Genomic DNA, 144179 nt, shown 5'->3' on the forward strand with positions numbered 1-144179 from the left:
AAATAATTCTAGTGGCTCACCCGTTTCACTTTCTGGATCTAGGTGCAGTGTCGGACTGGGGTACCTAGGGACCACTAGTAAAATTTATTTTGGGGGCCCACTGTACGGATACATTCAAATATAATAAATAATCTAACAAGTTTTTTTATATGAACATAAGCTGGTTGAGGTGCTGTACATTGAATATATGTATGTAGTGTACTAAATCTAATGTGTTATGTGCCACTTATGCAGGGAGTGGAAGACTAGGGGCCCACCTTGCTCAGGGGCCCACCGGGGGATTCCGCTGTACCCGTGTGGGCCAGTCCGAGCCTGTCTAGGTGCTCTGTTATCAGACTGCCCCACAGTCTGTAAGTAAAGAAATTGTATCTCAAAAGTGTTAACAGGCACTCAATCACCGGGAACTGTACTGAAAACTGATATTTATTGTATCTAATATAGATAAAATCAATGCAAGCAAAAAAATATACAAACAATAAGGCTACTTTCACACTCATTTTTTGAGTGGATCCGTCATGGATCTGCAAAAACAGATCCCTTACAATAATACAACCGCATGCATCCATCGTGAACGGATCCGTTTGTATTATCTGTAACATAGCCTAGAGGGATCCGTCATGAACTCCATTGAAAGTCAATTGGGAGACGGATCAGTTTTCTATTGTGCCAGATTGTGTCAGACGAAACGGATCCGTCCCCATTGACTTACATTGTGTGCCAGGATCCGTTTGGCTCAGTTTCGTCAAGCGGACAGCAAAACGCTGCAGGCAGTGGTTTGGTGTCCTCCTCCAGGGCGGAATGGAGACTGCATTCTGAGCGGATCCTTTTCCATTCATGCATTAGGGCAAAACTGGACCGCTTGTGAGAGCCCTGAACGGATCTTAGAAACGGAAAGCCAAAACGTGAAAGTAGCCTAAAATACATATAATTGTATATACAATATAAAAATATATTTAAAAAAATAAAAATAAAAATAAGTTGGTGAAGGTACACAGATGTCAGTTATGTGTTCTCCTGCCTTACTCAGTCATGAACAGCCAGCTGCACAGACGACTGTGACTAAGGAAGACAGGGACAGTACAGTTCCCGCTGATTGGATAATATCAGAATGCTAGCAATTCATACATAACTTCTAGCAGGAATAATAAAGTAATGGTACAACATGGGAAGTGCAGCTATGTCAGGAGAGCTGACAGGTCCTCTTTAGACAGATAAATGTTACTGTATATTAGTACAGGCTCCTGAATTTAGCAATCAGATTTAATAGCTTAATGATATGCATGCAAATTTTGGCTATACTATAATAAATATAAAAATAGATACTACTATACATTTTGTCATTTGTATTAACCTGTTTATTTTGTTTATATCTGCATAGCCATAACTCTAATTACAATTTCTAATACTACTTAACAATAACCGAAATTACACTGAATTGTGCATGGTTGCAAATTGCTGTCTATTAGCTCCTTGTTACAGCCCAGTGGGATACTACATCTCCTATACTGCCCTTTGTCTTTGGCAGGATGAGCTGCTCCTTCGAAAATCAGGTCGGATGGCTCCATTTTAGTTTTTGGGTAAACTGTGTCCTGTCCTTTATATAGAAAGTTATATACAGCTTCTAGCGTATATTCCTAGCTGTTATGTGTGAGAACTTACTTTATCTATCTTAGGCTACTTTCCCACTCGCGTTTTGTGCGGATCCGTCATGGAACGGATATCACAAACAGAAAGCCTAAACACGAGTGTGAAAGTAGACTTAGTTGCCTGCTTGTTTTTCAGATATCTTCTCTTACCCTTGGGATGTTGAAGGCATTGGGACCAATTTATTAATTCATCGTACAATGGTCGTCCCAGAAAACTATTAAAAATTGTAACTAGTAGGGTTCCATTCACGTTGCTATTTAGGTACTTTCCCACTCGCGTTTTGTGCGGATCCGTCATGGAACGGATATCACAACAGAAAGCCTAAACACGAGTGTGAAAGTAGACTTAGTTGCCTGCTTGTTTTTCAGATATCTTCTCTTACCTTGGGATGTTGAGGCATTGGGACCAATTTATTAATTCATCGTACAATGGTCGTCCCAGAACTAATTAAAATTGTAACTATTAGGGTCCATTCACACGTTCGTTGTTTTTTTCCTGATCTGTTCCATTTTTTGCGGAACAGATCTGGACCAGTTGCGTACCCATTCATTTTCAATGGGTCCTGAAAAAAATCCGACAGCACAATGTGTGCTGTCCGTTTCCGTTGTTCCGTTCCGCATGTCCAAAAAAAATATTAAACGTGTCCTATTATTATCCCCAAAATCAGATCCTGGTACAATACAAAGTCAATAGATCCGCAAAAAAAGGATGACATAAGGATGACATTTTCCGGAACAACGGATCCGCAAAAAACGGACCGCAATTCGGGATATAGAAAAATACTGACGTGTGAATGGACCCTTAGTGTGGGTGCTTGAAAGTGGGTGAACTCAGAGTTTTCTGTATTTTTGCATAACAAGGATCTAAAAGTACATCAGATTTTCACACAAGTCCTAAAAGAAGATAAAGATAAAACCAAATTAAACAAATGAGCCAAAAATATTAGACTTGGTCATTTATTTATTGAGGAAAATGATCCAATATCATGTCTGTGAGCGTCAAAAGTATGTGAACCCTTGCTTTCAGTATCAGATGTGACCCCCTTGTGAAGCAAGAAATGCAGCTAACCTTTTCCAATAATTGTTAATTAGTCCTGGACATGGGCTTGGAAGAATTTTAGCCCATTCTTCCATACAAAATGGCTTCACGTTTCCTCCCATTAACTGCTCTCTTAGGGTCCTTCCATTACATTTCTGTTGGATTAAGCTCAGGAATTTAACTTGACCATTCCAAAACCTTAACTGTATTGAACATTCTTTGGTAGAATGACTTGTGTTCTTAGGGTCGTTGTCTTGCTGCATAATGCCATTTCTCTTGAGATTCAGCTCACAGACAGATGTCCTGACTTTTCCTTTAGAATTTGCTGGTATAGTTCAGAATTCATTGTTCCAAGCTGTCCTGGTCCAGATGTGGAAAACAATCGCAAACAATGATACTATCACCACAGTATTTCACAAATGGGATGAGGTTTTTAAGGTGGAATGCAGTGTTTTGCTTTCTCTAAACTTAACACTTCTCATTTAAACCAAAAACTTCTAATTTGGTCTCATCCATTCATAAAACATTGTTCCAATATCCTTCTGGCTTGTCCAAGTAATCTTTAGCAAACTGCAGGTGGGCAGCAATGTTCTTTTTGGAGAGCAGTGGCTTTCTCCTTGCAATCCTGCTTTGCATACTATTATTGCTCAGTGTCACCCTGATGGTGGACTCATGAATAATAACATTAGCTAATACAAACCTGCTGTCGCCATGATCTTTGATCGACAGCTCCTCAGGAGGGTAATAATGGTCTTGAATTTCCTCCATTTGTACACTGTGTGACTCGGGATATAGAGATGATTTTGTAAACTTTTCCAGCCTGATGAGCATCAACAACTCTTCTTCTGACTGAGATCCTCAAAAACTCTTTTGTTCGGGCCATGATACACTTTCACAAATATGGGGAAAAAATGACTAGTCTAATATTTATGACTAGTGTTTAGCGAACTTGTGTTTTAAGTTCGGCATCTAAAGTTCGGGTTCGGGTTATCAAAGAATTGCGCTATGGATTCCGCTACCACGGACCATAACGGAATTTAGAATCCATAATGCGATTCTTCGATAACCCGAACCCAAACTTTAGACGCCGAACTTAAAACACAAGTTCGCTCAACACTATTTATGAAGCATTTTTTTATTTGGTTAGACTTTTTTCACACCTGCGCTAGGGTGTTCTGGTAGGCAGGTGAGAATTCTCAGAATATTTGCAGGTAGCGGCCAGATCTCTGTCAATAGGGTCTGGCGGGATGGTGGTAGTACCCATCAGTGCTGGCTCCAGGGAACGCTGACAGGCTGTTCTCTACTGGAACAGCCTGCCAGATTTCCCTGCCACAGTGGGAAAATAACCTTATCTTTATCTACTGTTAGGACCAGTTTAAAAAGCTGATACAATTTTAGGTCCAATTTATAGAAATATAGAAAATTCTGAGGGATTCACAAACTTTCAAGCATCAATGTATTTATGTTATTATATTTCTGAATATTACAATTTAGATTTAAAACAGTATTTTTACATTGACTTTAGTTTGCACAACAACAAATTCTTCCAAAGAAAATATGTTAATTGGCTATGAATGCCATAGTGCATAGGGCCAAGTAACTAAAAACCTCCAGCAAATAGCTTTAAATTAAACAATATTTAAAGAGGCCCTGTCACCTCTCCAGACATGTCTGTTTAGGTAACTACTTGAAATCCCCACCAAATAACAATGCCGGAGCATCTTCTCATAACTATGTTTTGCCATTCCGCTATTATTCCTACTAGAGATTTATCAATGAATTGCCACAGTCTGCAGTGGTGTTACAAGCTGGTGGCGTGCCCCTGCACAGTCTGACACTAACCAGTGAAAACTGCCATTATCAGACTGTGCAGGGGCACATCCCAAACTAGTCATCCACTTGGATCTTTATTGCAGACTGCTGGAAATTCATTCATAAACCTCTTGTAGGAATAAGCACAACCTAGAGCTGTATAATAAGTTGCTCCAGAATTGTTATTAGGCTACATGCACACGACCGTTGTGTGTTTTGCGGTCCACTAATTGCGAATCCGCAAAACACGGATGGCGTCCGTGTGCATTCTGCAATTTTTGTGGAACGGCACGGACAGCCATTAATATAACTGCCTTTTCTTGTCCGCAAAACGGACAAGAATAGGACAGGTTATATATTTTTTGCGGAACACGGAACGGAGCAACGGATGCAAACAGCACACGGAGTGCTGTCCACATCTTTTGCGGCCCCATTGAAGTGAATGGGTCTGCATCCAAAAACTGTGGCTTGGATGCGGACCAAAACAACGGTCGTGTGCATGCAGCCTTACATAGATCGTGCAAGTAATTGCTAAACCATACATGTCAGGAGAAAGGACTGGTTCTTTTTAGGCAATTAAGCAAAAAAAAAAAGGCAAAATATCTTTAACCAGGTAAAAGCTCAGTGGCATCCCTTAAACTTTAACACCATCATAAAAGTGTCTAAGAAAAAAGTGAAGCATAAAAGATACACCACCGCTAGTCCGCCACAGTGATATGCCAGTCTACCTGGCATCACAAGAGGGGAGAACTTTTTTGTTTCTGTATATTAAAACATTTGCTGCTCTTCTTTTTTTCAAACTATTGTACCCATTGGTCCTATCAGCACATGCAACCAGATTTCTGCCAACCATGCAGATCATCATGAATATGATGAATTAAGTTAAATCAGGCATAGAAAAATGTATGTTATGTACTTTATAAGAAGTTGGATGGTAAGTGAAAGTGCTTATACAAATAAAATTGGAGCAAGACCTTATGCACACGACACATGTAACGTATAGCACTTGTAAAGTACTGGCTGATACCATACCAATTCATATATTTATATATATAGATGAATGATATCTTGTTGCTCAATTTGGAATGAAGTTGTGAGTATGAGGTCTAGGACTTTAGCTGACGTTTATTTTTTGTGTATTTTTTTTATCAGGAATTTTTTTAATAGTTTGTAGTGAAATGTAAAATTGTTATACAGTAAAGGAAATCAATGTGCCGAATGGGCATAAAAACAATATACATATTTAAAGGGGGTTTCCAAGAGTTTTAACAGATGTGCTCATGTAGTGGCTTACCTCATGTATATCTTACCCATGCTTTTTTTTATTTATTTGGACTCTCCTGACCTGTTTTCACCATGTAAACACATCTCTTAAGGTTGATTTCCATCCTGTATGTAGCACTTCCTGTTCCTGTATCCAACCAAACCCATGATGCACTTCTCCTTTCTCTGCCACAGTCCAGCATGGACCCTTACAACTCCCAGGTAATTTATAGCTCCTCCCACCCAGCTAGGTACATAGCCCTCCCCTCTATCACTGTCCCTAACAAGACCCTGCCAGTTTATAGCTCCTCCCATCCAGCTAGTTACATAGCCCTCCCCTCTATCACTGTCCCTAACAACACCCTGCTAGTTTATAGCTCCTCCCATCCAGCTAGTTACAGAGCCCTCCCCTCTATCACTGTCCCTAACAAGACCCTGCCAGTTTATAGCTCCTCCCATCCAGCTAGTTACATAGCCCTCCCCTCTATCACTGTCCCTAACAACACCCTGCTAGTTTATAGCTCCTCCCACCCAGATAGTTACATAGACACTCCCCTATCACTACCCTTGTTGCTACTTTAAAATGTCTATAGACATAACATTACAGGAAATAAGAGATAACTTAATGGACACGGTCATGTGACCACAGCCCAGAACGGAAGATAAGAGCAATAAAGCTAAAAGAAATACATTACAAAATTACAGCTACCTTTATAAATGATTATTTTAAAGGGTGTGGATGCAAACTGGAAAACCCCTTTAATTATCTCTTTTCATATTCTCATAGGATAGTATAGATAGTAAATTTCTATTGATTAGATGCCAAATCCAGCAATATGTATATGTTACACTATGTATGACGCCTCAGTAAAAGTGTGGGCTTTTCCTTAGGTTCTGGGGAAAACAAATTATACAGAAATTCTCAGGCAAAGTTCATCTGCAAAGGACATCAACTGATGCACATTTATACCCGCGAAGAAGAAATGAAGCGGGAGATGAAAATAACAAAGAAGGCCATACTAAATATCTTCAGGATTGATCCTTTCCGAACTGGAGGAGCAGTGTTAAAGTGCACCTGGCCATCTAACTTCATGCAGCATCCAGTATTTGTAGCACTGCAGCATTCCTGGAAACAGTCGCTAGTAGTGATGGCAGCACAGGACTTCGTGCTGGTGGAGCAGGTATTACTGCAGCCCGCCTCATAAGAGATGGCACCGTTTCTCACCATCTTTTGCAACTGCATTGAAAGAAAGAAATATGTTCTTTATATTGCACATGTCCATATTGTGGGTCTGTGTAGGAACAGTACGTTTAGTGCCAAGGACAGGGTTAGATAGGAGATGGGAAAAGACTTTCCCCACACCAGGACAGGATCTGATCCAGTCCTTAGGTCTAAATATACTACTTCAGCACAGACCTTATGGCAGTCAACATTTTCCAGAAGTGCTTAAAATGTGTCCTAATGAGCCAATATCCTGTCCACTAAAACTTTCGACCAAATCTAAATTGGACTAATCTGTCCCACTTTCATGCACCCAAATCAAGTATTTCAGCTGCAGAAATGTATCAACATTTTGTGATCATTCATTTCTTTATAGCGGTTTAAAAGGTTCTCTGGGAACAATTTAAAATGGCTGCCAGAGACTGTGAGCAGGACCTGCGGAGCTGTCTGGGGGACCTCACTGCACCTTATGCTCTGCCACTTGGATATAGTGCACATTGATGAGGCAGGATCCCATCTTTACCAACTATTGTAAACCAGTGTGCCAATGAGACAGATGTGTAAGTGGAGGCAACCAGTCCTGCTCGCATTCTAAGACAGGTTTGCTGGGAGCCATTTAAAATTATTACTGGAGAACCCTATTAAGGTCTTTTCCTCTGATTCAGTCTAAATCCTTTGCATAGTCATTGAGTTAAAGGGGGTATTCCAATAATCTATCTGCTATCCACTAGATAGCGGATTGTGGGGGTCATTTATTAGGACCTTCGTTTTAGACGCCGACCTTAATCTCCCCTATAGCTGACTGTGGATCCGCCAGAGTTATGTAGAGGCACCGCCTCTACATAACTTTGCATAAGAAATGATCCCAGCAGACGTGCTTTCTCTTCAGAATATGTTTTATTAAATGGTTCACAGAACGCGTTTCGGCATGTCAGCCTTCCTCAACTGCACAGTATACACTGACACTTTCTCACATTTTATAGACATAAGATCACAGTCACATGATCATGACATCAATCAATTAGTAACACAGGAACTGACATCACTAGCTAATGGTGCAAACACCTGACATCCTGATTCGTGTCCTTCCCAGTTAACTTCGTGGCATTGCAGTCTGTGAAAAATATCAAATGTGAAAGCCAAACAACGTATGTATCCAAAAGGACCTCCTGCGTAACAACAATCTCTTCAAATCACCTCCCCTCCTTGGTTGATGCACCTGCTCTATAACTTGATATTTCAATTGTGCGATAGAATAATTATGGTTATGGAAATGAGAAGGAATGGGTAACAGCAAATTTTGTTTCCGTATTGTGGATTTATGTTTAGATATGCGATCTTGCACCATTTGAATTGTCTCCCCCACATACAACAACCCGCACGGGCATTTGATAAGATAAATGACATTTTTTGTGTCACAAGTGTAGTAGCCTCTAATCTTCCCAGTGCGTGGGTGATAGAAATATTGTCCTTTCTGTACATTACTACATTGCATGCAGTGGAGACCTCCCTTTTGACTGACCAAAGTTCTCTGGATCTGTGTTTTTGTACTGGTTCCAATATCTGAGTGAACCAAATGATCCCTCAAATTAGGGCTACGTTTATTACATATGAGAGGCGGATTTTTAAACTCCTCTACCATTGGATAAGATTACCCAGGATGTGCCAGTGTTTGCGCACAATATTATCAAAAAGATTGTATGGATGGTATTTATGAACAAATGGTATGCGTGCACCTGCATTCCTATCCCTTGCTGTAATTATACCTTCACAAGCACTCCTAGCTTCCCTGAGTATCCCCTCTGGGTAACCTCTGTCCCGGAACCTGGAAGACATCTCCTCAATTCTCAAGCTTTGTGCTTCAGGAGTTGACACTATCCTTTTAACCCTTAAGAATTGGGACTTGGGGATAGCCTTTTTCAGGGGAAGTGGATGCGCACTCTGGTAGTGTAGTACGCTATTTCTATCTGTTTCTTCACAAAACAAATCTGTGGCCAAACACCCATCCGTCTGTTTGGATATTTGTACCTCCAAAAAGCTAATGGTATGGCAATCATACGTCATAGTAAATTTTAATTCTTCCCAGACATTATTTAGATGTTCTAGCAGAGCGAGGAGGGGCTCGAGTGGCCCCGCCCATATGCAAAAAAGGTCATCAATGTATGTTTTCCATACCATAACAAAACGCTTAAAGTATTCATGTGTATAAACATGGTGCTTTTCAAATGACGACATATATATATTTGCGTAGGGCGGGGCCACATTCGAGCCCATCGCCGTCCCGCGTTGTTGTACATAAAATTGGTCGCCAAATAGGAAATAGTTCTCATGGAGAACTAAATGTAACAAATCCCCCAAAAATTGCTGTTGTTCACTGGAGTAACCACTCGACTGCAACAAAGTGGTGGTGGTCTCCACACCCTTAGAATGCTCTATAGAGGTATAGAGTCTCAACACATCTATCGTTACAAGCGAGCAGTCATTAGGGATATTATTTAACTCCTTAATAATAGTCAGAAAGTGGGACGTGTCCAACAAGAATGAATCAGTGTTTTTTAGCAATGGTGTCAAAACTTTCTCCAATACAATTGTCAAGGGAGACAGTACAGAAGTCTACCGAGGCCACAATTGGCCAGTACAGGCGGATTAATAAGTGTTTCGTGCACCTTTGGCAAAAGATAAAACACATGTGTCACTGGTGAATGATTAATCAAAAACTCGTATAACTTGTCATCAATAACCCCACGAATCTTATAACCCTGATGCTAATTCCATAATTTTCGCTTTGATGCGAAATATCCGGGTTACTAGTCCAATCTTTTATACGTGGTGGTGTAGGATAATTGGCGATCAGCTTCTTGTATATATTTATCTTTATCCATAATCACAATGGAGCCGCCCTTATCGGCGGGCTTCACCACCAAGTATTGGTCCTTCATCAAATTGTATACTGCCTGTCGTTCTTCAGTGGAGATATTGCTAGTTATACATAGCTCGCCTCTTCTTGCTGCCTCCATCTTAGATTGGACCTCTTTGGTCACAAGATGGACAAATGTCTCAACAGGGTGATAACCTTTAGGGGGTGTAAATTTACTTTTCAGGTGTAGGACCTATATCCATCAGATTCAACACCGATCCCTCTTTATTATCAATGGCATTTACCATCTGTGAAGTCGAATCCTTCACAGAAAAATGCGCCTTCAATCTCACCCGCCGAAACAAGTTGTTGGAGGTTAATGTCCATCTGGAATGTATCGAAGTAACTGATTGGGGAAAATGACAGGCCCCTCTCCAAAATATTCATAGTGTTCACATAGATAGATTTAGAAGATAGATTGATTACCACCGAGGCTCGCCTACCTGAGACCGCGTTGTCACATTCAGTTGCGGGGGTCGCTGTAGACCTCCGATGTTTTCTGCCCGCCCGGCGTTTCCTCGAGGAGGACGCCGTCCGAAGCCCCGTCTGTAAAAAGGGCGTGTCACCTGCGAGTCGTTCGAGTCGCTGCCCGAGCTTGAGGTATACTGATATCCAGACTTGGATCCTCCTCTGTAGCCATGACGAGATCTTTGTGATGGATCCTGCCTATCGATACACTCGATTTAGCAGGTAGTCTTCACCGTCGCGTAGGAAACTTAGATCTCTTTTTCTCTTGGGTCTCTTTACTGGTAGGTCTCGATGTAATTATCGACGGTACTCTTTAATGTAGTGAACTCCTCTGAACTCAAGGAGTCCTGTAATTGTTGTTCAGTAGTAGCGATCTTCTCCTTTAGATCCACTATAGTTTTTTGTAATTTGTCAACAGTCAATAGAATTAAATTCAGTGAACATTTATTGATAATTTTCTCAAAGTCCGCACAATAACTCGGATCATCAGAAAAGAAAGTGGGGCGCAAATGTACGCGCATCCCCCGGGGGGTCCGGTTTAATTTAAAATACTCCGCAAGGGTTATGGCATGTAATTCATATGAGGCCAACCTTCTTGATTCCCGCTCCCAATGTCTCTTTTTGAACTCACTTGCAGGAATGGCCAAGAATTTAATTGAGGATGTCACCTGTGACAAAATCCGAGTTGCATCGTCCTCATTAAAGCTGGTATGGTATGGAAAAGATACATTGACGACATTTTTTGCATATAGGCGGGGCCACTCGAGCCCCTCCTCGCTCTGCTAGAACATCTAAATAATGTCTGGGAAGAATCAAAATTTACTATGACGTATGATTGCCATACCATTAGCTTTTTGGACGTATAAATATCCAAACAGACGGATGGGTGTTTGGCCACAGATTTGTTTTGTAAAGAAACAGATAGAAATAGCGTACTACACTACCAGAGTGCGCATCCACTTCCCCTGAAAAAGGCTATCCCCAAGTCCCAATTCTTATGGGTTAAAAGGATAGTGTCAACTCCTGAAGCACAAAGCTTGAGAATTGAGGAGATGTCTTCCAGGTTCCGGGACAGAGGTTACCCAGAGGGGATACTCAGGGAAGCTAGGAGTGCTTGTGAAGGTATAATTACAGCAAGGGATAGGAATGCAGGTGCACGCATACCATTTGTTCATAAATACCATCCATACAACCATCTTTTTGATAATATTGTGCGCAAACACTGGCACATCCTGGGTAAATCTTATCCAATGGTAGAGGAGTTTAAAAATCCGCCTCTCATATGTAATAAACGTAGCTCTAATTTGAGGGATCATTTGGTTCGCTCAGATATTGGAACCAGTACAAAAACACAGATCCAGAGAACTTTGGTCAGTCAAAAGGGAGGTACATTTCCTTGTCTCCACTGCATGCAAAGTAGTAATGTACAGAAAGGACAATATTTCTATCACCCACGCACTGGGAAGATTAGAGGCTACTACACTTGTGACACAAAAAAACGAGATTTTTGTATAACTTACCAGTAAAATCTCTTTCTCGCTCTTTCCTTGGGGGACACAGAAGACCTTGGGGTATAGCTCATCTCCCTAGGAGGCGTGACACTAAGTGAAAACTGTTAAGCCCCTCCTCCACAGCTATACCCTCAGCCTGGAGAGAGAGACTGCCAGTTGCGTGTCCAAGTAGTGAAAAAAAGGCAAAGTCCAAAAGTGGAACCAACAAGCCAACTACCCAAAGGGTAAAACAACTCGGAAACCGTGCCAAGAAAAACAAAGAATGGGTGGGTGCTGTGTCCCCCAAGGAAAGAGCGAGAAAGAGATTTTACTGGTAAGTTATACAAAAATCTCGTTTTCCTCGCCCAGTTTCCTTGGGGGACACAGAAGACCTTGGGACGTTCAATAGCAGTCCAAGAGGGGAGGGACCACAGCACCAAGGCGAAGCACCCGAAGGCATCAAAAAACCGCCGCCTGCCGACCAGGCGGCCCAAGGCAGCATACGCCGAAGCCCGAGTATGCACCCTGCAGAACTCGGTAAGGTGTGCAAGGAAGACCAGTGACCGCCTTGCACAAATGCATGGCCGAAGCCTAATGTCTCCGGCCCAGGAGGAACCGACAGCTCTGGTGAAATGAATGGCGACACCAAAAGCAGAACCCTGCCCTTGGTGCGGCAACCACAGCAAAAGCCACTCCGAGAAAGCGGAGGAAAGCCACCCTGGAGGCCATCCACCCTCTGCGCGGACCTCCTGGAAACACAAGAGACCAAACGTCGACAAGAGTCGGAGATCCCCAAGGAAAAACTGCAAGGCCCAAACAACGTCCAAAACGGTGAAGTGTCCGTTCCCGGGGGTGAGAAGGGGAGGACGACTGCCTTGATGAAAGGAAAGACGAACACCACCTTCAGAAGGAAGGAAGAGACAGAATGGAGAACAGCCCTGTCCTGGGGAAAGACAGAAGGCTCGGAACAAGAAGGGCCGCCACTCAGGCACCCGTCATAGACACGATGACTACAGAAACACAACCGTACAGGACAGAAGGAGTAGAGAGAACTGCTGTAACGGTTCCAAGGGAAAGATTGGAGCGCCAAGAGCCCAGTATGTAGTTCCCAGGGCGGTACAAAAGGAAACCAAGAGCCGCTCCACGGAAGAAGGTCCTGACAGGCCCAGAGGGGCGGGGAACGCTGAAAGAGGAAGGACAGCGCAGACACTGATACTTCAAGCAACAGAGTCCCAGTCCCAGGTCCAGGCCGGACTGGAGAAAGACAGAACCATGGAGAGAGAAAGGCAGAGTGGGGGAACGCCCAGCTTCCCACAGAACCCCAAGGAAAGCCCTAATTCCTACCACAGATCCTGGACGAAAACACGGCCAGGAGTGACACTAGCGAGCCCACAATAGTCGCCTGGGCAAGCGGGCGAAAACCCAATGAACAGGCGCAGACCAGTAACCCGGGCAGAACGGTCGTAGAACTGGTCCCGTCGGCCCCGAACAAAGGTGTTCCGTATCCACCGGAGTGGGGGAGCAGAAGGACAGACAGACAGGGACCAAAGGGTCCGTCCAGCAACCGCCAGATGCCAGTACAAGACAGGCTAAAGCCCAAGCCGATGTAGCCACCACAGGAAGACGGACTACAGTCCCGGTGTGGGGGATCTAAAGACAATCTTGACTAAATGGTAGTCCTCCCAAGTTACCGAGAAGGTAAGTCCATAGCAGAAACGTTGCCTAGAATGGAAAAAAACGCAATCTGCACCCAGCGGGAGGACAGAACGCGGTAGACCCGGTAAATAGGCACACAGCAAGTACAGCCAGTTTGAACAAGGGGGACAGTACGAGGCCAAAAGGAACACCAGAACCATCAACATGAACAACCATGCTCTCCCCAGAGGGGAGGGCAGTGAAGGAACAGCCTCTGAAGCGTGGCCGGAACAGAAGCCACATTCGGAGTGACCCGTACCGAGTGGGAGCCAAACAGAGACGGCGAGAAAAGGCAGTCGAGAAAGAGGCCGGCATAACACCCTCCAAACGAAAGGAGGAGTGGGTAACAGAGAAGCCATAGGACAGCCCAAAGGCAGAACCCCGCTACACTGAGACGCCCGGTTCACCGCCTCGCAGAAGGCGAAAACCCTGAAGAACCCAAGGTGGAGGACCTCCGGACCTGGGTAAGCGAGCACCCAAGAGAAGTTGGATGACCTTCCCAAGAAGAGTGGCCGAACCTGGTAGCAGAGCAGACTGAACGCCGAGGGCGCCAACCGGAAAGAATCATACCACACCGCACTCGAAGAGGAGGAAATAGTAGTAGGTGAGGGGACTGTAGTCGCGCCAGAGCCAACATAGAATGCGACGGGCGCTGCAGACAGCACTCTCGACCATGTAACCACCAGCGCAGGGAAACAATGCCACGGGAGGACGAATGGGTACGTATCTAGGAACCACGAACACTCCCCGGGCGGAAGGGCCAACGAAATGAATGAGCACCGCCCAGCTCGGTGCAGTAGCGAGCAGGTAGAGCCCGTTTACTTATATATATAAAAGGTATTCATTTGTTGTTCATTGGACAACACCTGAGGCTCACACAGGTGGACAGAATGATCTCTGTAGAGAATAATGCAAGTCTTGCTGCAACCACCGACTCCCAAGATAAGAAATATGTCGCAGGAGGAAAGGAGGCATACGTACGAGTAGCCCCGTAAGCAGTGAGGCCAACCCACCTACGGAACGAGGAGGCATACGCGGCCCGAACAACGCACGAGAGCGTCCGCTCACTGCAAAAATATCACTCAGCGAAGAGGGCCAGCCACAGAGCGCCACAGAATCTACGGAAGTGCAAAGTGCAAACTGAAAAAGAGTTATGCACAAGACTAGTATTTTATGCGATGGAACGCAAACTGACCGCCCCGAAAAATAAGCAAACTGTAGTCTGTAAGAGTGCAAAGGCCCGCCCCAAAAAGGGGGGTGATGCCCAAGGTCGTACCTACGTCAGAGAAGTAGGGCGTACCATACTTCGCCCAGAAGGGGGCCATGCACATAGCCACACAGTATCCAGCAGGAAGTCCACCTAGTGAAAGGGGGACATGCACAGGGCTATCCTAGCATTAAGTGAGTGTGCAACAATCCACCCAACACCGAAATTTCGTGAGAGTGTAACAACTCCGCTAATAAAGGGAAACATGTGCAAGTCCAACACAGCACATACAAGAACAGCCTTGAACCTCGTGAGCGTGCAAATTTCCGCCCAGGAATGAGGGGTGGTCACGCACAAGGCCAGCACCGTATACAATGGGAGCGTAAACGTTCCACCCATGTTAGAGGGCCATGCTCAAGGCCAGCAACGTATCCGGTGAGAGTGTAGTATGCCGCCCAGAAAAAAGTGGGGGGGGGGGGGGGGGTCATGCACATGGCCAGCATCGCATCCAGGGAGAGTGCGAGCAGTCGGTGAGAATGTGTGTATGTCACCTGAAGGAGGCATGCCCATGGCCGGCAGCGAAACCAGTGAGAGTGCGTACACCGCCCACGGAAGAGTGGTCATGCATACGGCCGGCAGCGGATCCAGTGAGAGTGCAAGCACCCCGCCACGTATGGGGTTCATGCACATGGCCAACAACGTACCGGTTAGAGAACAACCACCGACCGAGGGAGTGTATGTATGCCGCCACAGGGAAGGAGGCATGCCCAAGGCCGGCAACGAATCCAATGAGAGCGCATCGTACCGCCTATGGAAAAGCGGTCATGCACATGGCTGGCAGTGAATCCAGTGAGAGTGCCGAATGCCGTCCACGGAAGGGAGCCATGCCTATGGGCGTCAGCGACGCACAAGTGTAGCGTTCCGCCTATGGAAGGGGGTCACGCACATGGTCAGCAGCGAATCCAGTGAGAGTGCAGCGTTCCACCTATGGAAGGGGGTCGTGCACATGGCCAGCACCGTATCCGGTGAGTGCAGTATTCCGCTTAAGAATGATGGGGGTCATGCACATCATCGGCAACGAAACCAGTGAGAGGCAGCGTCCCACTTGTGGAAGGGGGCCGTGCACATGGCCAGCACCGTATCCGGAGAAACTGCCGTAGTCTGCCAATGAAGAGGGGTTCATGCACAAGGCCAACCCGCAGCCAGGGAGAGTGCAGTATCCCGCCGAGGAGGGGGGTCCTGCACATGGCAGGCGTCATAACTGGAGAGGGTGACGAATCCTGCCTACAGAAAGGGCCGCATGCACTTGACCAGCGCCGTATCGCGGAAGAGGGCAAGAAAAACGCCTAGAAGGGGAAAATGACCCTGGCAGCGCCGCAGCCGGGGAGCGCGACATGCCGCCTATGGAAGGGGGGCATGTATACAGGCAGCACTACTGAGATCAGGCTGCAGCGTCCTGCGCAGCCCACAAGGTATATATAATAGATAAATAAATAATATATATATATTTTTTTTTTTTATTTTTTTTTATTATTATAACAGCCTCACTGAGGCAGAAAGGTGAGCCACCTATAGGGGCACAGAATCCCTGAGAAGCAGGGAAAAAAAAGGGGGGGGGCAGCCACACAGGCCCATCCGAAGCCGGCCTGTACCCAAAGGGTTAACAGGGATCCGGCCTGGGGGGCGGCGCTGCGATCCCCTGGGGGCGGGGGAACCTCCAGGCGCGAAGAATTCGCGCCTGGAGAAGTTCCAGCCCCCTCCAACAGAGGCCGGAATTTTGCGGCCTAGCAGGCCGTGAAGCCGGGGCCTAAATTTGTAGCGGCGCCCGGCTGACCGGGGCCGCACAGTATTCAAATACCGGCCGGGCCTACGGAGCGGCGCCTGCACATACCGGCCGCGGATGCCCACCCCGCGGGCCGGAAGAGCCGGGGACCCTGATTTCGCTGCGCCCGGCCGACCGGAATGTTCCGACGGTCGGCCGGGGGCTTGAAGCATAGCGCTCATTTGCAGGCCGCGGGTGCCCACCCCGCTGCCCGGAAGCGAGGACCCTGCGCCCGGCAGCCATTTCACTGCACCATATGGCCGGCAGCCACAACCACCTTGCCCTTGGACCGGTGCCCATGAGGGTAGAGGAGGGTCAGGGGCAGCAAGGCGCGGGCCCCCTGGCCCTGAAGCAGTGGCCGGTAAGAGAGGGAGACCTGAGACCGGGTGCCAGTGAGGGTGGGAAGCCTGCATAACCCCTCCGTCAGGGGCAGCTAGGTGCGGACCTCTGCAGCTCCCTAGGCATCCTTCCTGCAGAGAGAAGGTGCTAATGTCCTATGGAGACCAGGAGAGAGGGAGCAGAATGTCGCCCTGCGGCAGCCCAGGGGCCAGCCTAGTCTAGCAGGGACAGAAGGGTCCAGAGGCCCAGTATGGGGGTCAGGCACGCAGGAGACCGGGGTGGGGTGAGGGGTGAGGGGGGGGACGTAGGGCTGGAGAAGCCAATCTCTCACCATAGCCGTCTTCACCCTCGGTCTGTTCCAGCAGGGTCGCCCCTTCAGCTACTGGCACCGTAGTGGCAGGACGCTGGAAGAGGGACTTGGCGTGCGGGCGACCCTTACGCTGGCGGGATGCAGGGGAGCTAGGCTGCCCTGGTCCACCTTGTCTTCTGTGGGGGAGGCAGCAGTGCGGATGCCGGCACTGGCGCAGCTCAACTCCGGGAGAAACAGAGAGGTCTAGTGCGTCTCTGTTGTCCCTGATGATCTGAAGAAAAAGAAAAGAAAAAAAGTAAAAAGCAAAACTAAAACTAAACAGGAGAAAACAGCCCTGCAGTAGCAGGGAGTGTCTTGCCTCCTTGGACACTAAGCAAAAACTGGCAGTCTCTCTCTCCAGGCTGAGGGTATAGCTGTGGAGGAGGGGCTTAACAGTTTTCACTTAGTGTCACGCCTCCTAGGGAGATGAGCTATACCCCAAGGTCTTCTGTGTCCCCCAAGGAAACTGGGCGAGAAATGTCATTTATCTTATCAAATGCCCGTGCGGGTTGTTGTATGTGGGGGAGACAATTCAAATGGTGAAAGATCGCATATCTAAACATAAATCCACAATACGGAAACAAAATTTGCTGTTACCCATTCCTTTTCATTTCCATAACAATAATTATTCTTTCGCACAATCGGTTTCTGACACACAGACATGACAGATGCAACAAATGAATAAAAAGGCCCATGCCCCTTAAAGGGAATCTGTCAGCAGTTTTATGCTGCTTTGTTCTAACAGCTCCAGCGCAAGGCAATGAGTCCCTATATTCCTGAGCTCACAGCTCTCCCCACCCACCTGCCTCCGATGGACAGTTCTGAATCAGCAGCACGCTCTGGAGCTGTTCAATACAAGATTTTGGCAAAAATGGCTGGGTCACTTAAAGAAAGTGACCTAGTATTTTGCTAAGAAGATCTATCACTAGTTTATGTTGCCCTTAGGGCTCTTTCACACTTGCGTTCTTTTCTTCCGGCATAGAGTTCCGTCATCGGTGCTCTATGCCAGAAGAATCCTGATCAGGATTATCCTAATGCATTCTGAATGGAGTGAAATCCGTTCAGGATGCATCAGGATGTCTTCAGTTCAGGACCGGAACGTTTTTTGGCCGGAGAAAATACCGCAGCATGCTGCGCTTTTTGCTCCGGCCAAAAATCCTGAACACTTGCCGCAAGGTCGGATCCGGAATTAATGCCCATTGAAAGGCATTGATCCGGATCCGGCCTTAAGCTAAACATCGTTTCGGCGCATTACCGGATCCAACATTTCGCTTTTTCTGAATGGTTACCATGGCTGCCAGGACGCTAAAGTCCTGGCAGCCATGGTAAAGTGTAGTGGGGAGCGGGGGAGCAGTATACTTACCGTCAGTGCGGCTCTCGGGGCGCTCCAGAGTGACGTCAGGGCGCCCCAAGCGCATGGATCACGTGATCGCATGGCACGTCATCCATGTGCATGGGGTGCTCTGACGTCATTCTGGAGCGCCCCGGGAGCCGCATGGACGGTAAGTATACTGCTTCCCCGCTCCCCACTACTACTATGGCAACCAGGACTTTAATAGCGTCCTGGCTGCCATAGTAACACTGAACGCATTTTGAAGACGGATCCGTCTTCAAATGCTTTCAGTTCACTTGCGTTTTTCTGGATCCGGTGTGTAATTCCGGCAAATGGAGTACACAACGGATCCGGACAACGCAAGTGTGAAAGAGGCCTTAGTTACGACACCATAAAACTGGTAATAGATTCCTTTTAATAAAATGGTTACATTGTCGGGGGCTTTTTATGTGTGAAATGCCAGTCTTTAGTAAATGACCCCCCCCCCCCCCCATATATGTTTAAAATGTCAAGATTGTAGAACATTTATATTATTACTATTAATATTATTACATACATTACCTCACAATGGGCTATTCCAGCTTGACACAGTTTGGTTTGGGCAGCAGTCTGACTCTTAAAGCAATCCGCCCCCTCACATTTAAATGCTCTACATTTCTTATCCTAAGGGACAACACAGAAGACAGGAGAATTATAACCTATAATGCACAGGTATACTGACAGTATCAAGAAGTTGATGGTCGAGTAGAAAAAAGCAGTGATGACCTAGAAATATGACCATTAGGAATGGTAGGACTGTTACACCTTTTCTTGCACATTATCAATGTCAAATGTGTATTTTTCATGTTCAAATTTATCTTTATAAAAAATAAATAAAAAACGTATATGTCGTAGAGATGTGTCAGAAGTTTCATCTGTGAGGATGTAGTTACATGAGATCTCTACACCTTACACGTGCTTAGCCACCCAATATGGAGCTCCTTCATAGACACCAAAGTGGGCACCACTAGAACGCAAGGGAGCTCCATCATTGGTATAAAACGGGAATAGCTTTGTAAATTATCAATATTTTTAATAGGTTAAAATTGAAAAAATGACTAGCATACTCTGTTCTAGATAATTAGCTTTGCGTGCATAGATGACGCAACCCCTTTAATACTTACACTGTATACTATGTTTGCTGTAGTAGTGGGTGTGGTAGGAGCATTCGTACTCATACCCACTGTGCTTGGCATAGCTGTACCATTTTGAAGGGTGCCTATAAGATAATAAAAAGTAATGTGTAAGACTTAACCATTGACAATAAGTTCTGCACTATTCATGCAAAAAATTGTACGGATGATTTTTAATAAGGATGTGTGAATGGGGTCTAAGTGTCCTGTATATACTGAAGATGCCAATGTGTTGGCATAACATACTAGGAGGGGGCAGCACCAACTGCATACTGAATAAAATATAATTTTCAGTATTAGGGGTGATGTGACTAGCGAGAACCCAAGTTTTTTGATGGCTTAATTCTTAATTTGATACCACTCCATAGCACCTTGATCATTCATTTATTGATTTTTGATTGGTGGGGGCATCCTCTGGGCCCCCTACAGAGCTGGAAAATCAAGAAACGAAGGATCTTTGACTTTTCTCCTTCACAGCGGTACTCCTGGACCCATTAGTGAACAGGTGGTTTTGCAGTTCCCTGCATAGTAAGTGGCTGGGAGCGTTGCTTGCTAGTAACTGTTGGGTGGGTTCACACCTTTAGTAACATTTCTGTAAGTGACTCCAGACCAAAATCTGCAATAAAATCTGTTTGTGCTGCATAAGGTTTGGATTTCCGGAAATGAATGTAATCCGCAGTGAAACGCCTTAGCAATTCTGCAACATATGGGGCCTTGAATCCATGGCTCATTTGATATGCTTATTTGCTTTGTTAAAACCCCATTCACTTGCATTGTACACTACTTTGTTAAGGAATATCAGTGTGGATTCTGCAAGTGAAAACCTGGAACAAATACTTGATATATAAAATTACCCTCAAAAAGTGCAGGTGCCGTGGAACGGACATACTGATGTGGACAGCACACGGAGTGCTGTCCGCATTTTTTGCAGCCACATTGAAGTGAATGGATCCACATCCGAACCGCAAAAAATGTGGATCATATGTGGTCAAAAAATACAGCCCTGTGCATGAGACCTTATGGAAGAGTGGCAAGAAGAATGCCATTTTTGAAAGCAAGCCATAAGAAGTCCCGTTTGCAGTTTGCCTTAAGCCATTTGGGGGACACAGCAAACATGTGGAAGATGGTGCTCTGGTCAGATAACTTTTTGGCCTAAATGAATGCGCAGCCGCCCTCCATTCATTTTTTAAGGAATAGCCGAGCACTGGCTCGCTATTTCCGTCGGCCCCATAGAAATGAATAGGAGGAGGGGCCGCGCATGCGCGGTATGCTCCCATTCACTTTTATGGGGAGCCGGCTTGGTGGTGGCCAGACCGGAGTCCCCCAGCCAGCACCTTGCGGGGCTCTGTTCTCGATATAGGTGCGGGTCCCACATATAAGACAATGGGGGAATATCCTAGCGATTTGCCCCCATTGTCTATGATGAGACAACCCCTTTAAGTTTGGTGGGTTCATGTGGAAAAGTTCAAGGGGTATGAATACTTTTTCAAGGCACTGTACATATGAATACACCTAATATGTATTTATATGTGAATTAGGGGGTCATTTATTATTAGATAATAATACGCCAATTTTTGACACACATCTGTCACAGATTCGGTCGCAAAGAGAATTTGCGGCTAAATCTGCGACTTTTCCCTGCTTATGGCAGTTCTAAAAAAGGGAGCACCCCTTCTCTTTTATGTTTATATTACTCTAGTGCTGCCCACCATTATTATCAGAGTTACTTGATGAGCATCCTGATGAATTACAGCAGCGCACAGTACATCCTTCTTGTGCTGAATCATTACACAGGTGATGTTTGCAATGTTCATCACACTTAGACTCATAAAAGGAACTGTTGTGACGAAGCATCTGGAACGAGAAGAAAGGTACAGTTCTTATATGTTACAAGAAACCACTCAGATACTTATGTAGACCAGGTAGGGATAATACAACTGCAGTGATGGCTTCTTTAGGAGTTTCCAATCTTACAGATCTTTTGAAAAAACATAGACATCTGTCTCATTATTTTGTGATGCAAGGTGACTAAAATAGGAATTTGACATTGTTTTCTTTTTACATTTTGTTTAGTGGCACTCCCCAGTAGTGTGTTTATTTTATAGTTTAGTTATAGCCTTGGCTGTATCAATTATCTGTAATATATTTTCCATTTCCAGTTCATCCCTCAGGACAGCGCAACAGGAGGGTGCTCCCCTTTGACGTTCTTGGGACAGGAAACAGAGGTTAAAAAGGTCCCTCCCACCTCCACTCACCAGTGTTCTTCCTGTCCTATTCCTGAAAGGATGCAGAGAGGTTCCCTGCTCTAGGGTTGAAGAGATTTTACAAGAACTTTTAGGGTCTAAGACTGGCACTAGGATCGGGTGGTGTCGGGCCTCCCCTTCCAGGTCTCGAATAGCCTTGCTAAAACCTCTCGGGGTAGAGGTCCCTTAGCAGCCTGGAACCCACCTGGCGGTGCATGGCTTGCTGCCTGCCTCTGTGGAGTTCGAGCCTAAAGTTGGGTTCTCTAATGGCCTGGATTCATCCTCATCCTTCCTACCCTATAAGTGGTCGTGCTAGGTACCTCTGCTGCCACTTGCCTCTGTGCCTGGCCTGCTGCCACCTGCCTCTGTGCCTGGCCTGCTGCCACCTGCCGCCTCCGCGCATGGCCTGCTGCCACCTGCTGCCTGCACGAATGGTCTGCTGCCACCTGCTGCCTCCGCAAATGGCCTGCTGACACCTGCCACCTCCGCGAATGGCCTGCTGACACCTGCCGCCTCCGCGCATGGCCTGATGACACTTGCCGCCTCCGCACATGGCCTTCTGGCACTTGCCGCCTCCGCGCATGGCCTGCTGACACTTGCCGCCTCCGTGCACGGCCTTCTAACACTTGCCACCTCCGCGCATGGCCTGCTGACACTTGCCACCTCTGTGAATGGCCTGCTGAGACTTGCTGCCTTTGTGCATGGCCTGCTGACACTTGCTGCCTCTGCGTATGGACTGCTGACACTTTCTGCCTCCAGGCAGTGGCCGGCTGACACTTACCTACGGGCAGTGGCTGGCTGACACTTACCTACGGGCAGTGGCTGGCTGACACTTACCTACGGGCAGTGGCTGGCTGACACTTACCTACGGGCAGTGGCCGGCTGACACTTACCTATGGGCAGTGGCCGGCTGACACTTACCTAAGGGCAGTGGCCGGCTGACACTTGCCTCCTACTGGTGCCCTGACACATAAAAGTAACAGGCTAGGAAACAGGAAGTTAAGTTAAAGCTAAAAGGTTCCTAAGGTGAAGATCTCAGATAAGGACCCAGTGTGACAGAAAGATTAAGGAAAGCCTAGTGGAGATGAGTGGTAGTTCATTCTATGCACTCTACTATCATTAGGTGAGTGGAGTAGCTTACAGTGCCTATTCACGATCTACAGTTTAACACAAAGCTGTATTTGGAGCCACATTCTTCCATGGACAATTTTAATAGAAATCGTATGTAATTCAAGGAGTGCAATCATATATGGGTACCGTCCATGTGATTTATAGGGTATAGTATACTCTTCACCTGGAGATAGTATGGGTCAGTCTGAAGTTAAAGGAACATTATTGTGACCAGAGCTCTGAAATTTAGTAAAGATCCTACCCAGACCGATTATACTGGGAGACAGCACCATTCGTCTTGTATGGACTATAGTTATCCCTTCTAAGGTAATAAATTGGTATATCTACCTCAAAACAAATGATTTTCAGTAAATGTCAACTTATGCCCAACTAAGCTCTTCTCTATCTTATTCTATCTATTTGCACCTAAAGGCGCTGATGTCACAAACATTAGGGAACCAGCCTTCATTGCACCTAATACCCATAACGTCAAGGGCACATCTGTCGCCTCTGGTAAGGAGACTCTCCTCACTGCAAGCCAACCCAGGGAGCTGCGCATTCCTCTGTCCACATTCACACTCACAGCCATGCTCACACATATAGCTGCAGCTATGTACGCTGCACAGGTCCTGTAACCTTTTGCCACTCCTCAGCCCCTGTGTCTCCTGGCTGGTGACATGTAAAGATCTTGTTGAACCCTTAAAGGGGTTGTCCAGGTTCAGAGCTGAACCTGGACAGCCCTCCATTTTCACCCCAGCAGCCCCCCTGACATGAGCATCGGAGCAGTTCATGCTCCGATGCTCTCCTTTGCCCTGCGCTAAATCACACAGGGCAAAGGCATTTTTCAGAGTTCCGGTGACGTATCGGGCTCTCCATGGGGCTGACAGGAACCCCGGTGACGTCACCGGCACTGATGGGCGGGATTTGGCTCTGCCCTAGCCAGTAAAACGGCTAGGGCAGAGCTAAAGCCCGCCCCTCAGAGCCGGTGACGTCACCGAACACACTGCTGGGCGGAAGTTTCCGCCCGGCAGTGTGTTATTAAAAACAAAAGAGCCTGTGCCCTGCGCGATCTAGCGCAGGGCACTGGAGCGCATCGGAGCATGAGATGCTCCGATGCTAGGCTCAGGGGGGCTGCCGGGGTGAAAATAAGGGTATGTCCGGGTTCAGCTCTGAACCCGGACAACCCCTTTAAGACTGCTTCTGACCTTGAAGCTATGTGGGCAGGTGGGTTCTCAGTTGGCTTGGTTTCGTCGGGAGAGTACTTCTTCTTCTTCCTTGAGTTCATACCAACACCTCCTGGTACGGGATCCCAAGCTTGTCCTGGACCGGTATGAAGTTAATGGTACAGGTTACCTCATCGTTGATGTCCATGTCTTCCTTGTGCCAGTGCTGTCAGCTTGGCTCTGTTTCTTACATATACCTTGTAGACATCCGGAGTTAGTTGTTTTTCAGATTATAACAATATTTTATCTGGTTTTAGAGCGAGTCGCTTTTACGCAATGGTACTTACTATATAGACTAGGCTTAGAGGTAAAGGGCATCCTTTTTATGACCAATGTCTAATAAGATAATTTATTTTTTCTCTAAATAAGCCTATAAACAGAGGTAGGTCTGTTGATCAAGGATGCAGATGAAGAGGCATTTCAGAGTTACGACTGGGTTCACAAATTCTGTCATCAAGATTTCGTTTTCTGGCAGAATCAAAAAGTTTCTGTTTTAAGTTTGTTCCTGATTCTATGAAATTGTATTTTCATCCAATGCTAAAAATCTGAGATATGTTGTCCTTAGACTTGGTCCCCCCCCCCCCCTAAATTATAATTTGGTACGTCTCCTGTTGTGCTGTCATGAGGGATGAACTGGAAAATAGGAATTAGACTTTCCAGAGATTCCCTCATGACAGCACCCGTACATTCCCTCCCTTACTAACTACTATATAAATATTGTATATAACATTTTCTGATAATTTTAATGAATCAGCTGCATCCATCCTGGTGTAGTAATCTGGAAAAACACTGGTGAGTGGAGGTGGGAAGGACCTTTTTTAACCTTTCTGTTTCCTGTCCCAAGAAGGTCAAAGGGGAGCATCCTCCTGTTGTGCTGTCATGAGGGAATCTCTGGAAAGTGAGTTACCGGTAAGTCTAATTCCTATTTTCAAATTTTATTTTTTTTCATTTCTTTTATTATTGAAAAAAGGCAATATTATACTTGAAATTTTAAATTTTTTAAGCCTTTTTTCTTTTCTTTTTGTTTTTTTACCACTTGGACACACTAGTTCTGATGGCTGGTATAATACACTGCAAAACTACTATTTTTCAGTGCATTATTCCTGTCCATATTACACTAATTAGCCTAATTGGCTTCTGTAGATGGCAGATTTGGCCCATTATTATGTTGGATTTACACGGCCCGATAATCAGGCCAATTAACTGGAGGGAATGGTCATGAAAAAACGCTCTCTCCTGATAATATGTCTGTGTAAAGATAACGCAGATTAGGATGCCTCCCAGAAACGATGAATCTGTATGAGGACAAGCTATAGCAGTAGCCATCACTCATCCCCATACAGTGGAGGTGATTGCTGCATGTAGAACTGAGGAGCAGGCAGTTACCGGGAAGGATTTGTCCCTTCCTGATAACTGTCTGTTCACTTGGGCCAGCATTTAGCTTCTGGCTGCCGGGGCAGCCATTGGCAGCAGGGTATCATTTTGCAAGAGGGACCCGATGGGGTACAATCCAGATGAAGCTTCCTGTCTCTGTCAACCACTTAGATACTATTACATAAACAGTGCTGTGCATTAAGGACCTTCCCATTCAGCTGTACACAGAGCAGGAAGGGGCTCACCTAGACTTCTGGAAAAAAAGGTCACTTACCGCACAGTAAGTCGGGCATGTGGCATTGCCAGAACCTTTGGATACTGAGTCGTTTTCGTAACATTTTTCTCCCATGCAGTTAAAAAAGTTACAAGGTGCTCCCTGTGATAATATTGATAAATGAAATGTATTAGATATTTACATGACATCATAAGAAATATGATATTTCTCATAAGTGCTGCAGTAAATGAAGATATTTCTGTAACTCAAGGGAGTTTCAGAGTTGATCATGTTCTTGGCTGCAATGATGACGTCCTGTGTACCACACTTGACTGCTGCAGCCATTCACTGAATTAATAGCACTGTTTTTGCAGAAGACATAAAGCTGTATAGTCTATGGAAGATGTTCATAAATAGCAAGCTGACCGGAACATACTGACTGTGAGGGCATCCACTTGGCAAATGAGGTTCAATAAATGTTCATAAATGTAGTTATTCATCTGACTAGTAATAATCTGCATGCAACATACAGTAATGCTTGGAAGTTTGTGAACACTTCTGAATGTTATATATTTTATATATTTATACAGTATTTGACCTAAAACTATAACAAGGATCTATCAAAGTCTGATCTGCACAACACGTTCGTGGACGCTTATCATGGTACAACCAAATACATTTCTGAGGTCGCTCACTCCACTTGATTGCCTTCCCATTGATTGAAAAAAATATATAAAAATCTGACTTTTGCTGTCAAATTTTCTGCTAATCCTAAAGGTTCACATACTTTTGTCACTCACCGACATGCAATATGGATCATTTTCCTCAATAAATAAATGGCCAAGTCTAAGATTTCAAAATCTGATGTCGTTTTAGGTCAAACTTATGCAGAAATATAGAAAATTCTCAAGGGTTCATAAACTTTCAAGCAACACTTTACATTCGTGGGAGAGTTGCCTCTTGAGATGAATCTGGGTGTAATGTCAATCAGCTGCTTCAAAGGCCCAAAAAATATTGTCATGTCAAGATATATATATATTTTTTCATATATTTCAATATATTTTTCTCAGTTTTTTGCCCTGGTATCAGCACTCCTCCTATTTGGCCCAGGTGATTTTAATTAGCAGGAGACTGCATAATGGTTAATAAATTCCTACCAGTTCTCAGTTGGAGTTCCTGAGAGCATATGCAAAGGTGAGCTTTGACAACTGTTCATATGGCGCGGTGCTGCATGGTAGTCATTGGTGCTACGGTACAGTGCTGGTGGGTTGGTGGGGCCCAGTGCCTGGGTGGCATTGCCAAGCAGCAGGGGTGCTGTTTGACTGGTGGGTTCCGCCGCCTGCTGGCGCAGTGCTGCGGCGTCGGTGGTCGCTACGTGGTACAGCGCCAAATTAGAGTAGGTTCCCACTCGAGGAGGCAACCTTGTCGTGGTGAGTGGGCTTATGCTTTTTGATCGAAATGTATACTAATGCCTCATGCACTCTACAACTGGGCTGTATCTCAATAGGGAGCTGTACTTGGGAAGAAGATGGCTAGAAGGTTGGAGGAATGTTTAAACTAGGGATCGGTCGATGTAAATACAGTATAGTAGGGGTAATGAGAGCAGATAGTGACCTGGGACTAAAGCTGGTTTACATGGCCAGATGGAGCAGGTGATTGTTGGGAAGAAGGTGATTGGTTGGGAAGAAAGTGTTCCCGACAATTAACTTCTCATCGGTGGAGGTGATTTACATGCAGCGATCACTTCCATTGTATGGGGCTGAGTGATGGATATTGCCATAGCTCGTCCCCATACAGATTCATTGTTTCTGGGGAGTGCTGTTAAGACTGCACAATCTGTTGCCCAGAAATGATGATTGAGGTGTCTGCACCAACAGTCATTTCATCCGAAGAACAAGCATTTCGCTCATTCATTGGGTGATCTGCTTCACCTTTTCATGGGCAGATTTCGAAAGAACGTTCATACGAATGTTCATTACGGCTAATCGGCCTGAACATTGGGCCACGTAAACCCCCTTCAAATAGCTTCTGTCCTCAGGAAAATGCCACCTCCTCTTCAAGCAGCTAATTGGTGGGGGTGCCAGGGGTCAGAGTCCCGCCAACCATATATATATAGCCTATCCTGACGATACGTCATCAATATTAATGGCTGGACAATCCTTTTGAGGTAAGGAAAGCCAATTTATACCAGCTCAGAGAAGACCTAAAAGGCATAAACCGGGATGTTCTCAAAAATAAAAGTACACAAGCTAAATGAGACAATTTTTAAAACTATAACTCGTGTGAAATACATATACCTTATGAGAATATACATGGAGAAAGCATAAATAGTTAAATAAAACTGTAAGAGTAGCAAATAAATAATAAAAAAGAAAGTGCAAAAACTGCTAAAACAAGAAGGCAGCAAAGAGGCATTAATAAATTATAAAGAAAAAAATTATGTAAAAAACAAAGGCTTCAAAGACTGAAACGAATGCAGAAGCTTTGCCAAATAAAGTAAAACTCATCCAAAATTATTCTTCAATGATATAAATAATTTTAAAAAATAAAACTGAACATGTTATCCCCCTCAAAATTAATCTGGGCGTAAGGGTGGAAGAGGCAAAAGGAAAAAGGACAATGTATTAAATACCTTCTTCTAAAGACTAATAACAGTATTAGGAATATCTGTATTGGTATTAATAAATTCTGCGCTAAAGGGGTTGTGCAAGAATGGAGGGTTTGGGAAAAATCCCCCAAACCTGCTTCCCCCTCCCCGCCATTCCCCAACTTGGCCAGACCCGTATAGGTAATCTTACTTGCTTCTTGGCTCTGGCACCAAACTTTTTGCCAACCCCCCCATTCTTGCACAACTCCTTTAAATGTCACCCTTTGAACCCAGGAAGAAGTGTAGTACAACCAACAAAGGTCTAACACAAATTACTGGGTCTGGCAAATGGAACTCTGTTTCTGATATTTACAGATTCTATCATGACTGGGTCTATTCCACTGGACAGGTGGATAGCAAATGTGGTGTTAAAATTCTAATATAATATATTATATTATAAATATACAGTATTTTTCACTCCAATGGATGCACCTTTTCCCCAAAAGTGTGTGTGTGTGTGTGACAGTCCATCTTATGAAGCGAATACAACATGAGTTCAGAATAGGATTGGAGAGCAGTGAATATAGTGCTCCTGGTCTTGGTTGTACTCACTGCTCGCTGGGTGCCGTGCTGCACTGTGTTCTGACTGTGTACAGCATCAGGAAGTAGTGCACTATGACCCGATGCCGTGCGACGCCAGGTCGCAGTGCAACACTGGGGTCGATGAAGACTGGGGGTCTGATGAAGATTGGGGGATGACTTGAGGTCTGATTGCAGTATCCCACTACGTGATTGTGGGCACCGCAAACTAGTTTTATTGTTATTTATTTGCCATATATTATGCCTGTATGCTGTACTTCATCTCATGTCATATTCTCCCATGTCACTGTCAATGTCATGTGATTTTTACATGTAAGATCCTTTACACAGGCCTAGTTAGGGTGCACTACACTAGTTTCTCCACTAGATGGGGCAGTGTTACAGTGTATATATAGCTTAGCTCAGGCCCAAGTTATGCAGTTTAGACTAGTTTAGTCAGAGAGCAGCCAAGATGTAGCTACCTGCTGGGGGGAGGCCTCCTGCCTCTCTGCTCTCTCCCTGTTGGCTCCGAAGCCCAGGGTTAAAGCAACAAGATTCAGCCCAGAGGTGAGAAGTCCACTTCTACAGCTCACTCCTCCGGGGTGACCAGTGACAAGCTGCTACAGCAAGTATTCAAGGGGATTTTTAATGTGTCTTAAAGTCAAAGGACAGCAGACGGCCATACTTAAAGGCAGGGGCGTAACTAGAAGTGACTGGGCCCCACAGCAAATATTTGTAAGGGCCCCCCTCAGCGCGCTTCGCACCTCCCTCCTCCTGTGTAAACCCCACTCCTTTGGCACAGTGTAGCGGTATACTGTATATTGTGTGGCACAGTGTAGAGGTATACTATATATTGTGTAGCACAGTGTAGCGGTATACTGTATATTGTGTGGCACAGTGTAGCGGTATACTGTATATTGTGTGGCACAGTATAGAGGTATACTGTATATTGTGTGGCACAGTGTAGCGGTATACTGTATATTGTGTGGCACAGTGTAGAGGTATATTGTGAGGCACAGTGTAGCAGTATACTGTATATTGTGTGGCACAGTGTTGAGGTATATTGTGAGGCACAGTGTAGCGGTATACTGTATATTGTGTGGCACAGTGTAGCGGTATATTGTGAGGCACAGTGTAGAGGTATACTGTATATTGTGTGGCACAGTGTAGCGGTATACTGTATATTGTGGGGCACAGTGTAGCGGTATACTGTACATTGTGAGGCACAGTATAGAGGTATACTGTATATTGTGTGGCACAGTGTAGCGGTATACTGTATATTGTGTGGCACAGTGTAGGCTATATGTGTATAACATAAACATACTCCACATGAACACTTACAGTTACATGGCTTGGTCCTTGGGGATCTCGGACACCACTTCCACACTTTGGCCGGGGGCTCGGCGGAGCTGATGTTGTGTTTTATCCTAATGAGAAAGATTTTATAATAAGGATTTGGAGAAGGGGCAGAGGGATAGCAGAGCAGGGAGAGGCTGGTGCCGCTACTAGGGGGTCATACCATGGGGCAGTAATAAAACCCACCATAATGCCCCCCCCCCCAGTAGTAATAATTCTCCTTATAATGTGACAGTGCAAAAAATACCCCCTTGTAATGCCCCCAGTTGAGCTAATGTCCCCATAGTGCCCCAAAAAATGTGCCAGTATAAAATACCCCTATATAGTGCCCCCAGTAACTTCCCCCATAGTGCTCCTCTCCCCCCTTCCTGCTAGTGCCCCCCCAAAATGTACCAGTATAAAATGCCCCATATATAGTGCCCCAGTAGATGCCGCTCAGTGTCCGGCCTCTGATAGGCTGCCGGCCTAGTGTCCCCCATAATGCCCCCCAATAATGTGCCAGTAAGTGCCCCTATCATGTGCCAGTATCAAGTGCCTCTCCCCCCCCACATGTCCCAGTATCATAGTGCCATCTCCCCCCATGTGCCAGTATCAAGTGCCTCTCTCCTTCCCACCCCCCATGTGCCAGTATCAAGTGCCTCTCTCCTCCCCATGTCCCAGTATCATAGTGCCATCTCCCCCCCCCCCCCACTAAAAAGTGCCAATATCAAGTGCCTCTCTCCCTCCCCCCTCCCTATGTGCCAGTATCAGGTGCCCCCCCCCATGTGCCAGTATCAAGTGCCAACCCCCCCTCTCCCCTCCAGGTGCCAGTATCAGGTGCCTCCCCCCCCCCCTATGTCCCAGTATCATAGTGCCATCTCCCCCCCCCCCCCCACCACCACCACAAAAAAAGTGCCAGTATCAAGTGCCTCTCTCCCTCCCCCCCCCCCAATGCCAGTATCAGGTGCCTCTCTCCCTCCCCCCCCATGCCAGTATCAGGTGCCAACCCCACTCCCATGTGCCAGTATCAGGTGCCAACCCCCCCCCCAGGTGCCAACCCCCCTCCCCCCATGTGCCAGTATCAGGTGCCTTCCGCTCCCCCATGGCAGTAACAGTCGGGTATTAAAAAAAAAATAATAAACACTTCTACTTACCTCCATGTCAGCGATGCGATGCAGCCTCTTCCTGTGTCCCGCCTTGTATTCTGTCCCGCCCTGTATGCCCTTATATGGAGTCAGTGCTTGTATTTCAGAAAAGAGTCTGCTGGGATTCGAACCCAGGACCTTCTGCTTCAGAGGCAGAGCAGCTATCCACTAGACCATAAGAGCTGCCTTGAGGCTGAGTGAAAAAATATGAGACTTCTACTGTTATAGCTGGCTAAGTGTACATCTATACACATGGCAGCTGTTCATATATAGAGATGTAGCAGAGCTGAATGTGCAGGGACAGCTGTCATATACAGATATAGCAGTGCTAGGTGTGTTTGGGCAGCTGTCATGTGTATAGATGTATTTTTTTTTTTTTTTTACAGTCAGTTGTAATGCAGCCTTTATGGCTGTGAGGGTAAATGCTTTGCCACTGATTCACTTATAGATTGGAGGTTGTGGGTTCGAATCCCAGACCAGGAGACTTTTAGCAGACAGTAAAATTAGATCACTCTAGCGGCTGTGAAGGGGCCCTGAACACGATATTTATCTAACTTGAAAATAAACTGTAACACACGCTGCTTGGGGCGCCGGGCCCCCTTGGCAGCCCGGGCCCCGAAGCAGCTGCTTCCCCTGCTTCCCCGGTAGTTACGCCACTGCTTAAAGGCTTCCCAGGCACCTTTGCAACCAGGTGTAGGACACAGCTTCCGGCATCCACACTTCCAGTTTAAATCCTGAGGACAGATAGGCCAACCTTCAGAAAACACTGGAAATAGAGGTTCAAGGACTCAGCAAACCACCTTCATTCAGGTTAGAATCAGGCGAGAGTTTCTACCAGCCAAAGACTTTAAGTACTTCAAAGCCTAGTCTGAAGCAGTAGCTTTCATATATATATTTAGGACAAAGACCCTGTTTCTTCTGAGGACTTACATTACCCTACCCCTGTATGCATGAGACTGTATTTCATGACATGGATGTACCAAAGACTGTTTATCCCTTGGATGTAACCGTTACCAGGAGCAACGTTCAGTAAAAGTTATAAGTTGGATTGCACCATCCTTGTCTCAGTCTCCAGTTCCTCAGTTAACACTACAATAAATGGTTGTACCACCATAAAAGGTACTGGCGTCACGACTATAAGGGACCTTGCCATAGGCACAATTATACAGACCATCAAGGGCACCTCGAACCACCATCTGGCCTGTGTCCCTTACACCAGAGTGCGCCCCAGAGAATGCCTTGTGCCGTTCTCCTCATCACTTGTGCAGGCCTGCCCAGGGACGACATAACTGTGAGTGACCAGAACTGTATTTACCTCAGCCCACCTATTGCTCACACCTTGACCTCACATGTAATTCCCCTGTTGGTCTGGCATACTGCATGATGAAGATAGGGTGTCTGATTTGGGGGTCTGTTGAATATTTGGGTCAGAATTGGGAGTCTGGTGAAGATTAAAGGGCTTCTGTCACCCCCCATTTAGCAATTTTCAGTATCGGACATTAGATATTTGCTAATGTCAGTTGAGTCCATATATATCACTCTTACCTCTCTTTGTGTTGTAATTTCTTTAAAAATCGTACTTTTATAAAATGCTAATTACTTGACTACCAGCAAGTTGGGTGGTTACTTGCTGGTAGCCGCCGCATCCTTGGACTATAAACACGCCCCCTCCTCCACTTGATAGACAGGGCCAGCAAGCGCTCTCCTCCTCCCGCTGGCCCTCTCTGCCCAAGAAATCCCTTTCTTCTGTTAGTGACCTTGTAGACAGCTTACATAGTAGAATTGGAATATTTGTAGATAATACTAAGTAAAGTAACCAACACTAAGGAAGATAATATAGTTGTAAAAATTGTAAGAAAAAAGTCACCTGTGTATAGGAATTTAGGGCCCTTTCACACTTGCGTTGTCCGGATCCGGCATAGAGTTCCGTCGTCGGGGCTCTATGCCGGAAGAATCCTGATCAGGATTATCCTAATGCATTCTGAATAGAGAGAAATCCGTTCAGGATGCATCAGGATGTCTTCAGTTCCGGAACGGAACGTTTTTTGGCCGGAGAAAATACCGCAGCATGCTGCGCTTTTTGCTCCGGCCAAAAATCCTGAAGACTTGCCGCAAGGCCGGATCCGGAATTAATGCCCATTGAAAGGCATTGATCCGGATCCGGCCTTAAGCTAAACGTCGTTTCGGCGCATTGCCGGATCTGACGTTTATCTTTTTTAGAGTGGTTAGCATGGCTGTCGGGACGCTAAAGTCCTGGCAGCCATGGTAAAGTGTAGTGGGGGAGCAGCATACTTACCATCCGTGCGGCTCCCCGGGCGCTCCAGAGTGACGTCAGGGCGCCCCAAGCGCATGGATCACGTGATCACATGGAACACGTCACCCATGCGCACGGGGCGCTCTGACGTCATTCTGGAGCGCCCCGGGAGCCACATGGACTGTAAGTATACTGCTCCCCCGGCTCCCCGCTCCTACTATGGCAACCAGGACATTTAATAGCGTCCTGGGCTGCCATAGTAACACTGAAAGCATTTTGAAGACGGATCCGTCTTCAAATGCTTCAGTTCACTTGCGTTTTTCCGGATCCGGCGTGTAATTCCGGCAAGTGGAGTACACACCGGATCCGGACAACGCAAGTGTGAAAGGGCCCTTATATAGCTACTGTCATAATTTCTTTGCACTAAGCTCCCCCTAGTGGCAGCTACATAAAAATGCAGTGCTTTCATGTCACGAAGAGAGTACGTTGAGCTAGAGGAAAGTATTCTGAGGGCCCAACCTCTGTTTATACATATGCATGTTGACTTTTAATTGAAAAATTTGATAGGATGTCTGGTGATTATTGATCCAAGTTTGTTTCCAAATTATCATCATGTTGGGGGCAGTTTTAGGACAACATGGCAGTAGTGTGTGTGTTTGTGTGTGTATATATATATAACTGATGGCCAATGAAAAAAGGCCTAAAGAAAGTTTAGCTTTTCTCTTTGCTTCCATACAACATAGTGATCAAGAAACTCACATTCATTGATGGTGCCATAGTATGAGCTGGATCTTCTGGCCTGGGAGAATTTTCCATGGGTACGCTACCTGTAAAACAATGCAGATACATGTGTAAGGGTTCTTACACACATTAATTTGCCTTCAGCCTTTTTTACCTGTAAAAACAAATGTTTTTTTTGTGGTGTTTTGGCTTTTTCTTCTTGGCGTTTTTTTCTCTATAGAGAAGATGTTGAAAGAACACCAGCATGCTACATTTTTTAGGATGCTTTCACATCTGTGTTTTCAATTCCAGTTTTGAGATCTGGCAGAGGATGGTTAAATGGTTCAGTTTTGTCCCCATTCTCCCCATTCATTGTCAATGGAGAAAAAACTGATCAGGATACACAAGTAGGCATCCGTTCCATTTTGGTGCTGGACACAAAACCGCTGCAAGCTGTGGTTTTGTGGCTGGTTTGCAAAACGGAGCAAACTGGATCCGGCATGAAAATCTATGTAAGTCAACGGTGGCGGATCCGTTGTTTTGTTAGCGAAAAAAAAAAACAGATCCGGCTCTCATTGACTTACAATGATTTTCATACCGAATCCGGTTTGTACAGTTTTGATTTAATACAACTGGATCCGACCGAAATGGATGCATCTGGATGTATTAAATCACACAGATCCGTTTACTTCCGGTTTTCAGATTCTCTGCTGGATCTTAAAATCAGAATTGACAACTCGGATATGAAAATAGCCTTAAAAGACGCAAGAAAGACATAAAAAAACGACCTAAGGAATAAAAACACCAGTAGCAAGGAAAAGAGTTCAGTGTCAGGTGTTTCATATTTCCCATAGACCTTCAGCTAACATCTGCAGTTGGTGTTTTTACTGCAAACAATTTAACAAAAAAACAAACGTATAAAAAAAGTGGTAGATAAAAAATCTAAGGGGGTCATTTATTAAGACCGGTGATTTATATGCAGGCTATAATCCCCATGCGCTGGTGGAGGAAGCGCCAAAAGGTATGTAGAGGTCTGTGCCTCTACATAACTTTGGCGCTTGGTTCCGCCGGACGTGTGACATGGTTTAAAACAGTGATGCCCAACCTGTGGCCCTCCAGCTGTTGTAAAACTATATCTTCCACCATGCCCTACTATAGGCTGAGAGCTGTAAACTGTGCAGAGATGCTGGGAATTGTAGTTTTACAACAGCTGGAGGGCCACAGATTGGGCATCACTGGTTTAAACTATGCCAGCTCCCTTGTTGGCGTAGGTTAAGACCATTTTCCACACCATAAACTGGCATAAAAAATGGTAAATGAGACAGGCCTGCCTGCCTATGCTCTTATCCACCCACCCCCAGCCACATTTTTCCATCACCTCGGAAAAGTGGAGTGAGTGGGGAAAGCTCGCAGATTTTGCAGCAAAACCCCTTTCGTGACATAATCTGCACCTTAAATACGCCATAAAGTGGCGTATATTTCTTAATAAATGACCCCTAAGTGTGAAGGCACCCAAATACATCTGAACTGTTCTGCTACTATATGTGGTAGTCTACAATACTGATACTCATATAATTTGTAGTTTATATTACATTTTACGTAAATCATGGAATTGTTTTGTTGTACCTGTCAGGTCTTGTGGTGCAGCAGTACCGCTTTCTCCAGTCATAGTCTGAGCTACCGATACGGAAATCCCTATCCACAGCAGAAGGCACACTGGAAAAAAAAATTATGAACCTATATTAGGTGACATATATCCAACACAGGACCAATTTGTAGAAACTTAAGAACTTAAAGGGAACTTGTGACAATGAAAATGCAGTGAAATCTGCAGACATCATATTATAGAGCAGGAGGAGCTGAGCAGATTGTTGTGGGATAAGATTCACTATAACTTGTACTTCATTCAGTGAAACATCTGCTCTCTTTATGCTGAGCCTTAAAGCAAGTGCGTGGCAAAACAAAAGGGAACAGGCGCTCACAGGGTAACAAGTAAAACAAATTGGGTCTACGGTAGTATCTGATGGTTAGGCTCACATTTGGGTGATGTGCAAGTCTAGGCACAACACTATTAGTATGAATATTTGAGGGTGCAGCAGATCGGTGGCGTTGGATCCTCAGGTCAGGGGGATGCCGATCCCTCTCAAGGAGAACAAACTGTACTGTCTCCATTGGAGACATGAATGGCAGACAATCATCATTTGTCAGTGAAGAAAGTAGGTTCTTGGTTGCTACAGAGATTGAGGAATGGCTGGAGAGCGCCTACTGCCATCATGTATAGCGCAGAAACACACAGGACCAACATGAGGTGTCATGGTGTAGGGCACCAATAGCTACTATGCCCATTCCTATTTGGTATTCGTGATAGAAATGAGTCCTACTGGCTTTCATGACTTATAAGATGTAGTGTTCCAACAAGATAATGCCTGACCACACACTTCTTGTGCTACACAATGCTTTTCAGAGTGTCCAGCATCTCCCCTGGCCTATCAATCTGTAACATCCCAGAGTTATGTTACGAAACTCTTCTACCCCGCTACAACCTGTTAAGGGCATTAACATTGTCATGTCATGTAATTTCATGTAATTTCCTCACAAATGTGCATTCTAAGGCTTGTAAATGTATATTGCTGTAATTTTCATGTTCACCAGTAGGTGGCAGCAATGTGTTCAGCAAGGACTTAGAGGCAATTTAGTGTTTCTAGGCTGGAGTAGTACATTTCAGATCAGCTCCCCCTCTATGAGCAGAAGTGGGCTGGCCCATGTCCTGCCTCATGGGAAGGGAAGGAAGTTTAAGTTAGTGTGTAACCCACCCCTGCTAGGGGTAGGGTGTGCGTGTAGGAGCTCCCAGATATAGGGATCCAAAGCCAGGATCTTGTCTCGCCTGAGACAATTGATCATCATCCCCAGCCTGAGCCTTGCAGCCTCAGCTGATAGAAAGCAAGCAGCCACATCCAGTATTCCAGGAAGAAGCATACCCTGTGAAGATAACTGTGAGTACTGTCCAGAGACCAGGAGAAGCCAAATTCCTCCTCAGCAAGTCAGTTCCCAAGACAGCAGAAGATAGATAGTGCAGAAGATAGATTCCTGCCACTTTACAGAGCTACTAAGCAGACATCCCTTTCCTGCAAAGCTCCAGGTACATGAGAGAGCAGAAGATAAATTTCTGCCACACATTGCCAATACCTGCTGGGACCAAAGACTCATGCTGTACCTTGCTTGGATGAAAGCTGCAACTAGTAAAGACAAGTTTGAATTTTACCCAAAGTCTGGATCTTAATTACTGCTGCAAATCCCTCTATTATTCCTACTAGCACCACACTCATTTTATTGCAAGTGAGCCAGGATCCAGGAGTCCAGCCGTACCCAGGTAGGAGACACCATTGACACTATTGCCATTACCACACAGAGACATTACACCACTCTGGCATTCCTAACCTGGTACGTGAGTTACAACACCTTAAAGGGCCCTGTGTTAGTACCCTGCGCACGCTGCAATTGGCGTCACAAACTAAATTATAGACTATCACCTACACCTGACTGTCAGTGCTAGCAATCGTACAATCTGTAATAGAGTACTTGGTTGTATACGTCTTCAGTGAGGACAGTGTTTGCCCCACAGTAACATGTGATTGGATGTACTGTTAATACACCAGTGAGGACTGTGAGCGTCTCCTAAGAAAGGCAGTGTGGGGAAGTGCACCTTAGTTTACACTGATTTTTATTGTATTTTATTCATCGCTTTCCAAAATGGCAAACTATGCTGATAGCTAGAATCTGTCTGCAGTTTATCTGTATCCAGCACAGCTTATCCATAAAAGGTGGCTAACCTCTCTAAGTCAATATGTGACCCTTTAAATTGCCTTGAAATGTGATCTGGGTTATAATCCACAGCAAAGGCACACATCTGTAGACTTCACTTAACTGTATATGTACTGGGGTGCGTTCAGAGGACCGTATTTCTGGGTCCGCATCCATTCCACAATTTTGTGGAACGGTGTGGACCCATTCACTGTAATGGGGCCGGCAGCACACCATGTACTGTCCGCATCCATATGTCCATTCCGCATCCCCGCAAAGATTAGAGAGCATGTCCTATTCTTGTCTGCAATTTCGGACAAGAATGGGTATTTCTATGTAGATCTGGCCCTGTGCTTTTTACAAAATGCTTACAGTCTGAATATAGCTCTATTCTCATGTGAGTAGAATTCTCACTTTGTCTCTGCACTACAGTAACCAGGCGTGGCCACTACAGTGTATGGAGGTACATAGTTCTGGTGCCTGGGTTTAGCATTGCAGGTCTTGAGAACACCTGACCCAATGGAATTCCAGGAGTTGAACCCCGTTTGATCTGATATTGATGACCTGTCCTAAGGATAGGTAATCAATATGGAAATGCCCTTTAAATAACTTGATATAGCATATCATAGAATTTCATCATGGGACTCAATCTCCTCAAATGGAGTATGAAAATGATGAAACCAAAGTTCACGTAATATTCCTCAATGGAATAATCTACAACACGCATCACTATTTCCCAGGAGATATTTCAATTACAGTATGTACCTTCACACACAGCTTAGTCTTCTGGGGCTATTACTAAAACTGCCAGAGGTCACCTTTTTCATTGTTTATAGAAAACAGAATCCTTGACTTAGGCTACATTCACGCTACAGTGAAGAAAAATGGTTCTTTAGAAATGGTTAAACTTACTTGTCCGAGCTCCAGCGGCGCAATCTTCAGCCTCAGCATGGCTGTGCCGGGAGAGACGTGCTGCTAAGCCACACCCCATGGTGACATGACAGCATCCTTAACAACAGGATGCAATGCTCTGTTTCTCCCTGAAGCTGGCGTGTGCTGGAGGAGATAGCAGTGGGTTGATTGCTCAGCTGCTCTATTCCTGTGTGCTAGTGTTCTGACTGATGGAGCGCCTATCAGGTGCTGATCCAGGGACTCGGTTCTCTATTTAAACTTCTTCCTGGCCATACACCATTGACAGTGATAGTCTTGTTTGGGCTCACTAGCTAGGTTCCTGGTTCTTGTTCCTGTGCTGATTTGGATTGCCTGTGTTTTTTACCTCAGCTCGTCTTTTGACCACTCTCTGTCTCGTGATTTGTACTGTGCATCTCATCTGGTTCTGATCTTGGCTCATCTTTTGACCACTCTGTCTCTCGTTTTTGTACTCTGATGTCCTCCTGGTTCTGACCCATTTACGTACGACTCTGTCTTTGTTTGTTTCTAGGTATTTGTCTGTAGTAGTATAGGAATCCAATGGGTTCTGACCCATTTAAGTACGATTGTCTTTGTTTGTTTCTAGGTATTTGTCTGTAGTAGTATAGGAACTGTTGACCAGTTGCGGTCTTGCTACCTAGGGCTTATACTGCAAGTAGGTAGGGAAAGCGGGCTAGGTTCTAGTTTAGGGCTCACTGTCCGTGTCTGTCCCTACCTACAGGTGTTACAACTGTTTTTACAGCCATTTTTTTTCACAGATGTCCTTCTGAGAAACATCCATTTAAACTTCCCTCTTAACTTGTATGGGCGCTCTCAGTTTGTGAAAATGAACCAATAGTCTTTGTGTTGAACTGTGCCAGATTAACCATGCAGCATTAGCCGCTGTGATTAATTTAGCTCCTATAGACTCTCTAGCCTGACCGTATACCTCCTATTTGTTGGTTTACGTTACTCCCCAAAAATTTCAAATTTGGAACATTTTTTGTGCACAATGTCACATTTAAGCCACAATTGCCTGCCTACAGAACCATGCCCTCACTCAGCTAAGCCATGCATCTTGCAGGATGAGGCAGAAAGTGTCTAAAACTGTTAATAAATTTAGTGCAAAGCATGTACACCAGTTAATTTGGGTACAGTTTGTGGCAACTTTCTGGCTTTTTTAAAATTGTATATCCAGGTGTGCGTGTGTGTGGTGTGTGTGTGTGTGTGGGGGGGGGGGGGGGGTAAGTGGGGCTTGTGCAGAGGGTTGAGGGAGTGCCTGGGCAGTTCAATGATTTACATGGTGAAGCAGAGAGCCAGCGCTCCTCAGCAGGCCACACATCGTGCTGCTGGCTGTGTGGGAGGAGTGGTGTGATGTGATCAGATTGATTTTATTTATTTATTTTTACTTCATTAATGGGGCTGAAGGGGGGACATTATTAATGTGAGGGGGGCACAAGGTGGGTATTACTGTGAGTGAGGTACAATATAGGTGTTACTACTGTAAAGAATGTATCATGAGAGTATTCATAATGTGAGGAGCACAATGTGGGCATAACTACTGTGAAGGGCTACATTATGGGCATTATTATTGTGAGGGGGCACAATGTGGGGATAACTACTGTGAGGACCTACAATGTGGACATTATTACAGTGAGGGGGCACAATGTGGGCATTACTACAGTGAGGGGGCACAATGTGGGCATTACTACTGTGAAGGGTACAATGTGGGCATAACTACTGTGAAGAGCTACAATTTAGGCATAACTACTATGAGGGGGGCACAGTGAGGGCATTGCTACTGCGAGGGGGCACAATGTAGACATTACTACAGTGAGGGGTCACAATGTGGGCATAACTACTGTGAAGGGAACAATATGGGCATAACTATTGTGAGGGGGCCACAATGTGAATATTACTACTGTGAGGAGCACAATGTAGGCATAACTACTGTAAAGGGGTCACAAAGTGGGCATAACTTCTGTGAGGGGTCACAAAGTGGAAATAACTTCTGTGAGGGGTCACAATATGGGAATAACTTTTGTGAGGGGCTCCATGTGGGCATTACTACTGTGAGGGGAGTCACAATGTGGATATTATTACTGTGGAGAAGGCACAATGCGGGCATTAGTACTGTGAGGGGGCACAATGCGGATATTAGTACTGTGAAGGAGGCACAATATGGGCATTAGTACTATGAAAGGCCACAATGTGAGCATTACCACTGTTAAGGAGGCACAATGTGGGCATTACTACTGTGTGGTAGCACTAAGGGGAAATGCCCTAGACTACCCTGTTATACATTGGGATGGCTCGGTCTTACAGAGCCAGCACAGCGCCCCCTGCTGGTGATTTAATAGGGGCAGCTACGTTACCTTATGTGATTATTCTTTTTTGCTCGATCACCATAGGGAACTTGTTTGCCAACATACCAGCGAAACCCTGGATGCGGTAGACCCCCGCCGATGCAGCGTTTTGACTAGGCCTTCTCCGTGCTTACAAAGCACAGTGCCGTACGTTGTATAGCGGCTGTGCTTGGTATCGTGCTCACCCCCATTGAAGTGAATGGGGCTGAGCTGTGATACAAACACAGCCACTATAAAATGTACTGCACTGTGCTCGGAAAACACTGAGAGGAGTGCCGCTGCCTTCTTAAACAGCTGATCAGCAAGGGTCCTGGGTGTCAGAACCCACCGATCAGATACTGATAACCTATCCTGAGGATAGGTCATCAGTATCAAAATCCTGGAAAACACCTTTAAGTGTTTGTCTAGTTGCAAGGCAGGAGACTAGGTGGAGTGGTCAGCAAATAGTGGAGTACCCAGGCCAGTTGGTAACAATAAACAAGTTTCTCTTTAGTGCAGAATAGGAGTAGTAGTACATCTAGCAATAGCAAGGCACAGTTCTGCGACATATAGCACAATGCAATCTGACCCCAATAGCAGCGTATGGACAGCAGCAATGATGGAGGTTGTAGTATTCCTTCCCTCTGTCTCTATAGTCTCACTGCAGAATTTTAGGCATACAATTAGGCTCTTGTTGAATGCTCCTGCAAATTCCGGGGCTGAGGGGGTGCAGATTTAAAATACGGCTATCCAAACTATCTCAAAGCGTGAAAGGGCGCGCTAGCAATGTTCCCTCTCACTGCAGTGAGGTCTCTCTGCCATAAATGTGCACAATAACTTGCTGTCTGACTCCAGTGCACAACCTTGTAGATTTTGGACTTTCTAGCTTCATTCTCTCTCTGGAGCACTCTTGTGTAGCAGATGTTCTTTAGCTGTAGAAGTCTGAGATTGTGGTTCTTGAAGCCTAGATCAGAGGAGCTTGCTCTCACAAGTCTGTCCTCTTCCTCTGCTTAGAATAGACTCCTCTGGGTCCATCTTCTAGCAATCCAACCTGTAAACACAGGTTTAGCCCTGACCCTCAACTGTCCATACAGTGCTATTAGATACACAAATATAGTAAATCACATTATAGTTTGCATCCACTGTGATTGGACAGTTACAGACAGATTAGGGACACCCCCAAGTGTTAACAACCAGTTGTCAATTTATTCATACATTTTTTGAGGAACGACAAAATGTAGAGTTCTAAGAAAAGATGCTCCAGGATCGTTATTTCAAAGTGAATACGTGTATTTACTAAAATGGAATCTTCTTTAAAAGCATTTGGGGTCATTTATCAAACTGGTGTAAAGTAGAACTGGCTTTGTTCCCCCTAGCAACCAATCAGATTCCACCTTTCATTTGCCAAAGAAGCTGTCCAAAATGAAAGGAGGAATCTGATTGGTTGCTATGGGGAACTAAACCAGTTCTACTTTACACCAGTTTGATAAATGACCCCAATTGTTTCTAGTGGAGAGTTAGATGCTTAAGTGGGTTCTTCCATCTGTATAGAATAAATGTAAACCGGGACCCACTCCTATCTCAGGAACAGGAACCCGCCATGAATTTCCAGATGGGACAATACCATTAATGGAGCATCGTATGCTGCATACATGGTGCTTACAGGTAACTAAAACTGATTTTAAGGACTCCTAGTGTCACTGCACAGGCCTGCTGTGAGCATGAGCCCTAAAATATATTTAGCATAGCAAGAGGAAATCAATTAAGTGTCCATTGGGCCCTAACAGAGTTTATTCTAATAGACGTACCACCCCAGAATACTGTGGCTGTGCTGGCTGTCATGTAGGAACATATTAGGGTGCAAGAGAATCACATGGTCCATCACCGTGGCGGATGTGCTCCGGATGAGTTCAGTGAAACTAGCACCATTTTGCATGAAAGTTCAGTCAGTTTTGTCTGCGATTGCGTTCAGTTGTTCAGTTTTTTTCCGCGCGGGTACAATGTGTTTTGATGCGTTTTTCAGTTTTTTTGAGAAACTGGATCCATTCTAAAAACTAGTTCTAGTTTTATTGTTTTTACCTGGAAACAAGGAAATTTATCTGATTGTTTGACAAGAGGTGTGTCAGTGGGAGGACGATTGGTTAACTGATTGAAAATGGATGCTATCGTATGTAATCAGTTTTTACCGGATCATCTTATTACTTTTGCTGCATCCGTTTTTTTTGCTGGATGGAAAAGTGCAGATATCTGCCCTTTGCTATCCAGTAGAAAAAAAAAAAACAGGAATGGAACAGACAAAATTGTCATCAGTCAATGTATCAGTTTTTTGTAAAATGTAAAAACCTGATCAGTTTACCTGAAACAAAAAATGTGTCGTGAAAGAGACTTCTTTGTGTTTTTTTTTTTTACAAACCCAAAAATGCCAAGAACAACATTTAGGGTGGATTTATGAAATGGTTTAAAAATAAAACTATCTTTATGTCCCATAGCAACCAATTACTGAACAGCTTTTATTTTGTCTTTTGCTCTAGACAAATGAAAGCTGTGTTGTGATTGGTTGCTAGTGGCAGCAAAGAAAGTTTTACTTTTAGACAGTTTCATAAATCCGCCCTTTAGTGTGGCAGCACCCACGTACTGCATAGAGGTGGTAGGTACAGAAGGATACTTGTAATAAGTGCTCACCTTGCAGCAGACGGATCTGGTTTCTTTTACATTCCATTGTTGTAGAAGAAGACTGTAGAACAAAAAACAAAAAAATATATATATACATTCACAAAGCTGTAAATCTTTCTCATCTAAGTGCAATAAACTGTAAATGCTTATGTGTGCTTACCCCATAATGTACAGGTGTGGCCCCTAGGCTCCTCTACTACATAACACACCAGTAATATAAATGGCACATGGCAGGTGGAGCCTATCTTAGAAAAATGTAATTGGGGCCCAAAAGCTTCAAGTTAACTTTCCGCCTGACAATACAGGAGGTCAACAGTGGACCTTTGTAGCTTCCATTAAAAAATCCTAATTCAGAAACATTTACCAACACTTTGCAGGGATGCCCAACCTGCAGCCCTCCAGCTGTTGCAAAACTGCAACTCCCAGCATGCCTGGACAGCCTATAGCTATAGGGGTATGTTGGGAGTTGCAGTTTTGCAACAGTTGGAGGGCCACAGGTTGGGCATCCCTGCTTTAGATCATTTTATTCCATTTTCTTCTAAGAATACAAACATGCATTCTGGGTTGCTTACTTAAAGGTGTTATGCCATGACTGATGTAAAACATGAAAAATGCCATGACTGATGTAAAACATCATATAGTACATGAAAATGTCTTTCTAACAAAGCTAGAACCAGCCTTGTACCTAACATGGAATTAGAGATTGGGATATTTTTTGGGGGGGGCATTTTTAGCTACTTAACGCATACTGCCAGCCACAATGACTGGCATCTGAGATCTGGCCAAAACCTGTTAATAAACCCCTCAGATGCCACATTCAACAGTGATTGCGGTGACTGTAAGGTTAGGGGGTGGGATGCGGCTCCCTCTGCCTTCGATCGGAGCACCTGTAGTGAAATTGCGTATCAGAATGCCATTCAACCTGATAGATCTCTATTAGGGTGAATGGGACAAGCAAACAAAAGTCATTAAGTAAAAGGTTTTAAAAAAGTTAAAAAAAATACAAATAAAAAAACAAAAACTTTTTAAAGTTCATATCACCTCCCTTTCCCAATTTTACCTATAAAAAAATATAAACAATAAAAAAATATCAGGTATCGCTGTGTCCTAAAATATTAAATATTTTTTTTAAATTCCTGCGAGGGAAACGCTGTAATGGTAAAAATATGCAATTTGCCATTTTTTGTCATCTTGTCCCCCCAAAAAGTTTGAATAAAAGTGCTCAAAAAGTTGTACGTACCCCAAAAATGGTACCAATAAAAAATACAGTTTGTGCTACAATAAGCAAGCCATCATACAGCTCTGTAGGCTGAAATATAAAAGCAATGGTTGTCAGAAAAGGAGAGTCTCAAAGTGTCAAAGGAATGGACCAAGATATGGGTCATATTTGGTTTTGTATTCTGTCTATTTTTTGGTTGGACTTTGTCATTGTTCATGTATTTCACTTGCATTATTAGTATCTTGGTCCATTCCTTGCACTTTGAGACTCTAACCTACAGTGTCTTTTTGATTATATGTGTTTTTATCTTATGTATTTTTAATACATTATTGCAGCGTGCTATTTTGATAGGTGTTGTTAGTTGCATATTCACACATGCATTTTACCCTTTGCAGCCCATTAGTTATAATTATAATAATACTACTTTAAAACGCCATACATTTTGAGCATTTTCCATGTCATTTTTTTTTTTTTTTTTTTTTTTTTTTAAACCGTAACATTTCAAACATACATTGAAAAACTCTAGAGAAAATGCTGTATACAGAACATGCATTTTGAAAAAAAGGAGAAAGAATCTCGAATACCGACGATGTGTGGGAAGAAATAGCAAAGGCATGATGGAGGGTGTACTGGGTGGAGTTTTCAGCCCAGGAAAGGGTGTAGTGGGCATTTATATTCCGGGCTGATCTCACAGCACAGGGCGCTATGGGAAGTGTTGTGACCACAACCCAGAAATTTGGGTTTTAAACAATAGGGGGGAAGCAGGAGGAGCATGGAGACTGAAGTACAGTGCCTTGAAAAAGTATTCATTCCCCTTAAACTTTTCCAAATTACACCCACAAACTTAAAGTGGGTGTCCAATACTATAAAGTTCCCCCGGGGCCTCACAGGGAATACACTTACCCCGCTCCCATTCCCTGTGCCACTCCTGGTCTGCTGCTTCTCCCTGTGCGCTGATGAAAACATCTGCTGTCGCTAGGGAGGCTTGTCCCAGTCCCGCCTGCCAGTGGATGTTTTCATTGGCGCATGGAGAGAAGCAGCAGCCGCGGTGCGGGGACCAGGAGCAGTGCGGGGAGCAGGGTAAGTTTATTCCCTGTGAGGGGCCCGGCATATGGGGGGCAGTTTATAGTATTGGATAGTATCGTATATTGGATAGTATAGTATTGGATAACCCAACCCCTTTAAATGTATTTTATTCGGATTAGGATTTTATTGGGAAAGAAGAATAGGCACAAATTTCACTCTCTAGATTTGCAAAGCTGGTAGAGACATACCCTAAAAGACTTGCAACTGTAATTGCAACGACGGGTGGTCCTACATAGTTTTGACTCAGGGGGGCTGAATGCAAATGCACACCACACTTTTCAGATTTGTATTTATTAATAAATTATGTATCATTTTATTTTCCCTTCATGCATACTTTTGTGTTGGTCTATCACATAAATCCCAATAAAATACATTTAAATTTGTGGGTGTAACGTGAAAAAAATGTGGAAAAGTTCAAGGGGTATAGACTTAGGAAAAGTTTACAGGTACATTGTTATGCTGTGTGGGAGATCAGGCGAGGGTTACACAATTAAATGACATTCTTTAACATCCCGCACAACCCCTTTAAGCATCCCTTTTGCCAAGATTTTAAATAAGATTCAAGTGATTAGACCATTTGAAAGGATGGTCAGCATATTAGAGGGCAGAGTCTGTGTTGTGGTCAGCATGGCATTCTCCTTGACCATATTTACATCTTCCAGAATACATTTAGATTTTATATTGCATAATTGCTGTACCATGTTGTCGTTTTTTTGTTCTTTTTGTAATTCCTGCAGTGTTTTCTATGTTATGCTTTCTTTTTCCTGTAACCAGCATTTAAACCATCTGGTGGACATAATACATCTACCGTATAACTACATTTATTCATACATGTTTCTGCTTGGATTGATAGTGAATTTGGATTTACTGTTGCAGTATTTACCTTAACCTTTAACACTTACGTTTTCAGTTTTATTAGATTTCATTTTTATGTCCATTTACCTTTCGTGCTACCTTATCATATCCCGGAATATAGTAATTTCTGTATTCTTTTATAGCTAATAATAAACAAGGTCGATATAATATCAGCTGGGAGAGCATGCCTAGACAACCCCAAATGAAAGAATAACTCAACTTTTGATATGTGTGAGTGAGCTCATTGGAATATTATATCATGAGAAAAATAGCATTTTTTTAATATTTTTTTACTTAGAAAGGCTGTGTTCATGTACTATGGGTTGTGTCCACCATACGCCACATCCATTTCTAGCTCTGTCCTCGGTTGCTGAGGACAGACTGATATTGATTATATGCACTATATTACATTCCTGTCCATATCCTCAGGATGTTTTACAGGATACTTGATGTATTCATAAGAAAACTTTGAAGTACACAAAAAGGAAATACAAAAAGAATGTAAGCTCGAGGAAGTTACAAGTACAATGCAGCTTGCACATAAATATAGAAGGTCTATTCTCAACTAAAAATACCTTTAGCTTATATCCTGCTCAGAGATGCTCCCAGCCACCCACTGTGCTAGGTACTATGGCACAGCTCCATTCAGGCAGGGTCCTGAGTCAGGCCACATCGATCCTAGCATTATGCCACCCTTCAGCATTGCGGGAAAAACCTTTCAGTGTTATATTTTGACTATAGTATATTTATAAAGTATTGGTGGCAGCATTTTAATACTATCCAGAACCAGGCTTCTTTGGCCCTAATGGCTGTATTCCAAGAGTGATAACTTTATTATTCCATCTGTGTAGCTATATAAGGGGCTGCTTTTCGTAAGATGTCTAACCACCTACATACTTGCTAAAGACCACAGTATCTGACTGTTGGGACTTGGTTGAGCTTGATGGACATATGTCTTTTATCACCAGTACTAACTATATAACTGTAACTATCTAGAGCAGGGACGCCCAACCTGCAGCCCTTCGGCTGTTGCATAACTACAACTCCCAGCATGCCCGGACAGCCTACAGCTATCAGCCTACAGCAGGACATGGTGGAAGTTGTAGTTTTACAACAGCTGGAGGGATGCAGGTTGAGCATCCCTGATCTAGGAGGGTCAAATGGTTGTGCCTGCACCATCCATGTGCATGGGAGATAAGCTGCTGCTGCAAGAAGAGTCTGTCCATGTTTTAAAGAAGAGCTCTTGGCAAAATTAAAGGGTAAAAATTATTGGGAAAGGCATCAGAGTGGGATAAAAAAAATATTAAAGCCATACACACCTTTCTTTGCATTTCCTGTTCCACCAGTGATTTGCTGAGTAGGCATCTAAGCCCGCTTCTGCCATGAGGCAAAATGAGTGGGGGAGGTCCATGGCTCCAGTCCCCGCTGTTCAGCCTCGTAGACCTCATCCCACCAGGCCTGAAGCCTATGAGGCAGTACAACAGTGCAAGAGATTGCTATGACCTCACCGCAACCTCCTGTGCAGGGTCTCGTGGGATGATGTCACAATGCAGGCATTCATGATTGTCTCATCATGGGAGACCCAGTGCAAAAGGGCACTATGATGTCATGTCAACCATCTGAGCCAGGACACGGGAATTCAGGCCACATACGTATGTATGCTGGCAGTATTGGGGAACTACGGGGTGGAAGGAGAGCATCTATATACTACAGAGGGGGCCCATTATCAATACTACAGGGGGGTAATACCCATACTACAGAGGTCTGTGAAGGTTCTCATTTATCCAGGTCATGGTATATCTGTAAAGAATAAATCAAGGCAACTGGACTTACTGTAGATTTCTGGAAAACGTTTCACTCGTTCTTCCAACGAGCTTTCTCAATTCTGAGTGACTGTACTAGATTCTCTGGCAATAAATATGTAACTGAATCAACATCTGGTAATTATACCCAGCATGGGGTCAGAGGTCATTATACCCAGGATGGGGTCAAAGGTGTTGATTCCATTATCCTAATTGGAGTCAGTAGGTGACAATGACCTCCCAGAAAAAGGTGTCAAGACAGCATTGTATGTGGCAGACAATAGGTGTCTAACACCCCTCCCCCCCCGCCTCTATTCAAGCTTGGCTTCTCCATTTTTACGTAGCTGGCCTCCTTCACACCTCGTTTGTACCAATCGGCCTCCTTATCCAAAACAGGTACTTGACTGTCTTCAAAGGTGTGGCCTGTTTCTTTTAGATGTAAGTACACGGCTGAATCTCGACCAGAGGTTTTGGCTCTTCTATACTGAGCCATACGCTGATGTAGTTGTTGTTTTGTTTAGCTGATATACACTTCTGAGCATTCCTCATTGCACTGGACTGCGTACACAATGTTGTCTATCTTGCGTTTAGGCGTTGGGTCTTTTGGGTGAACCAGTTGTTGCCTCAGTATGTTGCTGGGTTTAATGCAGACAGGAATGTGATGTTAATTAAAAATCCTTTTGAGTTTCTCAGACACCCCTTCTACATATGGGATAACCATATTCTTGCGTCTGTCATGCTTCTCGTCCTCACTGGTAGTCTTGGTGCTCTTTCTTCTCCTTCCTTCTGTTTTGACAAAGGCCCAATCTGGATACCCACAAGTTTTAAGTGCCCCTCTGAGGTGTTTGAATTCCTTTGCCTTGGCCTCTGTTCTGGTGGGGATTTTCTCTGCCCGGTGGTGTACAGTCTGGATGTGGTCTAGAGGATGGTGGGAATCAAATAGCAGGTCTGTGTGTGTTGGTTTTTCGATAGACCTCTATTCCCAGCTTCCTTTCCTCTTCCACTGTTATAAGACAGTCCAGAAACGCCAGTTTGTTGTTCTGCATATCTTCCCACGTGAAATTGATGTTATGAACCACTGAGTTGATGTGGTCGGTGAAAGCCAGTAACTCTTGTTTATGAATTTTAACCCAAGTGTCATCCACATATCTGAACCAATAACTTGGTGTAATTCCTAAATGAATGTGGTCAGGGCTTTCCTTTCTACTACCTCCATATACAGGTTCACTACAATAGGTGACACTGGCGATCGCATAGCACAGCCATGTTTTTGCTTGTAGAACTTGTCCTTATACTTGAAGTAGGTGGTACTCAGACAAAGGTCCAGTAAGGCACACACTTGGTCTGGGCTAAGTTCTGTTCTGCAGCCTAAGGTGCTGTCTAGTAGTAACTGTTTCCTGACTGTTTCAATTGCCTCTGTAGTGGGTAAGCAGGTGAAGAGGGAAGTAACATCATGGTGAAGAGGGATGTAACATCATAGGAGACCAGTAAAATTGGAGAAGCCAAGCTTGAATAGAGGCAGGGGGGGGGGGGGGGGGGTGGTTAGACATCTATTGTCTGCCACATACAATGCTGTCGACACCTTTTTCTGGGAAGTCTTTATCACCTACTGACTCCAATTAGGATAATGGAATCAACACCTTTAACCCCATGCTGGGTATAATGACCTCTCACCCCTTGCTGGGTATAATTACCAGATGTTGATTCAGTTACATATTTATTCCCAGAGAATCTAGTACAGTCACTCAGAATTGAGAAGGCTCGTTGGAATAAAGAGTGAAATGTTTTCAAGAAATCTACAGTAAGTCCAGTTGCCTTGATTTATTCTTTACAGATATACTACAGAGGGGGGCATTATATATGCTATCAATACAGGAGGGGCCATTATATATACTAGAGAGGGGAACATATTTATTAGCAATACAGAGGGGGCCATTATATATATATTTCAATAGAGAAGGGTCATTATATATACTAGCACTAGCATTAAGCAAAGCATTTAAATTGGAATTTGGCCCGAAGTTTAGTAAAACTTTGAATCACAACAAATCCAGATTTTCTCGCGCTTCGTGGTTACGAATCAGGTTTCTCTAAAATGGCGTATGCACATGTTACAAAGCAAAACTAAGTTTAGAGGAGACAAGCTGGGAGTTCAAGACCACCGATAACGTTGTGCAGCCATCCACTTTGCAGATAGCCATCCCCTGTGATGTCACAGTCCTATAAAGCCCTCATCCCGCGTGGTCTCCATCATTGCCCTGTGAGCTGAGCATAGGAAGAGACATGGCAAGCACTCATGCGCTAGGGACATTGTGGCTAAAAATTATTAATAGAAGAATATTGGAGAGAGAGAGAGTGCAAGGAGACTTATGCTATGTCCATTTTATTTATTTATTCCTACATTTACTTATTCCTACATCAGCCGTAAATGTAATTCATTACCAATGATATAGAAGCCTTTATCATATCAGTGCCGGCATGCCAACCAATACAGACTGCACCCCTTAGAGAGGCCAGGTCTTAATGTTGACTATCCTCATCTTTTGCTGGCTTTACTTTTTCCATCCTTCAAAGTCTCCATGTCCTAGAAAAGTCAGCAAGATGCAGAGATAGGAGGAGCTGGATGTCCCTGATGACATATTCTCATCGATATTAGATGATATGGAAAAGGAGGAAAAGCAGGTGGCAGAGGAAGGGCTCCCACCTGTAGGGCAGGAGAGCACTGGGGTTGGAGAAGTGGGTACAGCACCTGTTTAAAAGTACAATAAAGGTGCCGATTATACTGTGCGTGTGGTCTTCATTATTAGGGGGGAATCTGATCGAAAAGTGGGGAATCTAAGATGTCTGTGTGCCAAACTCTGCAGAGATGAGACATGGCTGAAATAAGTTAACAAGGTGGTCTCCACTAGAGAAGATCAGAGGAGGAGACATCACTGGATGTAATAGGTATGTAGTGCTATACAGAAGTGTTGGTAGGTTAAAACATTCGGGGCCTGGGCCCCAGATGTTTTGTCCTAGGCCCTGAATGTCCTGCCTGCCTGCTACTATACAATTGTATTGTCATCCTCAGGGTGGCAATACAATTTAATCTAATGCACTGGAAGAGTTGAAGGACCTGTGGTGACATCACAGGTCATTTGACCTGTAAAACAGGCAATGGTTGAGAAGGACCTGTGATGATGTCACCATCATGTGACCACTGCTGGATAGGAGGGCAGTGAATAGGAGAAGTCCTTGGGGAAGAAGCTGTGGGGAGGTCTGCTAGATGAGGAGAGGTAAGTGAAGGGAGAGGCAGAGCAATGCTGGGAGTTGTGGTTATTTGAGTGGGACTGTATGTTAGTGTTAAAGGGAGGGAAGTTATTTACATGGAACTGTGTGTTGGAGGTGGCTGGGGAGGGGGGCATGTTATTTGCATGGGACTGTATGTTGATGGTGGCTGTAGGAGGGAGTGATGTTATTTACATTGGACTGTATGTTTGAGGGGTGCTGGGGGTGGGAATGATGTTATTTACATGGGACTGTATGTTGATGGCGGCTGAGGGAGGGAGTGATGTTACTTACATGGGACTGGATGTTGGAGGGGGCTGGGGCAGGGTTATGTTATTTATATGGAATTGTATGTTGATGTCACGGTAGGTGAGGGAAGGGAAGCAAACCAAACACAGCTAGGGAACAGGGAAAGGTCACCTCCTGACAATCCCTGAGCCTTTCCCTGACTGCTACCAACATGAAAAAATCTCGATGGTAGAAGTGTTCATGCACACCAACCTAAGCCTTGCTGCAACTGACACAAACCCTCAGCTAGGGAGCAGGGGAAAAGACAACCGATTCCTTGCACAAGATGAAGGAACCAGCGTCTACCTAAGGCCTAGCCAGTACAAACAGCAGAAGGGAAGGAAGGAGAACTTAACTGAAGACGAACTGGGAGCAGTAGATCCACCAAACACCAGCAGAGATCTCCAGGAGAAACTATAAACCGCAAGGGCTATAGTGAAAGGCAGGTATAAATAGTATCACTAACTAACTAACGAGCAGAACCTGTGAGGGGGTGGGATCCTGCCCAAAGCCTCAACAAAGCAATCTTTAAGATAGATTCATGTGTAGCAAGTCTGACAGATCTTCTCAGATCACTCACAAGGCAGGGCGTGACAGTGCCTCCCCTCTAAGGGTGCCCTCCAGTGGCCTCCCACCCAGAACCAACTTTATCTGGGTGTGCCCTGTGAAAGGCGTTCACAAGGCGGCTAGCATTGACATCGGTAGCCAGAACCCACATCCTTTCCTCAGGACCTTATCCCCTCCAATGCCCCAGGTACTGAAGGGAACGCCTAAGAACACGCGAGTTGAGTATTTTGGAGATCTGAAACTCCAGATTACCATCTACCAAGTCAGGAGAAGGCAAAGGAGATGGTTCAGCGGGTTCAACATACTTCTTCAACAAGGACCTGTGAAACACATTATGGATCTTCCAGGCCTGCGGAAGTTCCAGACGAAACGCCACCGGATTATGTAAGGACCAATAAATCTTGGGCCCAACTTCCAAGAGGGTATTTTCAACTTAATGTTCTTAGTGGACAACCACAACAAATTGCCCAAACACGGGTCCAGACCAGTCATAAACGGATGGCTGACAAGAGACGTATATCTTTCACCCATCTTTTTCAAATTAACCTGAATCTTCCGCCAGATAGAAGACAACGAAGAAGAGAATCTCTCATCTTCAGCTATATCAGAAGATTCAGTCCCAGAAAAAGTACCAAACTGTGGGTGAAAACCATATGTGCCAAAAAATGGTGACTTATCAGTTGACTCCTGTCTACGGTTATTCAAGGCAAACTCAGCCAAGGACAAAAATGAGGACCATTCTTCCTGATTCTCAGCGACAAAACACCTCAAATAAGTCTCCAGGTTCTGGTTAGTGCGGTCAGTTTGACCATTCGACTGAGGGTGGAAAGCCGAAGAGAAAGACAACTGAATACCCAGACGAGTACAAAATGCCTTAAAAAACCTGGAGACAAATTGCATCTCCCTATTAGACAACACATCAGAGGGGATTCCGTGTAATTTCACTATGTTATCAATAAACACCTTAGCGAGAGTTTTAGCATTGGGCAAACCTGATAATGGTACAAAGTGAGCCATCTTACTGAAGTGATCCACCACCACCAAAATCAGTTTTCCCAGAGGAACTTGATAAAGGACGAGATGGAATGGACAAAAGAAGAAGAGATGGCCGAGTGTGAGCCACCTTAGCGCGTGCACAGGTCTCACAAGCTGCTACATAGCCCTCAACACATTTACGCAAACCTGGCCACCAGAATCTCCAGGAAATAAGATCCACCGTGGATCTACTCCCAGGGTGTCCCGCATCGACAGTATGATGATGTTCTTTGAACACCTTGTGTCACAGTTCTGAAGGAACAAACAACTTCCCTGGAGGACAGGAGTCAGGTGCCTCACCTTGAGCCCCCAACACTTCAGGTTCCAGCTCGGGATAAAGGGTGCATACCACCACCCCATCAGCCAAAATCGGAGCGGGATCCTCCGAATCCCCCCCCCCCTCCAGGAAAACTACGTGACAGAGCATCCACTTTGACAGTTGTCCATACAAAAATCACTCCAATTACTGATTTGTCTAGTTTGCCAATCAATGGTAGGGTTATGTTTGGTCAACCATAGTAAAGCCAGAACCAGCAGAGCAGGCAAACCTTTAAGAACAAAACAACAAATGGATTCAACATGAGAATAACCCACCCTTAAATGAATATCCTGCACAATATGAGTTAGACATTTTTGCGAGAGAGGAGCGGAATCAATAGCAAACACTGATATCTCTTTGTTTAATGCGCTAGTTCTAAAACCAGGACTCTGAACAAATTGATAGTCCACAAGATTAACCCCTGCACCACTGTCAACAAATACTTCTAATTCAATAATTTCAGAGTCTAGCGCCACCATGGCAGGCAGGAGGAATCAGGTACTGCAGGTACAATACAAATATACCTGTTCTGACTCTTAATTCACACTACAAAGAGTAAGGGAACTTGTTTATTTTTTTTAAAGAACCCTCCTTTTGTTTTTCGTTACCACTTTGAGGCTTAATAAAAGGACACACATTAACGAAATGTCCTTCTTTACCACATAAATAACAGTCTTCTCTGCACTGTAGATTTCCTATTACCAAGGCAAGAAGAGACCTGACCTAACTGTATAGGTTCCTCTCCAGTCCCTGGTTCAAGTGTCACTGTACCCCGAGGGACAGGAGGGACAGATTCCCCAAATGACAGTGCCTCCTGCCTGAGGAGAACCTTGCACCTCTCTCTCAGACGTCTATCAATCCTTACGGCTAGAGTCATGGCCGCATCCAAAGAATCAGGATTTTCATGAAACGCAAGGGCGTCTTTTAGTTTCTCAGACAGCCCCTGACAGAACTGACTACGGAGTGCAGGGTCATTCCACTCCGAGTCAGTCGCTCATCTTCTAAATTCATCACAATATGACTCAGCCGTATGTTCTCCCTGACACAAGCTACGTAGCTTAGATTCAGCTAGAGAGACCCGGTCTGGGTCATCATAAATCAAACCCAGGGCTCTAAAAAATTTGTCCACCGATCGGAGGGACTGCGAGCCGATCGGCAGAGAAAAAGCCCAGGACTGAGCATCACCTTTTAGCAGAGAAATGATAATCCCTACTCTGATGAAATCTGATGCAGACAAAAATATAATTTACAAGACTCCCTGAACCGAACAAACTTATCACTTCCCCCGGAAAACCTATCTGGGAGAGCAACCTTTGGTTCAAGGCTGACCTGGTTCCCACCAGTGGCGCCAGACGCCAGAGATCTCTGACACAGTGCAACCAAATTGCGGAGGTAAGCAAACTCCAAAGACAATCCCTGCATGCGATCCACCAGTGCATCAATAGCTTCCATTTTGCACAGAGCAAGGGGAAAAAAAATTACGGTATGGGCGGTTTATAATGTCACAGTAGATGAGGGAAGGGAAACAAACCAAACACAATACAATTAAACAAAACAGCAGGCTAGGCCACAGAGCTAGGGAACAGGGAAAGGTTACCTCCTGACAATACCTGAGCCTTTCCCTGACTGCTACCAATATGAACAAATCTCGATGGTAGACGTGTTCATGCACACCAGCCTAAGCCTTGCTGCAACTGACACAAACCCTCAGCTAGGGAGCAGGCGAAAAGACAACTGGTTCCTTGCACAAGATGAAGGAACCAGTGTCTAGCTAAGGCCTAGCCAGTACAAACAACAGAAGGGAAGGAAGGAGAACTTAACTGAAGACGAACTGGGAGCAGGAGATCCACCAAACACCAGCAGAGATCTCCAGGAGAAACTATAAGCCGCAAGGGCTATAGTGAAAGACAGGTATAAATAGCATCACTAACTAACTAAGGGTACTTTTACACTAGCGGCAGGACGGCTCTTTCGCCCATTGACTATAATGGGGACGGGGGCAGAGCTCCGGCGCCGCATGGCAGTTTGCGGTGAGAAGCCGCCAGACTTAAAAGTCGGGCATGCAGTACTTTTAGTCCGGCGGCCTTTCGCCGTGCTGCGCCGGAGCTCTGCCCCATCCCTATTATAGTCAATGGGAATGGAGCGGCGGTCCGGTGGCATGGCAAAATAGAGGCAGGACGGATCCGACAGGGTGAACAGCCTGTCGGATCTGTCCTGCCGCTAGTGTGAAAAAAGTCTAATGAGCAGAACCTATGAGGGGGTGGGATCCTGCCCAAAGCCACAACAAAGCAATCTGTCAGATTCAAGTGTAATAAGTCTGACAGATCTTCTCAGATCACTCACAGGGCAGGGCGTGACAATTGAAGGCGGCTCTGGGAGGGGATTGTGTTATTTACATGGGACTGTATGTCAGAGGGGGCTGGGGGAGGCAGTGATGTTATTTACATGGGACTGTATGTTAATGGCGGCTGTGGGAGGGAGAAATGTTATTTACATGGGACTGAATGTTACAGGGGTCTGAGGGAGGGAGTGATGTTATTTACATGGGACTGAATGTTGAGGGGGTTGCATGTTTGAGGCAGCTGGGGAGGGGGTGATATTATTTACTTGGGACTGTATGTTGGAGGCGGCTGGGGAGGGGGTAATGTTATTTACATGAGACTGTTTTGGAGGGGGCTGTAGATAGAGAGGGATGTTATTTACATGGGACTGGCGGGAGGGAAATAGTGTTATTTACATGAGACTGTATGTTGGACGGGCTGAGGGGAGTGATGTTATTTACATAGGACTGTATTTTGGAGGGGGCAGGAGAGATGGTGTGATGTTATTTACATGGGACTGTATGGTGGAGGGAGGAATATAACTACAGGGGGCACTGCAAATCCAGGGGACAATATAGGCATTCTTATTATTACTGGGGGCGCTATAGGAGGGACTTATAGATCTGTCTTATTTCTACTAAAAGCACTATGGGGGCCTTATTACTACTGAGGGGTGTGACGGCCCCACCTGTGACAGGGACTAGAAGATCGACGAGACTGGCTGCACGTGATTGACAGCCTCTTTGGTTTCACTTTTCTCTGACCACAACAATCTGGCGTTGGTTAACGACTGACCCCTAGGCAGGCCAGATGGTCATTGTTTTTCACCAGATTTAATTTAATCGTCACTTATCACCCTAGGGTTAAGAATGTCAAGGCTGATGCTTTGTCGCGTAGCTTCCCTGGGGGGGTATTCAAAAGATCCTGGTCCGATATTGTCTAAAGGGGTAGTCATATCTGCCCTATATGTATATATATACCGACCTTAAGGCAGAGGTGTTTGAGGCCCAGGGAGATGCACCGGATTCTTGTCCTCCGGGGAAGTTGTTTGTTCCTTCTGAATTACGTCACAAGGTGTTCGAGGAACATCACTGTATGGTTCTCACAGGACACCCTGGGAGCAGATCCACTGTCGATCTCATCTCTCATAGATTCTGGTGGCCCGGGTTGCGTAAGAGTGTTAAAGACTATGTGTCTGCTTGTAGTACATTCTTGGCCTTCTGGATCTTTACTTCCGTTGCTCATCCCATCCAGACCTTGGACTCATCTGTCCATGGATTTAATCACAGATTTGCCTAATTCTATAGGAAAAACTGATTGTGGTGGTTGTTGATTTCTTTAGTAAGATGGCACGCTTTATAGCATTGCCAGGTCTACCAAATGCTAAAACTCTTGCACGTGTTGTCGATAACATCGTGAAATTACATGGTATTCCCTCTGATGTGGTGTCTAATAGGGGGACTCAGTTTGTTTCCAAATTCTGGAAGACGTTCTGTACTCGTCTCTTCGGCCTTTTATACTCAGTCGAACGGACAGACTAAACACACTAACCAGAATCTGGAGACTTATTTGAGATGTTTTGTCTCGGAGAACCAGGAAGAGTGGTCTTCATTTTTGTCTTTTGGCTTTGAAGATTCGTAATGTGTTCCATAAGTCGTTGTTGAAGAGATTTTGAGCCTGTTGAACCAGTCTCCTTGCCTCCCGTGCCTGTCATGGTGGGCAGTAATCTAGAATTTCAAATAGCCAGGATAGTGGACCCCCAAATTCTCCGTAGATCCCTCCAGTATCTCGTCCACTGGAAGGGTTACGGACCAGAGGAGAGGATGTGGGTTCTAGCAGCCAACGTTAATGCTAATCGTCTTGTGACAACTTTTTTACAGGGCTCATCCGGAAAAAGACAGTCCTCGGTGTCTGGAAGACACCCGTAGAAGGGGGGTCACAGCGACTAGAAGATCGAGGAGACTGGCTGCATGTGATTGCCTCTTTGGTTTCACTTTTCTGTGTTGTTGCTGGGGATGACCACACCTCTTGTCTCAGGTGTTGCTTAAGTGGTCATTCCTTCTGCTCTATTTAGTCTGGCCTCACCCATCTTGCTATGCGGTTGATATCTCCTTGTGAAAGTCCTGGTGTTGGTTCTCTGAGTTCCTGCTTGTCCGCATACTTCTTGAAGTTAAGTTTATCTTCCTTGTTATTTGTTGCTTTCCCCAACCTGCTGATATTAGGCCTGAGGGGGCTCCTATTCCTTCATCTGGGAAGGAATAGGACATCCGTGTCCTGACACTTTCTGCAGGGCCCTGTTAGGGTGAGATTGGGCTTAGGTTCCTGCTTATGAACATTTCTACCATCTAGGTCTGTTCATACTGATAGCAGTCAGGGCTCAGTGTAGGGACTCACTAGGTTTGACCATTTCCCTTTCCCTAGGTTCCAGGCCTAATAGCTTTTCCCTTCCCTTCTGTGTTCAGTGTGGAGTGTATTTACCACACTGCGCCGTGACAAGGGGTCTGTAGAGAGCTTTATTACCACTGGGAGAACAATAGGGGGCATTATTTCTACTGGGGGTTCTGCGAGGGTATAATTAATACTGGAGTACTCTTCTAATGAAGTCACTCTTAGTGAGAATTATCACTGTTGGGGCACTGTAGGGGGCAGTATTACTAATGAGGGCATTCTAGAATGGAATTACTATTACTGGGACTTTGAGGAGCACTATTACTATGGGGGCACTATTATTTCTTCAGGATAGTATTTGGGGGTATTGGGGAGCACAGCGAGCAACAGGATAACACTTTGGGGACTCCAGGTTGGGAGATAATGATAGAAATGTGAGGAATCTAAGATGTGCGTGTGTCACACTCTGCAGAGACGAGGCGTGGCTGAAAGAAGTTGTATGGACCAAATGGAGAAGATGAGAATAGAGAAGATCTATATCAGAGGAGATGTGTGGAATGAGGGGGGGGGGGGGGCTACTTAGAGAACTGGGCCATATTCATTGGGGCTTGAACCCTGGATCTTTTGAGACTCTAGCAATGCTATATTACCCTGTATTTCAATGTTTGCATCAGGCAGCAGAATGGCTAGAATAAGCCCTGTCTCAAGCCAATTATTGTGGTGAAGGGACCAGTATGCATCGGAATGGGTATGGCGGAAGGTCAGTGAGGGTGACCGTGGCATCTTTAATTTTTTTTAATCCCACTAAGAGACCTTTCCTAATCATTTTTAACCCCATGGGCAACCCTTTTAACACTTGGTAATGCCTAACTTCAGTAAGTGGTAAGGCAAGGTTGTTTTTTTTTCTCTAAATAAAGCTCTAGTTATGTAAGGGACCAATTTCCCTGTGTTTGGCCTATTGTTCAAAGAATGCAATAGCTAATTCATCCTTTTTCAAACCGAATTTGATTCTGTTGATCTGTATAATAAACATTCATTGATTAAAATTTTGAATATTTTTGCAGTTTTTGACGTTTCTTGCAGAGTTTTACAGGGCATTTTAAGGGATTTTTCTGTGTAACCAGATGTTACGGTACTTTACAGTCTAAAGTACTTTGTACACACTACAGAGATTTCTCTTTTTTCGGGAGGGGGGGGGGGGGGGTTTGTTGCATTTGAGTGATTTTGACATTTTTCATTTAAAAAACATGCAGAATGTTCTAGGTATGTATGCTTCTCTATAGAATTTGAAAGAATGTTGCAAATAAAACACTGCACTGCACAAAAATTACAGGCAAGGAGAAAAAAGGTAAAGAAAAGTAAAAGTGAAGCCTAACATTTTTTTCACACTGTGGGGAATATTGAGAAGTGGTTCTGTGCAACATAAATACCAAAGAGGCTGCAGTGGATGAGGACCAAAATCTGTACTGAAACCAAAAAGGGGCGATAACAGTTCTCAGAGCTCTCTACACCTGTGGGTTTCATCTCTGCTTGACTTTTCAAGAGAGCAGGAGCAATTTTTTAATGTACATAAAGGGGTATTCTAGAGGAATAATTTTAACAAAAAATAAGGTTGAAGTGGAGTAAAATAAAAATTTTTACCCACCTTACCGTTCACCCAGCACTACTGTTTGGCTGCTGATCCAGTTCACACTTCTCTTTTCTGGTCTTGGTCACAACATAGAAATGTACTGGTATGCCCGATCAGCCAATCACTGCCTGAGGTAGGTCACCGCTGCAGTCATGATTGGATGAGTGGGCAGTCCAAGCCATTTCTAGTGTGGTAAGCCTGAAAACAAGAAGTGGAGAGGAGTAGTAAAGATTATGCCTCATTCCGACCGCATTTTCAATTAAGATTACTCCCCTAGAATACCCCTGTAATTGTGAGATGGGGAAACAGCTCTCCTTGTCTGAGCACTGTTTGTGTAGATTAAATTAAATGTTCTGGACTGACATTCTGCTGTTTGGCCACAAGATGTCGCTGTTTCCTAAACACAGCTACCGACTGCACATATATCTCTATATTCATGAGAGAGGTGGGGATTACACAGAGTCTGGAGAGAAGAGAAAGAGAGAGCAGCCATCTTAGAGGGAGGTGAAACTAAGGAACTGTGTGAGTAGAGAATCTGATGGCATCCAGGTGTGAGAGCATCCCTCAGATACCAGAGCTGCAGCTAAGTGAAGCTGATCGTGTCTAAGACCCTGATTCTGTCCAGAGGAAGGAGGATTGCTGCCAGGAATGCTGATGAGAGCAGAGGAACAAAGCAACATACACTGCGGTATGGCATGCTTGTTGGAGAGGCATTTGTTCTGTTGTTCAGAGTCACCAGCGGATGCAAAGCAGACCCGGGTCGGTAAGATCGTGCACGCACCTCATCACAGTGTTGGCACCTAGAGACTAAGACCAGGCCTGTAGTTAGTTAGTTAGTTAGGGTTTCTACTGTTCATTTCAAGGCCTCCATAACTTAGTGACATTTCACATTGGAGAGCTGATAAAATTCTCGCAAACTCAAGCCAGGGTGGTGTTTTCTTGCTCAGAAGGAAAACTCAGGCACGTGCTACAGGATCAGTTATAGGAGGGGGAATACTGTAAAACTTGGTAAGATTGTAAGCTGTTGTGCTGTACCACAGGATAGCCTGTAATACACACCCATACAGTGGTTTTGTTTTTAGGGTAATAACAGGTAAGGTGTGGCATTTTAGTTGTGTCCGCCAGCAGGTAAATTACTTTACTTTCCTCCTTCATCTATCGGAGGGTGCCATGCTGTGCAGAAAAAAAAATACACCATGGCATCAGTGGGGGCTGCCCTACAAGGTAATACCATAATTAGCCTATGTCAATGAAAGGTCCGCTTTAAGTAAAATTCTGTTTTGGCAAAAGCTGGTATTGGGGTTGCTTTTCTCCTTTGTGACTTCACTGTATCCAGCCTAATAATCTAACAGAATTCGTATTTTTACACATTAAAACAAGCATGCCATATACTCCACAGTGATTTAAAAGGGTTGTACAGTGGACAGACATTGATGACCTATCTTCAGGATAGGTCATCAATATCAGATCAGCGGGGGCCCGACATCGGGCATCCCCCTGATCAGCAGTTTAAATAGGTAGCGGTGCTTGTGCGAGCGCAGCTTCTGCTATAAGGTTACCTGTGCGTTCTTGAATGGACTGGGCAGTTGTAATTATGTGCAGATGACCTTGAAGCGGATGCAGCATGCACTTGAGCACATCTGATCGGCGGGGGTGGTGGAAGTTGGGCCTTTGCCGAGCTGATATTTGTGATCAATCCTGAAGATAGGTCATCAATATCTGTGCACTGTACAACCCTACACTTGTGGCGAACCTATGGCATGGATGCCAGAGGTGGTACTCAGAGCCCTCTCTGTGGGCACCTGCACCCTGAAAAAATTCTATGGTGCACCAATATGCCTTAGACTTTTCCTGCCTTTCATCAGTGCAGAGCGCACTATGAACGGCACAGGCAGCACACTGAATGTAGGCAGGCTATTATAGCTAAATGATAAAGTACATGGCAGATATACTATATTGAACTGTAGTATTCAGGGTAAATTGCCGTGTTGGCACTTTGCGATAAACAAGTGGGTTTTGGGTTGCAGTTTGGGCACTCGGTCTGTAAAAGGTTCGCCATCACTGCCCTAGATACTTATTCCTCGTCCTAAAATTTGCTAGACTATTGATAGATTTGCATAATTAGGCAGATTTGCTGTTCAGGAGTTTGGCAAAGCTGCAGGATCTGCAGTATTTGCCACAATGACTGTTACTGGGCTTTTAGGAAACAGATAGAGCAAATAAATATCTGAATAGAATTTCTAATGACACAACCCCAGTGTTCATATTTACTGGAGATTTTTATTTTATATGGAAAAATACAGCTTTTTTTGCTAATACATGAGATACATGGGAAGCATCTACAACGGGCACCTTCCCCTAGGGCCCTCTATATAACAAATCCCAGGTGTGGGAAGGCTGAGTGGTATAGTGCGGCCTAAAATGTCACTTTGGCTACGAAGCAATAAATAGGGGGAATAATTGAGGGATAAAAGAATAACTGGAGTCCAGACCTTGAGATGAAGTTCAATGGCAGCTTTACTTTGCATAAACGTTCTCCAAAACGGTTTACAGGCTTTTTCTTTGTTCTAGCAGGCTTTAGCATGAAACTGGCAGACAAACTCCACTCTGCTATATATTTTTCTCTCTGAATCTGCTGCACTGACAGACTGGCTGTATAACTCAGTTTCTTCTGTATGCTGCACTTCACTTTGTAGTCTGACTCTAGGTTATGCCAGGGAACTTTCCTCTTGGCTCCTGAGGCTTTAAGGATTGGCCTCCATGGCCAGCAGAGCTTGGTGTGCTCTGGCTGGCGTAGGCATGTCTAGCAGAGACGTGCCCCTGCACACCCTTCCCCTAGCTGGAGGTAAGCTAGACTGACTAGAACTTGTGGCCCACTCTTCCTGCAGGAAGTAGGACTCACCCACCTCTCTCCAAAGGGGGGGGTTAGAATGGAATGGAAGGTTCCATTCTATCTAAGTACATCTCTCCTGCTGGTGAGCCAGGCACATTACATGAACAGTTACATAACATTAGAAATGCACAGTGTGGAGGAACATAATGCATAAGATAACATGAGATTAGACCAATAAAGACAGTAGCAAGGTGCAGAAGTGGTAACACCACTGTGTGGTGTTACAGATCGATTAAAAAGTTTCCAGTAATGGGCAAACTGCGACTCTCCAGCTGTTGTAAAACTACAAATCTCATCATGCCCTGCTGTAGGCTGATAGCTGTAGGCAGACTGGGCATACTGGGCGTTGTATTTACTAGTGTTGATCGAGCATGCTCGGCCGAACACCGCGAGTGCTCGAGCGCAATGCTCGAGTCAGTGTATTTAAATGTAATTTAGCATCTATTTCTGAAAAGTTTCTGACGGGATTTGAATAATATATTTACATATATTATTATATATTTAGAATATATAATATATGTAAATATATTATGGCTAAAAATATCAGTAGTAGTTTCCCACATATTATGCATTTATATATCAGAGGTATGAATATATATATATATATATATATATATATATATACATATATATATATATATACAGGTCCTTCTAAAAAAAATTGCATATTGTGATAAAGTTCATTATTTTCTGTAATGTACTGATAAACATTAGACTTTCATATATTTTAGATTCATTACACACAACTGAAGTATTTCAAGCCTTTTATTGTTTTAATATTGATGATTTTGGCATACAGCTCATGAAAACCCAAAATTCCTATCTAAAAAAATTTGCATATTTCATCCGACCAATAAAAGTTAACCTTCAAATAATTATGTTCAGTTATGCACTCAATACTTGGTCGGGAATCCTTTTGCAGAAATGACTGCTTCAATGCGGCGTGGCATGGAGGCAATCAGCCTGTGGCACTGCTGAGGTGTTATAGAGGCCCAGGATGCTTCGATAGCGGCCTTAAGCTCATCCAGAGTGTTGGGTCTTGCGTCTCTCAACTTTCTTTCCCAATATCCCACAGATTCTCTATGGGGTTCAGGTCAGGAGAGTTGGCAGGCCAATTGAGCACAGTAATACCATGGTCAGTAAACCATTTACCAGTGGTTTTGGCACTGTGAGCAGGTGCCAGGTCGTGCTGAAAAATGAAATCTTCATCTCCATAAAGCTTTTCAGCAGATGGAAGCATGAAGTGCTCCAAAATCTCCTGATAGCTAGCTGCATTGACCCTGCCCTTGATAAAACACAGTGGACCAACACCAGCAGCTGACATGGCACCCCAGACCATCACTGACTGTGGGTACTTGACACTGGACTTCAGGCATTTTGGCATTTCCCTTTCCCAAGTCTTCCTCCAGACTCTGGCACCTTGATTTCCGAATGACATGCAAAATTTGCTTTCATCCGAAAAAACTACTTTGGACCACTGAGCAACAGTCCAGTGCTGCTTCTCTGTAGTCCAGGTCAAGCGCTTCTGCCGCTGTTTCTGGTTCAAAAGTGGCTTGACCTGGGGAATGCGGCACCTGTAGCCCATTTCCTGCACACGCCTATACACGGTGGCTCTGGATGTTTCTACTCCAGACTCAGTCCACTGCTTCCGCAGGTCCCCCAAGGTCTGGAATCGGTCCTTCTCCACAATCTTCCTCAGGGTCCGGTCACCTTTTCTCGTTGTGCAGCGTTTTCTGCCACACTTTTTCCTTCCCACAGACTTCCCACTGAGGTGCCTTGATACAGCACTCTGGGAACAGCCTATTCGTTCAGAAATGTCTTTCTGTGTCTTACCCTCTTGCTTGAGGGTGTCAATGATGGCCTTCTGGACAGCAGTCAGGTCGGCAGTCTTACCAATGATTGCGGTTTTGAGTAATGAACCAGGCTGGGAGTTTTTAAAAGCCTCAGGAATCTTTTGCAGGTGTTTAGAGTTAATTAGTTGATTCAGATAATTAGGTTAATAGCTCGTTTAGAGAACCTTTTCATGATATGCTAATTTTTTTAGATAGGAATTTGGGGTTTTCATGAGCTGTATGCCAAAATCATCAATATTAAAACAATAAAAGGCTTGAACTACTTCAGTTGTGTGTAATGAATCGAAAATATATGAAAGTCTAATGTTTATCAGTACATTACAGAAAATAATGAACTTTATCACAATATGCTATTTTTTTTTTTGAAGGACCTGTATATATATATATATATATATATATATATATATTTTTTTTTTTGTAATTACACATTTATTTTGTGCCATACATTTTTTGCAATTTCTAAAAAAAATATAAAATACATAAATTTAATCTCTATTTCTGAAAAGTTTTGCCAGGATTCAAACTCCCAACCTTGTACATTAGAGACAAGGATGTTAACCACTACACTATAGAGCTACATAGAAACCTGAACAGAAATATAAAATAAGTCTTCTGCTGAATAGGAATACACACTACATCAGAAACTACTATGAGGTTTATTCTAACACAGTTTAGAATTCAGCTTTATAGCTAAGTGGATAAGGTCCTTGCCTCTAATGTACAACGTTGGGAGTTCAAATCCTGACAATAGAGATAAAATTTATATAATTTTTTTTTGGGAATTGTAAAAAATGTATGGCACAAATAAATGTGTAATTACTAAAACAAAAAAACAAAAAAACTTGATAATATATATATATATATATATATATATATATAGTCATGTGGACAAACCACAAAAGTTTTGGGATAGTGTTCTGTGGACTGATGAAACAAAATTAGAACTGTTTGGGCCCATGGATCAACGCTATGTTTGGAGGAGGAAGAACAAGGCCTATGAAGAAAAGAACACCTTGCCTACTGTGAAGCATGGCGGGGGTTAATCATGCTTTGGGGCTGTTTTGCTTCTACAGGTACAGGGAAGCTTCAGCGTGTGCAAGGTACCATGAATTCTCTTCAGTACCAGGAGATATTGGATGAAAATGTGATGCAGTCCGTTACAAACCTGAGGCTTGGGAGACGTTGGACCTTTCAACAGGACAATGACCCCAAGCATACCTCCAAGTCCACTAGAGCATGGTTGAAGATTAAAGGCTGGAACATTTTGAAGTGGCCATCGCAGTCACCAGACTTAAATCTGATTGAGAACCTCTGGTGGGACTTAAAGAAAGCAGTTGCAGCGCGCAAGCCTAAGAATGTGACTGAACTGGAGGCTTTTACCCATGAAGAATGGGCGAAGATACCCGTAGATCGCTGCAAGACACAGCTATGCTTCACGTTTAAAAGCTGTTATAACTGGAAAAGGATGTTGTACTAAGTACTAAGATTGAATGTGACTTGGGGGTTGAATAAAACTGATAATGATGTGAGCACAGAAACTATATTTGTGGTTATTTCATTATAAATGTTATGTTATATTTGTCTGACTTACAAGTGCCTCTTTGATTTAATTGTAAACAAGATGACTGAAATGATCAAAATCAATGTCAAACTGGCCAAAACACTCAATTTCAGTGGGGGTTGAATAATTTTGAACACAACTGTATATATGGAGTCAGAGCAGGGACTCATAAGCCGAACTAGAGTCTTCTTCAGAGCAGGGGGTGCCATTGACTTCCATTGTGCTCGGCACCCGAGCATTGCAAAGTGTTCTACTCGAGCACACGAGCACTTTGGTGCTCAATCAACACTAGTAATCACTATGGGGACATCTCCCTGTGGATGTCATCCCTTGTTTTTCCAGAAGCAGCTTATGATCCTAGTGACATTGTCATGGTGACAGCAGGTTGGCAAAGCACGCAGTAATAATGACACCCGAGGGACAAAAAAGGATACTCGATTGGAGCAAGGCACGCTTTCCTTGTCTGAAAATTAAAAACACATCGCAGTGACACCGGCCGAGCATTTCCCCCCAGATCTTCTTTGTTTTTTTATTATACACCCATACTGTACAAATAGTATGCAACAAAACCACAGGGCCTGGCACCAGCTGTGAAAAACATACCATATCGCTACCATTTCATGTAAATGACCTAAAAAAAAGTATAAAGCATTTCTAAACCGGGATGTGTGTTATGTGGTCTCATGTAGAGGCTGTAGCTGGTATGGGAACCTGTCATCGGGCAACTTCCTTTTAGATTACAGTATTTGTATTATGTTGCATGAACACTCAATTAGAGTGTTCTTTTTATTAAAGAGGACCAGTCAGCAGAATCAACCCTATCAATTCCAAGTACAATAATACCTTTTCCACCCAGGTATGTTTTGCGATGGCAGAGATATCTTAGGTTTAATTAATATTCTGAGGGGAATGCCCTAGCTCCTTGGTGCGCTGCAGCTCCTCCACTTTCCCAACACAGCCACATCCCCATTCCCTTGACTGACATGACCATACATCTTCATCGTGCTCTTGCCTGGCCCTGCAATGCCACGCATATGCTGTGGACTCTGTCATTGGCACATGCGCATCTACGGCGCATGTGCAGGATTACAGGGCGAGGCAAGATCTCAATGTAGATGCCTGGTCCTGACTCCTGCTAAGCAAGTGAAGGGGCTATGGCAATGCAGGGAAAGTGGAGAAGCTTTGGTGCACTGAAGAGCTAGGGCATACCCCTTGGTGCACTGAAGAAGCATATTTATTAAAAGCAAGTTATCTCAGCAACAGCAAAATGGATTTGGAAGATAAAGGTGTCGGTTTAATCAGGAGTATGTGTAGTATAATAGGGTTGATCCTGCTGTCCGGTTCTCTTTGAGCAAGATTACTGTGTCTGCTAAATAGACTATAGACAAACGTGGGTCTCTTTCTGGAAAAGAAATTGCCATTGTCTAAACCTTTACATTTTAACATTTTATTTGTCAAGCAAAGTACCAGTCAGGAATCCTCATTGCACCAAAGGCTTACTTTGAATATTAAGAAAAAGTATCATAACTTGGGAACGGAGCCTCAGATCAACAAAAGAAAAACAGCATTTTAATCAGGAAAACCACAGTTATGTATGTGTCTATGCAAACAGTGTTGGTGACAAATTCCCTTTAATCAACAGAAGTCTGCAATGAAGGTCCAGATGGGTGCTACCGGTTGGGGGGGGGGGGTCCCTGCATAGTTTGACACTATCAAATCAGTGCTGCCAGTGTCAGATTGTGCTGGGATTCACCCCCATCTGGTAGCAACCATCTGGACCTTTATTGCAAACTAATAGTAATTAATCCATAACTTCAAGAAGGAATAATATATGAATGAATGTCAGCTACTGACATCGTTTTGGGCTCATGATAGGCCTGCGGACTGCAGCTCCCCTGACCCGAACTGACTGTATCATAGTGACCTTGTTTTCTGGGCTGATCCTGGTCTTGTGCATGAGCCCTTAAAGTCTATGGTAAATAGGAAATGCAGGACACGTGTATTGCTGGCGTTTTTTTTTTTTTTTTTTAAACCACACCATGGTGATTTTTTTTAGGTGATTTTTATATTCCCTTCTCTATAGAGAAAAAAAGTCCTGAAAAAAAAAACATCATACAAACATGTGTTAACATAAAAATGACACTGAAAAATACAGGCAGTATGCAAAAAAAAAAAAAGCTAGCAGTTTTTGTGGCATTTTTTTAGTGTGTAAAACACGCCACAACAAATTTGTGTGAAGGAAGCCTGAACATGCATGAGGTATGCTTACACGTTTGTATGCCCTTAAAGGAAACGCCAAGTACCTGAATACAGCGCATGTTAATGGTTCTCAGTGCCTTGAGGTGTTTTATACCTCTGTGAAAAGATGAAATTGTAGCCTAGCAGAGAATGACAGGATGTTGTGTCTGGATGGAAGCATACTAAGCGTGGAAGAGCACATTATATTATAATTATTGTTTTTATAAACTATGTAAAACCTTTATTATATCAGACAAATAGGAAGATGTCTCACTAAAACCTATGGTGGCTGAGATACTGTGACTACTTCAGCCACATCTGTCCCACCACCATCATCCGAGGCTACCTGGAATAGTGGGGTCCAGAGTGGGGAGAGTAGTGCATACGGAGTAGTATCGGTCTTTGTGAGAGAACCCCATTAGTCAGACATTTTCAGTCAGTCTCTGATATTATACAGTAGAATATTCCATTATAAGGCACCAGCCGTCTTCGGTTATGTCAGAGATGATATCTCTGAGCGTATTTAGTAGCTCTTTCAATGTCTCTTTGAGTTCACATTAGGACAAAAATGCAATTCTGCTATATGATCCTCCATGGTGTCATTCGTGTATGCTATTCCTAGGGAATTGATAACTGCACATACACGCACACACTACATGCATCTAAGGGCTCATTCACACGTCAGTGAATCACGGACGTGTTCAGTTTGTTTTCTCCACGGACAGCACAAACAACATTTTATTTTAGGCTGCATTCACATTGGGTTTTAACCCTCCGCAGGGCTTTCCATCAGGGGTATTCCTCTGAATACCGATATTCAGGCATATACTGCGCCGGTTACATTGACTTTAGTGATCAGAACTATACACAATACTCCATGTGCGGTCTGCACATGGGGGCGTGGATCGGAAGCCCACGGAAGCACTATGGATTGATTCTGTGGTTTTTCCTAGCAATCTGATATTTATCACCTATCCTGTAGATAGGCAATAGGTCATTATGGTAGGACAACCCTTTAAATTATAATTTAGATTATGTACAATATGAGGAGGTTACGATTTGGCAAATTTCATGCCAGACATTAATGCTTAGGCTCCTTTCACACCTGCGTTCAGGTGTCCGCTCGTGAGCTCCGTTTGAAGGTGCTCACAAGCGGCCCTGAACGCAGCCGTCTGGCCCTAATGCATTCTCAGTGGAGGCGGATCCGCTCAGAATGCATCCGCCTGCCAGCGCTCAGCCTCCGCTCCGCTCAGTGAGCGGACACCTGAACGCTGCAAGCAGCGTTCGGGTGTCCGCCTGGCCGTGCGGAGGCGAGCGGATCCGTTCCGACTTATAATGGAAGTCAATGGGACGGATCCGCTTGAAGATGACACCATATGGCTCAATCTTCAAGCGGATCCGTCCCCCATTGACTTTCAATGTAAACTCTGAACGGATCCGCTCAGGCTACTTTCACACTTAGAAAATTTTCTAAGTTATAATGCAGACGGATCCGTTCTGAACAGATGCAAACGTCTGCATTATAGGAGCGGATCCGTCTGAAACATCAGATGAAACATCAGACGAAACATCAGACATCAGATGAAACATCAGACGGACCCGCTCCGAACGCTAGTGTGAAAGTAGCCTTAAAGGGTTTGTCTCACTTCAGTAAATGGCATTTATCATGCAGTTAATACAAGGCACTTACTAATGCATTGTGTTTGTCCATATTGCCTCCTTTCCCTTACATTATACAAAGCACGTATCCGTGGTTATTACCACCGTGTAATCCAGCAGTGGTGGCTGTGCTTACACACTATAGGGAAAGGCTGGAAGTGCGCATAGGCCAACACCTTTACCTATCCACCGCTGCTGGATTACACGGTGGTAATAACTACGGATACGTGCTGTGTATAATGTGATCGAAAGGAGGCAATATGAAAAAACAAAAAAATACATTAGTAAAAACAAACACAATACATTAGTAAGTGCCTTGTATTAACTTTCTCTACATGATAAATGCTAATTGCTGAAGTGAGACAACCCCTTTAAAGGGTTTCTACCACTTCGTTTGCCCCTATTTAGCTTTCAGATACTAGCGATCCGCTAGTGTCTGCTGTACCAAACAATCCTAATCTAACAGTTTTTTGTCCAGCCGTTTTGCTAAAAAAAGAACTTTTATGGATATGCTAATGAGTTTCTAGGTGCTATGCGGGCGTCTTTTCAGCACCTAGAGGCTCCGTCTACCTTCACATAATGCCGCCCAGCGCGTCCCTCCAGCACGCCCATCTCTGATGGAATCCGATCCTCCCTCTGTTCCAGCCATACGAAATCTCGCGCCTGCGCCGTGCGCGTCTGTAATCGGCGCAGGCGCAGTGAATGTCTGACCGCTGCCTGCTCAGACATCTCCACGAAATCTCGCGCCTGCGCCGTGCGCGTCTGTAATTGGCGCAGGCGCAGTGAATGTCTGACCACTGCCTGCTCAGACATCTCCACGGAGATGTCTGAGCAGGCAGCGGTCAGACATTCACTGCGCCTGCGCCGATAACAGACGCGCACGGCCCCGGGCGCGAGATTTCGTACGGCTGGAACAGAGGGAGGATCGGATTCCATCAGAGATGGGCGTGCTGGAGGGACGCGCTGGGCGGCATTATGTGAAGGTAGACGGAGCCTCTAGGTGCTGAAAAGACGCCCGCATAGCACCTAGAAACTCATTAGCATATCCATAAAAGTTCTTTTTTTAGCAAAACGGCTGGACAAAAAACTGTTAGATTAGGATTGTTTGGTACAGCAGACACTAGCGGATCGCTAGTGTCTGAAAGCTAAATAGGGGCAAACGAAGTGGTAGAAACCCTTTAAGTGTGCTACTCTTTCCTGGACAGAGAAACATGGCCTACAATTTACTTTCTCCAGTTTCACAATATTCTTAAGTAAATACTATAACTGTGCAACGGGTGCCTCCCCCTTGGGCCCTCTATGTTGCGCGTCCCAGGTATAGGAAATGCCGAGTGGTATAGTGCGGCCTAAAATGTCTCTATGTGTGTCACGGTGCTCCTACCTGGACACGGTTGGACCCCAGACTTTAGCTTCAAAGCAATAAATAGGGGGAATAATTGAGGGATAAAAGAATAACTGGAGTCCAGAGCTTGAGATGAAGTTCAATGGCAGCTTTACTTTGCATAAATTTGCTCCAAAACGGTTTACAGGCTTTGTCTTGGTTCCAGCAGGCTTTAGCATGAAACTGGCTGGCAAACTCCACTCTGCTACATCTGTTTCTCTCTGAATTTGCTGTACTGACAGGCTGGCTGTATAACTCAGCTTCTTCTGTATGCTGCACTTCACTTTGTAGTCTGACTCTAGGTTATGCCAGGGAACTTTCCTCCTGGCTCCTGAGGCTTCAAGCTTTGGCCTGTATGGCCAGCAGAGCTTAGGGTGCTCTGGCTGGCTTGGGCACTTCCAGCAGAGACATGCCCCTGCACACCCTTCCCCTAGCAGGGGGTAAACTAGACTGAAGTAGGACTCACCCACCTCTCTCCAGAGGGGAGGGTAGAATTGAATAGAAGGTTCCATTGTATCTAAATATAGCTCTGCCCTTTTTGCTGCCACCTGCTGGTGGACTAGGCACATTACATATGAACAGTTACATAACATTAGAAATGCACAGTGTGGAGGACCTGGAATAATAGATCAATAAAGACAGTAGCAAGGTGCAGAAGTGGTAACACTACTCTGGGGTGTTACAACTGTAGTGTTATGTTCGTCTTGTGAGCTGCAGTCCTTGCGATGATTCCTTATTCAGCATAGACGTATTACTCTGTGTTAACACTCTATGACTTCTATGTTTCTTTGTTGTTTCGTGTATGAATTTTCCTTCATGATCAGGTTAACTAGATCCATAGGGATTACTAAGTCACTAGTGAAGTTCCAAGGGACAGAGCACAGGTGATACAAATTATGACTTGGCATTAACTTCTTCGCTGATCTTATTATATTATCTGTTCAGTTGTTCTCATTTCCCAACATAATTTTAATTATTATATCCAAATGTCACTGCAATCGTTTCTGCTTCTTTATAAAAGAATAGTTACTAATCAGATTCCTTAAAGGGGTTGTCTCACTTCAGTAAGTGGCATTTATTATGTAGAGAGCGTTAATACAAGGCACTTACTAATGTATTCGGATTGTCCATATTGCTTCCTTTGCTGCCTGGATTCATTTTTCCATCGCATTATACACTGCTCGTTTCCATAGTTACAGACCACCCTGCAATCCATCAGTGGTGCAAGCATAACCACCCGCCAGCCAGCAGAGGAGGATATGAATAACAATATATTAGTAAGTGGCTTGTATTAAAGGGGTTCTGCACTTTCATTTAACTGATAATCTATCCTCTGGATAGATCATCAGCTTCTGATCGGCGAGGGTCCGACACCCCCGCCGATCAGCTGTATGAGAAGGCAGCGGCGCTCCAGGAGCGCCGCGGTAAACAGTGAGAAGGCCGCGGCGCTGCTGGAGCACCGCTGCCTTGTCAAACAGCTGATCGGCGGGGGTCCCGGGTGTCAGACCCCCGCCGATCAGAAGCTGATGATCTATCCAGAGGATAGATCATCAGTTAAATGAAAGTGCAGAACCCCTTTAACTTTCTCTACATGATGAATGCTCCTTACTGAAGTGAGACAGCTCCTTTAAGTAAGTGCTTATTGCAGTGTCCCACTCAGTGATGGTCATGAACACTTCAAACTTTTGTATATGCTTATCAAATGTATTTCTGTATACTCCTGTAATTCCTATTAACAGGCTGTTGGAGTGTCATTACATCTATTCGCCCCTAGGTGGTGCTGGCGCCACTTATATATTTCTGGGGGGGTGTCTAGGCAGTGTAGAAAAAGTGTAGAACAAGAGAGAACAGGAGAGTAGAAGCAAGGAAGTTAATGGAGGAGCAGAACAGGCCTAGTCCACAATGTAGCTGCTATTTTAGCCCCTTGGCCCTGATCAAGCCAAGGGAGTATAGAGAACAGTATTACAGCAGCAAAGCACAGACCAGTGAGTCTACATCTGAATATAGAAAAAGTCTAGTGGAGGTTAGAGCTAATATTAGCCAATGGACTTCACAAGCGACAGCGACCAGGAGGAAACTAAAAGTACCTGGGAACAGCCGGATGATTAGTGCGCAGAGGTATCCTTCACCACATGCCTCTATGGACATAATGGACCGTAATTCTTCAGTGAGCATCCTTTCCCAAGAATGGAGCAAAAGACTGATGCCTGCCATTAGAGAGACAGCCCTGTGGATTGCTACTGACCAGTAAGAGTTATATTTAGTACCTAGAGTGTAGACATGGTATATACAGATATAGAGAGAAGGAAAACTCCTCAAATTACAATTGCCAAGCCTGTTATATGGAATACAGCTGAACCAATATTTGGATTTATTGCTTTGCCATATACATGAACTGTACTGACTACCTGGAGACAATTGATCAAGTAAAAGTTCTGTTGTTTACAACAGGCATGCTCAACCTGCTGCCCTCCAGCTGTTGTAAAAATACAACTCCCACAATGCCCTGCTGTAGGCTGATAGTTATAGACTGTTCAGGCATGCTGGGAGTTGTAGTTTTGCAACAGCTGGAGGGCCGCAGGTTGAGCATGCCGGGTTTACAACAATTGACTCCTCATCCTTTCTACCACCTTCATTTGCACCTAACGGTGCTGGCGTCATGAACAACTGGGGTCCCAACCTCCAAAGTACCCTAAGGGACTGTGCTATTTGGCTCTGTTGGGGTGATATAAATGTGCCACAATATGGTATTGCTGGCCCTGCCTTCCATCAATTGGACCTGACTACAAAACGCGGCCACTTTAGTATTTTTTCCAGGGCCACTTTATGTTTCCAGTCCGCCTTTGACTGTTTGGTGGTAATATTGGTCTTAGTACAGTGTTTTTTATGCAGTATTATTTGCCCCTTATACAGTCTTATTACTGGTAATATTGACCTAAGTAAACAGTTTTTTCTACTGTAGCAGTATAGTGATATTTTTACTTGTATATTGGTGTTATATGTTAGCTGTAAGACTGTATTGTCAGGGACTTATGTCTATAGACTGTAGCAATACCACTGGGTCATGCGTATCTGAGCAACATACTGGTGGTAAAGGTATTGAGGTGGAAGGTTCAAAAATTCTCCTGGAGCCCATATGAATCTAGTTATGCCCCTGCATATACGTAATTAGAGGTTGCAGGACAGAATGCAGTGCTCCTGAGTATGAAAGAACATTATGTCATTTTAGCTAATGCAGTCCCTTTTTTTAACTGAAATCAGGCAAAAACTGACAATAGATGGAGCCTTGAGGAAGCTGCTCAAAATACATCATCCTGGTAGAATTTTAGGGAAATAATGTTATTTGATAAAATATGTTATTCATCAAATATACACACACATATGCTGAAAATTTTGTAAAGTAGATCACAGTGGGTTAAATACACAGAACATGGACCAAATGTTTTTGCAGAACGGGTGTGGACCCACTCATATTCAATGGGGCCACAAAGGATGCCGGACAGCACACAGTCTGCTGTCCGCATCCACACTTCCGTTCCGCTCCCCCGCCCAAAAATTTAATATGTCCTATTCTTGTCCGCAGTCATGGACAAGAAAAGGCATTTCTATTATAGTGCCGGACACAATTTGCTCAAACGGTTGCGGATGTGTGAATGGACCCTAAATCATATAATTTCAAAACCTCAGAGGCCCTTCATTAGGTAATATAGCATGCCAATTAGATTGTTCTACATAGTAGTTATTTTTGAGATTGAGTCCTTGGGGAATTGCTATAGGAGTTCAGTTACAGCTCTGACTAGTCAACCGTCAGATGGTCAGATAGCAGACACAGTGGAGTAAGAAGAAATAAGTATCACAGAAAAAACACCACTAAAACTTAACTTTTAATATCAAGATAATGTAAAATCGCTTGGTACAACCTCCTACTAATAGATATTATATAGGAGATTAAGAAAAATAAAAGAAAATATCCCTACCTCTTTTCCTATTTCTATTTAATACCTGCTTAAAAACTGAATGGTCGCCCCGATAGGGGCGATCCCATGTCTGGAACCTCCTAGTCACCCTAGTCAGGTTTCTTTTATTGGGAGATCATAATGACTATGTACAAGAGTGTCCCCAATATTTCTACCCCTACGAAATGTAATAGAGGTAGTATCCGCTAAATAGTCTTTTAGGTCAGGATCTGTTTTGAGGAGGGACCAATACGGATTTAAGATGTCCCTAACCTGATTACGCTGGGTTTTATTATCAGGTTCTTATTATCGCCTAAATTCTTCAGGCCTTCCATTTCTTTATATGTATAGTTTTTGTGTATGAGTATCTTTGATAGATCACAGAGGTCTCTAATGGCTGAATTCAAAAATAATTCTATGTGTATATCACCACCCTTTTGTGGTGTGGGGATTTGCTATGGTAGACAGGTTAGCGGATGCAGTATAGAGGCAAGGAACCAGGTTGTAAATCAAACTTCATAGTTTTATTCACACTCAGTAAAACATAACAGTCTTGGTTCTTGTTCACACACAGCAAAAACAACACAATGTTCCCTGGAATCCTAGGTGTCGGTTCACACCTGGTTGAATGCTCAGCCACAGAATAGTTCACTGGCAGGCTTCCAGGCGGCCTGCACGCCTGTTTGCAGTCTTCAGCCTAGAGGACTCCACAGCTTCAGAGGAGGAAAATCCACACCACCTGATAGTGCTGACTGCTTTTATAAGCCTGCCAAGACTTGGCCTGGAACGTAAGAGCCGTCACAGATCAGCTTAACAGCCATTCTAAACAGCTGAAGTGACAGTCTGCAATCTGCAATACTGACACTTCAGGAAAAAAAATGGCTCTTACCTCACCGAGGCCAGGAACCTTGGTGACACGTATCGACCATCAATGATTGCCCCTTGTTCCTTCCTACATATCTCCCCCCTTCGTTCAACCCTGAGGGTGTGGACACACATTAAACAGTTTTCCCGGTATAGGGCATCCGTGTTTCCTAGTAACCGGCCTGCCCTGTGTTCCACCGAAAATTAGAAATTTTGCAAAGACAGAAACCACTGGGTGACCCGGGCATTTCTGTCCTTGGCCTGGCTCATCCATTTGAGAGGGGAGTGGTTGGTCACCAGACGAAACGCCAACTGCCTGCGCCTGTCCGATCCTACGGCTCCTGAGGGCAACAGCCTCAATAGGGTCACGCTAAGCCCAGTGACGTAATCAGAGCGCCATTGCCTTAGGAGCCGTAGGATCGGACAGACGCAGGCAGTCAGCGATACTGCGGCTGCGCGAGATTTCAGGGGCAAGAAAGGAGGACGCAAGGATCGTGGGGTGAATAAATTACATGACGTAGCGGAGGGGGCGGCAGCGTTCAGCTCGGATGCGGGAGTAAATTTATTTATGAGGAGGCGTGCTGGGCTTGAAATAAAGGCCGGCCGGGCACTGCAGGGGGCGTTACTGGGCACTAGAGGAGAGGAATAACGCCCCTCTGGGCACCTTGAAGGTTAATTAGCATATCTGAAAAATCACTTTTTTATCAAAATGAAAACTTGAATAAAAGGAAGAAGACCCATGCTGGAATGAAGGTACTTTAGTGAACATTGCTATGTTAACAGTTCAATATGCTCAAACTAGGTGACAGATTCCCTTTAAAGGGGCAGGGCGCTGTGGATGACACTGTTAAGGGAGCAGAGTGCTGTGGAGGTCACAGTTCAGGGGCAGGTAGGGTGGCCATTCAGGCCACCCTCAAAAAACGGACCTAAAAACCCCGCCTCCAGGTCCCAATAAGCCATGCCCCCTCCCACTTTGCAGCCGACGGGGATTGTAAAAATGAAGGTAAAAATCAACTTCTGTCAGCTGCAGGAGTGGAAGTGAGGGTGACTTTCTCCCTGCAGATCACGCTCAGACAGCACAGTGCTGCTGTCTGAGAGTGAGCTGTTCAAAAGGACATCCCTGTGTCCGTCCGGGACCTGCGCCGGACGGAGAACAGGGAGTCTGAAAGCTGGACTGTCCGGCCTAAAACAGCACTCTAGGTGCAGGCTGCTGTGGAGGTCACAGTTAAGGGGACGGTCCGCTATAGAGGTCAGTGTTAAGGGACAGATTGCTGTTGAGGCCACTGTTAAGGGGACGTGGTGTTGTGGAAATCACTGTTAAGGAGATGGGGTACTGTGGAGGTCACTAATAAAGGGGCAGCCACTGTGGAAGTCACTGAGAAAGGGGCGAGCTGCTGTGGAAGTCACTGTTAAGGGGGCGGGATGCTGTGGAGGTCACTGTAAAAGGGGCGGGCTGCTGTGGAGGTCACTGATAAGGGGGCGGGATACTGTGGGGGTCACTGTTAAGGGGACAGGGAACTGTGGAGGTCACAGTTAAGGGGACGGTCCACTATGGAGGTCAGTGTTAAGGGGCGTGGTGCTTTAGAGGTCACTGTTAAGGGGGCAGAGTGTTGTACATTTTAAGGGAACAGAGGTCTTTAGAGGTCACTGTTAAGGGGGCAGGTTATTGTGGAAATCACTGTTAACGAGATGGGGTACTGTGAAGGTCACTAATAAAGGGACAGCCGCTGTGGTGGTCACTGTTAAAGGGGAGGGCGCTGTGGCTGTTACTGTTAAGGGGGCAGGCTGCTGTGGAGGTCACTGTCAAAAGGGCAGGGTACTGTAGCTGTCACTGTTATAGTGGAAACTGTCGATATCTTTTAACGACACACACAAAAATTAAATGAAATAGATGAAATATACCCATGTGAAGCCTGGTCCTTCTGCTAGTTAAATAATAAACCCCCCTAATTAGCAGTTTTGTTAATATTATCCAAATTAATATATGACAGTATCTCAATGGATAAGGTCGGTCACTGTTGCAGCAGGTGGCTGTATTCAGTCAGCTGCATGCAGTTGCCCCCCCACCCCAACATGTTTTTCCTGTGGAGTTGGCCGACACAAATTCCTTTTTACCTGTGGCTTAAAACTGTCTTAATACTGAGTAAATTTGGGCCGGTATTGGGCAGGTTTGGGCGCCAAACTTACGGCTCTTCCCCTTCTTTTCTGGCAACCCAGACTTGATTGCCCTTGCTGCTTTCCAGCAGAGAGTCTGGCCACCCGCGTCCCACATGGCTTCTGCAGGCCGCAGCCAGCACTTCCCTGTGAAGGCTCCCAGGCTGTCTCTATGGGGTGTGCACCCTAGTTTCCTCCAGCCAATAGCTGGACACTTCAGGATATTTTAGGCACCTTTCCCTAGAGGAGGGTGTGTAAACTATAGCTTTCTTAGTTTCCTAGCAACCAATGAAGGTGTGCTGTTCTGTTTGTCTATCTATGTACCGACCTCTACTTATCTACCAACTCTGACCTTCTGCTGCAAGTCCTGACCTTAGCTTGTTCAACATATTGACCCTTTGCTGCCTCCCCTGACCTTGGACTTGTTTTTACAGATTCCTACATATGCTGCCTGCCCTGGCCACTGCCTGTTTCCTAACTAGGAATATAGCATGACCACTTGGTGCCTTGCACTGCCAACTACACTGGGACTATTCCAAGAGACAGTAGCCTGGTGGCTCCCCTGCTGAAAGGGCAAGATCCCTGTATAAGGGTGAAAGGATGAACACCAGGCGAAACCCCGATCACGCCCTTAGGCTTAGACCTAAGTCAAACCAGTTAGTTGGCACATTGGTTCCACACCCACTGCCCGCAACACATTTTAAAGCAGTCTGTTGCGCAAAGGCCTCTTCACCCTTGTACTGTATATCATGGCTTGGAACCAATGTCCCTTGGCCTAGTAAAAAATGTGATGTTTCCCATTGGTTTGCTTTCCCGCATCCACATTCCACCTCCACCAGTGCTAAACAGCCCTCCTCACTTGCTACTCCCTTCTGTATCCTTCTTTTTTGCTTCTAATGCAGCAGTTGAGGCTTTAGCGTTTTCTTTCATCTCCATCACTCTGTCTACATGTGCCCCAACTCCTCACAGAGTTTCTCCATCCTTGGAGGCTCATCCAATGGCTCAGGGGCTTTATCATTCTGACTACACCAAGTCAAACACAGTTTTTGGTGTGGGTTTCCGTTTCTTTTCCATGACAAGTTCAACTAGGCCTTTCTCAGCAAAGCAGCAAGCTCCCCTCCAGAGACTCACTCAAGCACACTAGGTGAACCTCTGCACAGCTTTGCCTCAGGCCTGATGTCCAGCCTTCTAGCCTCCGGGCTGATGTCCAGCCTTCTAGCCTCCTGCCCACTGCCATTCTTTTTATTGGGCTAGCCACTACCGGCCCAAGGTCCAACATCACTAGTTGACAGAACTGGCTTCTAGCATATCACAGAAATGGCCCCGTAACTCACAGGCCAACTGAAGCTCCATTAGATATCACTTCCAGAGCATGTGTGCATTTGGAAGAAAAAGTTTTAAAGTGTAACTGTCTTTTAATTATTTTTCTTAAATGTGTAGGGCAAGTGATTATGATTATTTTTGCTGTATACTTTATTTGTTGATTTTGTACTTTTTTTAAATTACAAAACTGCTTCTCAAGTTGGTAAGGATTTGTCTAATTGTTTTTCTGAAGCTATTTATGCTAAAATCAAGTCAAGAACACTAATACAAAAATGTGGCAACAAAGCAGCATTTTTACAGCGATTTTGCATAACTGCAGCATTTCTGTGATATTGTGATGTACAGATGACATAGGTATTGAAGATTTAGGCAGGGTCTATAGGATACTAACAATTATTTTATCAATATAGGTTAAGCTTCATTCACACGTCTGTGCTCAAATCCGTGAGCAGGTGGTCAGTGATGCGTCCGTGAAGGATCCGTTTTGGGTCTGTGAGTCAGTTTTTTGCTGTCCGTGTTGCATCAGTGTTTCACTGATACTGAACAGCTGAAAAATAATTTTTAAATCATCTATTCTTAATAATCCGTGAAACACAGATGCAACACGGATGGCATCCGTGGTTTTCACGGACACATAGACTACAATGGACTTGATGGCTCCATGAACACGGACAAAATAGAGCATGCATCCATGCTAAAATCACTGACCCATGGACCGTGCTAAAACACTGATGTCTGAATACACACATTAAAATGAATGGGGACGTGTGCTGTCCGTGAAGAACATGTACAGCGCACGTCTGTGAAACACTGACGTGTGAATGAGGCTTTAATAGTATTATAGCAATAGTTTCATTATCGTGATCATTATATTCATAATATATGAAGTGCACACCTCTTTGAATCGACACACACTAGTATTAGACATCCTGCTTGACATAAACACATTAGGCATAGTGAACATCATGAATTAATACACTAATTTCACTCAATTTCCCATCCAATAATTGCCCACAGCCATCACTTTTTGTCTGTTTGACCCAGATCCTATTTGCTTTTATGCCTTTACTACATCCATTCTGTACCTGGATGATTATCATGCATGTACAGAGGCTGCATCTAAAGTAAAAGGAAGGAGATGCATGTAAAACTATAATGGAGTCTTTATTGCTGGCACTATAGCGATGTATATGTTACACAATGTACAGATTTGACATGCACAGGGGATTGACACGATATATTTTTGGGTGAAATATTTGAAAACCCAGAAAAAAAAAAAAAAAATTTCCCCCTGTTTCTAACCATCATTCCCTAAATAAGATCTACAAATAAAATTTGGAGTAAACTAAGAAAAAAAAAAAAAATCACGCTTAGGCCCCATTCACACGACTTTGTTTTTTGACCTGTATTTTATCTCCAAATCCAATACGCATTCATTTCAATGGGGCCACACAAAATACACCGTGTGCAGACAGTACATCATATGTCAGTTCCGCAGCCCTGTAAAAATGATAGAACATGTCCTATTCTTGTTAGTTTTCCAGACAAGAATAGACATTGTTACAATGGGTCCGCAAGAAAAACAGATGCAACATGGATATCATATGGACATAATCTGTATTTTTTGAGGATCTGCGTTTTTCAGACCGCAAAATACATACGGTTGTGTGAATGCACCCTTAGGAGTGAAATCCATATGCCATCCGTTTTTTTTTTTTTTTTGCGGATCCATTGCAACAATGCCTAAAACGGACAAAAATAGGACATGTTCTATTTTTTTTGCGGGGCTACGGAACGGACATACTGATACGGACAGCACACGGTGTGCTGTCCGCATTTTTTGCGGACCCATTGAAATAAATGGGTCCGCATCCTATCCGCAAAAAAAACGGAACGGACATGGAAACAAACAACGTTCGTGTGCATGTAGCCTTTGTGGCATTTTTTTCATCTGTGATTTTTCGTGTATTTCTTGCTGAAAAACGTCAGCTCCAGATATTAGCTGAAAGTCTATGGAAAATATGAAATGCAGGGCACACAAGTGTTTTTTGCCAGTAGCATTTTTTTCAGTTTGGTGGCCATTTTTTTTTTTAAAGCGCAGCATGTTGAAGCATTAGATTTTTTTTTGATATTTTCCATCTCCATAGTGATAAAAATGCCTAAAAGAAGAACACACTTAAAATTTTTTGTTTTTTTAAACAAACAAAACAAAATGCCACTTTCTATGGCAATTTTTTATTGGGAAAAATACTACAGAATAATTTTAAGTGTAAAGGAAGCCTTAGAAGGCAGAATTGCATAAAAGTGAAAACATTCCCAGGGGTGAAAGGGTTAATCTGTATGAACAATAGCAGCAAGTTTAATTAGGGCTCATGCACATGACTGTTGCCTGTTTTGCGCTCCGTAAATTGCAGATCTGCAAAACACAAGTACCGGCCGCATGCATTCTGCATTTTGTGGAACTGAACGTCCAGCCCATAATAGAACAGTCCTATCCTTGTCCTTAATGCGACAATAAAAGGACATGTTTTATATTTTTGCGGATGCAATGGAAAGGACATACGGATGCGGATAGCACGAGGTGTGCTATCTCCATCTTTTGCGGCCCCTTTAAAGTGAATGGGTCCGCATCCCATCCGCAAAAAATGCGGATTCAACGCGGACAAAAAGTAGCTTCGTGTAAGGGCTCGCATGAGCCCTTACAACAAAAAGTGGACAAATGGAACGGAATAATGAAAATTGAGAATGCAATATTTAATTACTTATTTATTATTATAATTAAGTCCCTGTCCTCCACATATCTACATTACCAAACCTGAACCAAATACCCTTTTACTATGAAAAATCAGTGTTCCAAATATTTTTTTTCCTTTACATCTTGCGTCTCAACAATAACACAAATATTGGGGCAGAGTTATCATCAGTGTCTCACATTTAGATGGCTTAGAACGAGATCAGTCAGAACATGCATCAAATGTATCACAGAATCTCATGACATATTATACACTTTTTTTCTTTTTTACACCTCCTTTTAGTTTCTTGCTTTAGGTCAATACTGTGTGCCAAAATTTGGCGCATTTTTAGTATTCGACCACAAGGCATAGCCGTATGACCTGCAGTGGGCTCCGATTAACTAACTAGGACCTGCATTGATAATGGTGACGCAGCCTGTATAGCTCCATGGGTCTAGACTGCAGCATGGCCGTGTCGGAACCTCATCACAACCGCACTTTTTGGTTGTACCCTTTTCCAAACTACTCCTATTTTTTTAAGAGACTTTTCAAAAAAAAAAAACATTGCAGTGTAAAAATGGTGTAAAACATAATAAATCAGGTACATGACATATACCCCAGTTTTATGGGGCAAATTCTGTCTCATTTAGCTTTGTAAATCTTCCCCATTGTCTACTAAATCCATAATAAAAGCTATTCACATATAGGCAATGTAAAAGAAAAAACTCAATATACAGTATAATCATATGAAAAGAACAAATATCCCCATGACTATAGCTATGCTGTCATTTAGGATCAGAGACAGTCAACCCATCCTATTGTGTCCTACACTGAATTAGAGATAGACATTATAGACTGACAGATGTGTGCTCCTCTAGTTTCCTGGATTTCTCACCTCCTGAGCTTGGTAAACCATATATGCAGAATAACACTCACGTACTCAAGAGATGCCGAGTATGGAGAAGCAGCTGCACCACGCCTGGAGCGACACTGTGCTGTAATAATAATGGAACTAATCCATCCTTTCCTTTCAAAGACTTCCTCAACGCCCCACCCTCTGCCCTACCACTTGTAGACTAGAAAACAATGCATGTGACTGCATTCTAGACTTACATGACCACTTTGTATTGTTCTGCAAGAATGTATTGGATACACTTTATATGGACACTTAAGGACTCTTTCGCACAATCAATATTTGACCGTATACTGATGCAAAACACTGACCACCAAGAATAGCAATAGCCACCACTTCTTGGTCACTTTACTGCAGTTATCTGCTTATGTATAAACAGAGGTGATATCATTACAGGCAGGATTAGAAGTAGGTCATTGTCAAAGCTTATATACTCTTTCCTTGTACAATGACCTCTGCACAGGTCAAAGAACATGTCTAGAAGATTCTCCCATAGAAGTCAATAGGGTCAGCTCCAGACCCTTGTGTCTATGGACCATGGGGCTGCTTTCTCAATGGTGTTAAGAACAGCTCAGGCAAGATGGCCACCTCCATAATCATGTTCAGAAAATAGAATACAAAAATCTGTAATCAGAAAATAAAACCAGATTAGGAAAAAAGGAGATGTGTTTCAATCTGGTTTTAAGTGGCAGATAAAATTTTTGGTGACACGTTTCCTTCAACATGCACATGGCTGGTTGACCACGATGACTGTATTTTTTTTTCTTAAAATAACTAGATTTTTTATATAATTATTCAATATATTTTTCACAGCTTTCATCAAGTTTCACCTACATGCTCCAGCTGCAGAGCTACAATCTTGCCTCTCAAAACGTAGTTCTCACATCCAGGATTGCTCGACCATGTGGAATTTTTAGGGTATGGCTACATGGCATCACTGGTCGCAGCCAGGATCGCAGAGTAGCGGTGATCCCATATAAATGAATGGGATTGCAGCACAAGTCGCAAAAAATCCAACACCATCACCTGTTCAGTACATCCGCTCAGAAAGCAATCACTTCCTGCTTCCATTATTAAGTCCTCATGCACATGACTGTATTTTTCATTCATTTGAATCTAGAGGGAAAAAAATGGCAGTCTGGTCTGCAGTTGTTTGGGAGCAGCTCCAATACAAGCAGACAAACAACGCAAATGTGTTAGCGTTTGCGTGTTTGATTTCAAGTGTGTGTTTGTATTAAGTGTGTGACTTTAGATGAAGGGATTTGAGATTCAGGGACTTTAGGAGGGGACTACAGTAAGTTAGATTCTTATCACTGCACTATATTGTATTTTTCTATTTTCTTGCGTAATCCCCATTAGTATGTGTTCCATTATTGACAGCGGAGTCCAGTGCACATCTTGCCACATGTTTGCAGTCCTGGAACAGCTGTTTGAGGGTGCATATCTTTGTTCAAAGTTTGCATGGTTGGCAGATGATGGGGATGTCAGTTCAGGGAGAGCACTGCTGCAGCCGGACACTTCCTCTGCCAGTCAGGGGAATGTCGGCTCCAGTAAGCGGGGGACCAGGAGAGCAGGGCAGGCAGGCCAGACAGGTGCTGGTAGTGGGAGACTCAATTATTAGGGGTACAGATAGGGGTGATCTGTCACAAAGACCGGGATCGTCAAAAAGTTTGTTGTCTTCCTGGCACTCAAGGTTGTCACCACAATTCCAAGTTTGCGGACCCATTCTAGTGAATGGGTCCGCGATCCGTGGGGCACACGGCCGATGCCCGTGTATTGCAGGCCCCCTTTATGCCACCCGCAATACAGCCACGGCCGTGTGCATGTCCCCTTACTCTGTACTTAGTTGAAGCACCTTTGAGATTACAGCCTTGAGGCTTCTTGAGTATACCACAAGGTTTGCACATCTGGATTTGAGGCTCTTCTGCCATTCTTCTCAGCAGATCCTCTCAAGCTCTGTCAGGTTGGATGGGGACTGTTGGTGGACAGACATTTTCAGGTATCTTCTGAGATGTTTGGGTTCAAGTCCGAGCTGTGGCTGGTCCACTCAAGGACATTCACAGAGTTGTAACTAAGCCACTCTTTTGTTGCCTTGGCTGCGTGCTTTAGGGCCACTGTCTTCGGCCCAGAGAAGTTTGGATCAGATTTTCATTAAGAATACCTCTGGATGGACTTTGTTCCATTCAGCTTTCTCTCAACCCTGACCAGTCTTCCCTTTCTCACCTGCTCAAAAACACCTGTACAGCATGATGCTGCCACCACCACCATGCTTCACTCTAGGGATGGTATTTAGCCAAAAAGTTCAGTTTTGGTTCCATGAGACCAGAGAATTTTGTTTCTTACAGTGTGAGAGTCCTTTAGGTGCTTTTTTTTTTGTAAACTCCAGGTGGGCTTTCATGTAAAAAAAAAATCCACAAAAAGGAAGAACACAGTAAAGTTCACCACTGAGGGCAAAAATTGACCCACCCCGTGAGCATGGTCAGCCAGAACACACAAATATAGACCACAAAAAAAAAAAAAGCAAACCGGCTCTTTCTTGTTCATGTTTGTTTATTAGATTTTTATGTAGTTAATGTGAATACACCTTTATATTAGAGATAAGCGAAGTTCTAAAAAATTCGCTTTATGACTAATTACTTTGTCACAAAGCACATTTCTTTGTAAATAGCAGTTAGAATGACAGGGAATGGCTATTGCGCCCCCCCCCCCCCCCCCCGTCATTGACTCCCTCAGATGCCACGTTTATCGCTGATTGTGGCATCTGAGATTAATATTGAAGCATTTTATGGGTTGATCAACAACACAATTCTTTTTTTATTGTACTTACCTCAACCATTTGAGTCTGAAGAGGCCACGCTGCCATCTTGAGTGAAGATCCAGCTTGAAATCTCACGTGGTGTGTGATGACATCATATGTCACCGTGCATGAGATTTCGCGTGGGATCTTCAAGCAAGATGGCCACGGTGGCCTCTTAGCGCTCAAACGGATGAGGTAAGTATGATTTTTATTTTTTTTTTCACTGCCATTTTAGGGAAAATTGATTTGTTACCACAAAACACTAGGAAATTCAGCTCCGCTGCAAATCAAATTTTTCCTGAAAATCATATTGAAGTCCACTTCATCAGCTTTGATTCGCTCAACACTAATATATATACAGGTCCTTCTCAAAAAATTAGCATATTGTGATAAAGTTCATTATTTTCTGTAATGTACTGATAAACATTAGACTTTCATATATTTTAGATTCATTACACACCAACTGAAGTAGTTCAAGCCTTTTATTGTTTTAATATTGATGATTTTGGCATACAGCTCATGAAAACCCAAATTTCCTATCTCAAAAAATTAGCATATTTCATTCGACCAATAAAATAAAAGTGTTTTTAATACAAAAAAAGTCAACCTTCAAATAATTATGTTCAGTTATGCACTCAATACTTGGTCGGGAATCCTTTTGCAGAAATGACTGCTTCAATGCGGCGTGGCATGGAGGCAATCAGCCTGTGGCACTGCTGAGGTGTTATGGAGGCCCAGGATGCTTCAATAGCGGCCTTAAGCTCATCCAGAGTGTTGGGTCTTGCGTCTCTCAACTTTCTCTTCCCAATATCCCACAGATTCTCTATGGGGTTCAGGTCAGGAGAGTTGGCAGGCCAATTGAGCACAGTAATACCATGGTCAGTAAACCATTTACCAGTGGTTTTGGCACTGTGAGCAGGTGCCAGGTCGTGCTGAAAAATGAAATCCTTATCTCCATAAAGCTTTTCAGCAGATGGAAGCATGAAGTGCTCCAAAATCTCCTGATAGCTAGCTGCATGGACCCTGCCCTTGATAAAACACAGTGGACCAACACCAGCAGCTGACATGGCACCCCAGACCATCACTGACTGTGGGTACTTGACACTGGACTTTTGGCATTTCCCTCTCCCAAGTCTTCCTCCAGACTCTGGCACCTTGATTTCCGAATGACATGCAACAGTCCAGTGCTGCTTCTCTGTAGCCCAGGTCAGGCGCTTCTGCCGCTGTTTCTGGTTCAAAAGTGTCTTGACCTGGGGAATGCGGCACCTGTAGCCCATTTCCTGCACACGCCTGTACACGGTGGCTCTGGATGTTTCTACTCCAGACTCAGTCCACTGCTTCCGCAGGTCCCCCAAGGTCTGGAATCGGTCCTTCTCCACAATCTTCCTCAGGGTCCGGTCACCTCTTCTCGTTGTGCAGCGTTTTCTGCCACACTTTTTCCTTCCCACAGACTTCCCACTGAGGTGCCTTGATACAGCACTCTGGGAACAGCCTATTCGTTCAGAAATTTCTTTCTGTGTCTTACCCTCTTGCTTGAGGGTGTCAATGATGGCCTTCTGGACAGCAGTCAGGTCGGCAGTCTTACCCATGATTGTGGTTTTGTGTAATGAACCAGGCTGGGAGTTTTTAAAAGCCTCAGGAATATTTTGCAGGTGTTTAGAGTTTATTAGTTGATTCAAATGATTAGGTTAATAGCTCGTTTAGAGAACCTTTTCGTGATATGCTAATTTTTTGAGATAGGAATTTAGGGTTTTCATGAGCTGTATGCCAAAATCATCAATATTAAAACAATAAAAGGCTTGAACTACTTCAGTTGGTGTGTAATGAATCTAAAATATATGAAAGTCTAATGTTTATCAGTACATTACAGAAAATAATTAATTTTATCACAATATGCTAATTTTTTGAGAAGGACCTGTATGCGTGTGTGTTTGCCACTGCAGAAGGAGCAAGTGAGCACTGAAATGCATTTGACAAATCTATTATCATTACTATAGCGTCGTCTTGAAGATTCCACTGGGCATGCGACAACCAGCTAACAGAATCTCAGTGGTCCAGACCACTACCTGTACTCAGGACCAAAAGGTGGGAGTCTATTACAGACCCAAATAGACCTTCTCAAGGGACCATCTGAGGAGGAGAAAAGAAGATTTTTGTATAACTTACCAATAAAATCTCTTTCTCGCTCTTCATTGGGGACACAGGAAACGTGGGTATAGCCATGTCCTCTAGGAAGCGTTGACACTAGTAAAAGCTGTTAGCTCCTCCCCTGGCAGCTATACCCCCTCCAGCCTTGAGAGAGAGCTTCAGTTTGTGTACAAGCAGTAGGAGAAGCAAGCCAACCAAAGAAAAAACATGGACCACCAACCATGCCAAAGACCTAACGGGGTTCAAACCAGCAACTGCTCAACTGTGGTCAAACAACAATACTGGGTGGGTGCTGTGTCCCCCAATGAAGAGCGAGAAAGAGATTTTACTGGTAAGTTATACAAAAATCTCCTTTTCTCGCCCATATTCATTGGGGGACACAGGAACCATGGGACGATGCAGGCGTGTGGATGACATCCGCCGAAAAACCTCTTCGCGTAGAATGGCGGTCTAAATAGCCACGTCGGCAAACAAAGAGACCTAAAATACTAATGGAATACTGGACTCTGCGAAAGAAGGTCATCTCTGAGTGGCAGTGACCAAGGACGTCTCCTAGAAGAACGAGGTCGGCGTACCACGTGCGACGGCCAATCCTTAGGGCGACTAGGATAGTCGGAATACCCTCCATCCTGATCTTCCGTAGAACTCTGGGTAGGCGGGGGAAGGGGGGAAAACGCTAATGAGGGAGAACCCCTGCCAAGGGGAAATCAGGGCGCCCATGCCGCAAGCTTCCGGACCTTTTGCTCGGGAGAGAAAGGTGGGAAGCTTCCAAGCCAGTCTTGAAGCCATCAAGTCCATGTCCAGGCGACTCCAACACAGACAGATCGCCTCAAACACCTTCCGCAGTCCCAGAATACAGAAGGGAGAGGCCGGTAGCCATTCTGTTCGAGGAGGAAGAAGAAGAAATAGAAGGGTGTTCCGTTCCATGAATGGAATATCTATCAGTGTGGCAAGACGTGACAGCAACTCCTCTCCGTCTGGTGTGGGGAGTCTCGCAGCCTACCCACGGAATGGGCGGTGGAAAGTATGACCACCAGAGGGCTGACGTGACCTAGACATTAGTCATGTGTTAAGGGAGGTAATGTAGATACAGGTAGCACACCCAGGACCAATGGGAAGGATTCACCTGTAGAAGGAGAGATGTGGAGTGCGCCACAGCCCACCAACCGGGTCCGGAACTCTGGAATAGAAGGCCACAAAAGAATACCCGTGCAAATGCAGATGCAACCAGGCGTTTAGTGACGGTGCCAAAACTCCACCAGAGGAGGAAGTCAAGTAAGGTGAGCCACAACTGTATCGCTAGCCCATACCCCAGTGGCCACCAATTCAGTGCTAGAAGAATCTGCCACCTGACGAAGGAGCTGTGCAGTAAGAACCATAGTATGCAGTGGTAACGCAAATACCACTCCCCCAGAAGTAGCCAGCGCCTGCCTCGTCGGCGCAAAACTGAGGAGGACGCGTGAGGCTATCCCGTAGAAGCCATGGCACCATACTGCCCCAGTTAAGCAGAGCTAGCCTTAAACACTTTACCTTGGAAGGGCTCTGAACAGGAGCAACAGCAAGCTGGCGTCAGGGCAGAACCCCCAGTTGAGGGGGACTACAGTCAGTGAACACTCGACTCACTGGAATGTACTCCCCATTTATTCGCAATGGTGAATGCACTACGTAATGATGAGGACCATATCATGACTGACTGGAACTGAGGAGGCCCATGGAGATGGGTGGTGTCTAGGACACATAAGTGTTGCTAGGCAAACCCTCTGAGAAGACAGAGGGTGTCACAACCATGCTCCAAACCAGCACCGAAAGATAAGAAGGAGCCCATGTATAAACAGCTACCGTATCCACTGGCGGCACCCATACATCACAGATGCAGAGCACCAGCAACCGCGGGTATCGACTGTTGCCATGCCCCACTGTGAAAGAAGCTAAGGCATCTAGAGCCATGGCATAGTTCAACTGCAGCAACCCAAGATGCTTAGGTATTCCCCTGTAAGCGGAAGGGGGAAATGCAACAGGAAGCACGGTGATGGGAGAAGGCAAATGCATACGGCAGGTACAGAACCCAGTGGAGATGCAATGGAGTTACTTACCGAAGGGGGGATGCATATGTCCGGCGCTGAAACCAGTGTAATTGTACTTAGTCCACCTACTGCAGGGGACAATATATAAGGCAAGTACTGTAACCGTAGTAGTGCAATTACTCCGCCTATGGAAGGGGTAATGCATACAAAAAGTACTGCTAGCGGAAGTGGTCATGCATACAGCAGGAACTGAATGAAAAGGTAGAGTGATTACGCCGTTTATGGAAGGGCAATGCATATGCGAGAGTGCAATTACTCCACCTAAGGAAGGGGTAATGCCTACGGTAACCACCAAACCGGTGATAATGCCATAACGCCACCTATGGAAGAGGCTAATGCACACAGTACGGACTGTACCTAGTGGAAATGTAATTCCGTCCCCTATGGAAGGGGAAACGCCTACGGGCGTCACTGAAAACAGAGCTCTAGAAGTTAGTTCACTTTTGGAAGGAGGTAATGCCTAAGGTAGGTATTGTATGCAGCAGTGGTGCAAATACTCCACCTTATGAAAGGGGGTAATGCAGACGACAAGAACTGCTGGCTACTGTGGACGCAATCTTGGAAGATTGCAACGGATTTGAGTCAGAGCTGGAATCACCGATCCCCCCCCCCCCCCGGACCGAACCTCTCCAGGGATGGAAGGGTGCGTCTGAGCGGGACCCTTGGGGGTGCACAGGTGACAGAGGTGAAATGTTCTACTCTGGCCCGCTTGCGCGCAGTTCTACCTCTCAGTTGTAGGCCACGCCGGTGGGGAAATATCAACCAACTACCCGGAGGGTGGAGTGGGAATCTAGAGGTCCATCCACCGGATAGCGTAGGCGGAGCTTATAAACCAAACGACCCCGGAGGATGGAGTGGGAACTTCCAGATGTTCTCCATTGGATTGTGCAGGTGGAGAATTATCAACCAAACGGGCCCGGAGGACTGATTGGGAATCCAGAGGTCCTGTACTGGAGTTCGCTGGAGAACTATCAACCACATGACCCAGAGGATTGATTGGGAATACTTCAGCTGTCCTTCCCTGGATCTGCGCAGGTGGAGGAATATCAACCAACGACCCAGGAGAGTGGATTGGGAACTATGAGAGGTCCTCTTTAGTCCGATATAGGACAATGGCCCAGCCTGGTACCACACAGTGTGGTCCTGCGGTGATTAGGGGCAGGGGGGCTGTATGAACACACATTTTTCTCTCTTTTTTTATATGATACTAGGATGCCCAGTGTCAAGTGGGCAGAGAGGCAGGAAGGGGTTAACTGTGTTAACGTTAAAGCACATTGCACTGGAGATAAGATCTCAGATAATCTGGTGCTGGCTTCAGAGGTGGCTGGCCAGAAGGGCTTAAGCTGTCTTGAGGACGGGGGCGGGGCCTAGCGGCTTGTGGGAGAGGGAAATTGAGGGGGGAAGAATTTGCGCCACAGCACACCCTCATTCCTTGTCCAGAGATGTGATTAACCCCCTAAATGCCCTGACACGAGCGGATCGCATATAGGGGAGTGGGGGGCCTGCTCCGCTCCCTTCCTTCCTGTCGACCGGTGCATGGTCCTGGTCCGCAGCAGATGAAGCTGCGGCCGGGCCTAAGTTTTCGCGCACGGCTGAGAGGGACCGTGAACAGAGCGGAAGCGGCCGCTTGCGCCCACCGGCCAGGGGAGGTCACCCCTGACTTGGAAGATCGCGGGCAGAAATTCCTTGCGGCGGTCGGCATCATACAGCGTTAACCCTTCTGGAGCGGCGCTTGCTGGTGCTGGCTCCCAAAAGGGTGGATGGTGGTAGCTGCAGGATCGGCCGGGGATACCACGGAGTATGATCGTGGCCTGCCGAGTATGCAGCGCCTGCGAGGATGTTATTAACCCCCTAAATGGCCGCGTAGCCGACGGCCTAGAGTGGAAGTGAGAGGGGGTCCTGGTGCTACAACAACATAGTGTGGCACAGATCTGCTGCAACCTAATATCTGAGGGCACCCTCAGATCCTGTCTGCTGTTTATACTTGGCTTGGAAGCCATTCCTCTGTTTTCCTGGCAGAACCTAGTGAGGCCCTATTAACAGCACCAAGACCGCCCCATTTCCTGCGGCAGAAACCCCTCTAGTTTCTATAAATAAAGCCTTGCGTTTGTCTTCTGGTGCCCAACCTTAGGAAACTATGGAGGGGGACGAGGATAAAACATACTTACCTATTCCTGTGTAATCACCTCATCTTCTTCTCTTCGCCCTCCCTAAGTGGACCCGCCAGGTCACCTTCTCCAGCAGGGTCACCTCCTCAGCAGCTGGCACCGGAGTGGCAGGAGTTTGGTATGTCGGGAGGGTCTTCTCTTTAGCGGACCTAGGTGACCCTTCTGCTGGCGGGATGCAGGGAGCAAGACTGCCCTGGTCCACCTTGTCTTCTTGTGGGGGAGGAGGCAGCGTGGCGGACCAACGCTGGCGTGCTCCCCCGGGAGGTGAGACGACCACTGCTTCCCATCTGAAAAAGAAGGAAAATAAAAAAACTTCAGGAGCTACCCTGCAGAGCAGGGAGGTCTTGCCTCCTATTGACACTAGAAAAAACTGAAGCTCTCTCTCCAGGCTGGAGGGGGTATAGCTGCCAGGGGAGGAGCTAACAGCTTTATCTAGCGTCAACGCCTCCTAGAGGACAGAGCTATACCCACGGTTCCTGTGTCCCCCAATGAATATGGGCGAGAAACTTTTACTTCCCGCTAAGCCTGCAGACCGAGGTCGCAAAGAGTGGATCAGCAGAGCTTGTGAGCATATGACATATGATTCACTGTACCTCCTATGAGTGCACGTATTCATATCTTTCTATTGGCACATTGCTGAATACAACATCTCATGAGGAGGAAATATTAATAAATACCTGTCTGTTGGCACATTGCTGAGCATAACATATTCCTATAACCAGAGTTAGTAGTATGTAGAAACAAAAACATCCATGTGTAGTTTAATTATAAACCCATAACCAGAAGTGACAATTACTTGCTGAAACGTTGCATCTGGTTATGGATTTATAATTGAACTACACGTGGATGTTTTTTTATCCAAGTAGTGCTGCTAGATCTTTTTTTTGTTTCTACATCCACCGAAAGCCCAGGCAATGAGGGCACTAATTAGAGAAGCAGCCATGAGGCCCATGGTCATGCTGGAGGAACTGCAGAGATCCACAGCTCAGGTGGGAGAATCTGTCCACAGGACAACGATTAATCGTGTAATCCACTAATCTGGCCCTTATGGAAGAGTGAAAAGAAGAAAGCCAAATTTGAAAGCAAGACGTCCCATTTGCAGTTTGCCTCAGGCCATGTAGGGGACACAGCAAACATGTGGAAGAAGGTGCTCTGGTCAGATGAGACCAAAGTTGAACTTTTTGGCCTAAATACAAAATGCTATGTGTGGCAGAAAACTAACACTGCATATCCCCTTGAATGCACAAACCCCGTGAAATGTGATGGCAGCATCATGCTGTGGAAGTGCTTTTCTTAAGCAGGGACAGGGAAGCTGGTCAGAGTTGATGGTAAAATTGATAAATACAGGGCTATCCTAGAAGAATACCTGGTAAAGGCTGTAGACTTGAGACTGGGGCAGGGGGCTTACTTTCCAGTAGGACAACTACTCTAAACATACAGCCAGAGCTACAATGGAATGGTTTAGAAACTTTAAATCAAAGCATAGTCATGTGTTAGGATGGCCTAGTCAAAGTCCAGACCTAAATCCCATTGAGAATCTGTGGCAGGGCTTGAAAAACGAGATTTTTGTATAACTTACCAGTAAAATCTCTTTCTCGCTCTTTCCTTGGGGGACACAGAAGACCTTGGGTATAGCTCATCTCCATAGGAGGCGTGACACTAAGTGAAAACTGTTAAGCCCCTCCTCCACAGCTATACCCTCAGCCTGGAGAGAGAGACTGCCAGTTGCGTGTCCAAGCAGTGAGAAAAGGCAAAGACCAACAAGGAACCAAAAAGCCAACTACCCAACGGGTAACAAAAACTCGGAAAACGCACAGAGAAAAAACAATGAATGGGTGGGTGCTGTGTCCCCCAAGGAAAGAGCGAGAAAGAGATTTTACTGGTAAGTTATACAAAAATCTCGTTTTCTCGCCCAGTTTCCTTGGGGGACACAGAAGACCTTGGGACGTTCAAAAGCAGTCCAAAAGGGGGAGGGACCACAGCACCAAGGTGAAGCACCCGAAAGGCATCAATGAACCGCCGCCTGTAAACCCAGGCGGGGTAAGGCAGCATCCGCCAGAGTATGCACCCTGTAAAACTCAGTAAGGCGTGCAAGGCAGACCTGTGGCCGCCGTGCCCAAATGCCCAGCCGAAGCCCAATGCCTCCGCCCAGGAGGCACCGACCGCTCTGGTGAAAGGAACGGTGACACCAAAGACAGAATCCTGCCCTAGGTGCGGTAACCTCAGCAACAGCCAATCTGATCAAGCGGAGGAAAAACACCCTGGAGTCTGCCAACCCTATGCACAGACCTCCTGGAAACCCAAGAGGCCGAACGTCTGCAAGAGTCGGAGATCTCCAAGTAAAAACGGCAAGGCCCAAACAACGTCCAAATAGGTGAGGTGTTGAAGCGAAAGGCAAACGCCACCTTCAGAAGGAAGGAAGGAAGAAACGGGATGCAGAACAGCCCTGTCCTGGAAAAGACAAGAAAGCTCGTAACAAAAAAAGGGGCCATTCCGGCACCCGTCAGAGACACGACTGATACGGAACACAACCGTACAGGACAGAAGGGATAGAGAGAACTCCTGTAACGGCTCCAAGGACAAGATTGGAGCGCCGAGAGCTCAGAATACAGTCCCCAGGGCGGTACCGAAGGACAGTACAGAGGAACCAAGAGCCACTCCGAGGAAGAAGGTCTTGGCAGGCCAGAGGGCCGGGAACGCTGGAAGAGGAAGAACAGCGCCGACACTTGACACCTCAAGGAAAAGACAGAACCTTGGGGAAAGAACTTCAGAGTGGGGAATGCACAGCTTCCCACAGAACCCCAGACAAAAAAAAAACAAAAAAAAAAAACCTAAGTCTTACGACAGATCCTGGACGAAACCCAGCCAGGAGTGGACAGTCGCCTGGCAAGCAGGCGAAAACCCAATGTGATCAGGCGCAGACCAGTAACACGGGCACAAGGGTCGACAAAACTAGCCCCGTCGGCCCTCGAACAACGTTGTCCCGTATCCACCTCTAAAATTTAAACAAGGAGAAAACAGCCCTGCAGAGCAGGGAGTGTCTTGCCTCCTTGGACACTAAGCTAAAAACTGGCAGTCTCTCTCTCCAGGCTGAGGGTATAGCTGTGGAGGAGGGGCTTAACAGTTTTCACTTAGTGTCACGCCTCCTATGGAGATGAGCTATACCCAAGGTCTTCTGTGTCCCCCAAGGAAACTGGGCGAGAAATTGCTGTTCACAGACGCTCTCCATCCAATCTGACTGAGCTTGAGCTATTTTACAAACAAGAATGGGCAAAAATGTCAGCCTCTAGTTGTGCAAAGCAGATACAGACATACCCCAAAAGACGTGCAGCTGTAATTGCAGCGAAAGGTGGTCCAACAAAGTATTGACTCAGGGGGGCTGAATACCAATGCACGCCACCCTTTCCAGATTTTATTTATTAAAAATGTTGAAAACCATGTGTCATTTTTCTTTTCACTTAATGGCCCTGTCTGCTGTGGAAATCTCGCAACTGGGCCGTCCCATTCAGTATTCGGCATAGTGAGTGAAGGACGCTCGCCGACTTCACTCACTGCGCCGAATACTGAACGGGACGGCGCAGGAGTGAGATTTCCACGGCAGACAGGACCGGCAGGAGGAGACCAGCGCTGCCTGGCCCTGTCAATCAAGTGTAGCAGGGCATGGCCAGAAGTGGGAGAACAGAGCCTCTAGGAGCAGGATCAATGCGTCCCTGCTCCTAAAGGCTGATTTGCATATAATACACGTTTTTTTTCTTCTCAATAACGATGGCACACAGTGATATGGCACTTATATAGTTATGTTCAGGTGACATTAGTACATCACTAATGTCAGTCAGGTTAATAACCATTTTCCTGCTGACAGAAACCCTTTAAGGTGGATTTAGACGAGGAATTGAGAAGCCAACTGTAAGGGAAGTAAGCGATCACCTCCACAGTATGAGAACGAGGGATGGCTATTTTGATTGCTCGTCCTCATAGAGCTGTATTGTTTCTGGGCAGCAGATCACTGTTTAAGACAGCAACTGTATTTTTGATCTGCATCCAATCTCCACTTTTTGTGGGTTGGATGCGGACCTATTCATTTCAATGGGCCGAAAAAATGTGGACAGTACACCGTGTGTCCGTTCTGCAAAAAAGGTAGAACATGTCGTATTCTTGTCCGTTTTGCCCACAAGACTATGCATTGTTACAAAGGGTCTTTAAAAAAAAAATATATATATAATGGATAGAACATGGACATTATCTGTATTTTTGCAGATCCGTGTTTTACAGACCGCAAAATACATATGATTGTGTAAATGCACCCTTAATGAGCCATGTTTTCAGATAAACAAATCCCAAAAGCAGAGCTTAATGAAAATGTTGCTTAATTTTTAATTAAAAAACAATTTTACAAGTACAAACCACAGATGGTGGCTTCTACAAAACAAAAAACAAAGTATTGCTAATCTGGTACGAGAAACAGAAAGGAACGTATGGAGCAATGATTTAGTATTAGAGAAGTCCTTGGCGTTTTAAATCTTCATATGTCTTCTTATTGACAACATTCCCACTAGAGTCTTCATATTCTTCCTGTAAAACAATTAAGATGAAAAAATTATCAGTCACTAGATATCAATGGAAAAAAGTACAAGAAAACAATTTATTCATCCAGTACATGCAGACTATCTACTTGCACTGTAGATACACACAATAGAAAAGGCTGCAGAACTGGTCTCATAAAGCTGCAATGTAACATCACAATATTGAGATGCTAAAAGCGAAATAAGCCCTCTGAAATCCAGTAGGTTTGGATTTATACACCATCATTAGTTGTCTGTGAAAAGTCTCCATACAGCCCTAGTCTGAAAAACGCTCCTAGGGAAATAACGAAAGTAGAGGTTTTCCTACAGTAGACAGTAAGCACATACTGTATTATACAGCTGCAGTCATGAGAATGAATTACATTGTCTTTATGACTGACATGCTATGATTAAAGGGGTTGTCTCACTTCAGTAAGTAGCATGTATCATGTAGAGAAGGTTTATACAAGCCACTTTCTAATATAATGTTACTATCCTGATTGCTTCCTTTGCTGGCTGGTTCATTTTTAAAATCACATTATACACTGCTCGTATCAACGGTTACAGACCACCCTGCAATCCATCAGTGGTGGTCGTGTTTGCACAGTATAGGAAAAGGCACTAACCTATGTGCGCTCCCCATGGTCCCAGCCACCAGAGAGACTGATGCTTTTTCCTATAGTGTGCAAGCACGACCACCACTGATGGATTGCAGGGTGGTCTGTAACCATGGAAACGAGCAGTGTATAATGTGATGGAAAAATGAACCAGCCAGCAAAGGAAGCAATATGGACAATCATAATACATTAGTAAGTGCCTTGTATCAACTTGCTCTACATGATAAATGCCACTTACTGAAGTGAGACAACCCCTTTAAGGGCGTTCTCACCTGAAAAGCATCAGCAAAGTGTTTTTAACTTTTTTATGTCTCAAGATGAAATAAAGACTTTTTGCAATTCCTGGCGAGTGCTGAACGCCTTATTTATGACTACACATACACTGCTTTCTAAGTAAGAAAGTTTTTTTCCACCCCGCATTTCATCAGAGGCTCAGGAATGCAGTTTTTCCCCTCATGCTTTACACAGCAGCTCTCCTTGTTTACATTCTGTATAAGTAAGTGTAGAAATGCACCACAAGATAACTGGAAAACGTCAGTGTATTAGGCTAATTTCAGATGAGCATGTCCACTGTGGGAAACATGCCCCATGTGGGAGCGTGATTTCTCGCTATGGACATTGCCCAAATGACAGGACCTTGGATCTATTGCATTGCACTGATAGCATTAGGTCAGTAAAATTAAAGAGATCCAAGGTCGAGCAGAAACAAAAAGGTGTCCATAATGGGAAATCCCGCTCCCACACAAAGTAGGTTTCCTGCAGCGGACACACTCATCTGATACTAGCCTTAAGCTTTAGATTTCTGCAGCAATCATTCCTGTTAGGCCTCATGCACACGACCGTTGTGCGGCCGTTCCGTGCATTGGGGACCGCAATTTGCACGAGCAACATCTGTGTGGCGGTCGGGACAGATCGAGACCCATTCAACTTGAATGGGTCCGTGATACGTCCGCACCGTAAAAAAAAAAAAAAAAAAAATAGAACATAGTTCTATTTTTTTGCGGTGCAGAGGCACGGACAGAAACACCACGAAAGCACTCTTGTAGTGATTCTGTTCCGCACCACATCTCGCGGATTGCGGACCCATTCAAGTGAATATTTTATACTTTCAATACGAATTTGCACTTGCAATTTTTTTTCTTCAGAATTTACAATTTTCTGTAGGTCTATGCAAAAGAAAACCTAATAGTCAATATTTGATGATACATGTAGAAAGGAGAGGAGTTATTGCACACCAGTATTAGCTGTCTTGTGTACATGTATTGTGTTCCCCGGCAATGCATTGTTTTGACATCAGTTGTTGGGTTACCAAGTTAGAGCTGAGCAGAGCAAGCACATGTGCACATCAGGGCCTGTGCTAGAGACCAGCAGACTATATACCTCAGAGGTTTCTGCCGAGTCCCAGCAGAATTTATTTTCCTATAAATGATGATTAAACTACTAAAACGAAAGTAAGTAGATACACAAATAACAGTTTTGTGTCCTATCATTACATGCAAGGTTGGAAAGTTTTATTTCTGCTTTGGTACTTGCTTACCTCAGTGTCAGGCTGCCATCGCTCTGACGCCTTCTGGAGCTTGAGTTTTGACCACACTATAAAAAATAAATAAATGGTTATACCAAATTTATAATGTCATGGTAAAGACATTACATAGAATGAAAGATTTTCTACCAGACAAAACAATGCAACAAGCAGCATTAACCAGTAGAGGAGCAGCGCCATACATGTACGGCGCATATGTCCGTGACTTAAGGACCAGCACCGTACATGTACGACACTAATCGGGCGGGTGCAAGAGACGGGCCCGCACGATCCGTGGCAGGGGCGGACCTCTGCTGCATGCACCAGCATTTGTGAAATCACTGATGCCTGCGCATGTTTAATCCGAATTCGATTCGCTCATCCCTAATTGCAATGTGATAACCAGCCTGTCATGCTTACTGTGAACTGTTATATTACATTATTGAACAATACTGAGTGATTTTAGCCACACAGAAAAAAAAACATTTCTCTGTACCTTGAAAATATTCTTGTATCATTGTTCTTGTACCAAAAATGTAAAATACTGGACCTTCCTTTTTGTGTTTTGGCATATCTTAATATAAGTATGGCCTATAAATCAGTAAATGACTAAGGCTACTTTCACACTAGCGTTCGAGCGGATCCGTTCTGAACGGATCTGTCTGCATTATAACTTAGAAAAATTTCTAAGTGTGAAAGTAGCCTGAGCGGATCCGTTCAGACTTTACATTGAAAGTCAATGGGGGACGGATCCGCTTGAAGATTGAGCCATATGGTGTCATCTTCAAGCGGATCCGTCCCCATTGACTTCCATTATAAGTTGGAACGGATCCGCTCGCCTCCGCACGGCCAGGCGGACACCCGAACGCTGCTTGCAGCGTTCAGGTGTCCGCTCACTGAGCAGAGCGGAGGCTGAGCGCTGGCAGACGGATGCATTCTCAGTGGATCCGCCTCCACTGAGAATGCATTAGGGCCAGACGACTGCGTTCAGGGCCGCTTGTGAGCCCCTACAATGTTAAAAAAAAAAAATCTCATCCATGGTATTACCATCCTTATGATACACGAGGAGCTAAAAAGTCAACTACTTACAGGATACTGCATCCTCAATCTGTGTGACGTTGGCAAAATGGGCAGTATTCGGGATTCCTAGACACCTCATGCCATGCGCGTGTCTCCATTCCTGAAAATGATTTACCAGATGTAGTAAAATATCGGTCACAGGAGGTAGTGGCTACTTTTCTTACTTTTTAGAGAATTTACTATCAGACATACTACAAAAGAAATAAACCTTAAGAATTTAAAGATTCTCACCGCAAAGTGGCGCTGAAATGCCTTGGGCCCTCGGTAGGTATAATTTCCACATATCTCACAGTTGTAGTTTATGTTCAGTCCATGCAGCTTATACAGCCAATATGGTATGGGCTATAAGAAAATGTAAGGAATGACGTAAAGAAACAATACTGGCACTGGGGTCACCCATGTATGCATGTATACAATGGTTTCAACAGTACATATTTAAACCAGTAACAGACTAACACCAGCTGAGACTACACAATCTAGATTAGAGCCATTACCAACAGAGAAAGCTTACCTTGCCATCCCACCCAAGAGGAAGGTTTTTGGGATTATAAATAATTTCGTTTTCCTCATCATCGCTCTCACTCTCGCTAATCTGTTCTTCCTCCTCTTCTTCCCGCTCTTCACCAGTCCGAGCCTGCTTGCGCTGTACATTTTCATGTGTCAGATGTCTCTGCTCCTAAAAATGTAAGCAAATGTTGGTAACTTGTTCAAAAACCATTGTCGTATATAACCCCTTCATAATCAACACTTTCAATGACTAAATGTCAAAGGCAAAATCTCACTTTTAAGAATAAATCATTCTAAAAAAAAATTTAAGTGGTTTTCCAAGTATTTATTTTACTTATGACCTTTCTATACCTACCTATTGTATAGCAGCCCTGTTTATTGCGTTTCGACACTCGCAGGTGTCTTTGTCAAATAGTAACAAACAAATTACAGACAAGCCTTAAATAGCGAAACCCCTCATGACCGTGATGTTACAAAACACGCCCCCCAACAAATGAATAAACAGTGCAAATAATAATTCTCATCACGGGCATGATCTTCTCTATTATCAATCCTAATATACGGCGTAGTTTTGCATTATTTCACCTGTAGAAAAGCATATATATATATATATATATATATATATATATATATATATATATATATATATATATATATATATATATATATATATATATATATATTAGAATCCTGCCCATATCAAATACATAAAAATGTGAATAAAATAAAAATGAAAATGTGCACCTCCCTCCCGAATGGAGGGCGCCAGGAGCTGCCCGTCATGCAGCGGAGTTCTTGGGGTTATAGGACTTGGAGCCCTGTTGACGGGGACGCCAGGAAGGACGGGTTTTGAAGGAAGGTTTGCACTTCTGATCTGTGGCCGACTTGTCGGATGCCCTCTTGGGGCGGGGAAGCCCTCCGAAAGGGGCAAAAAAAAGGCTTTTGCTTTTTTGACCTATTAGACTGCCCCCTGTTCTGGCAAATGCACGCTCTTACCCCTCTAGCGTCCGAAATGTCATCATCCAGGCGCTTACCAAAAAGTCTGTTGCCGGTAAAGGGGAGGCCCGTCAGGGTCTGCAGTGAAGCATTATCTGCCGCCCATCAGGAGAGCTATTGGTGATGGCGGATAGCCACCAACAGTGCAGACGAATGAGCCATAAGCCTGGCCGCATCCAAAGATGCTTCATTGGCATTAAAGAGCTGCAGGGCCATATCTGCTAGGTCCCCCGAGGGGACTCCTGAGTAGAGACCCTGACGTAAATTATTCGCCCACTCCCCCATCGCCTTGCTCACCCTTGTCGAGGCAAATACCGGCTGCAGTGCTGTGCCCACTGCCTCAAAGGAAGACTTTGCAAACGCTTCCAGTTTCTTATCCCTGATGTCAGAGAAAGCCCCATCCGCCATTGGCAAGGTAGTATGCTTAGCCAAGCGGGAAACTGGCGGGTCCACTATAGATGAGGACGACCGTTTCTTAGTCAAATCCTCCGGAAATGGATAAAGGACGTTGAAGTGTTTTGGCAAAAAACGTCTATCAGGAAAATTCCACTCCTTTTCCAGAGAGGAATCAAACTCCTGGTGGTTGGGGTAACACTTAAGCGAGCAACGGGACTTTCTGAAGGAAAAACCCGAGCTGGCAGATGAGGGTGCAGGGTCCTCAACCTGAAATGTCTCAATAACCGCCGTAATAAGATTGTCCACCATTGGGATCAATTTGGACGACTGACCCTCCGGCGAAACCACCATACTCATATGACCCCCTCTCCTCACAACATGCCTTTTCCACGGAGGACACTGAGTAAGACCACATCCTCATATGACCCTCTCTCCTCAGAGCATACCTCTTCCACTGACGACATTTCGGAGTGAGACTTTCTAGTAGGAGGAGGATAGGCCAAGGAAACGGGAGACACAGACACAGTATGTTCTGACCTGTTTTGCGGGACAGCCGCAATGGGCACGAGTCCCCTGATCCCCAGAATCGGACCGGTCAGAGGACTGCCTTGCCGACAAACACCCCAATATCTCCACAACTACTTTGTTGGTATTGGAGACCTCCTGTACCACTCTGGTTCTACCATAGGCTGGGCAGAAGGGACCATTGAGTCCAGGGCTGAGCCACTTGATGTGGGGATGGAAATTTTGCGCAACACGACCAAGCAAAATGACGCACAGAAGGGACAACCTGCTTCAGGGCCTGGGGTCTGGGACATGCTGACAACCCTGCAACCCGTGAAGAGGAAGATGGGGAAGTTTAGACCCTATAAGAAGAAGGAGAACACTTTGGGGTCCTCTACTTTTTTATACTCACCTGTCCGGTGTCTTCTGCCCCCCCTGGCTCCAGCCGGATCACCACCTCCGGTGTGCGGCCCCTTGGGGAGGAAGGCTACACCGGAACAGAGGGGACTTGTGGTGTACAGCCATGGTTATTCGAACGCTGGCGGCATAAAGAGGTTTTTACCGGAACCTCTGGTCCACCTTTGCTTCTAGAGAACAGGAAGGAGCAGGGGGCTTGGGGGGACCCCCTGGTCTCCCGTCTGGAAGTGCAGGCAGTTTTAAGGACAGCCTGAAACTTCCTGCAAGAAAAAAAAAAAAGAAAAACAAAAACCAGCAGACCTGCAACGCAGGGAGGTCTGCCTCCTACAGACACTAAGCTAAAACCAATTTAAGCTTAGTCCCTGTCGGAAGTGCATAGCTGAAGGGAAGGAGTTTACACTTTTTTGTGCTTAGTGCCCACCTCCTAGCAGCAACAGCTATGCCGATGGTCAAGCCTGTGTCCCCCAATGATACGGATGAGAAAACATCAGTATTTATTAATTTCCTAATTTCTAGACTATGGAAATAAAAAAGGAAAACGTAGTTTCTTTTTTAATTTGTAATGTTAATAAGCTTCACACATTTATACTACTAAATAATTCTCAAAGCCTCTTGTATACAGAAATACCAGATACATACTCTTTTCCAACCAACTGCATCATTAGAATGCCCAACAGAGTTCATTTTAGGTGCCTTGGTGAAAAGCATAGTTGATAACACCTCAGTGCACACAAGCATGTAGTAAAGAAACACACATTTCTTTAACACATTGATTGTAACTTACAGATTAGGTCAAGTTGTGTCAGAAGTCTTCAGCTAATGAGAATATTGGCATCCCTTCACCAATTTACAAATTAAAAATAACATTAGCATGTCTTCATGCAAATAGTATTTGAAATGAAGAGGAACAACACCCAACATGGAGCAAATACATCAATGAAGTAAAACTTACCCCGAGGATTTCAACATATTCATAAATTTGTGCCTCAAGAAAAGCAATGTCTTTATTCTTTTCAGTGTCCCTGTAAACATACAAAATATAAAGACATAAATGGGTGCCTTTAAAAAGAGATCCTTATTATAAGAGAAAAAAATAAAGGGGCATTCTAGCCACAGAAGGCATGTCTCTGACTAATAAAGCAAATGTTCAGGCAGACAGTTGCAGCTAGCAATTGGTAGGCGCTGCTATGGTAGAATCTGCAAATGCCAGCTCTCATATTTCAAAGTTCCTTTGGCAATTGAATGCTCTAATTTCTCTCTCTGCTTTAAAAATTTGTTTTAGAAAACCTTGCTAAATGTGTTCTCAGACGGCACACGATCCTTTGATTTTAATGTGTATATTCACATGTCCATGGTTGGATCTGTGGATGGTGGGGAAAAAAAAAAAAAAAAAAAAAAAGAAAAAGCATGTAGTACTTTGGTCCATGTTGAAGTCCATACAAGCCCCTTTTGAGTCTATGGGTTTGTGAAAATCAACTGCCTTTTTTTTGTGGACCCAAAACCAGATCAACCACAGTACCAAAATACTGCTGAGACAATTCCTCATCCACGAAACAAACAAGCGTGTGAATAAGGCCTAAGGCATGATTTGGATTTCAATGTATGGTTTTTTCCAGCAGTATATCAGGCCACCTTTCAATATCACAAATAAGCTTTAATTATTTAAAAAAAAACAAAAAAACTAACTCTTCAAACACTTGTAGCACAAAACATAAATGTACCTTCGGACACCTTTTGCCTTTGGGTTTTTGGCAAACAATGAAGGGTCAAGAGATTCTAGAGATTTTCCTTTTGTACCAAAAAGTCTTTGGGCTCTTTCTTCTAATGTTCTAAAAAAGACAAGGAGGTAGGATTTATTAGCAGTTTAATGATGTGCTATAGGTAGCATGGAATTACATGCAATTAAGATCTAAGTGTAACATCGTTGCCCAACAGATCTTCCTGTCTTTTCAATGGTTATATAATCACTGGCTTATTTGGAATCACAAAGCTGCCTTCCAGAAATGTGAGAGAACAAAACTAAGAATCAATATCTCTTACATTGGGTGAAGCACAATGCCCAGATTAACCAATCCAGTAGCTGTCTAGTCCTGCACCAGATTTAACACAGTAGCTCAGGCTGGATGATAAATGTGGTGTAGTGATAGACACTTAAAAGGGAATGGGTCATCAGAAAAGGACCTATTGTTTAAATCCCGTTTTTATGTTCAACATATTTTTAAATGGGCTTCTGTCACCCCCCAAAACAAATTTTTTTGGGCTTGTTAAAATCCTTATTTAACGACTATTCCCTAGGAGGAGAGGGTTCGCTGGCCCTGTCAATCAACAGGAGGAGGGGGTGGTTTTTTGCGGCGGCTACCAGCAAGTGGACGCCCTACTTGCTGGTAGTGAAGTGATTTGCATATTTTAAAAGATCGATTCTTAAGGAAACAAAGCCACAGACAAAGGTAAGAGCCCTATATAGGGAATAGTCGTTAAATAAGGATTTTAACAAGCCCAAAAATAATGGTGTTTTGGGGGTGACAGAAGCCCTTTAAAGAAGTTTTGGAGATGCTATTTTTAATTTTTCATGTCAATATCTATATTTAAACACAAACCATAAAACCCTGCAGTTTTCACACTGGACACTAGGCCTAATAATAGGCGCCACTTCTTGTTCTGTACAGTACAGCACACATTACTGCAATTATCCACTTATCTATCATTCTAATCCTGCCTTTAATGATATCACCTCTGAGTATAGATGAGGCCTGTATTATATCAACAGATTATCTGACAGATTTTCTGACCAATCCTTGGTCAGATGACTTATTACAGAGAGACACACAGATCTTTTGTTATACACACCAACTATTGGTCTTATTGGACAGATAATCTGTTGATGTAATACAGGCCTTAGACAGGATCCTCCATTCACAGTAGGTGATCGTCAAATCTGATTTGTTCTTTCCCATGTATAATGACTTCTGCACAGGTCATAGAGCATGCCTAGAAAACTCTCCCATAGAAGTCACTGAGGTCCCCTCCAGACTATTGTGTCTATGTCTCATGTGGCAATTTTCTTACTGCTTTCTAAATGCTGTTAAGAACAGCTCTGGCAAGATGGCCGCCCCATAATCATGTTCAGAAATAGAATGAAAAAAATAAAATAATCTGTAATTAGAAAAAAGCAGATTAGAAAAAAAGGACGTGTTACTATCTGGTTGATCACTTTTTGGTGACACATTTGCTTTAAGGTCCCTTTACATGCTCATTCATTGGGTGAAAGCATCGCTGATGCGGTCACCTGAATTGTTTCTGGGCAGCAGATTGTGCCATCTAAACAGCGATCTACTGCCCAGAAACAATGAACATATATGGAGTCAAGCGACCGCTCGCCTTCATACAGTGGAGGTGGGTGATTACTGTATGTAAATACAGTTTCCCCCCCCTGTAACGAGCAGGTAATTATCGTGAGCGAATGGTTTGTTCCTGATAAGTAACTACTAATGTTGAACCATGTAAAGGGGCCTTAGCTCTGTAACAACTATTGGTTGGCTTACTATGAGAAAGAATTTTAAGCCAGTTATGACAAAAAAACGGCGTATCTAAGGACTGCCCCCTTTCCAGTGACAACCTGCCCCCTAAGCCTCACTCCTTTTGAGCAAGTTGAAAAAAAAGTGTAAAAACCCTACATGTGTCAAATGGCGCCAAAACTGCACCACTTTTTTGATAGGTTCTAAGCACAGACATATTAGTAAATCTTGGCCAATAAATCAGATTTATCTGTAGTGTTGTAGGATGCAATAATTTGAGTTAGCAAGGCACATCAAGTTGATCAGAATGATGTACATGACGAGATACATTTTGTGCAACCTGCCACTGTAGCGCAAAACTTTACCTCCCCTCAACAGCAGAAAATGGCACACAAATAAGAGACTAAAATACATTATAAATCTGGTGCAACCTATGCCCATGCAGATTTTGGCTCATTTCTCTTAGTAATCATCCCTATGTTTTTTAATTATTATTTTAACTCCATACCGCCCAACTTTGAAGCAATGAATCTGCATTGCACTTCATAACTGTATTGCCCTGTGTTGTAGAAAATCCTTGCATGAATGATCTAATGAACTTTCACAGCACTCACGTGCTAGTGTATTACTGTAGTACAGGGGCAGCATGAAGCGCACGGCGTCATAGCAACCAGTGACGCCGTGCGCTCCTGCTGGCTGCCGGAATCCAGACAGTGTTACCACGGACCACTCACAGCCGTGTGCATTCGGCCTTATTCCTACAAACCTCAGTACAAACAGCTGCAGCACTTACCCTCCACATTTAAGACCCAAGGCAAGTAACGCAGACTTCAATCTGTCTAATCCGAGAGAAGCCAATTCCTGACAAGAAGAGAAGAATGTAAATTATAAATACTTACATATCTGAATAGACTTCCATTAGATGCTTAGCATAAGGCCTCATGCACATAAACGTATTTTCTTTGCGTGTCCGTTCCACTTTTTTTGTGGACTGTATGTGGAACCATTCATTTTAATGGGTCCCCCAAAAGAAACTGAAGTTACTCTGTGTGCATTCTGTTTCTGTATGTCCGTTATGTAAAATAGAACATGTCCAATTATTGTCTGCATAACAGACAAGGATAGGACTGTTCTATTAGGGGTAAGCTGTTCCTTTCCGCAAAATACAGAATGCACGCGGACGTCATCCATATTTTTTGTGGAACCATTTTTTTGCAGACCACAAAATACACATGAGCCCTAAGGGCCTAAACTGAATAGACAAAATACTGTGGAACTAAGGCTACTTTCACACTAGCGGCACGGACTTCCGGCAGGCTGTTCCGTCGGGTGAACAGCCTGTCAGGACTGTCCTGCTGCTAGTGAACATGTGCCCCCAGACTGCCGCTCCGTCCCCATTAACTATAATGGGGGCGGAGTTCCCAGCGAGGCACGGCAGCGCATGGCGAGAGGCTGCCGGAATAAAACTACGACATGTTCGACATTTATTGCAGCAGCCTCTCGCCACCCCCTCCCCCATTATAGTCAATAGGGACGGAGCGGTAGTCCGTGGGCACGTGTTCACTAGCGGCAGGACGGATCCAACAGGCTGAGGCTGTTCACCCGACGGAACAGCCAGCTGAAGGTCCGTGCCGCTAGTGTGAAAGTAGCCTAAAATCACAGTAATTATGTGAAGCTGACAAATGGGTATCTCTTGGGGCCCCCATGTTCGGGCGCTGGATAACACATCCATCTGCGCTTGTTTGCACCGTCCTGATTGCTACCAAAGTTGTTTCTCCCTCATTCAGCTCTAATGATTTTCGGCAGCACATCCCTGATTACACCGTGAGATACGCTACCGATCACTGGGCATCTTTCATCCTGATAAAAGATTGCCATCAGCGGACAAACGAGCGTTTGCTCATTCACCAGCTGCTCGATTATACAAGCCAATTATTGGAAACAAGCGTTCCTACTCACATTTGCTTTTGATAATTGTTCCGAAAATCATGCGATCTAAGAGCCCTTGGCCTAAGCAAAGGTTTTACATTTGACCAGCTGTATTGTTCATAGGAAGACAAAACTGAGATGAGTGTAAAAGTGCAGCTTGAGGAAAGAACTAGTAATACGTAATAGCCATCTCTGCATGCACAATCATACAAAGGAGGCCGTCATCCATTTACTGACTCTTCTCCCACAACTATATATCAGTCTGCTCAGCTCCTCCTGCTCTACAACACGCTGCTTGGCTCGCAAAGCAGGCATTATTTTCAAAGTGAAAGATTCACTTTAACTACACACATGCCAAGTTGAAAAACCTCCCCCAAGGACAGTTGATAAATATGACAAATGCTAATCATTTTAGCCTGTTTTAGCTCAAATGACACCATACCTCCCAGGATGAGAAAGCTGAAAGGTCCAGATGAGCTCCTGCATGTGTAAGCGCACTGCTCGTTTCTTTCTACAAGACACAAAAGCGTTTCATTCGCATCATTTCCACAAGCAGAGTTAGACAATCTGTCAAAAATCAACATATTACATTGTGCATGTCTTGCCACGGAGAGCTTGTGTGAATTCAAATCTTCTCTGGTTACTGATAGCTATGTGGTGACACTGATTTATTGGGCGATATTAACCCACCAAATGCAGAAACCAGATTCAGACTTGTGGATGACAACACGCACGTCCGCTCTAATGCAAAAGATCCTTTATTTTACTTTTATAGCATAACCACAACGATCTGGGCAATAAGAGCAGCAAAGCTCTATGCATGGCATGCAGGACAGGTTCACCTAAGTAGTACCGTATGCTGTCAAGTCTCATATTGTTTAGATAGGGCGGTGTCACACGTACTGGCTGCCGCTAACTGGTTACTGACTTTGCGCCCATTAACAATCGACGAGCACTTATTAGCTAGCTGGCTTTACTAGGGGCTTTTGGCTGCATCACGACTGTATTTCTGCTGCAACTGGGCTATGTGACGGACACTACCGTTACGTAATGCGTTTGCATACATATTCAACCACCTATTGTTCTGAACAGGCAGATTATGTCGTGTCCTTGGCTCCTCTAACAAAGGAAAGCCTGGCAAGTATATCACAAAGCATTACAGTAGAGGAGGAAAGGGAATGCAAGCACTGCAATGGTCTGTTCTGCATCCTCCACATGTACATTATAGGTATGAAGCATAGCACTGTATAAACTTTGAACCCTACAGAAAACAATCATCAATACAAGGTGTTAAATGGGGTGTTAGAGATAAATGTCTCAGACAAGCCTTTCAATTGGCTAAAAAATAAATAAAAAAAATCATGTTTACAAACTGGAGTGGGGACGTCAAGTATACGGCATGTGACCGCTGCAGCTAATCACTATCATCAGCAGTTTACCACAGAGGATAGAGAATGGCTACATCAAATGCTGTATACCTACACATTACCAACATTGTGCTGGTGATATGCAGGTACTGCATGTGACTGCTGTAGCCAATTACTGCCCTCAGGCTCGTCCCCGCTGTAAACAAGCAGTGGCATGAGGACTGGACGACTGCCACAGAGAACAGTGCTGGAGAAAGGGGTGGGTATGACATAATTTTTTATTTTAGGCAATTGACGGGCTTCAGAGATTTTTAGAGGGCATAATCTTAGGACAGGTCAATACCTGATCAGTGGGGTCTTAGTCCTGGAACCCCCACCGATCAGATGTTTGAAGAGACTGCAACTTTCCAGTGAGGCATGGCGCTTGTCTCTTCCGACTGTTGGGGTGCCTGGAGTTGGACCCCCACCAATCAGATATTGTCATCAATATAAAAATCCTGGATAACCCCTTTAATTGTCTCAGAAAAATCTTGTATTTATTGTAATAAGAAAGCTAGGGTCATTCATGCTGAATTCTTAAATCTCAGGATGATTGGCCTCCACTTACTGTCTTTCCATTATTAAAATATCATGTATTTTTTCCTGAGCCAAACACTCACATTTATAGGGTATATAGACAACTGTCTAGGTAACAAATCACCAAGACTCTCCTGATAACAGTTCATATAGTGGTCACTGACAGACCAGTTACTGTTTGGTTGACACATGCATAGACATCATGACATTTCTGCTATGCAGAGATCACATACCGGCCACCCTGGAAAGCTCCCAGACTCCCACTTCTTCTCAAATTCATTCTGTATCTTTCCAAACAGTTCATTCTGATCCAACAAAGGCTTTACCCTGTCTGTGTAGTCTTGGAGGTATTCTAAAAGCACTTCTAGATACCTGGGAGAATATAGTCATAAAAGGACAGACATTTAAGGTGGCAACACACTATACAGGGAATTGCAATTTTAAATCTGGCAACACTTTGTACGCACCTTTTATATTCTGCATTTTTCCGCTCTTTGGGAATGTCAAAAAGTTGGTCAAATGTGGCTAAATACGTAATGTAATCCAGTTTCTGTAAAAAGGAGAAAAAGTCCACAAATGATTGAGTTACACAAAACATAGCGATTGGTTTTATAATGTGCTGATTAAATGGGTTGTGCCATAAACTGCTTTACACTAAAATTTATTTCCCTAAATCCTTAGATTGAAAACAAATAAAGTAAAATTCACCTGATTTACAGTTCTCTCCTACCCCCATGCTTGAATCCTACTTCCTGGTTTGTCATGTATCTGCTGTCCAATCATGCCTTAACCCCTTAAGGTTAAGGTCTATTTACATTTTTGAATTTTTACTCCCCATGTTCCAATAACCATAACTTTATTTTTCCGTTCATATACCAATAGTAGGGCATTTTTTTTTTTTTTTTGCAGGACAAAAATGCATTTTTTATTACCACCATTTAATTAACCATATCTTATATTGGAAAACGGGAAAAAAAAAATCTTTGTGTGGCAAAATTGACATCACAGCGTTCACTGTGCGCTTAAGGGTCCATTCACACGTCCGTATGTGTTTTGCGGATCTGCAAATCACGGACACCGGGCAATGTGCACTCCGCATTTTGCGGACCGCACATCGCCGACACTCATAAAAAATGCCTTTTTTTGTCCGCGATTGCGGACAAGATTAGTACATGTTTTTTTTTTTTGCGGAACGTAAGAGTGGATCCGCAAATGCAGATGTGGACAGCACATTCTGGCCCCATTGAAAATGAATGGGTCCACACCTGTTCTACAAAATTGCAGAACGGATGCGGACCCATGATTAGACCACAAATGTGGCGATACCAAACTTGTATATTTTTTTTTGTTTTACTACTTAAAAAAAAACCTTTGGAAAAATTTTCTTTGCATTGCCATATTTTGACAGCCAAGACATTTTTATATTTCGTTCTACAGATCTGTATGATGGCTTGTTTTATGCGTAATAAACTATTTTTAATGGGTACCATTTGGTGGTATGTTTTTGGAGGTGAAGAGACAAAAACAAAATGGCTATTTAGATTTTTTTCACTATGCCGTTTACCGTATGGGATAAATATTTTTATATTTTAATAGTATGACCGTTTTCAGAGGCTGTAATGCCCATGAAGTTTGATTTTTTTATAGCTTTTTTATTTTAGGGAAAAAGGGTGATTTGAGTTTTTATAAAAATTTTCCCCATAAGTGACTATAACATGCAATCATAAGATTTATGCATTACAGAATACAATATTCAGTATATACCATGCTGTGATGCCACCTCCAGGCCTGCATTGGAATATACTAGTAACTGTCCTGTAAGCCTTGTACAAGCTTAGGCCTATTACTAGTACGGGCCTCCGTACCCCATCTCAGTGAGGGAAAGGAAGCCCAGGCCAGAAAACTCGCAGCTTCCGGTTATAGTGCTTCCAGATGCCGTAGTCACATTTGACCATGGCACCTGAGTGGGTTAAATGTCTGATCAGCAGTACCACCAATCACAGACATTAGCCCCTGGTCTCTGTTGTGTAAAACAGCTGAAATCTGGTGGTTGTTGCGACCACTGTGAGCAGGTGCCATCTTTAAAGACTGGACTGGTGGAGGGCAAAGAAAGGCTTAAACCCAAACCCCACTTTTCATGTTATCTTACCTCTGACGACTTGAGATTGATGTATTTTAAGTAACAGTCATGGAGATCCAGATAACGTCCATAACCTTCCTCATCTGTAAATTCCACTAGATCTGTGGAAATCATTGCATAGGTCATTCAATCAGACAAAAGTAAAGTTTTGACTGTTGAAGTCACTGACAAATAATGACAAACTTGACAATGCAATTACAGCAGTTCTCTGGAATAAATGAAAGGAGAACACTCTGCACGTAAACCATCTTTATCAAGCACCTTAAAACCTTTCAACATTCAGGGCTCCAATTTGCTACTACATTCTCTAAATCAATTTTCGGTTTGCTTTAAAGAATCCCTGTAATAGTCTAACAATTTTTTTTATCACTTTATTAAAAAATATGCCTGCATCCACCTGAAAAGTTATGGCCATTAGGGGTCTCACTTCAACCTAATTTGCAGAACACTGTCTGTTGACAGGCAAGATCTGTCTCTAGTAACAGACTCAGAAGACAGCTCCCAGAAAATGTGGGTGTGTCACAGCTAGCTGAGATCCTGATAAAAGAACTGCTTCTACATAGGTTTTGAAAATTATAGGAGCCTCCTGTGTATCTGTAAGGCCTCATGCACACGACCGTTGTTTTGGCCCGCATCCGAGCCGCAGTCATTCACTTCAATGGAGTCGCAAATGATGCGGACAGCACTCTGTGTGCTGTCCGCATCTGTTGCTCCGTTCCGTGGTCCGCCCCAAAAAATATAACCGGTCCTATTCTTGTCCGTTTTTGCAGACAAGAATAGGCATTTATATCAATGGCTGTGTGTGCCGTTCCGCAAATTGCGGAACGCACACGGACGCAATCAGTGTTTTGCGGATCCGCATTTTGCGGACCACAAAACACACAACGGTCGTGTGCATGAGGCCTAAGTGTGATTTCTCTCTCCGTACCTGCTCTGTGAGCGCCGGAGCTAAAAACCATGTGTGAAGTAAGGGAAAGGATGTCACAGCAGTACAGTGCTGTCAGATTTCATAAGAGGGATATGCCCCCCGCTTCTGAGTGAAATGTATCTAGCTGTGCAGCTGAAACAGGAAATAATATGGCTGGAAAAATACATTAGAGAAGCCAAAAAAATACCTGTTCTTTCACAGTTATGATTGTACAAAGAAGCACAGCCATTATGCAATTTTTTTTAAGTTACGCTTTAAGCCTTTTGCTACCAGTGAGGGTCTTTAAACATGGCACCCGCTCGCGTGTGCAGTGGGTGCCATAGCCGGCGGGTGTCTGCTGTTTCAAACAGAAGAGGCTTGCACCTCAGAAAAGATGAAAATGCACAAACTAAAAAACCTCCGTTACCCAAAGGGTTAAACACAAAGGCAACTTAATCTCTTACTGAAAGATTGGTTAGTGTGGGATTCCTAAGGTTGGACCAAATACTTACTCTGGGCTTCTTCACTAGGGTTCTCCCTGGATTTCAGCAGGTCTTCAAATTCAACTGACATGGGAACACAGATCTTTGAAAGTAACAAAAATGTATTTAAAAAAGTGACAATAATTAGAAAAATAAAATATAGTATTACTGATTTAGGGTAAGTTCACATCGCTATTTCTGCTGACCGAAAAACACAAGACTGATTTAATGAGAAAATCAACTTCTGATATAAAGATTGTGAAATATTTCGAAACCAATAAATTTTTTCAATTTTGCACATGTATTGACTGCAAACGTGTGAAACCGCACAAGAGCATATCAGACAGTATTTACATCAAAGCGCTGCGTAATAATGCTTCAGGACATCACATGCCACTTCTAATTCCTAGACCATTAATTGCTCAGAACCCGTCAAGTGAAATGACCTTAAACCGTTACAACACGTAAACCACACACCTCATTTGGATGCTTCCGATGAAATTCTTTTATTAATTTGAGTCTGTTGTAAAATTCACCAAAGTCATTGGGTCCAGAAATTGCATTTAGTTCTTCTTTTCTCAACCTGAAATACACAAAAACCATGTACTCTTTAAATGTTTCAATGCATCTACCTGCATACCGCTCCTCTGCAACCATGTTAATGGTTTTGGCTGCAGTGATGACATGCATATACTGCATCAATCACTGGTCTCAACACTATATGGCGCGAGATCAGTGATTGGCTGCAGCGGTCATGGGCATCTCACCACTGCAGTCAGTACAACAAAGCAGTGTGGAGGAGAGGAGCAGTAGTGAGACCAAGATGGAATACGGAAATGAGACTGCTGCGTGATGTTTCTGCGCAGTGTCACTCCACTGTCAGTAAAACTGAGCGCAGGAAAGAGAGAGATGGGTGCGCAGCATTCAATTGGGCAATACATGTGCATGCTACTGAAAGAGGTAAAGGAACTGCCTGCACGTATAGCGAGTGGAGGTCTGGAGGCTGCACAACTGCTTTGGGGCTCTCTGAAGAGCTCATCTAGGCCAAATTCAGACTGCATTCATTTCTGTCCGTGTGCTAGCCAGACAGCACCCCCATAGCCCAAGGCCCATTAAGGTAAATGATGCAATTCACCATACATAATACAAGCACTGTGTGCTGTATTGCTTTATTCTCATTTTTTTAATGAAATGACAAGTACTGAACAATGAATTAAAATTAAAGGAACATGAAACAATTCAGGTAATAAAAAGCAACAAACAAAATCTAACAATTCCATATTTTTCGTGCTCCTTGTGTCCTGTATCACAGGTGCAGACTATGAAAAATAAAGCAGAAAAGCAGTTAATTCTTCTCTCAGGCTGCAGTTATGTCTTCTCCCACCTCCCTGTGATGCTAGTGCACGGGAGCCAGGAAGTGTAGAAAGAGGGGGCTGGATTTAGGCTGCGTACTTAAGTACACAGTGATCGTGGTCATTTTGTTGATAGTATATGTATGAAAGGGATACTACAACATAGCCAGAAGCAGCATTCATACTGTATAGTCCCAATAATCTATACACATATATGACATCAGGACAGCACAGCTATACAGTACAGCGACGTCAACTTCCCTACATGGTTGAGGGGCAAATCTGTCTAGTTAGGCAGTGAAGATTCACTCTTTCCTATACGGCGGCATAATAAGGAGCTTTGGTAAGATTGGTAACAACCAATGTGAAGGTATTGTGGATGAGTAGTACGCTCACTGTTGCCCTGTATATGAAAGCATATATACTAATAGTATGAGGGGAATGTTGTATATATACACCAAGTGTGGCCTCCATTATATCTCTGCTGAAGTTATTACTCAACTTTCCTAGACAGTGGGGATGTAAAGCTTTGCCTTTTTATTTAGTGGTAAGCCATACTGTAGCAAAGGTAGGTAGAGTAGCCTCTCAGGGTCCTGGGAAAGCTTGGCACCGTGCCATGTGGAGCTGTATGGGTGCAGCCACATGTAGCAGATTTTCCGCAGTGGAATGTCTGCCATCTCCTTGCTCGATAACTGCCATAGCTGGCCTGATTTGCTTTTCAGAGCTGTGTAAGGGTACTCTCACACTAGCGTTGTTAAAAATCCGGCAGGCAGTTCTGGCAACGGAACTGCCTGCCGGACCAGGCAATCCGTATACAAACTGAAAGCTTTTTTTCCCCGCATCCGTTGAAATACCAGATCCGGTATTTAAATTTTCTCCTCTCCTATATCCCAGCGCATGCTCGGATCCGCACCAAACGCGAGTGTGAAAGAAGCCTATTCATATACATTGCACTTTTCAGTGCAGACTCCATCTGAATATGGCCTCAGCTGTATTCATAATTCTACTTGGCAATTCTGGTAAAAAAAAAATCACTTTAGTAGCAAACCGGACAGTTAGTACATGGCAGAGAGTAAAATATTCTTACCCATCCTTATCTTCGTACAAATCCCGGACGTTGGCGCTCACATCCATGTATCTCTGCAAATAAGACAGAACATTGGAAGAGTAAATGCGCTGACCTGAACGTGATCTGCTGCTCTGAACTAGTACTGGTCCATACTCACATCCAGCATGGTTCTGGCTCTGTGATCTGAATTTATCTGTTCACGTAACTGCGGGGAGAGAGAAATACAGATTATTACAGAAGAATCTGACATAACTATGTGGAGTAAGACCCACCAGCAATCCCATCTCCTGCCATCAAGGAACCAACGAAATGCTTGGAGGGCCCTTTTCTTCTCCTGCTCTACTAGAATTAACCCTAGATGTACTCCACATATCACTGGTCAACAGCACTCCTGACACTGGTTTTTTATCGTGTTCACTGTGCAGGTTAAATAACATGATACCTTTATTTTCTGGGTCAGTAAGATTATGCCAATACCACTTTTGCACAATAAAAAAAATAAAAAATAAAAAATGCTTTGCTGTGTTCTGAGAGTCTTAACTATGTTTTTCCCCCCAGCAGAGCTTGGTGGGGGCTTGTTTTTTTTGCAGGGTAATTGGTAGGCATTTGGGATACATGCCTTCCATTCTGGTTCTTGGGAGGCAACTTGGAACTTTTTACATGTTATTAACGCTGTTACTGTGAAGGATAAACATGTATGTTAGTAGGCAGGGCCGCGCTCCCGAGAGTGGCCACTACACCGCGCACAGGGCCGCGCTCCCGAGAGTGGCCACTACACCGCGCACAGGGCCGCGCTCCCGAGAGTGGCCACTACACCGCGCACAGGGCCGCGCTCCCGAGAGTGGCCACTACACCGCGCACAGGGCCGCGCTCCCGAGAGTGGCCACTACACCGCGCACAGGGCCGCGCTCCCGAGAGTGGCCACTACACCGCGCACAGGGCCGCGCTCCCGAGAGTGGCCACTACACCGCGCACAGGGCCAAGCTCCCGAGAGTGGCCACTACACCGCGCGCAGGGCCGTGCTCCCGAGAGTGGCCACTACAGCGCGCGCAGGGCCGTGCTCCCGAGAGTGGCCACTACAGCGCGTGCAGGGCCGTGCTCCCGAGAGTGGCCACTACAGCGCGTGCAGGGCCGTGCTCCCGAGAGTGGCCACTACAGCGCGTGCAGGGCCGTGCTCCCGAGAGTGGCCACTACAGCGCGTGCAGGGCCGTGCTCCCGAGAGTGGCCACTACAGCGCGTGCAGGGCCGTGCTCCCGAGAGTGGCCACTACAGCGCGTGCAGGGCCGTGCTCCCGAGAGTGGCCACTACAGCGCGTGCAGGGCCGTGCTCCCGAGAGTGGCCACTACAGCGCGTGCAGGGCCGTGCTCCCGAGAGTGGCCACTACAGCGCGTGCAGGGCCGTGCTCCCGAGAGTGGCCACTACAGCGCGTGCAGGGCCGTGCTCCCGAGAGTGGCCACTACAGCGCGTGCAGGGCCGTGCTCCCGAGAGTGGCCACTACAGCGCGTGCAGGGCCGTGCTCCCGAGAGTGGCCACTACAGCGCGTGCAGGGCCGTGCTCCCGAGAGTGGCCACTACAGCGCGTGCAGGGCCGTGCTCCCGAGAGTGGCCACTACAGCGCGTGCAGGGCCGTGCTCCCGAGAGTGGCCACTACAGCGCGTGCAGGGCCGTGCTCCCGAGAGTGGCCACTACAGCGCGTGCAGGGCCGTGCTCCCGAGAGTGGCCACTACAGCGCGTGCAGGGCCGTGCTCCCGAGAGTGGCCACTACAGCGCGTGCAGGGCCGTGCTCCCGAGAGTGGCCACTACAGCGCGTGCAGGGCCGTGCTCCCGAGAGTGGCCACTACACCGCGCGCAGGGTCGTGCTCCCGAGAGTGGCCACTACAGCGGGCTGTGCAAATCCAGTGCCGTACACCGTTAGTAGAAATGAGCGAGTCCACTTCGGATGCTTCATCCGAAGTAGATTCCTATAAAACTGTGCTCCGTACAGTATTAGAACGTATTGGCTCCGATCAGCCGAACTCTGGTTCGGTTCCAGGTGATACCTCAGAAACAAACCAGAGTTCGGTGCCAAGTTTTTTTTTTTTTACAGTAGAAATGAATTTACGAAGTTATTACCTGAAGTCTCGTGAGACTTAGTGAAGAAGTAACTTCGGCTCATCCGAGTCTAATACAAAGTTTTATGCGAATCGACTTCGGATGAAGCATCCAAAGTCGATTCGCTCATCTCTTACTTTCTGGAACCATCTCCATGGCTGCAGGTCTGACCCCTCCACTGTTTACACATTCTATGGATAGGTCATCACCTAGGGTACTCCCATCTCAGACATTGGGGGTCCCACACCTATGCTTAGAATGAAGCCTGCAAAGTGCCAGAAGGCACACTGCGCATGTGTGGCTGCCCTCCATTCATTCCACCTTGCTGCTCCCAGAGGCTCCGATCTCTCCTCTTCATGGCTCGCCCCCACCACTAAGACTGACAGGCCAGGCAGTGAAAACGAAATCACGGGAGCGCGCTCAGCAAATGTGCAATAAATGGACGAAGAATGCTGGACCAGATACGCTGCAAATGTTCTGCAGCATACACACCGAATAGCGCAGAGGTCTTGTGGAAAGGGTTATATCCGCAACAGAAACTGACATGAAGGAGATTTAAAATCCACATCACGAGCCAGGTGGTATATGGATTTTTTTTTTAAGAAAAACTCAGCAGCGTATGGATGAGATGGGTTAAGGGGTCACTGAGCCTTCATAAAACGTTTGGCGTGTCCTAGTCAAATGGAGGGGCTGAGTGCTGAGCCCCCCACTGGTCGCTACAAGAGGAGACACAAGCGCTCCTATATCTTTCTCTACAGAAGTTCTATAGGTCGGACTTGCTTCTGTCTCCTGTAGCGAGGAGAGAGCGATATGTGATCACGTCTCCCCCCTCAGTGATCGCTGGGGGTCTCAGCACTCAGACGCTCAAGGGCCCTTTAAAATCTCGTCCACTTTTCGCGAGCTGTAAACGCTGCAGATTTATTTGCTTGAAAATCACTAGTATTTCTGGTCATTACTGGGGGTGGCGTAGCCCCACTATGGAGAGCTGGAGATAGACACTTACAGTCTGTCCCATATGTCTCATGTACATTGTGATTATCCAGCTCCACGGGGCACCTGCACTAATGCACTCATCTCTACACAGCATAATATATAGTCCCTCATAGCAGGAAAGTACCGCATGTAAACCTATCACTACAAGGAAGTGCGGTAAATGGATAGAGGGAAAACCGCAGGTCACTCGTGTGCTCACCGTGGGCTTCTTCGCCATCATCTCCTTGGTCATTACATCCATAAGCCGTTCTTTTTCCTCATGGTAGCGTCGCTGTTGCTCCAGTATAGTCTCCATCTTCGGAAGGGCCGAACCGGAAGTAGCGAGTGCACGGCGATACTATTCCCCTTACCACAGAGCACGGGAGTCAAAGTTCCGTCTTCTTCCCTGATTCAGTGTCGCTGTTGTAACTGCTCCCTCTAGTGGCGCCTACCTAGCGGTGCCATGCATGAGAATAATATAGTACACACTCCATGGCTGTAAAAGCAGAAGGTGTTTGCAGGCACTGGACTCCCAAGTGGCTTATATGCTAAACATGTCATATTGTGATACATGAAAGCTGAAACCATGCTCATCATAACTTCTCTACTTAATACACACCTAGGGCTTCAATAAACGATTATTTTAGTAATCGAGTATTCTACCAACTATTTTTACGATTAATCAAGTACTCTAATAAGAAGAAAATAATTAATAGACTGTTTTCCTTTATAAAAACTCATCAGACCCCCTGCCATCAGTCCCCAAATAACCTTCGTTCCTCCTGTGCGATCAGCTGAAGTGCATCAGTTCCCCCCAGTGCCATCAGCTCCACTATCCCCAGTGCCATCAGCTCCATTCTGCCAGTGCCTTTAGCTCTCCCCCACCCCAGTGCCTTCAGCTACCCCCCAGTGCCATCAGCTGTCCCCCTAAGTGCCATCAGCTTGCCCCCCTAAGTGCCATCCGCTTGCCCCCCTAAGTGCCATCTGCTTGCCCCCCTAAGTGCCATCAGCTTCCCCCCTAAGTGCCATCAGCTTGCCCCCCTAAGTGCCATCAGCTTGCCCCCCTAAGTGCCATCAGCTTGCACCCCTAAGTGCCATCAGCTTGCCCCTCTAAGTGCCAGTACATACCTTTCCTGTAGGGGCACCACTCCACAGATCCTCCGTCTTCTTCTTCGCGAGCTGCACTGCTGTCCTGACGTCACACAGCGTCGGGTCATAGTGCACGTATACGTGCACTATGTCCTGACGATGTATCAGGGCTAAAAGTGCAGCCCAGTACGGGCCGGCGGGTGACCACGGAGCGGTAAGTAATAGCAAGCGCTTCACTCCCGCTCCATTGTCACATGACAAACAAATTACTCGGTTCAATCGAGCAATCGTTTCAGCCCTATACACAACACATTTGCTGAAAATGAGTTCTATTTATCTGAATGTTATTATTACAGGGGTCATCAGAGATCATTAAAAATCTCAGACAAGCCCTTTAATGCAACATGTGCATGGTATTCTGCGTGCCCCTATCAGATGAATGGGACACTAATGGAAATGTCTACATTTCGGCAACAAATCTGCCATGTGTGAATACAGATACTTTAGCACCTGCCATAAGGGTTTGTGCAGTGCAACTGCATCTACTACAGCCCACAGAAAGCCATAAAGCTATGCTGGGAGCAGGGTTGTAGCTATAGGTGACTACTGAGCAAGGTCATCAGGCGCAACTACTGGGTTACCTACATACTATTTCTGCTCACCTCGATGTCCTGACCACTTCTGTTCCTGCACCGCAACCTTAAAGAGGACTTTTCACTGGTCCTGACATTACGGTATCATACCTCGCAACTTTGTAAATGAACAAAGAGGGGCACATCGTGCGGTGCACAAAATTGTTTTCCACACTAGGCCACTCCTCTAACTCCGCCCAAAACATAATTATGCACCCAATCCCAACCAGTCCTCTTAATGCCCCCACATAATAATTATTCTACCTTCATGCCACCAAACTGTATTTATGCCCATATTGTTCCTCCTCACGGAATTATGCCCAGATGTGCCCCCAGTGATATGCCCTGTTATGTGCCCCCATTAATATGCCCAGATGTGTCCCCAGTAATATGCCCCGTTATGTGCCCCAGTAATATGCCCCGTTATGTGCCCCAGTAATATGCCCAGCTGTGCCCCATGTAATATACCCAGCTGAGCCCCCAGTAATATGTCCAGTTATGTGTCCCCAGTAATATGCCCAGTTATGTGCCCCCAGTAATATGCCCAGCTGTTCCCCCAGTAGTATCTCCAGTTATGTGCCCCCAGTAATATGCCCAGCTGTGCCCCCAGTAGTATGTCCAGTTATGTGCCCCTCACAGAAAGTAAAAAAAATAAACACCACATACTTACCTTGTTCCTAGCAGCAGCAGCAGGACATCGGCTGCTCTGGTCTGTGGAGGAGGCGGAGCCGAGGCTGACTGCCGACCGGCCCTCCCCCCACACAGACAAGGGGGGAGGAATGATGAAGCAGGGAGCCGATGCCGACTATTTGCTTCATCATAATACAGGCAACTGTCTGTGCTTTATATGGAAGCAGAGACAGCTGCCAGAAAGCGGGACATGGCTCCCCCGTATCGGGACAGCAGGACAACCACTGCAATCCGGGACTCTCCTGCCAGATCTGGGACAGTTGGGAGGTATGCAGTGTAGGGAATGATAAGTTGATATCAGGGTGCTTTTTCTTTTTCAGATGCGCTTCTCCATTCCCCCGCTTTGCCCTCCGTTCACTTTTGCTGCCCTGTATGCTAATTAGTAGCATCGGTACAGGGAGGAGGAGACGTCGGTGTTTCTCAAGGGGCAACTCCTTCTCCCTGGCTGTGAGCTAGCCAATCGCAGTGGAGCGCATCACAGCCAGTGAGAAGGTGAGCTTTATTTTCTCCCTGGCTGTGACGCTCTGCGATTGGCTAGCTCATTGCAAGAGAGAAGGAGACGCCCCCCGAGAAACCCGGCCATCTTTTCCTCCCTGTACCAATGATACTAATTAGCTTACAGGGCAGCAAAAGTGAACCGTGGGCTCTTCAGTTCCCCACCAACTAGTCCAAAGTAGCCTTTCTGTTCTCTCTCCTGAATCTTTCTCCTGGGCTACTCCTCTCTAGGAATGTGGCGACCCTCTGACCAGCAATCTGTGGGATTTCTAGGCTACCTTCCTTAAGGCAACCTCACAGTCGAGCAATATGCAATACAGTTCCGCACCCTGGCTTCTGAGTTATCAAAGACATCCTGGTGGAAGCTTTCTGGCAGGGATGGTCAGGTTGCATAAAAGATTAAATGGCTGGCTGTGATTTCCCATCAACCCTGGAGGACCTGATTACTTTAGCTACACTAACTGATATTTGTTTCGGAGAATGCTTCAGGAAATCTGCGTATGAGAGGAGAGTTCCTAGATTGTCACCCAGTGCTGGCTCCAGGTTTATGTGGGCCCTTGGGTGATAGGGTCCCAGTGGGTCCTCTTGTGGCATTGTGCACGACGCACGCAACAACGAAACTAAATGTATTATAATTATTAGAGATGAACTAATTTTTAAAAAATTCGAGTTTGCCAATTTTAAAAAAAAAAAAAGATTCGATCCGAATATATTCACTGCAAATTTAGTTAAAAAACGGCTATTTCCATGCTGCAGAGAGCCTTTATAGTGGCGTAGAACACTGTGTCTTGCAGTAACATGCACAGGGAGTCTGCTGTGGTAGTGAAATAATACTGTGAGTCCATATGACATGCAGATGATAGGCGTCGCTAGGCCTCTTTCACACGGGCGTCATGTTTTTGGCCCGGATAAGATGCAGGTGCGTCACGGGAAAATGTGCGATTTTTCAGAGCGAGTGCAAAACATTTTTATGCGTTTTGCACGCGCGTGAGAAAAATCGGCATGTTTGGTACCCAAACCCGAACTTCTTCACAGAAGTTCAGGCTTGGGATAGGTGTTCTGTAGATTGTATTATTTTCCCTTATAACATGGTTATAAGGGAAAATAATAGCATTTTTATTACAGAATGCATAGTACAATAGGGCTGGAGGGGTTAAAAATAATAATAATAATTTAACTCACCTTAATCCACTTCTCTTCTGACTTCATCTGTGAGGAAAAGGACCTGTAGTGACGTCACTGCGCTCATCACATGGCCCATCACATGATCCAGCACCATTTTTTTTAACCCCTCCAGCCCTATTGTACTATGCATTCTGTATTAAGAATGCTATTATTTTCCCTTATAAGCATGTTATGAGGGAAAATAATAATGACCAGATCCCCATCCTGATTGTCTCCTAGCAACCGTGCGTGAAAATCACACCGCATCCTCACTTGCTTGCGGATGCTTACGATTTTCACGCAGTCCCATTCACTTCTATAGGGCCTGCGTTGCGTGAAAAACGCACAAATTAGAGCATGCTGCGATTTTCACGCAACACACAATTGATGCGTGAAAATCACCGCTTATGTGCACAGCCCCATAAAAATGAATGGGTCCGGATTCAGTGCGGGTGCAATGCGTTCACCTCACGCATTGCACCCGCGCGGAAAACTCGCCTGTGTGAAAGAGGCCTTAGAATCACTGCACACTTCACTTATTTGGGCAGTGATGGGGCCAAAACTGACCTAATAACTCAAGTATGAACTCAGCCTTACAGGTCAATGTTAGCGTCAAGAAGAAGCGCACTTCTTTTACACCGTCATCAGCTGATTCTACATAGATGTCTACAGAACCTCTTCTATTAAATGCTTATACAACTAGAACCCCCGACAGAGTGGAGAGGGCGTGAGCAGTAAGTTTGTGTTGATGTCACAGATTATTTTGCCCTTCCTCTGATCCGTCAGAACAATAACCCACAAAAAACGGATCCTGTCTGTGGAGCATACGCCTTCACTCGGTCAGCATTTGGTCAGTAATCCATCAGTATTGCTAATGCCCAAAAAAACAGGAGTGGATCCAAAACAAAGATGACACGTGAACAGAATATTTGCATGTCTTCTGTGTTTTGTACCCACTCCTGCTTTTGGCTACCAAATTATAAGGCAATTCTGATGGGACCATACAGGCCTTACAGCTGCTACACAGAGTGGATCCTTTGTGCGTCTCATTTTATCTTCCTTCTGACAGATCAGAAGAAGGGTCAAATAAATCATGATGTCAGCCAAGCCAAAAAGGCTAAATAGTGGATAGTGGGAATAGGGAGGGTGGGAACAGCATGAGAAGTCCACAGAGTGGCCCTATGACATAGTGGTGAGGTGGAAGTAGCATGAGGAGACCACAGAGTGGCACAATGACAGGGTGTGGAGGTGGTGGCAGCATCAGGAAGCCACAGAGCGGCACAATGACAGAGTGTGGAGGTGGCGGCAGCATCAGGAGGCCACAGAGTGGCACAATCATGGGTGTAGGAACCCCCAAAAATCTGGGGGGGGGGACAGCATTTTTGCTCGCCGGGTATTTTCTTATTCAGTAAACTGCGAGTTGTTTGTATTGTTAAATTTTAAGTGTGTGTGTGTATGTGTGAAAAATTTCACAACAAAAAAATATGCATAATGAAAAGTTCTTTGTTTATCAGGTCACAGAAATTAACCAAACGTTTGGCATAAATTTAAGTTATTCCAGGTACTTTCTCTGCCCCCCCCTTCCCCCTGCCGAAACAATAATCTCCCCTTATATATAATTTACTTACAGTTCTGAAGACTCAGGGGTGCTGGCTGGCTTGGCCTCAGGGGTGCTGGCTGGCTTGGCCGGGCAGAAGGAGTGTGGGAGACTGTGAGGCCTTTTTCTCCAAGCTGCTTCAGATCAGTGCTCTGGCCAGCTGGGCTCCGGGCTAGAAGTGGGCACTATAAGAAAAATATATTTTTCATTACACTTCAGGTCAGACCACCAATCAGACCCCCAATGTTAATCAGACCTCAGCTAACAGCCCCAATAAGATCCCCAATGTTAATAAGACCTCAGATCACACCTCAGCTCAGAACCCAATATGAATGTCCCCCAATCAGACCTCAGATAGGAGCCCCATGCCTCATAGCAGCCCCCAGTGCCTCTCCAGCAGCCCCCAGTGCGTCTCCAGCAGCCCCCCAGCGCCTCTCATCAGCCAGTACCAACAGCCCCCCCCAATCATGTGTCAGTAATAACAGCCCCCCAATCATGTGCCAGTAATAACAGGCCCCCCCAATCATGTTCCAGTAAAAACAGGGCCCCCCTATTATGTGCCAGTAATAACAGCCCCCCCAATCATGTGCCAGTAATAACAGGTCCCCCATTATGTGCCAGTAATAACAGCCCCCCCCATTATGTGGCAGTAATAACAGCCCCCCCATTATGTGCCAGTAATAACAGGCCCCCATTATGTGGCAGTAATAACAGGCCCCCCATTATGTGCCAGTAATAACAGACCCCCAATCATGTGCCAGTAATAACAAGCCCCCCCATTATGTTCCAGTAATAACAGGGCCCCCCCATTATGTGCCAGTAATAACAGGGCCCCCCATCATGTGCCAGTAATACCAGCCCCCCCAATCATGTGCCAGTAATAACAGGCCCCCCCAATCATGTGCCAGTAATAACAGCCCCCCCCATTATGTGCCAGTAATAACAGCCACCCCCAATCATGTGCCAGTAATAACAGGCCCCCCATTATGTGCCAGTAATAACAGGCCCCCCCATTATGTGGCAGTAATAACAGCCCCCCCCATTATGTGGCAGTAATAACATGCCCCCCCATTATGTGGCAGTAATAACAGGCCCCCCCATTATGTGCCAGTAATAACAGACCCCCAATCATGTGCCAGTAATAACAAGCCCCCCCATTATGTTCCAGTAATAACAGGGCCCCCCCATTATGTGCCAGTAATAACAGGGCCCCCCATCATGTGCCAGTAATAGCAGCCCCCCCAATCATGTGCCAGTAATAACAGGGCCCCCCATTATGTGCCAGTAATAACAGGCCCCCCCAATCATGTGCCAGTAATAACAGGGCCCCCCTATTATGTGCCAGTAATAACAGGGCCCCCCCATTATGTGCCAGTAATAACAGGCCCCCCCAATCATGTGCCAGTAATAACAGGGCCCCCCGCCCCCCTATTATGTGCCAGTAATAGCAGGGCCCCCCATTATGTGCCAGTAAAAACAGGGCCCCCCCATTATGTGCCAGAATAACAGGCCCCCCAATAATGTGCCAGTAATAGCAGCCCCCCCAATAATGTGCCAGTAATAACAGCCCCCCCATTATGTGCCAGTAATAACAGGCCCCCTCCTCCATTATGTGCCAGTAATAACAGCCCCCCCATTATGTGCCAGTAATAACAGCCCCCCCATCATGTGCCAGTAATAACAGCCACCCCCCAATCATGTGCCAGTAATATATATTTTTTTAAATGAACACTTATACTTACCTCTTTGGAGCGATGCGATGCAGGCCACTTCCGGCCTGTGTCCCGACTCCAGCGCTGTATGGCTCAGGCGGCGCAATGACGTCATCGCGCTGCCTACGTCAGCCTCTGATAGGCTGCCGGCCTAGAAGTGCCGGCAGCCTATCAGAGGAACAGGAAAGGGACACACCTCCCTGCTCTGCTCCTCCGCACAGCCTTCTGTTTGTATCGCTGTCCTGAGGACGGCGATACAAACAGATCACTATGGAGATGAGTGCTTCGCTTCCTGCCCGCCACCGCTGCACACATTGCCCCCCTGCTGCTGGGGGGGGATTTGACCATACCTGTCTCCCCGCATTATTTCCTGGGGAGGATCTGTCCCCCCCATCCCCCCCGCTTCCTACGCCCATGGGCACAATGACAGAGTGTGGAGGTGGCAGCAGCATGAGGAGGCCACAGAGTGGCAAGGTGACATAGTGTGGAGGTGGCAGCAGCATCAGAAGACCACAGAGTGGCAAGGTGACATAGTGTGGAGATGGTGACAGGATCAGGAGGCCACAGAGTGGCAAAGTGACATATTGTAGAAGTAGCAGCAGCATCAGGAGACCACAGAGTGGCAAGGTGACAGTGTGGAGGTGGCAGCAGCAGCATGAGGATGCCACAGAGTGGCAAGGTGACATAGTGTGGAGGTGGCAGCAGTATCAGAAGACCACAGAGTGGCAAGGCGACATGGTGTTGAGGTAGCAGCAGCATCAAGAGACCACAGAGTGACACAGTGTGAAGGTGGGTGGCAATAAGAGTACCCGATGACGATGTAGGTGTAAGAAGGAGCACTTGGCATCAGATGTGTGGCATCAGGCAGGTGGCAGCATCAGAATAATAGCTGAGGCAGGTAGCCAGAAGAAACCGGTGTTGGTGTGGCACCATGGATGATCTAGTCTGATGCATCAGGCATTGGTGGGTGGAAATCCTGGCTGATCCACACCTGATTCATCTTGACAAAAGTCAGTCTCTCCAAATTTAGGGTGAACAGGCAAGCTCTCCTTGGGGTAACTATGGCCCCCGCCGCACTAAACACCCACTCTGATGCCACACTACTGGCTGGGCAAGACAGCTTTTCCAGGGCAAACTCGGTAGTTGCGGCCACAGATCGGTTTGGCGGTCCAGTAGTCCAGTGGATCTTCAATGACGGCTGGCAGGGTGCACTCCAAGTATGCCACCACCTGTTGGTTCAGGTTCTGCTCTATGTGAAGCTGCTGGTGAGTAGTTTCTTCACTAGGCATGTGAAGAAAGCTGCTCATCAGCGACTCTAGACTCAGGCTGCTGCTGATGGAACTGGTACTGCTTCTGCCACCCCACCCCTCCACCAGCCATGGCAGTGGAACGCGTGCGCAGAGGGCCCCCCCCATCTGGCCATTTGTGCAAGTGACTCGGAGGGACTCCCTGCCTCCATCTGCACTGCATACTTCCACGGTGTGTCTGAGTCCTCTGCCTCCTTTTCCTCATCACCCTGTAGCTCCTCTGGCTGCTCCTCCTCTCCTGTCACCTATGTAGCAAAACCACCCATTTCGCTACACATTGCTTGTGCTCCAATGTCCTCCTCCTCCAGTTCAGCCCCCACAGGGCTCATGTGGCTGTGAGATCTAGGCGCCACGTCTCCAGTCCCCTGACCAGCCAGGTTTACCAGCATCTGTTGCAGGCCATGAAGCAGTGGAATGACGTTATTCATCCCGTAGTCCTGGCGACTGACAAATAACGTGGCCCTCAAAGGGTCTGAGCAATCGGCAGGTGTCACGCATGAGTTGCCACTGGCTGACATCAAAGTTACACAGGGGAGTACTCCTGTTCGATTGCATCATCAAGAAATTGTTTATGGCCTTACTCTGTTCGTACCGTCGGTGCAACATATGAAGGGTGGAATTCCAACAGGTGGAAACGTCCCATATCAGCCTATATTGGGGAATGCCGTTCTACCGCTGCAGTTCAAGGAGGGTGTGCTTTGCGGTGTACGAGTGGCTGAAATGCATGCAAAGTTTCCTGGCCATTTTTAGGATGTCTTGCATATGGGTGGAAGATTTCAGGAACCGCTTGAGAGCCAGATTGAACACGTGTGCCTTGACGCAGTGCCGACACTATGTTCTTCCCGTTGTTGGTCACCATGGTTACGATTTTGAGTTGTCGTGGAGAAAGCCAGGATTTGATTTCTTGATGAAGGACATAGAGCAATTCCTCCCCTGTGTGACTCCGTATGTCCAGGCAAACGGGGTGTAGAACAGCCTGACACTGCCGTGCCCTGCACATGTGGTATGCTGGAGGAGCACTGTGAATTGTCCCTGCAGTGGAGGCTGAGGACACGGTGGAGGATGAGGGGGCAGAGGCGGACAGTGTCGCAGGACCAAATGCAACACGCCATACCTGCAGGGTATAGCGACAGTGAGGTCACGGTATGGGCAATCGAGGGTTACTCACTTTTTGGAGGACCCTGGGCAGGCATGCAGCAGTGAATGAGAGGCAGACACTAGTTCCTCTGGGGCACACTCTGAGTGTAGAGACCTGGCCTGATGTTGGGTGAGGTGCCCTAGTTGGTGCAGGTGTTTAGAGTGCCTGAGGCAAGGTCCCTTTAAGGTTTGTGACGCCAGTGCCTGTAGCGGTGGCACACCGGTTTTCAGTAGCAATAAGTGAGGCACACGGATTATATGGTGAACCAAACGTTGCTTTACTTAACAGTCCAACTTTGTACATCAAGATGGTAATACAGTCCTTTACAGTCCTAAATGCACAGCAGGTTTTTATCACAGCAGGTTTCAATCTTGCAAGATACTTGGAGGGTATATAGTTAATGCTTGGCAGTGCTATGCTGCTCTATCCCCACAGCTATTCTAGCTGGCTGGATCCCAAGGCCCGGATGCCTATTCGCTGGCTTAAATCCTTGGTATGAATTCCTTCCTCCAGTATTGGCACTTGCTTAAGGTTACAATACCTTTGTTTCCTAGCTGTCTCTCTGCTTCAGGTGACAGGTGACTGCAGGTTGCTCCCAGGAGGTGCTGTCCTACTACTGGGGTATCTCAACTGAGCTATCCTTAGCCTCAGGAGCTTCAGGCTGACGAGGTAACTCCTCTAGTCCCCTGGAATACACTCGGTCTCCAAGCAGGCTGTACTCCATCTAGCCCCCTGGTGCAGCTAGAAACCAGGACTATCCAGCTGCATGTCAGGAGGAGGCTCTCAGCATATCTTGGGCTGGTGCCTTCTCACTTCTGTCTCCACAGACTCCTGACTATGACCTAACCACTCCCTGTCTGGGCCTGGACATTTATACTAGGGGCTCCCTATCTCCCTCTAGTGTCTGGGAGGCTAAACTACACCCAACTAGGCCTGATAAACATATGACAGGGGGAACATAGCATGTAAAAACACACAGTAAATTACATTAAATGCATAGATCAATACAATAGCACTGTCCCTGGTGAGTAGAAGTAACACGCTACCCAATTGACCCTTGTGTAGTGCCCACTCCTACCTAGTGGGACACTACACAAAGGCGTGAGAATGTGGAGGCGGAAGTGGCGTCAGCTGGCCAAGTTGCTGGTGTGTTTGTGCAGGAACCACATTCACCCAGTGTGCCATAAAAGACATGTATTGTCCCTGACCACAGTTACAGCTCCACACGTCAGGGCTGCCTTGCACTTTAACAGACACCGACAGGGTCAAGGACTGTCCCACCTTCTGTTCTACATGTGTGTGCAGGGCTGGCACTGCCTTTTTGAAAAAGAAATGACAGCTTGGGACTCTCCACCTCAGCTCGTCACAAGCCATCAGTTCTCTGAAAGGTGCAGAGTTCACCACTTGGAAAGGGAGGGACTGTAGCACCAGCAACTTGGCCAGGAGCACGTTCAGCTTCTGCACCGTTGGATGAGTGCACGCATACTGTTGTCTCTTGGCAATCGCTTCGGTGATCGATTACTGACAGAATGACTGACGAGGAGGGCAAGGAGCAGGAGCATCAGGACCAGCAGATGATGGGAAGGACAGACAGCTCCCTTCGGCTGAGGTGGTGGAGCCTTAACTGCCTGAAATTGGGTGTGTGCCACTGGGTGATGCAGCGGTTGCTGCGACAAGCTGGACCACCACATCAGAGCCACGGTTCTCCAAAACATTGGCACCCTGGCCACGCTTCACCTTCTGCCCACAGATTCTACATATGGCCATGTTCACCTCCTCCAGTGGCTTAACAAAAAACTGTCACACTGCTGAGTAGATGATTTTACCATCAACACTACGCACTGACTGACTGCTACCACCGCTGCCATCCGTGAACCCGTGCACCGCTACTTCCTGTGCAGGTAGGCTCCTGTGATGCGGGTGGTCTACCCCTGTCACGTTTGGCTACAGACCTCCCACTGCTGCCACCCTGCTGACTCCCGGCCACACTAGCGACTTGCTGGCTCCGCCGCTGCCTAACGGGCACGCTCCCGATGAGGATGAAGCCCCTCTTCGTCACCTGGCTCCCAAGTTCGATTAGCTACTGCATGTCACTGATGTCCCCCTCAACCGTCTCTGGGTCAGGACCGCTCGCAACACCAGCAACCACGCCACTCTCCTCATCACAACTTGCCCGCCTACCGGGGAAAGCGGTGGATGTCTCCTCCAGATCTTGGCTGGGCTGCAGCTGCTGACTGTCCTCTAGTAGCTCGTCCTCGCTGAAAAGTGGAGCCGAGCCTACGGCATATAATACTTCTAGTAGGGAGGGAACTGAAAATGACAGAGGAAGGTTCAGGACAGGTGGGGGCACAGGGCCTGCTCCCGGGCCATGCCAACTAAGCGTCATGTCAGAGAAACCAACCGACTCTTGGATGGGGTGTCTGATGTCACTTGGGAAATAATGGATGATCGAGTCAACCATTCAAGAACTGCTGGTTTGCTGGTCAAGACAGGACCGCTAGATGACATCGGGAGCTCAGGCCTCTCACTGCGACTCCTGCTGCCACGCCCCCTTACTCTGCTGCGACGTGTGCCTGCGCCAGAAACATTTAGGGCTTTGCCACTCCCCTGTGTAGGGCCTGGCACTTCTCTGTCAGACATACTGTTAGATCAAATAAATAAATAAATAAAAAGGAAATTAAAACACCCCAAAAACTCTGTAATTTTCTCACTTCAGCACACAATGGCTAATAAGCCCCTTTTTTTTTACCACTGATACATGCCAGAACATATAACTGCACCACTGAATAGCAAATAGGCCCTTATTTTTCTCCACTTATACACAACACAAAAGGCCTTAGAACATATAACTGCACTGCTGACCGGCAAATATATTTTTTCTTTTTCCACTAATACACGCCGCAAAAGGCTTTAGAACATATAACTGCGCTGCTGAACGGCAAATATATGTTTTCTTTTTCCACTAATACATGCCACAAAAGGCTTTAGAACAGATAACTGCTCCGTCTATTAGTGGAAAAAGAAAAAATATATTTGACGGTCAGCTGACCGTCAAATATATTTTTTCTTTTTCCACTAATAGACGCCACAAAGGCTTTAGAACATATAACTGTGCAGTACGCCGCCCTGCAGGGTATTGCGATGTGAGGTTACGGTTAATGGGCAAGCGAGGGTTACTCACAGTTTGTAAGAAAACCCTGGGCAGGTGTACAGCAGTGATGGAGAGGCTGGCACAGGGGTCCTCTGGGGCACACTCTGTATTTAGGGACCAGGCCTGATGGTGGATGAGGTGCCCTGGATGTTGCAGGTGTTTAACCACCTCAGGACCGCCGTACGCAGGATTGCGTCCTGCCGGCGGTCCTGCTCTTCTGGGTGGACGCATATACGCGTCCTCCCGCGAGAGCCGAGATTTCCTGTGAACGCACGCACACAGGCGCGCGCGCTCACAGGAACGGAAGGTAAGCGAGTGGATCTCCAGCCTGCCAGCGGCGATCGCTCGCTGGCAGGCTTGAGATCCGAATTTTTTAACCCCTAACAGGTATATTAGACGCTGTTTTCATAACAGCGTCTAATATACCTCCTACCTGGTCCTCTGGTGGTCCCTTTTGTTAGGATCGACCACCAGAGGACTCAGGTAGCTCAGTACAGTCGCACCAAACACCACACTACACTACACTACACCCCCACCCCGTCACTTATTAACCCCTTATAAACCCCTGATCACCCATGATCACCCCATATAAACTCCCTGATCACCGCCCTGTCATTGATCACCGCCCTGTCATTGATCACCGCCCTGTCATTGATCACCGCCCTGTCATTGATCACCGCCCTGTCATGCTCCGTTCAGACGTCCGTATGATTTTTACGGATCCACGGATACATGGATCGGATCCGCAAAAAGCATACGGACGTCTGAATGGAGCCTTACAGGGGGGTGATCAATGACAGGCGGGTGATCACCCCCTGTCATTGATCACCCCCCTGTCATTGATCACCCCCCTGTAAGGCTCCATTCAGACGTCCGCATGATTTTTACGGATCCATGGATCGGATACGCAAAACACATGCGGACGTCTGAATGGAGCCTTACAGGGGGTGATCAATGACAGGCGGGTGATCACCCATATACACTCCCTGATCACCCCCCTGTCATTGATCACCCCCCTGTAAGGCTCCATTCAGACGTCCGCATGTGTTTTGTGGATCCGATCCATGTATCCATGGATCCGTAAAAATCATGCGGATGTCTGAATGGAGCCTTACAGGGGGGGTGATCAGTGACAGGCGGGTGATCACCCTGATTACCCTGATCCCCCCTGTCATTGATAACTCCCCTGTAAGGCTCCATTCAGACGCCCGCATGTGTTTTGTGGATCCGATCCATGTATCCATGGATCCGTAAAAAATCATGCGGATGTCTGAATGGAGCCTTACAGGGGGGGTGATCAGTGACAGGGGGGTGATCACCCTGATCACCCTTATCACCCCCTGTCATTGATAACCCCCCTGTAAGGCTCCATTCAGACGTCCGCATGTGTTTTGTGGATCCGATCCATGTATCCATGGATCCGTAAAAAATCATGCGGATGTCTGAATGGAGCCTTACAGGGGGGGTGATCAGTGACAGGGGGGTGATCACCCTGATCACCCTTATCACCCCCTGTCATTGATAACCCCCCTGTAAGGCTCCATTCAGACGTCCACATGTGTTTTGCGGATCCGATCCATGGATCCGTAAAAATTATACGGACGTCTGAATGGAGCCTTACAGGGGGGTGATCAATGACAGGGGGGTGATCAGGTAGTCTATATGGGTGATCACCCCCCTGTCATTGATCACCCCCCCCTGGTAAGGCTCCATTTAGACATTTTTTTTGGCACAAGTTAGCGGAAATTTTTGGTTTGTTTTTGTTTTTGTTTTTTTTCTTACAAAGTCTCATATTCTACTAACTTGTGTCAAAAAATAAAATCTCACATGGACGCACCATACCCCTCACGGAATCCAAATGCGTAAACATTTTTAGACATTTATATTCCAGACTTCTTCTCACGCTTTAGGGCCCCTAAAAAGCCAGGCCCCTATAAATAAGAAAGAAAGAAGACACCCCAAGGTATTCCGTGAGGGGCATATTGAGTCCATGAAAGATTGACATTTTTGTCCTAAGTTAGCGGAAAGTGAGACTTTGTGAGAAAAAAAAAAAAAAAAAATAATCAATATCCGCTAACTTATGCAAAAAAAAAATTCTAGGAACTCGCCATGCCCCTCATTGAATACCTTGGGGTGTCTTCTTTCCAAAGTGGGGTCACATGTGGGGTATTTATACTGCCCTGGCTTTTTAGGGGCCCGAAAGTGTGAGAAGAAGTCTGGGATCCAAATGTCTAAAAATGCCCTCCTAAAAGGAATTTGGGCCCCTTTGCGCATCTAGGCTGCAAAAAAGTGTGACACATCTGGTATCGCTGTACTCAGGAGAAGTTGGGGAATGTGTTTTGGGGTGTCATTTTACATATACCCATGCTGGGTGAGAAAAATATCTTGGTCAAATGCCAACTTTGTATAAAAAAATGGGAAAAGTTGTCTTTTGCTAAGATATTTCTCTCACCCAGCATGGGTATATGTAAAATGACCCCCCAAAACACATTGCCCAACTTCTCCTGAGTACGGCGATACCACATGTGTGACACTTTTTTGCAGCCAAGGTGGGCAAAGGGGCACATATTCCAAAGTGCACCTTTCAGATTTTGCAGGGCATTTTTTACACATTTTGATTGCAAAGTTCTTCTCACACATTTGGGCCCCTAAATTGCCAGGGCAGTATACCTACGCCACAAGGGACCCCATTTTGGAAAGAAGACACCCCAAGGTATTCCGTGAGGGGCACGGCGAGTTCCTAGAATTTTTTATTTTTTGTCGCAAGTTAGTGGAATATGAGACTTTGTAATAAAAAAAAAATAAAAAAAAAAACCATCATCATTTTCCAGCTAACTTGTGACAAAAAATAAAAAGTTCTATGAACTCACTATGCCCATCAGCGAATACCTTAGGGTGTCTACTTTCCGAAATGGGGTCATTTGTGGGGTTTTTATACTGTTTGGGCATTGTAGAACCTCAGGAATCATGACAGGTGCTCAGAAAGTCAGACCTGTTTCAAAAAGCGGAAATTCACATTTTTGTACCATAGTTTGTAAATGCTATAACTTTTACCCAAACCATTTTTTTTTTTTTGCCCAAACATTTTTTTTTTATCAAAGACATGTAGAACAATAAATTTGGCGAAAAATTTATATATGGATGTCGTTTTTTTTGCAAAATTTTACAGCTGAAAGTGAAAAATGTCATTTTTTTTCAAAAAAATCGTTACATTTTGATTAATAACAAAAAAAGTAAAAATGTCAGCAGCAATAAAATACCACCAAATGAAAGCTCCATTAGTGAGAAGAAAAGGAGGTAAAATTCATTTGGGTGGTAAGTTGCATGACCGAGCGATAAACGGTGAAAGGAGTGTAGTGCCGAAGTGTAAAAAGTGCTCTGGTCATGAAGGGGGTTTCACCTAGCGGGGCTGAAGTGGTTAAAGAGACACCATCCTTCACTGCTGTGTCTTGTTTTTGACGAGTCTTTCTATTACATCGTCGCTTACAGCTCTTTGGTGTTTTTTAGCAGGTGGTGCTTTGTGGACAAGGAATGGCTCCAGTGGCGTAACTACCGGGGAAGCAGCTGCTTCGGGGCCCGGGCTGCCAAGGGGGCCCGGCGCCCCAGCAGCGTGTGTGACAGTTTATTTTCAAGTTAGTTAAATATCGTGTTCAGGGCCCCTTCACAGCCGCTAGTGTGATCTAATTTTACTGTCTGCTAAAGTCTCCTGGTCTGGGATTTGAACCCACAACCTCCAATCTATCAGTGAATCAGTGGCAAAGCATTTACCCTCACAGCCATAAAGGCTGCATTACAACTGACTGTAAAAAAAAAAAAAAAAAATACATCTATACACATGACAGCTGCCCAAACACACCTAGCACTGCTATATCTGTATATGACAGCTGTCCCTGCACACTCAGCTCTGCTATATCTCTATATATGACAGCTGCCCCAGCAAACCCAGCTCTACTTCATCTATACACATGACAGCTGCCAAAACACAGCCAGCTCTGCTACATCTATACACATGACAGCTGCCAAAACACAGCCAGCTCTGCTACATCTATACACATGACAGCTGCCAAAACACAGCCAGCTCTGCTACATCTATACACATGACAGCTGCCCCCAACACACCAGCACTGCTATATATCTATATGACAGCTGTCCCAGCACACTCAGCTCTGCTATATCTCTATATATGACAGCTGCCCCAGCAAACCCAGCTCTACTGCATCTATACACATGACAGATGCCTAAACACACCCAGCTCTGCTACATCTATACACATGACAGCTGCACCAGCACACTCAGCTCTGCTATATCTCTTATATGACAGCTGCCCCAGCAAACCCAGCTCTACTACATCTATACATGACAGATGCCCAAACACACCCAGCTCTGCTACATCTATACACATGACAGCTGCACCAGCACACTCAGCTCTACTATATCTCTATATATGACAACTGCCCCAGCAAACCCAGCTCTACTACATCTATACACATGACAGCTGCCGAAACACAGCCAGCACTGCTACATCTATACACATGACAGCTGCCCCAGCACACTCAGCTCTGCTATATCTCTATATATCTATCTACTGTATAGCAATACTTAGAGATATATAGATGTAGCAGGGCTGGTTGTGCTGGAGCAGCTATCATATATAGAGATATAGCAGGGCTGAGTGTGCTGGGACAGCTGTCATATAGAGATATAGCAGTGCTGGGTGTGTTTGGGCAGCTGTCATATGCATAGATGTAGCAGAGCTGGGTTTGCTGGGGCAGCTATCATATATAGAGATATAGCAGAGCTGAGCTGGAACAGCTGTCATATAGAGATATATCTGAGATACTGCTATATCTGTATATGACAGCTGTCTCAGCACATTCAGCTCTGCTACATCTCTATATATGAACAGCTGCCATGTGTATAGATGTACACTTAGCCAGCTATAACAGTAGAAGTCGAATCCCAGCAGACTCTTTTCTGAAATACAAGCACTGAGTCCATATAAGGACATACAGGGCGGGACACAGGAAGAGGCTGCATCGCATCGCTGACATGGAGGTAAGTAGAAGTGTTTATTTTTTTTTTTTTAATACCCGACTGTTACTGCCATGGGGGAGCGGAAGGCACCTGATACTGGCACATGGGGGGAGGGGGGTTGGCACCTGATACTGGCACCTGGGGGGGGGGGGAGGGGGGTTGGCACCTGATACTGGCACATGGGGGGGGAAGAGGCACCTGATACTGGCACATGGGGGGGAGTGGGGTTGGCATCTGATACTGGCATGGGGGGGAGGGAGAGAGGCACCTGATACTGGCATTGGGGGGGGGGGGGAGGGAGAGAGGCACTTGATACTGGCACTTTTTTTGTGGTGGTGGTGGTGGGGGGGGGGGAGATGGCACTATGATACTGGGACATAGGGGGGGAGGCACCTGATACTGGCACCTGGAGGGGAGAGGGGGGGTTGGCACTTGATACTGGCACATGGGGGGGGAGGCACCTGATACTGGCACATGGGGAGGGAGAGAGGCACTTGATATTGGCACTTTTTAGTGGGGGGGGGGAGATGGCACTATGATACTGGGACATGGGGAGGAGAGAGGCACTTGATACTGGCATGTGGGGGGGGGGGGTTGGCACTATGATACTGGCACATGGGGGGGAGAGGCACTTAATACTGGCACTTTTTTGCGGGGGAGATGGCACTATGATACTGGCACATGGGGGGAAGAGAGAGGCACTTGATACTGGCACATGGGGGGTGGGAAGGAGAGAGGCACTTGATACTGGCACATGGGGGGAGATGGCACTATGATACTGGGACATGTGGGGGGGGGGAGAGGCACTTGATACTGGCACATGATGGGGGGCACTTACTGGCACATTATTGGGGGGCATTATGGGGGACACTAGGCCGGCAGCCTATCAGAGGCCGGACACTGAGCAGCATCTACTGGGGCACTATATATGGGGCATTTTATACTGGTACATTTTGGGGGGCACTAGCAGGAAGGGGGGAGAGGAGCACTATGGGGGAATTTACTGGGGGCACTATATAGGGGTATTTTATACTGGCACATTATGGGGGCACTATGGGGACATTAGCTCAACTGGGGGCATTACAAGGGGGTATTTTTTGCACTGTCACATTATAAGGAGAATTATTACTACTGGGGGGGGGGGGCATTATGGTGGGCCTTATTACTCCCCCATGGTATGACCCCCTAGTAGCAGCACCAGCCTCTCCCTGCTCTGCTATCCCTCTGCCCCTTCTCCAAATCCTTATTATAAAATCTTTCTCATTAGGATAAAACACAACATCAGCTCCGCCAAGCCCCCGGCCAAAGTGTGGAAGTGGTGTCCGAGATCCCCAAGGGCCAAGCCATGTAACTGTAAGTGTTCATGTGGAGTATGTTTATGTTATGCACATATAGCCTACACTGTGCCCCACAATATACAGTATACCGCTACACTGTGCCACACAATATACAGTATACCTCTATACTGTGCCTCACAATGTACAGTATACCTCTATACTGTGCCCCACAATGTACAGTATACCTCTACACTGTGCCTCACAATATACAGTATACTGCTACACTGTGCCACACAATGTACAGTATACCTCTACACTGTGCCTCACAATATACAGTATACTGCTACTGTGCCACACAATATACAGTATACCGCTACACTGTGCCCCACAATATACAGTATACCTCTACACTGTGCCCCACAATATACAGTATACCGCTACACTGTGCCTCACAATATACAGTATACTGCTACTGTGCCACACAATATACAGTATACCTCTACACTGTGCCCCACAATATACAGTATACCGCTACACTGTGCCCCACAATATACATTATACCTCTACACTGTGCCCCACAATATACAGTATACCTCTACACTGTGCCTCACAATATACAGTATACTGCTACTGTGCCACACAATATACAGTATACCTCTACACTGTGCCCCACAATATACAGTATACCGCTACACTGTGCCACACAATATACAGTATACCTCTACACTGTGCCTCACAATATACCGCTACACTGTGCCACACAATATACAGTATACCGTTACACTGTGCCTCACAATATACCTCAACACTGTGCCACACAATATACAGTATACCGCTACACTGTGCCTCACAATATACCTCTATACTGTGCCACACAATATACAGTATACTGCTACTGTAAAAAGGAGTGGGGTTTACACAGGAGGAGGGAGGTGCGAAGCGCGCTGAGGGGGGCCCTTACAAATATTTGCTGTGGGGCCCAGTCACTTCTAGTTACGCCCCTGGCTATGACTGCATCGTGCCTACCTGCAGTGAACCACTGGTGGCAGGAGAATGGTGGCACAGGGAGCTGACGGATGCCTGCTACACCGTTGTATTCAACTGTATCAAGATTTTTGCAAAGAAAATATAAAAAGAAAACCTCCTTCCTATATAGTAACATAGTAACACGCAGTAAAAGCCTAAAATTAATAATCAAATCAGACTTTTCAATGATTTTATTTATTGGAATTATTAAAAGCATGAAAAGAATTATTTTTATGGTGAAAATAAACCGAATTAAAGAGAAATTTGATATTTATAAAGCCAAATTATGAGTTTTGGGAAATCTGAATTTTTCATCCAACAAGATGTACTCCTTTTTCTTGTCTTCCATCATCCTCTTATTTCTCCTCCATCCTATTCTTTCTCCTCCTACATCTTCCTCTTTCTCTGTCCTCCTCTTCTTCTTACTCCTTTCTATCTTTTCACCGCTCCGCCATCCTCCTCATCTTCACTTTCCTTCCTGATCTTCTCCATGTTGTCATCAGCCTCCTCTGTAAATGAGAAGATTTCTATTAGTAATAAATACATGTCAGGTAATAGATATTGTGTATCTCCCATACCCTGTGTATCCTCAGATCCTCCACTGCTATGGGGTGGGATTTTCTTACATCTCCTGTATACTGGGCTCTGTGGTCACTATGTACTATGTGTATTGTGTAACTGTTACCTGGCTGATGGATCAGAACTTCATTTAGTTCGTCATCATCCTCGTTGTATTTTTCCTTTTTCAATCTAAAATAATGAAATAATAAGAGATCAGTAATAATCCAGTATAGAAGACAATGTGGCCATGTGGGGGAGGTGAGACAGTGGAGAGCTCTCATATAGACCCTCAGCTGCTTCTACCCTCATGGACAAGGTAGACAATCTGGTGTCTTCTAAGGGAACACAATTCCATCTTCTACCTATGACGGTAAGAGAGACTGAGAAGCGATTTCTGGTACAACATTGTCTCCTGTGTGGAGGACATCATTCACTTACCTCAGGAAACAACAGACGACTCCAAGGCAGACACCAAAGAAAACAATTATAATAAAGGTCAGCATCACAGCAGGCACCAAACCTACAGAAGATAAATGAGAAGTATTCCATATATAACTATATTTTACAAGAAAATCATTTCCCTCCACCATCTCTAGGTAAGTTATAAATCTTTACATAGGTCGGGAGACATTGGTTGGCAATGTGGAGACAGCTGACCTCCTGCCAGGAGGGGATAGATTTATTATGGTAATGGAAAATGATGCAGGATGGGAACTAACTATAAAGAATCAAAAATCTTTTCATTCTATCATTTTAAGGCCAGAAATTAGACTGTCCTTGTACCACATTTCTTCTGGATGTGGAATCATGAGTTACATGTATGATGCACCCAATGAGTGTCTTTACCAAAGAAGGAAAGACAAATCCATGGTGTGGACCAGTGAGGAGACACCGCAATCCACAATCTCTGAAGAACAGACTAGGAGAGATAAAGCTGTGAATTCCAGGACTTACCAGCATCCATGTTGCTTCTTCTCCTTTACTCTCTATCAAAGAATCTATTGACGGAACATCCGGTATACAGCCGGCACAGCATTGTGACATCATCACTCCGGCTGCAGAATTGTGACATCATCATTAACCATTCAGTAATCTTGTCCCTAATGTGATACACTGAGGAGGAATACTAAGTATAATGCACAAAAACAATATGACATGCTCCAAATTTATTATGTGTATGAGTCATTTTCCCAAAAAGAGGCCAGAAAATCGGAATTGTAAAATGCACTAAAGTCATGAGTCAATATGCAAAACTATGTACGATAGTAATCGGAAGTTAATAAATTAAAAAGCAAATACAGAAATAACAACAAGCGTCTCATAACTAAATCTGGTGGGAATTGAACATTACGGTCAATTTTGGTTTTGCACAATGTATTTAGCTTTCTTCACATTTGTTTCGTGTTTTCTGTATGGAGCTTTAGAGGCAGATGGAATCACTGCGGCACAGGTTGAATTTTTTTCTAAAACTTAGTTTATTAAGAATTAAAAAAAGAAATGGTTCAGCACATACAGTCAGGTCCATAAATATTGGGACATCGACACAATTCTAACATTTTTGACTCTATACACCACCACAATGGATTTGAAATGAAACAAACAAGATGTGCTTTACCTGCAGACTGTCAGCTTTAATTTGAGGGTATTTACATCCAAATCAGGTGAACGGTGCAGGAATAACAGCAGTTTGCATATGTGCCTCCCACTTGTTAAGGGACCAAAAGTAATGGGACAATTGGCTTCTCAGCTGTTCCATGGCCAGGTGTGTGTTATTCCCTCATTTTCCCAATTACAACGAGCAGATAAAATGTCCAGAGTTCATTTCAAGTGTGCTGTTTGCATTTGGAATCTGTTGCTGTCTAATCTCAAGATTAGATCCAAAGAGCTGTCACTATCAGTGAAGCAAGCCATCATTAGGCTGAAAAACAAAAACAAACCCATCAGAGAGATAGCAAAAACATTAGGCGTGGCCAAATCAACAGTTTGGAACATTCTTAAAAAGAAGGAACGCACCGGTGAGCTCAGCAACATCAAAAGACCCGGAAGACCATGGAAAACAACTGTGGTGGATGACCGAAGAATTATTTCCCTGCTGAAGAAAACACCCTTCACAACAGTTGGCCAGATCAAGAACACTCTCCAGGAGGTAGGTGTATGCGTTTCAAAGTCAACAATCAAGAGAAGACTTCACCAGAGTGAATACAGAGGGTTCACCACAAGATGTAAATCATTGGTGAGCCTCAAAAACAGGAAGGCCAGATTAGAGTTTGCCAAACGAGATCTAAAAAAGCCTACACAGTTCTGGAACAACATCCTATGGACCAGGGGCGCACCTAGAGCATTTGGCACCCGGGGCGAACCCTTTGTTTGGCACCCCCCCCCCCCCAAGAAAGTTAAGAAAACATGCACAAACTTTTTTCAATGTTTTCAATAATATTTTTACAAATTTTCGGATCCGCAAAACACATGTGGACATCTGAATGGAGCCTTACAGGGGGGTGATCAATGACAGAGGGGTG

General features: G+C 45.2%; 2 protein-coding genes across 3 annotated transcripts; both read right to left on the reverse strand.

Moving 5' to 3' along the window:
• Positions 1-4918: 4918 nt before the first annotated feature.
• Positions 4919-84667, reverse strand: LOC122931929. Of its 2 annotated transcripts, none has more exons than XM_044286019.1 (9): positions 84618-84667; positions 44296-44347; positions 36185-36274; positions 34598-34665; positions 25999-26100; positions 21484-21628; positions 19766-19860; positions 19164-19265; positions 4919-6997 (listed from the first exon to the last, which is right to left on the reverse strand). In XM_044286019.1, the coding sequence occupies exons 2-9, from the start codon at positions 44330-44332 to the stop codon at positions 6725-6727; spliced, it is 912 nt and encodes a 303-aa protein (XP_044141954.1). In that variant the 5' UTR covers positions 44333-44347; positions 84618-84667; the 3' UTR covers positions 4919-6724. The 2 variants fall into 2 exon arrangements, with proteins under 2 accessions (XP_044141954.1, XP_044141952.1); XM_044286017.1 differs by having other exon boundaries at positions 84573-84655.
• A 13470-nt stretch (positions 84668-98137) lies between these two features.
• On the reverse strand, positions 98138-121135 carry SF3A3 (splicing factor 3a subunit 3). The gene is made up of 17 exons (XM_044285120.1): positions 121008-121135; positions 117883-117930; positions 117744-117796; positions 115782-115887; positions 115335-115407; positions 113925-114016; positions 112243-112325; positions 112009-112147; positions 110275-110343; positions 108697-108764; positions 106110-106217; positions 105341-105410; positions 102080-102244; positions 101800-101910; positions 101578-101668; positions 100504-100559; positions 98138-98359 (listed from the first exon to the last, which is right to left on the reverse strand). Exons 1-17 carry the CDS (start codon positions 121101-121103, stop codon positions 98282-98284), a joined length of 1506 nt encoding a protein of 501 aa, XP_044141055.1. The 5' UTR covers positions 121104-121135; the 3' UTR covers positions 98138-98281.
• Between the last annotated feature and the right edge of the window lie 23044 nt (positions 121136-144179).

This window comes from Bufo gargarizans, chromosome 3, assembly GCF_014858855.1.
Source record: "Bufo gargarizans isolate SCDJY-AF-19 chromosome 3, ASM1485885v1, whole genome shotgun sequence".
In the NCBI taxonomy this organism is placed as follows: domain Eukaryota; kingdom Metazoa; phylum Chordata; class Amphibia; order Anura; family Bufonidae; genus Bufo; species Bufo gargarizans.

What these genes read in the sequence shown, in the direction of transcription:
- LOC122931929 (XM_044286017.1), bottom strand. Translation starts at nt 84,593, where the DNA reads ATGGTTTACCAAGCTCAGGAG. An exon ending in TGGTTTACCAAGCTCAGGAG is followed by an intron (nt 44,348 to 84,572) that starts GTGAGAAATCCA and finishes TTTGTTCTACAG; the next exon opens with TCTTCTTCTACAACAATGGA. An exon ending in CAGCAAACATAGTATACAGT is followed by an intron (nt 19,266 to 19,765) that starts GTAAGTATTAAA and finishes GTTGTCCCTTAG; the next exon opens with GATAAGAAATGTAGAGCATT.
- SF3A3 (XM_044285120.1), bottom strand. Translation starts at nt 121,103, where the DNA reads ATGGAGACTATACTGGAGCAACAGCGACGCTACCATGAGGAAAAAGAA. An exon ending in TTGGGTCTTAAATGTGGAGG is followed by an intron (nt 106,218 to 108,696) that starts GTAAGTGCTGCA and finishes TGTCTTTTTTAG; the next exon opens with AACATTAGAAGAAAGAGCCC. An exon ending in GATGGCAGCCTGACACTGAG is followed by an intron (nt 98,360 to 100,503) that starts GTAAGCAAGTAC and finishes ATTGTTTTACAG; the next exon opens with GAAGAATATGAAGACTCTAG.